Raw genomic sequence first — 143282 nt, forward strand, 5'->3', positions numbered from 1 at the left:
CTTGAGCTGAAGCGCTCAGGGACAGCGCCCAGGCCCAGAATCCAAGTCCCACCACCGACAACAAAAAAAAGTGCTTTTTGAGAGGTGATCAGGTCATAAAGATGGAACCTTTAGTAAATGGAACCTTCTCTCATGGTGGACTGTGTGAGGACCCATTTAAAAGCTAAGAAGAGAGCTCTTCCCTCATCAGGAACCATGTCTACCAGCACCTAAATCTTGGATTTCCCAGTTTGCAGAACTAGGAGGAATGGATTTCTGTTCTTTCTGTGTCATCTAGTCTATGGTATTCTGTTATTATAGCAGTGTAAACAGACTTAAGACATCAAGTTTTAAGTCTGGGTAGGTAGAAGACCCACTTTAATTTGTATTCCGCAACTACTTACCAGAAATTCTGTGCATAGCCCTCAGCTGGCTAGTGATCTTGTAGGGTCTTCTCTCAAGATTCTAAGTGAGCAGAATGAAAGCATACTGAACACAACCCCTCACTGAGATCTTCTGTAGCCTTGACTCCTTTGTGAAACATTGGCAAAATATGTCTTAATTACCAAAGCCCAGACCTAAAATAATTACTAAGACAATTACCACAGAACCTAAAGAAAAAGCATACTTTCTATAGAACTTTGCTCTTCCTTATTTGATATGTGTGTTCAGTGCCTAGTCTACCTTCCTGAATAAGCAGGAGATTCAAGTTAGAAGCTGAAACCTGAGAATACTTGTGTTTATAAAATTATTAATGTCATATATCAAGAGAAGAGATACAAAAGTAATTTTATCTGAAGGCAAAATTCATTCAGAGAGATGAGAATGTTTTCAACATTGTGTTTCTGGTATTGAGGATAGCCACTAACATCAGCATGAGTAGACTTAGGTTCAACACCAGAACTCAAACTCACTACCTGATGTTTTGTTTCTACCAATCCCAGCAGTAGACATTTTAATACAGAAATATTTAAGGTTTTTATTGAATCCAATCAAAAGTATACAGTTTGGGGATTTTCAATCTTAAAATTACTATAGAAATAAATGAAAAGTTAATTCTGTGATATTATACCAGGACTAACTTACTGAATGGCACAATAAATTACACAGTTCTCATTTTATCAAGTGACTCCGCCAACAGGTGGAAACACATCATTCCTACTGACCTCCACTGGGTCCCTGCATGTGCTTCAAATAGAAGGAAGAGAGACGGAAAAATAAAGGGGGAGGGGACAATCAAACTATGGGAAAATGAGCTCATTTACAGCAGAAGCACTGAGGAAAATGATGACTGTCCCAAATGGAAGGAGCATTTTGCCAGAGGATGCAGAAGGATGGGTTTTGGGACTTGGAACAGGAACTGGACCTGCAGCTGCTGTAATGAGAACACAGTCTTTGGTCATTTCTGGCATTAAGTACTCTACCTACACCATATATCCTGAAAAACATGCAAGTCAGAGACTTTTTGTCATACCTTCAGCCAGGAGCAAGTTTCAGATTCACATGGATTACTACAGATGGCAGAGTAGTTACCATGAGGACATACTGCCCTGGAGAGCTAGGTTCCCTAGGCTTTGAAACCTCTCATGTGGCCAAGGCAATTTTTTTTCCTAATTGGCAATAGTAGCATTTGAAAACTTGACCTTATACTTGCTATGCTCGGCCACTGACCTTTGCTACGTATTCTGGAGACAAGTCTAGCAAAATTCTGCCCAAGTTGGATTTGAACTTTTGATTCTCCAGATCTCTAATACCTAGTTCCTGGCATGAGGTACCAGCAGTTCAAGTTCTCTATAGAGTATCTTAAGGACTTTCAATTTTCCATATATAGACATGACTGACTTTGAACCTTAACCCTCAGATCTCAGCCTCCTGAGTACCTAGGATTACAGGCATGTGCCTAGCAACTAATATTTTTATAGGCACCTTTATATCAATTTATTTGACAGTTACAAAAATATGCAATTATACACAGAAATGAATGAGTAGATAACACTCATACATTGCTGTTATTATATTACTACAGACCAGTGGTTTTCAAGTTGACAATTTAGACAGCTATTTTGCAGTACTGGGGACAGCTTGCACATGCTACTGAGCTAACATCCTCAGCCTTTTGTCCCTTTAATTTTTTGTTTTTGTTACAAGGTCTTACTCTGTGGCACAGTCTGGCCTCAAGTTTGTAGTCCTGTCCCAGCCTCTTGAGTAGCTTAAATTACTATGCCACTATTCCTAGCACATTTTTTGTTTTGAATTTCAACAGGAGCAGAGATAAAGGGCTATATATCCCAAATGCTCCAGACGGTCCTACAGTTAAAAACCCAGCCTGTTCCCTGTGAAGCTTTCATATGACCCTACGGTAGTTCCACAAATTAAAAAAGTATTTTCTAAGCTTTGCACCAATGGCTCCCAGCTACTCAGAAGATTGAGACCTGAGAATCTGTCTGTAAACAGCAACCCTACCCCTACCCACCGCAAAAAAAAAAAAGAAAAAAGAAAAAAGAAAAAGCTAGAAGTGAAGCTTTGGCTCAAGTGGCAGAGCACTAGCTTTGAGAAAACAAGCTCAAAAACAGTACTCAGGCTTTGAGCCTCGGGAGTAGCACAAAAAATAAAAGTGGGCCAGACACCAGTGGCTCACACTTGGAATCCTAGCTACTCAGGAGGTAGAGATCGGAAGATTATGGTTGGAAGCCAGTCCAGGCAGGAAAGTCTGTAAGACTCATCTCCAATAAACCACCAGAAAACTGAAGTAGAGCTGCGGTTCAAAGTAGTAGAGTACTAGTATTGAGTGAAGAAAGCTTAGGGACAGTGCTTAGGCCCCTACTTCAAGCCTTATGACCAATAAAAATAAATAAAATGGTAACCCCCTCGGTGTACCACCTTAATAACAATAAATTTATATTTTTAAATATTCTTAGGTATGTTTTTCTTCCTTTAGGGTGGGAGAACTGAGGCTTAAACTGGGCTTCACTACCTGAACCACACACCCTCAGCCCTTTTAAGACAGACTGCAATCCTATCTATGCCTTCCCTCCCATTCTCTGCCTCCTGGGTATTTGGGATTGTAGGCATGCATCAACAATACTCAGCCTCTGACAGTTTTAATAAGCATTGACCATAAGTTACCTACTGCCCCGTTTTTCTTTGATTTCCTTACACTTCTTGTATAGAGTATCTCCCAATCTTAAATCCAAGTGTATTTACATACTTAAATGTAAGCATCTGTCTACTTCACTGAGTCAGTATAAGTCTTTCTATATTGAAATCATGACATTTTGTCATGAATTACAGTCAGAACATACTAGTTTTATAATGGTACAGATATGCCTCTACTATGGATCAGATCTCATAATGACATAAAAGCATCATAAAACATTTGCTATTTTGAAAAAAAAAAAACAGTTGGGCTGAAAGGATTGAGAACCACTGTACTAAATAGCATACTCTCTGAACCATAAACAAAATTTTTAATCATTATTTAAGAAACAAAGGCAGAGCCCAGAGTTTGGCCTAGTGGTAGAGTGCTTGCCTACCATGAACAAAGCCTTGGGTTCAATTCCTCCGTGCCACATACACAGAAGCAGTGCTGTGGCTCAAGTGGTAGAGCTCTAGCCTTGAGGAAAGCTCAAAGACAGTGGCTCAGGCCCTGAGTTCACGACCCAGGACTGGAGAAAAAAAAATAAAAGAGAGGGCTGGGAGTTTGACCTAGTGGTAGAGTGCTTACACGAAGACTTGGGTTTGATTCCTCGGTATCACATACATAGAAAAAAACCAGAAGTGGTGCTGTGGCTCAAGTGTTAGGGCTCTAGCCTTGAGAAAGCCTAGGGAGAGCGCTTAGACCCTAAGTTCAAGGCCCAGAACTGGCAAAAAAAAAAAGAGAGAAAAGAAAGTCAAGTTTCCTGTATCACAACATGCATAAATGTTTGACCATGTTATTATTCCTTAAATTTGCAACTTTCGCTTATTGAGAAAAACTTATGATTAGCATCTTTTCTATATTGCAAAAACATCATATGAAGAAATATTTCTTACTAGGATTGTCGATTATTTGACTTCTGTCTCCTAAAAATACAAAGAAATTCTGAGTTAACTGGATTGTTTCTGTTTATCCAGAAGAAAAAGACCTGATTAACTAGTCTGCATAAGGGTGCAGGAATTTGGTAGAGTGTCTGCTTAGCATGCATTAAGACCCATGTTTGGTTCCTCACTATCACATACATAGAAAAAGCTGGAAAGTGGTGCTGTGGCTCAAATGGTAGAGCTCCAGCCTTCAGAAAGCCCAAGGACAGTACTCAGGCCCCGATTTCAAGGCCTCACATTGGCAAAAAAAAAAAAAGTCTGTATAGACTAAGGGGAAGACCCAATCTTGGCTTTCAAGCCCAATGCCAATTCTACCAGCCTGAGATAGAGATATATATATAACAAAATCTAGATTAAAGGCAAGTTATGCGGCCAAAAGTGGCCTGGAATGTTTGAGTCCTGGTTGCCTCTTTCCAGCCTCTTACAGGTTTCTTAATCTTCCTGTGTTATATACATCCTCATTTCTGGAGTGGTAGGACAAGTGTTTCATTGGATAAAATGAGATCTTGCACACTATTCTGACCCATTAAAATAGCCTGCACTGCACAAAGCCTTCCAGAAGAGGGTGCCATGCAACTGAGCCAACCTAGCTGTGCACTGGCTGGGAGAAAGGGAAAGTGTCCTGGGTACTGCAGGCGGAGCATTTGGATGTCTGCTTTCTAGTGATGGCAGTCCTGTGTACAGATTCCCTCCCGGCTGTGGCTCACCCTGGGAAGCTAGCTTCCCGCCTCGTTCTGGAAGACTAGCTAGCATAGCTAGACAGCAACTGCTCCGGTTTCTAGTCAAGCACCTTTCTTTTTACTTGGCCTAGAGAGCCTTCATAGCAGCCCACTGCTAATGCTGACGTGAGCTCTCAATATTCTCCTCTCCAACATGCAACCTGGGATGTAAGAAATGGTACAGCCCAGACACCCTCCCCAGCCCCTTAAACCTGGGCTAACTCAATGGTCATGCCAAAGGACTTAGAACCCGATGTGCCTCCACCCCCAGAGAGCATGTATTACCAGGTTTTTCTTCTGGTTGTACCACTTTTATTCCTAAATGGGAAAAAAATATAATTAATAATGACAACTACCATTTATTATTCTACTACTGTTCTTTCTCTAGGGTGCTTTATGGGATTTGTTTCTCAACTAGTCTTAGAAGATAGAATCGGGGGAGGGGCCCGGGAATGGAGGGAAGGGCTGGCCAGTGTCACTAAATTCCCTGGACATTATGTAAAACGTTAACTATGTTAACTTGGGGTAGGGGCCAAAGGGGGGAAATAGGGAACAACAAAGGAAGTGGTGACACTGACCCAAACTGACAAGGCACTGTGACCCCTTTAATAACAATAACAGTAATAAAAAGGACCTTCATCTGACATACAGAGAAGCAGAGGCACAGAAAAGTGAAGTAACCAAGTCCCACAGGAAAGTGCAGAAGTGGCCTGTCCACCACACAGCTCATGTTCACCCCTCAGACAACCCCAGAGATTCACACTACACACACCTGCACACTTAGGACCAGAGAATGGAAGCTATGAAGGCTAACACGGGACATCACTCAGTATCACAGCTTTCAAGCCAGGACTCAAAGCTGGTTTGAATGGTAGAACACCTGCCCAACAAGGGCAAGATCCTGAGTTCAAACCCCAGTACCTCAAAAGAGTATGGATGCTGTGGCTAAATGCATCCATCAGTACTAATCTGGGTGAGTGTGCAAGAACTGGCTCATTACACTAGCTGTTATCACTGCTGATTGTACACACAGCACACAGTTTCCACAGACCAGATGTCAGGCCAGGCTCAGCACAGTGGGCATAGAAGTAATTTAGATTTTTAGGTGCTGAAATCTGACTTAATGGATGATCATTCCCATCATTAGCAGGAGCTGCAACAACTTATTTTCTAATTTTCACTCCATGAACTCAGGAGAAATAACTTTAAGCACTGAACTAGGGCTCACACCTTCAGAATTATTTTATATTCCTTACAAATAGTCCCATGAGATTAATATGACAAATGTGGGCCACTATTGAAAGATGATAGTTCCGATGCAAAAAAACCAACAAACAAAAACCTGTCACCACTGATCTCTGGTGAATATCCATGCTTTTGTCTTTCATACTTTTCTTGGGTCAGGAAGAAATAAATTTGAGGAGCTCTCCCCACCCCACCTGTAAGCTCAGTTCTACTGTTCTTCTGAGGAGTTGCCTGGAGCCCCTGCTCAGCTTCTCTGGCCACACAGACTCAAGGCCCTCCAATGACCCTGCTCCCAGCCACAGCCCTCACTTTTAAAAACAGCCACTTTCACAGTCATACATTAAAGATAGGTTAATTCTACTGTGGTTCTCAAAAACATACACTTGGTCCAAATTAAGAGAGGTGGAGGCAGGGAGTGCGGCCTAGTGGCAGAGTGCTTGTCTAGCATGCACAAAGCTCTGGTTTTGATTCCTTCTTATCACATAAACAAAACAGACCCAAAGTGGTGCTGTGGCTCAAGTGGCAGAGCACTAGCCTTGAGAAAACCCGAGCACAGTGCCCATGTCCTGAGTTCAAGCCCCAGGACTGGAGAGATGGGGGGAGGGAATCTATAGGGGGGGTTCTCACTCCCTGATATGGTCCTGAACAAGGTCTCTGAGGCTCCCTACTTATCTAATGGTGACACTTAGGTCTGCGTATCCCAAATTGGCATTTTCCCCTCTGGAACCCCGCGCATCACTGCTTACCAGGTAGTGAAAATGGTTCCGCAACTGTCAATCCTAAATAATAAAGAAATTTTCTGTGACTTCATTTTCTCTGATGAGTATCATTTTTACTTTTTTTTTTTTTTTTGTCAGTTGTGGGCTTGAACTCTGGGCCTGGGCACCATGCCTGAGCTCTTCAGCTCAAGGCTACCACCCTACCCCTTAAATCACAGCACCACTTCCAATTTTCTGGATAAGAAAAGAGATAAGAGTCTCATGGACTTTAGTGCCCAGGCTGGCTTTGAACCTCAGTCCTCTGATCTCAGCCTCGTAAGTGTCTAGGATTACAGGCGTGAGCCACCAGGCCTGGCATTTAAATTCTTATATAATGAGCTCAAAACACACATGTCCCAGAGGTTCTAGAAGTTCTGGTTGAAAAGTTCTGGCTCCATCAACCCTCACGATGCTCACAGGACTCTTTTGCCAAGCCCGGCCCTGTGCCCGTGCCAGGACAACGCTGCTGTGTGACTTGAAGACCCAGAAATGAGGGTCCGCTGCACAAAGCCCCGAGGTTCCCACCGACTAAGCAACTTTACACACCAAGCTGGCGCATGCTGGCTCCCCCTTCCTGGCCCTGCCATGCCTCTCTGCCCCTCAAGCTAATGTCCTGCCGTGGAGACTGCAGGAATGGGGGGCAGTAAAGGCACATCCTCCACACTCCTCCCGAGCCAAGTCTTTCTGGATGACTGGCACATGTTATAAGGGAGATAGATAGCAGTGAAGGTTGTTTCTTGGCAATATTCTCTTCTGTACCAAGGACACTGCTCATACACGGGCTCAGAGTAAAGTAAAAGCCTTCTTACCAGGCGCTTCCGTGGATTCAAGAGTTTTCGAATCTAAAGACAGGAAACGTACAATTAATCAGTGTTAATCTGTTACGTTATACTGCTTATGTCCCTCTTTATGTTTCCCAACCTCAGAATAAGACACAATCCACACTCATCATCTCCCCACCCCTTAAACCAGCACATTATCTGGCTGTTATCTCTCTAGCCATATCTTTATGAGTCAGCCCTTGAATCCATTCCAAAGGCAACAGTACTGGGGTGACATCTGGGTTTAGTGAAGCTCCACTGTCTTCTCCTTTTTATAAGTCCTTTTTTTTGTCAGTCCTAGGGTTTGAACTCTGGGTCTGAACACTGCCTCTGACCTTTTTTTTGCTCAAAAGTAGTGCTTTACCACTTAAGCCACAACTCTGCTTCAGTCTTTCTTGAGTAGTTTACTGGAGATAAGTCTCACAGATTTTCCTGCCTGGTATGGCTTCCAGACACGATGCTCAGATCTCAGCCTTCTGAGTAGCCAGGATTACAGACAAGAGTCACCAGCACCCAGCAATACTTAGTTCCTATATACTTATTTAAGCAAAAGAAACACCCTGTAGGCTTATGAGTGAAGATTAAAGAAACTACTACATAAAAATGCTTGGTGCATTACCTGGAAAACAGAAACAATAAATTCATTAATGTATTTTAGCTTAATTCATTCCACAAACACTGGTGGCTCAATAATGTTCTTAGTTCTAGGAGTCCTCGCGTCTCTCTCTTAATTCAGTTGCAGATGATAACAGTGGGCCCTGGCTCACTGTCAATCTAATTATTATTATTATTTTTGGTAACTAGTTAGCATGGTAGAGTCTTGTTCATTACTGGAATTAACCAGACAAATCATTCCGCCAAATAAGAACAGCCATGAAAAAAAAAAAAAAAAAGAACAGCCATATAACACCACTAATCAATCTGTCAATTCTGCTCATGTCCAGCCGGGTGAGGTTTCTCATGCTGAAGCTAATCTAACTTTATACTTACTTGGCTTTTAATAGTGAAAATCCCAGGTAGGGACAAAAATGACACTCTACCATACTGAGCTACACCACAGCTCCTATTACATTTTCCTTAAACATTTTCAAAACATACTTTTTTTCCATAATTTTATTGTGATTAATAGAAGAGTTACATTATATTCACCAGATAGAAGGTGCATTACTTCACATACATTGATACCCTTTCTCATGTCTTGGTCCCCATTTCCTCCCCCACCCCTGCCCTTCATCTTGTTTTCCCACCTTCCCTATCCGATTTCAAATAAACAAATATGCATATATCCAATATATCAGATAACAAGGTGAGATACTGTAACAATATGAGATAGCCAAGAGACAGCAAAAGAGATGAGAGATAATACAGTACATTAAGGACAACAATCACTCATCATATGGCTTTTGACAAAGCATAATTTTAAGTTACCTGTTACATCATAGATACAATTTAACAATATCCAGTGGCTGGACACTAAAGTTACTTCTAAAAGTTGCTATTGTAAAACAAAGACTGTAATAAAACTTTTCATGCTTAAACCTTTCTGTGTATGTCTTAATTTCCTTGATCAAATGCTAAAGTGTTAAAATGTATTAAGGTTGGTGACAGATGCCCTTGAGGAAAATGTGTACTAGGAGCTGGAGTGGCGCTCCCGCTGAGAGGCGCCGGCCTGGATTCCTCCCCAGCACCAAACCACAGTAAAAGAAAAAGGAGACATTTTCCCAATAATTTCACCAATCATTTGTGAAAATGTTTCTGTCTCTGCATACTTAAGGACATATGAATTATATTAAAAAATAGAAACTTGGAGCCAGCAAAGTGGCTCACATCTGTAATCCTAGCTACTCAGGAGGCTGAGATCTGAGGATCAAGGTTCAAAGCCAGCCCTGGCACAAAAGGACCTGAGACTCATCTCCAACTAACCTCTAGAAAATGGGAAGTGGGGCTGGCTCAAGGGTAGGGCGGCAGCCTTGAGCTGAAGAGTTCAGGGACAGCACACAGGCCGAGTTCAAGCCCCATGATCCACCAAAAAAAAAAAAAAAAACCTTGAAACTTGGAAATTAGTTATAATTTGGACTGTAGCAAATAATAGATGGTGCTAACAGCATGTGTTATTCAGATTGGTGTGAAGGTGGAAGTACACAGAACCTCTTTAAGAAAACACCATATTTGTTATACTCCAATTTGCACTCTAGGTAACACGAGTTTGTGAACTAGTCATTCTATTTTCTTAGATGACTTAAAGACTGTTAGATCAGGCACAGAGCTGCTGTGTCATATTTAGAAGGAATTTTGTGCAGGGAGTGAACTACCATGGCATGCCTACCTGTTCCCACCAGTAAAGGATCTTCTTATAAAATGCAAACCCCAGACTTTAAGAAAATGCCTTACCCTCATCTTCAAGCTTCTGGCTTTCCTCACCTAAGTTACAAACAAACAAGTTTTAGCAAGGGATCAAAGAACTGAGACTTAGTATATCTGCAGCAAAACTATTTCCAGATCAACGTTGCTGTAAGGGCCTCAGAGTACATGCTAACTGCTGCTAATACATGTAAATTGTCCGGCAGTCTAAACAGATTTTAGGCTAATAGCTGGAACTTTCCTCTGAACCTTTAAGACACACCATCATATACAGCTAGTTACTTGGGAATCTCAAAGATATAGGGGAAAAGTATTCATTCTGAGTACTTAACTGCAGTCCATATGAAATGAGATTTTTATTTGTCACTATAATGGGTTAATAAATTAGTGGGGCTTGGACTAGAGGTGTGGCTCAAGTGGTAAAGCACCATACACAATCCAGAAAGTGGATCAAGAGCATGAGGCCTTGATTTCAAGCCTCATTATCAATGAACAGACAAGCAAATCAATGAATCTCAGCTTGCTAAGCAAGTCTTCTGGGTGTATGAAAGGCTTTACTTCTATGAGGGCAGGAAGTACCTTTCTGAGAAGGAGTAAAGTGTGAATTTGTGGAAAGAGTGAAGTTGCTTCTTCATATTATGGGCCAGGAATTTGGCTTACTGGTAAAGTACTTGTCTAGCATGCACAAAGACCTGGGTTCAAGTCCTCAATAACACATAGATAGAAAAAGCCAGAAGTGGTGCTGTGGCTCAAGTGGTAGAGCTCTAGCCTTAAGAAAGCCCAAAGACAGTGCTCAGGCCCGGAGTTCAAGCCCCAGGACTGGCAAAAAAAAAAAAAAGAAAAACATAACAACATAGGCCAAATGCACAATAAAGAACTTAAATGCAAAAAAAGTTATTTGGTGTTATTTCCATAAGTAGAAAATTAGAAAATAAATCTAGTCACTCAGATATTTTAGTCAAATGATACCTGTCAAGGAAAATAAATGGGCTAGAATTTATTTGGGCATTTAGAATAAAGTCAGATAGTCAGTATTTTATTATTTCTTAGATTGTGCCTTTTGGTATGTATGCGGCTGAAGCAAGCATAAATATTGCTTTTTGAGTTTTATTATTTTATTATTGTTTTGGGGCATTCAGTTTGCTAGGCAGGGCTCTATCACTTGACCTACAGCAGGAAGCCATTTTGATCTGCAGGTGGACTGTGGACACCCCTCTTGTCAGATGTGGGCTGACCCCGGAAACATTGTCAACCTTTCAGACCTTCTGTGCCTTGGGTCCCTCTCCCTAAAGACCTGCAAGAGGGGCCACCCCATTCCTTCTTTCAAATAAAGCTCTACTTCTGCACACATGGATCATGTCTGACGAATAATTGATAAATCTTCAACTTTTTTGCAGTTTAAAACTATTAAGTGTAGCTGCCATTTTATAAAACCTCAGAGCACAGTTTCACAATCACTTGAATCCATTTTCTTGGAAGCAATCCTAGCCCAAACAAATCAAATTTTCTTTGTTCTGAACTAGGTTTATTTTATGCTGTGTTCAACTTGCTTTGTACTGCCAACATGCTGCTGTGTTTTCTGTGTATACTTGAGCACTGGTGTCTCTCGTGACTGCAGGCGACCTTCCTCACAGCTAGCAGTCATGTCTCACAACCTTCCACCCACAGATCTCCATCTAGTCAACTCTCAGTGGAAGGAGGTAAATTTCCCTTGAATAGCTCTGGTTCTCTACTGTACATTTGCCATATCATTGCTTTATTAAAACAATTAAGAAATGTATTTGCTAAACAACCTAGGAAGGACTTGATTTTAATTAACAACATACTCACCAGGGATGTAGACATAGATGGGTTGAATATCATCTGAAATACAAATATTTGTTTTTATTATATGCTACTATGTCATGTTGGTCTATTTGTGTGTGTGTGTGTGTGTGTGTGTGTGTGTGTGTGTGTGTGTGCGCGCGCATGTGCGTGCGTGTGTGCTGGTTCTGAAGCTTGAGCTCAAGTCCAGGTGCTGTCCTTGAGCATTTGTGCCTCAAGGCTAGCATTCTACCCAGTCAGCCACGGTTGGCCCATGGGCTTTCCTGCTTGGGCTGGCTTTGAATCTTGATCCTCAGATCTTAGCCTCCTGAGTAGCTAGGATTACAGCTAGGATTACCCTACTGTAGTGTTGGCAAGGGTGCGAGTGGCATGTTTTCTGCATACTTGAGAAACTGCAATGTTTGAGTGAATAACTAACTGCCAATAGCCACAGGCAAGGGGAGAAGTGGGACAATGCGGCAGAGGCAGAATTCTCTAAGGGAAACAGGAATACTAATGGAACCACCCTATTCTCTCTCCATCAGGATACTTTGCAAAGTGATCCTTACGAAGTCATTATTTCTCCCCCTGCCCCCACTTACCCAACATCATAAATTCTATTAAAAAAAACAAACAACTTTATGCGATTGAGACACTAACAACTAGAGTCAGCTATTGCAGAACTGGAAATTAGAGATACATGGCTCCCAGCACCTGCTAATTTGTAATATTTAGTTTTTCTTTCTTTCTTTTTTTTGGGGGGGGCGGGTGGGGAGAATCATGGAGTTTGAACTCTAGGCCTGGACGGCGTCCCTGAGCTCTTCAGCTCTAAGCTACCACCTTACCCCTGGGCCTGGGTGCTGTCCCTGAGCTCTTCAGCTTAATGCTACAGTCTTACCTTTGAGCCACAGCCCTACTTCCCTTTTTCTAAAGGTTAAGTAGAGATAAGAGTCTCATGGCTTTGTAGTGCCGAGCTGGCTCTGAACCTTGATCCTCAGATCTCAGCCTCCTGAGTAGCTAGGATTACAGGCGTGAGCCACCGTGCCCAGCAATATTGAGTTTTTCAAATCCAGAAAATCTGGTGGTAATACCAAGGTGTGGGCCAAGGATTTTCTGATTCTGTTTTTTCATTAAAAGTGGGATAATGTGTATGCTGCAGGAAGTAATGGGTTTCCCTACGTAATTACAGTGTTGGCCTCTAAGATTAACATAGGTTATGTTAAGCAAACCCAGCAAGCGAGCAAGAACTCCCACCATGGTGATGGTAACAAATGTGGATGTGCAACCACACACGAGACTTCCTCCTATTCCACTATCCTCTTTCTTCCCTATAAAAGCCCTGTGGGCAAATGCAGTCTAATATTCAATGTATATAACTTGAGGGGTAGGGTGGGCAGAGACAGGTAGGGGAAGATGATGGAAGGGTGAAATTGATCAAGATGAATTATACTTATAAACAGACATGTTGAATTGAAAACCTTAGAACAACTATTCAAAGATTATAGAGAATTAAAGTAAAAAGATAAAACTACCCTCACATACCTGAGGCCCTTATGATGAGGTTCTGAAGGTACAGGCCTTTGAATAAGCCTGATTTCCTCTCCACTAACTTTTACCTCCTGAGTGTCAGCTTTCCAGAGGAAGGCACAATAGCAATAGACTTGGGTACAATAGCAAAAACAAAATTTAGTCTTGAAAAAAATGGTGGCTGACAGTGTGAAAACACAATGGTGGCCTGGCCCCGAATCAATAACACTGATAAAATTCCCATTCTCATTACATCGATCATCATTTAAAGCAAATTTTACCTGGATTCTTGATACAATTTTCAGATTTTAGACCTGAAACAAAAAGATAAAATTTTAGATATAATATAGTCTAGTAAAAAGTTTTAATTAAAGTGTGACTATTGTTCATCTAATCTGTCAAAGTCTAGTCTATCACTCATAATTTTAATGGAATACAACTTTCAGAAAAAAAAAGTATTTTTGAAAGCCACTAAATAGTTGTATGACTTTTGATAAAAGTATCTACCTTTCCTTTGAAGTTACAAAGCCTATCTTTTTCAATTAAGTCATAAGATGACTGCAGTGTTATGAGAAACCGACTTACTCAAAGGACCAGATAAGATATGGTTTAATTTCTGACCCACAGAAACTGTGAGGTAATAAATGTTTAAAGTCCCTCAATTTCAGAGTAATCTGTTATGTAATAAAGCATGACTAATACAGTTTAAAGGTTAGTTATTTATCTATGATACAGTCTTCTCTTGTCAAACACTAATCTAGGCGTTTCTAAGAAGATATTTTATAGATATGTTTGAAATCTAAAGTCAATTAACTTTAAGTAATGGAGATTATCAAAGAGAATGTGTCCACATCTGATTCAATTAATTCTAAGACCTTAGAAGAAGAGCTGATGCTTCTCACAAGAAGAAATTCTAGGATGGAGGGTAACTAATTTTGAAATAAACCACAACTGTAAATGAAGGAGACATAAAGAGACCTCAGTGAGCTGTTTGTTGCTCAATATGGGGGAACAGGGAAAGACATTTCCTGTGACTATAAAGATCCAAAAGAGCCTTCCAAACTGTCTAGACACAACAGACTCCAGTGGTGCTGGGAAAGTCACTTCCTATCTGTCTTTGCTATGCCAATTGATGTCCAGACAGTTTCAGACAACAGCACAGAAACTGCTTCTCCTAGGAAATGCTAATGGGTGTAGTCAGAACCAATAAAGATACATATATTTGATACATTCTCAAGGTCTGGAAGTAGGCTTACAAAAAAGCAACAGCCAGGCACTGGAGGCTCACAATGATAATACTAGCCACTGAGAGGCTGAGACCCGAAGATCACAGTTCCCAGCGAGCCCAGGCAGTTACGTCTGTGAGACTCATCTCTATTACAACTGCCAAAAGATCCTGAAGCAAAACTTTGGCTCAAGTGGTACAGCTTTAGCCTTGAGCAAAAAGCAACAACAGAAAAACAACAACAACAACAACAAAATTCAGGGACAGCACCTAGGCCCCCAGTTCAAGCCCCAGGCACCACAAAAAAAATGGGGAGGAAAAAGCTTAGTACCCCACAGGTTTAGCATCTTTCCCCCATTCGATGGCTTAGCAGAAAGCTTGCTGAGGACACTTCAGTAAGCCCAACCGAGTGGCCGATACATACTGTGGAGTCCACAGGCTCCGCCTTTCTAACAAGACTGCTTTCCAACTAGAAAGCATTATTTCCTCCTCCTTTGGCTAAGATATGTAGAGTGTTACACAGCCGGTTCCTCCCTATAGACGCGTGGGGAAAATGCTAGCACATCTATATCCATCCTCTTCACTGAAATGATGAATTCAAGCTAGGCCCTAGTAAGTAGCTCATGCCTGTAATCCTAGATACTCAGGAGGCTGATATCTAAAGAATGCAGTTCAAAGCCAGCCCACACAGGAGAAGCCATGAGACTCTTATCTCCAATAAACTACCAGGAAACCGACAGAAGTGGTGCTGTGGCTCAAGTGGTAAAGTGCCAGTCTTGATCACAAAGAAGCTCAAGCACAGTCCCCACCCAGGCCTTAAGTTAAAGCTCCAGGACTGCCCTCCCCAACTCCCAAAATGAATTGAGGCAATAATGTGCTTTACTTTCTTTGCTTACAAGTCTTCTGATAAACCAGTCATATTTGCACTATAGGGTATAGTACAGGGACTCTAAAAACTATAGTCTTCCAATAGGAATGTATAATTTACCAGAGTTCTCCTAATCCAGTTAGTTTTTCAGTAAGGCCATTTTTTTTTGCCAGTCCTGGGGCTTGAACTAAGGGCCTGAGCACTGTCCTTGAGCTTTCTCAAGTCTAGTGGTCTGCCACTTGGACCACAGCACCACTTCTGGCTTTTTCTGTGTATGTGGTACTGAGGAATCAAACACAGACCTTTGTGCATGCTGGGCAAGCACTCTACCACTAGGCCAACCTCCCGGCCCTCAGTAAGGCCATTTTTAACAATGAGTTTAGCCTGATTATACAGCTGATATTCTCTTTACCTCGCAATGAACTCAGCTATTTTTTAGCTAGCTACTTAAGACCCACAAATATTTTTCACCTTGAAAATCATAGACCAATTTATAATACCAGCACAAGACTGTGTTTATTACCCTAAAAAAATGTTTTAATCCCTTTTATGAACCAGGTGCTGGTAGTTTATGCCTTAATCCTAGATCTAAGGATCATAATTCAAAGCCAGTTCTGACAGGAAAGTGTGAGAATCTTATCTCTAATCAACCACTCCCCAAAAAGCTACCAGTGACGCCTCGGTTCAATTCATAGAGCAGTAGAGCCAGAGACCGCATTCAGGCCTTGAGTTTGAGCCCCAGGACTGGCACATATTTGCGCGCGCGCGCACACACACACACACACACACACACACACACACACACACACTCCTTTTTCTTACCCATAATCATAGTTATATCCTACTCTAGGGAACAAGATTCTGCTTGAATCCAGAATCTTAATCACCTTAGAAAGTTTTGTTGTTACGCTTGGCATGGAACACAGGCAGGGGCTTCTCTAAGACTTGATTCACCTTATCACTCAGCCTCACAAAGACATAGGCAGTGTGGACACTGCATTCCCCTTAGTCACCTGTAGGTGCCAGCAGAGGCCTCCAGTCTACAGTTAAATTCCATAGCCATTCCAGGTCCTCAGCTTCAATCAACATGCTGCGTGCAGAGGCTGCTGTGGTCAGTGCTCTTCCACAGGGACCAAGGGAGCCTCCACAAAGTCGCCCTTTGTGGTTAGTTTGAGCATTTAGCCGCTGTATAGGCTCTAGCCATTTCCTCCTCCCCTCCACACACATTAAAACTCCAAGTGGGTCTGCGCTCTGGCTCAGAACCAGTCTAATAGCTGTATCCTTTTTATTCTACTCACAGATACAGTCTGTGGCCCCCCTTCACCATCAACGAGGCACCAGTACTATCGTTTGTAACCAGGGCTTTTATCTACCCAATGCCTCCATGAAGCATCAAAGAGATACAATTTCCGTCATCTCTGCAGCTTGGTTTCTGCTTATGATAAACTGGGAACATTTAACATTAGGTGGGGAGAGAGGGGAGTTTTTGCTGATTTCCACCACAAGCCCATGAGGCAGGCAGAATGCACTGGGTCATAGCAGGGCAATAAACAACTCATTCTCCAGGTTACTAGTAAACCTGATAAAACTGAGCAAGAGCAGATGCCCATTTGCTATGTAAACTCCACTGGGCAAATGACTTGTTCATCTGAGAAACAAATCACTATCCAAGCTCCAGCCAATGACTTGCCTTTCTGTTTTTTGTTTCTTATTTTGGTGTCAGGCCTGGGGCTTGAACTCTGGCCTGGGCAAGAGTTTTATTGTCCAAGGCTAACACTCTACCCATTGAGCCCATACACCTACGTCCAGCTTTTTGGTGGTTAAATGGAAATCAAAGTCTCTGGGACTTTTCTATCAGAGCTGTCTTGAGAGGTTCCTCAGCTCTTGGTCCCCTGAGAAGCTAGGTTACTCATGTGAGCTCACCCAGCTCTACCCCTCTGTTTTGATTCCTCCATAAAAGGAGGGGAACTAAAGCTCTGCTGCTTCCACTCTAAGCATCAGCATCTCTTGCGGGGTGCACTTTCCCTTTCTTACAAACTTACTGCTGTGTCCCGCTCCTTTCTTTAAGAACACAGGACTCTAGGTCCCAAATCTCAGGAATAGGAGACCCCATCCTTGAGATTCTCCAAGTAACTAATGTCCATGCACAGATTCAACTGAGGCGATGCTCTATTACTTTAGGGGAGCACATTCCTAGCTCAGCCTGCCCTCATTCTCTCCTGAGTATAAGATTTAAGAAAGGAGACCTCCATATGGCGTTGAGGTGAAAGAGAGCTTATTGTAAGAACACAACCTGCCAGACTGCACCAGATGGAGAGGCGCGGAGGGGCAACTTCAGCAGGGAAAAAGCTTATCTAGTGAGAGGAGGGGAGGAGGGGAGAGCATGGGTCACTTCAGTAGTGACCTCAGAGGAAGAGGAAGTGTCTTGGGCTGGGGGGTGTAGCTCAGTGGTGAATTGCTTTTCTAAAATGTGCAAGGCTTGAACACTAGCACCACAAAACAAAACAACAAAAATTCCCATAACAGGTCGCACTCAAAAGTTTAGTGACTAGGATAGCATTGTACTTTTGTGTGTGTGTGTGTGTGTGTGTGTGTGTGTGTGTGTGTGTGTGTGCCAGTCCTGGGGCTTGAACTCAGAGCCTGGGCACTGACCCTGAACTTCTTTTCCGTTTTTGCTCAAGGCTAGCACTCTACCACTTGAACTTCATGCGGAAGCACCACTTCTGGCTTTTTTCTATTTATGTAGTAATGAGAAGTCAAACCCAGGGCTTCATGCATGCATGGCAAGCACTCTACCACTAAGCCATTCCTAATCATGTTGCATTTTTTTTTTAAACAGTAGCTCCAGAATCTAGAAATCACTCAAAGGAAATCTTTAAAATTCCAAAGAAGAACAACTTCTAAAACAGAAATGCAAATCTACAAAAATTCTCATTCAAACTTAAAAGCAGATTTTTAGTCTTAGAAAAAATTCCCCATTTCTCAGAAAACTTCTTACTGTATTCTACCAAACAAAAATGAAACAATAGTGTAAGGAAGAGAGAGGTACAAATCTAAGAAATGGCATCTCTCACAGCGGAGGAGGCAAGGCAAGAATGGCAGTGTGGAGAAATTTCAGGATATTTTGCAGACATTTCACAGAGCTGGATGATGAGAACAATCCAGGAAGCTGGGTGTTAATATTCAGGAGATAAGGGGAAGAGGAAAAGAAGAGGAAGTAAATGAGGAACAAGAGACAACTTGATTTACTCAACTGTATTACTAGGTTTCTGTCAAAGGATTCTGAGGTAAATTGTGGGATATAAAAAGCCAAAGAAAAAACAACACTGTACCTTACCCTGGGCGAAAGAAGCACTTAAGCATAGCAAACAGCTGTTTGATTTAGCTGACTGGTCTTGACTCTGCTGGGAGAAGGTGGGGCGGGGCTGCACACGCGTTAGGAAGGAGGATGGTAGTTGTCAAATACATTGAGTAAACTCACCTTACAACCATTTCTTCCCCTTCCGCTCCTTTGCTCCCTCCCCCTCTCCTCCTTCCCCCTCTTCCTCTTCCTCCTCCTCCTCCTCATCTTCTTTTGAGACAGCTCAAGCTGGCCTTGTTACTCTCCTGACTTTACCTCCTGAGTTTTAGTATGATGGGCATTTGCCACTATGCCTGGTCACTATAACAGCCATTTCTAATTCTCTTCTGCTTCCTGTACACTTAAAGGTAGCAAGCTAATCATCCCTTTCTTTTCCAAGACTTTCTTGTATCTATGGGTGACCAAGAAACTGGTTTTAAAGCTTTTTCCCAAAAGCCTTTAGTAGACTTTACGTTTACTAAATGGGTAACTTTGTCTATCACCTACTTGTTTGCCCCTGGGCATGAACTGATCCTAGACAGGCAACAATTCATACTGTAAGCATAAACCCACAATCTAACACTGGAAGGACAGAAGGACAGGAAGAGCTTGAATTACAGATGATGGAGATGAGCCACGGAATTAGATAGTCTATCTCTACACTGATGAAAACTATCAGTCAGGTTTTCTGTTGTGGAGGAAAGCAATAAAAACTTCCTTAAAGATACACGGAACATGAGGGAAAAACATTTTCTTTAGTGGGAATTCAAGAGACCATGTCTACATTATTTTAAATACACAAATAACATGAAGCATGCTATTTACTCAGATATATGATAGTTAATACTTGAAAAAATAAAATAACTAAAAACATGTTGGGCCGGGAGTTTGGCCTAGTGGTAGAGTGCTTGCCTACCATGCACAAAGACCCGGATTCGATTCCTCAGTACCACATACATAGAAAAGAGCTGTGGCTCAAGTGGTAGAGCTCTAGCCTTGAGAAAGCTCAAGGACAGTGCTCAGGCCCTGAGTTCAAGCCCCAGGACTGGCAGAAAAAAAAAAAAAACAAATGCCATGGAGGAGACCAAGCCAGAGACAGACAAGGCAGGAATTGTTACTCTGCATCATACACCTTACAATAACTTGACATCATAAACCTACAATTTGTCAACACCAGCATGACTGACATTTGGAGCTAGATAATTATTTGCTTTCGTGGGTGGAGCTTAGATGACTCCACCCATTAGATGTTGACAGCAATCTCACCTAGTCCCAATGATAGCCATGTTTCCTCCTGTCTTCCAGACCACAGCCAAATGACCCCCATGGATAACCTGCCTGTTTGAAAACTACTGCCTTTCAACAAAACTGTACTTTTTAAACTTTTAGTCATACTTTTATTATGCTGTGATAGGTAAGCAACCATATGAAAGGGGCTAGAACAGAAACTGCCTGCCTCATTTCTCCTTTCAAACACTTCTTACACTTTTACCTGACTCTTTCCTGGTCCCCCCCAATCTCCAACTCCCCCCACCCTGCTCCTAGAAGAGCAAGAGAGAGACACTTACCACCTAGAAATGAGCACTCATAATGGCTGCAGGTTTTGTTTGTGCTTTGAAGGATAAGGTTCTTTCCAGTCCCTTCTTGTGACACTTGAAAAACCTCATTCAGTGGTATTAAGACAATTCTTTCATTTTTTTTATCAAGAAATTTCTCCACGGCAACTCCAAAGCATGTATAGATGGTTAGCACAGTGTACTGATCATTTTCTGCCTGAGGTTTGGCTGAATATGCCAGCGTGAAGTTGCCCAGCCTGGCTTGTTGTAGATCAGCAGAGCTAACGGCAGCATCCAGACTTGATGTGTACACTGCAGTTTTGTAACTCTCCTCGCAGCGTCTTCTCAGCAACTGCAGGGCTCTGGTCAGGTAAAAATGGAAAGCTTTGAAGTGGAAGTCATAGATATAATCTTTCCGAGATTTCCCAGCCATCTCTACGGCTTTGTTGAACAGATGATAAAAGGGAGTTTGTTCCTGAGCTTCAGAAATGTACACCATCAAGGCTATTCCATGGTTATCCTTGATACTCTTAGGGACCGAGACCTGAGTCTTCCGGGCTTCCCATTTGGTTTTGGCATTTTCCCACACAGCTCGGAAGAGCTGGTGGTTGGCTTTCTCCTCCTCAAGCAGCTGGGGAACATACTTCATTTCCATCTTGTTAGAACATTTCAGGTATTCATCATCAAATGCATTATCAGCCATGTCTAACATCTCAACGTTCACCTTCGAAGGAAAAGGAAAGTAATATTTTTGAAGTAACATATTTGGTGAATGTAAGTTTCTCTCACATTATTATCCCCAGCAGAGTCTCCTTACTTGCAACCAACTTTGGATATAATTTTGATGAAGTGTACTCCATCACTATTGATAACTCTTCCTGGGCAGTGACACATTTATAAAAAACGAGTAAGTGTCAGTGAACGGGAAGTGTGGCTGTGCTCTTTTGTCTGAACTCTATACAGTGCAGAGGAAATTGAAGAACTTAACAGCACGCTGAGCTTTGAACAATGTGCTCAACTCCATGACCACAAGCCCTCAAGATACAGCAGGGGCGGGGCTAGTTCTTGGTACCTCCAAGTATAAGCAGGTGACCAAGGCCCCGCAATCCAAACATTCTGAAACAAGTAACAGGACTTTCCTTCTCCAAAACCATAAGCTCTTTAGACAGCACTGGCTGGGAGATTTCAGTCATTAATCTTTGAGCCCTTAGAATTCTGTCCAAGAATTAAGACAACAGAGAAGGACTTGCAAAACTGAGGCAGAAAGATGAGGCCTAAAAAATACACATAAGGCCCTTATGCGAGCGCTTTTCCTCAGTCATAAAACCCAATAAATCCTCTTCTTGCTTGAGGTAGTTTGAACTATATTTCTGGTACATACAACAGGAAATGCCTAGTGCAGATTATCTGAATGATCATATACCATAAGGAGCAGAGTAGTGTAACATTAATTTGAAGCCAGATCTATGTGGGTTCAATTCTATTTCTATTACTAAGCACATACTAATGACACATGGAAAAGTTATTTGCCATTTTGAGTCTAAAATTTTCATTTGAAAATACAGATAGATAATACATTTTTTGAAGTACTAGGATTTGAATTCAGAGCTTTATGCTTGCTTGGAAAGTACTCTACCACTTGAAACATGACCCTAACTTCCCCCACCCCTACTTTTTCACATTAGTTTTACCAGGACCAGCCTCTGACAAGGATTCTCCTATTTACATGTCTTGCAGAGCTATGGTGATAGAAATATGCCCATCATGTCTCACTTATTGATTGAGATAGAGGTTTTACTTTTTGCCCAAATTTGCCTCAAATTGTAATCCTCTCCATCTCTGCCTCCTGAGTAGATAATTGTTTTATTTTGTTTTCTTTTTTTGGTCAGTCATGGGGCTTGAACTCTGGGCCTGGGCACTGTCCCTGAGCTCTTCAGCTCAAGACTACCACCCTATCCCTTGAGCCAAGGCCCATGTCCTGTTTTCTAGAGGTTAACTGGAGATAAGAGCGTCATATTTTTCAGTGCCCGGGCTGGCTTTGAACCTTGATCCTCAGATCTCAGTCTCCTGAATAGCTAGGATTATAGGCGTGAGCCACCGCCGCGTCTGAGTAGCTAATTTATTATAGACAAGAATCATTGGCCCTGCACGGTGGCTCATGCCTATAACTGTAGCTACTCAAGAGGCTGAGGTCTGAGGATCAAGGTTCAAAGCCAGCCTGTGCACAAAAGAACCTGAGACTCTTATCTCCAATTAACCTCTAGAAAATAGGAAATGGGGCTTGGCTGAAGGGTAGGGTAGTAGCCTTGAGCTAAAGAGCCCAGGGACAGCACCCAGGCTGAGATCAAGCCCCATTATACACACACACACACACACACACACACACACACACACACACACGAATCACTGCATCCAGCTGAGAAAGTAATTATAATTGTAGAACTTGTGAGGATTAAATTACATAAGTACTTGGGTCAAATTTGGTATACATCAGTCAACAAGCTTGTGTGGTTACTAATTATTATTTTATGGCAGGAATTATATGTTATCTATTTCTTTTTTTTTTTTGCCAGTCCTGGGCTTGAGCTCAGGGCACTGTCCTTGGACTTTCTCAAGGCTAGAGCTCTACCACTTGAGCCTCAGCACCACTTCTGGCTTTTTTCTATGTATGTGGTACCGAGGAATCGAACCCGGGTCTTCATGCATGCTAGGCAAACACTTTAACCACTAGGCCAAACTCCCGGCCCCTATGTTATCTATTTCTTCTGGGCAAAACTTATATCCTCTGAATGCTCAAATTCCAAGAACCTAGCAAAAAATCTGGAAAAATATTTGGATAAACTAAAATAAGAACCCTATATTCTAACTTAATAGATCAAAAACTAGGGTGAACAAATCTCAGCTATTAAGTTTTTTATGTGAATCATCTCATTTAATATTCATGACAAGGTTGTGAGGTACGTAGTGTCATTAGCCACTGCCACTGTTTATGTGTGTGTATCAGTCCTAAGGCTTGAACTCAGAGCCTAGGCACTGTCCCTCAGATTTTTTGCTTAACGCTGATGCTCTATCACTTGACCCTGAGCTCCACTTCTGGCCTTTTGGTGGTTAACTGGAGATAAGAGTCTTACAGAGGGCTGGAAATGGTGGCTTAGTGATAAGAATATTTGCCTAGCATTCATGAAGCCCTGAGTTGATTCCTCAGTACCACATACAGAGAAAAATACCTGGAAGTAGCACTGGGGCTCAAGTGGTAGAGTGCTAGCCTTGAGCACAAAGAAACTCAACGACATTGCCCAGGCCCTGAGTTCAAGTTCCAGGACAGGTTAAAAAAGAAAAGAAAAGAAAAAATGGACATTTTAAACTGCAACTACTTTGTACAACCATGTGAAAGTAAAAACTGTGGGGACATTACACACAGAGATTGAGTCTTACATGAAATTGGGACTTAACTCTGGACAGTCACAGGGCCAAATTCTTGTCCTCTGAACCAAAATGTTCTGTTGCTTTTCAGGGCATCTTCATGTTTCTAATGATGAAGACACTGCCATTTATATAGCACTTTTAACAGAGTGTAGTTTTGTCTATCTAGCAGTACCTTTTTTTTTTTTTTTTTTGGTCACGATAATGAATAGAGGAGTTACATTCGCCAGATAGTGGGTGCATTACTTCTCACACATTGACTCTTTCTCATGTTTTTGTACCCATTTCCCTCCTTCCACCCCTCCCAATCATCTTGTTTTCCCCCTTCCCTTTCCTATTTCAAATAAATAAATAAACATATATATATAAATATATATAATATGCCAGGTAACAGAGTCAGATACAGTAACAATATGAGATTAACCAAAGGACAAGAAAGGAGAAGAGAAATAACATAGTACATTAAGAACAACAATCACACAAGATAAAGTTCTTCTTTCCATATTCAGAGATCCTTTCATTTAGTCTCATCTTTATGTATCCAGGTTTTATGCTATTGTAATCTTCTGCTAGGAGAGTCCTAGATATGTTCTAAGAGTACCTTTTATGCATGTATAAAAATAATGAAACCCATCAAAAGTGTTAGAAAGTAATACAGGAGATGCGTTTGGTAAAAATAAGTATATAAATATCACAGTGAAACCCCTTATATAAATAATACATGCTAATACACATTAATAAACCTTCATGGAAACCAGGACAGAATCAGAAGTTGTTTTGATGAATAGCCACAGAATATTCTTTGACCCCTGTACTCCTGGGTTTGTAGGTCAAATTCTCCACATGGGAATTTGAGCTTCAGGAGATCAACTCACTGCTGTCTCAGAGTCTAGAAATTCACCTTCCCCTGCAGCACAGAATGTACCACAGTTCAGCTTGGCACCGATGCCTGATTTATCTTTAAGACATCAGATCCTGAAACCTCTTCCCACATTCCTCATATCATATTAAGAGTTAATCTGGTATGTTCCTATCTTTTCTTTACGCTTTAAACCAGTCCTCCCCATGTCTAATTTTAGACATCAAAGTTTTCTGGCCAGATACCAGATTATGTGTTCTGAACAGTGTGTTCTTTGAGCAGTGATAAAACTCACAAATGCTACCACTATTCAGAAACAATTGAATGGATACTAAAAAACAGGTACAAAAGTTTAAATGAAGAAGCTGATTATTGCTTTTCCCTTTTGATTTATCCACTGAGAATTGATGAAATCTAACTGCCAATAATTTATTATAAACCTGTAGAAATTACTTAAGTATTACAAAACATTAATAAATGAATACATTAAAATTGTTTTGCAAAAAGAATACTTCAAATGCAAATGAAAGTTATAATTTGGATACTTGAACAAAACCAAATACTGCAAATGCAAACTTCAGCCATAACTTGGATAAATGAATAAAACCAGGGTCTAGGCCACACAGTGGTATGTGCCTGTATTCTGTTACTTGAAAGGTGAGAGACAGGAGGAATGTGGTTTGAGGCCAGCCTAGGGAAAAAAGGTCAGTGAGATTCCATGTTACGAACAGTCCAGACATGTAATCCCAGATAATTGGGACACACAGGTAAGGAGAAGAATCACGGTCTGAGGCTAGCCTGGGGGAGGAAGGGAAACAACCACAAAAATAAAACAAAACAAAAAACAAGGCACAACCACCACCACCACAAAAACCCCACAATACTTGATCTAAAACGAAAGGACTAGGGTACAGGTCAAGTGGTAGAGCACTCGCCTAACAAGCAAGAGGTCTTGAATTCGAGCACCAGTACTGCAAAAGGACATGTGTGCACGCACGTGCGCGAACGCACACACACGCATGCACGCACGCACACAAAACCAGGAAAATATTGAGTAACACAAGCTACAGAAAAATTCTAATACACTGCTTATACAGCACCACAGAAAACACTTTGCTCAAAAAGGTTAATCATAAAGTTACTGTATGATCTAGCAATTTCACTGTAGGTATTTAACAAAGAGAACTTAAACTTATGCTCGCAATAATGAATACTTCCTGTTTTCATGGAATGGAAAGCATAACCTCAGCAAATCTATTTTCATTTGAATATATATTTTTTTCATATATAAATGTAAGTAAATTACTGTGTAATACTACCAAATAATGCTTACATTCTTCTCCCCATATGTCTGTAATTCTAAAAAACTTAAATGATAAAAGAAAATTTATGCTTGAAGGAGAAAGGGAAAAGGAAAGAGAATTTAAAATTTTGAGATCCAGCCGGGGCAGTAATCCTAGCTACTAAGGAAGCTGGGATTTGAGGATCAAGGTTCAAAGCCAGTCCAGCACAAAAGGACCTGAGACTTATCTCCAGTTAACCTCTACAGAATGGGAAGTGAAGCTTGGTTCAAAGGTAGGTCGGTAGCCTTGAGCTGAAGAGCTCAGGGACAATGCCCAGGCCCAGGTAGGGGGGTATCCTTGAGCTGAAGAGCTTAGGGACAGCACCCAGGCCTAGCTCAAGCCTTATGACTCACAGAAAAAAATTTTTTTTTGAGATCCACTGCAACTATTGATGAAACCAGCATAAAGAACCTGGAGGTAACAATTTGTAAGGAAATGGAATGACTTGGAAAAAATCATATTAAGTGAAGTAAGCCAGACTCAAAGGAACATAGACTTTATGGTTTCCCTCATTTGTCATAATTAGTAGAAACCTTGGGTGTTCCTAGCAGAGATTCACAATAGGGCAAAACCTAGATACATAAGGCAATATACCATGAGGCTAAATGAAAGGACCTCCAGGATATAGAAACAAAACCCATATAATGAGTGATTGTTGTCCTTAATGTACTATGTTATTTCTCATCTCTTTTGTTGTCCCTTGGTTATCACATATTGTTACAGTATCTTACCTTGTTATTTGGTATATTGTATATATGTTTATTTGTTTAAGAAATAGGAAAGGGAAAGGGGGAAAACAAGATGAGGGGAGGAGGGAGGGGGGAAGGAAATGGGGACAAAAACATGAGAAGGGGGTATCAATTTTTGTGAAGTAATGTACCTTCTCTCTGGCGAATATAATGTAGCCCTTCTATTAATTACAATAAAAAATGTGAAATACAAAAAAAAAAGAACCTGGAAGTAATGGGGCACTGAGGGAGGGGAAAGAAATGAAGACTGCTGGGGGAAGAAGGGTGGAGGGCTGGCTAACAAGAGGGAGTAGGGCTAATGAGGATGAAAGAGGATGGATATTATTCAAATAGATTGTCTGCAAGTAAGAAAACAGATGGATAAAACCTCTTGAAATTGTATTAGAAAGCCTGTTGGAAGGGACAGTGATAGAGGGAGGACTGATTGGAATACATTGGATATATGTGTGGAAATGTCACAATGAAATCTTCCCTTGTACAGATAATGTATGCTAATAAATAATAAACTATGAGAAAAGAAAACTCATGCTCACTCAAAAACCTGCACACAAAGTTCACAGCAACACTTTTTCTAATAGCCATAAAGTGGAAACAATCCAAATGTTCCCCAGTTGATGAATGGATAAACATAATGTGGTATAGCCAGACAGTACCATTACTACATAGTAGTAAAAGAATGAGATACTAATATATGCTATAACATGGATAGCCCTTGAAAGATCATGCTAAACACAAGAAACTAGATATCACAGACAGTCCACTGCAAGATTCCATTCAATTTAAATGTCCAGAGTAGGTAAATCCTACTTTGCATGTTACCAAGGAGTGGCAGGAGAAAGAAATTAGAGCAGACTACCAACAGGTGAAGAGATGCTATTTAGGATGATGAACATGTTACATAAATAGATAGTAGTGATGGCTTTACAACATAGTGAATACTTAAAATAGAGGGACTCAAGTTTAGAATGGTGAAATTGATGGCATGAGAATTACAGTACAACTTAAATAAAATAGAATGTGCATGCAACAGAATACACAATGATTCTCTAGACAAAGAATCAAAATGTCAAATTCAAACATTAGTAAAATTTTAAAAATTTAAGGTATTTTAAAGAAGGCTCTTGATCAGAGCACTAATAGTGATGCTATGACACCTTGAAATTAAATAAGATATGTTCCATATTATATGTAAAAATACATAACAGAATGTTTAAACTTTTAAACATTTAAACATTTTAAAACATTTAAAAAGAAAATCATAGTTTCCTTTTTCCTCCCCGCCCCCCCCCCCCGCAGTACAGGATTTGAGTTCAAGAACTTGTGTTTGCTAGATAAATGGGTTATTCTACCACTTGAATTATGCATCCAGTCCTGTCACCAACTGTGTGGTGGCACAGATGTATGATCCCAGCTACTCAAAAGAGGTAGAGATTGGGAGGATGGGGGTTCAAAGTTGCCCAGGACCAAAATAAAAGGGTAGGGGCAGAACTTTTTTCCTACTTCAAACAACAGGCCTGCATGGTGGTGTTCTACCTAGAGCCCTGCTTCCAGGGAGGAAGAGATGGGAAGGTCAGGAGCGGAAGGCTAAGACTGACCCTGGGTAAAAAACAAAAGACTTCACATGAAAAATAACCAAAGCAGAAAAAAGCTGGAGAGGTCGTTCAAGTGGCTAAGAGTGTCTGGCAAACTCAAGGCCTTGAGTTCAAACACCTATATATATATACATATATATACATCTATATATATATATAGATAGATAGATAGATAGAGAGAGAGAGAGAGAGAGAGAGAGAGAGAGAGAGAGAGAGAGAAGACATATTATATGAGGAAATAGTAACTGGCTCACCAAAAAGAAATGTAACTAGCCAATATAGCATTGTCTTATTTGTGAAAGAAATATATATATTCTTTTTTTTTTGCCAGTCCTGGGGCTTGAACTCAGGGCCTGAGTACTATCCTTGGGCTTTCTCAAGAGTAGAGCTCTACCACTTGAGCCACAGCACTATTTCTGACTTTTTTCTGTGTATGTGGTACACAGGAATGGAACCCAGGTCTTCATACATGCCAGGCAAGCACCCTACCACTAGCCAAATTCCCAGCCCAAGAAATGTATATATTAATTTTTGGGGGTGGGGGAGGGCGGGTCAGTCATGGGACTTGAACTCTGGGCCTGGGCACTGTCCCTGAATTCTTCAGCTCAAGGCTACCACCCTACCCCTTGAGACACAGTGACACTTCTGTTTTTCTTGTGATTGGAGATAAGTGTCTCACAGACTTTTTAGTGCCTGAGCTAGCTTTGAACCATATCCTCTGAACTTAGCCTCCTGCATAGCTAGGATTAGAGGCATGAGCCACCATGCCCGGCAAGAAATATATATATTCTTACTATATATTAACATGTAGAGATACGTAACAGTATTAACAGTAGTGTAAGAAATATACTGTGAATGGCATAAACCTATTTTTGTAAATTATATACACAAAGAGAAAATCCTAGAGGGCAATATATCAAAACATCTCAGTCTTACAGAGATATTATGGATGATTTTTGTTATTTTCTTTGCTTAATTTAAAATTTTTAACTTTCTATAGTGCACACACACACACACACACACACACACACATGTTCAACGAGGGAAAAAGGCTACTGGCAATACATCCATTTACCTTTCCATCCTACCTTCTCTTATTTCCACACCGATGCCCCAGCAATGTTCTATCCAGTTTTCATTCCAGAAGCCACATGCTTCCCATTCTCAACATTACCTGGAAGATGTCCATTAGAATCAAGGCTGCCAGCAGCTTGGTGACCATTTCGAAACGGCACATCTTTATTTTTCTCTTCTAAATGAAGAGGGGAAAAAGAAAACTCCACTTCAGTAGAATTACTAAAGAGGCTTAGTGGACAAGAATGCCGTAACTATTTTCATTATAGGCGGACATGCTGACAGTCAGGAAGTTACCATGTGTAAGTAGCTAATGATCACAAATGCCATTGAACCATTAGGTCTAATGGTCTAACACCTTTATCCAGAGATACGGGAATAAAAATCCAGACAACTTCAGTGATCTGTTCTGAGTGAAATCTGTCGATTTCTGTACTCCTCCAGACATATTTCTTCTACTAGAGTTGCTAGGAGTCCCAGTTTCCCTATCTATGAATGTCCCCTCAGGAAACGACACAATCAAGCTATAACCACACAGTCTCAACTTGGACCTTTAACTTCCTGTTTCTAAGAGTTCTCCATGCATATCTTCCATTCTTCTACCTTCTTTGCAAACTTGGTCAGGCCTATTTGACTAGGAGGGAGTAGATGGGAACAGTACAAGGCAGGTTATATAAGGTGACTTCCTTCCCCAAACATTCACAATCCAGAGGAGCCTAAAGGTGAAACAAGTGTCTTACATGACTTTCTGAAGGTGGCAAATGAGAATACAAAGAGAATGAGTAGGCAGCAATTCTAACAAGATTGTATAACTCTATTGGCAGAAGGCCCAGTATTCAGCCATTATTTATGATACTGTTAGGGATAAACACAAGAGCAGGCAGACCTTAAAGGCTAACACTTCCCCAGTCATTAAACAACTCAATTAAAGGATACAACAGGCTGGTTCATATCACCAATCAAGTCAACTTTATTATAAACAAATAGGAATGAGCAACATCGGAGAATGGAGGCAGTCTTTCTTCCGATTTATCTTTTTAGTCCCAGGTAACAATCTTTCTTTAGAAGTAATTTTTAAACTGAAGATTAAAATGTCACTTTGGCACTAAAACTTCCCTTTCCACCAGTTCTGAGAACACAGTATTTGGTAGATACCATTCACCAGGCAATACGTGACAAGTAGGCCATGGATCAGGGTTTCCTCAATGATGCTTCATTTCTTTATTAAGCGTAAAAAAGTTAAAATGTTTACCTTGTTTTTGTGACTCTGAAGGAAGTTTAAAATGATGCTAGGTCTCAAACTGCTTTTCCAGTTGCAGTTGCAGTGAGAGTGTCTTCAGGATGGGATGTTGTTGACGTGAATGTTGAGAAGTGAATGCCTGTCTTTTTATAAACACCCCAGCAGTAGCTTGGCAGTGGCACATTACCCCATTTGTGTTCTGCTATTTATATCTGGCCCCCACACTATGCCTTGGAATCACTTCTGTTAACACTTTAAATCTCTAAGAGGCTTGTAAAGCCACCAGCAATTCCTTGTGACCATGCGGCAAGTTCAGCCCACAGTTTTGAGCTTCTCTTAGAAAGAAATCACTTCCTATTTTAACCCTTTACATGGGATGTCACAGGGAAGCTCAGCTTCATGTTAGCTGGCGGGCTCATGTGATGGCGATGGCTGCTGCCATTCATTCAAGGAGTGTACAGTATGTCAGGTAATGGGCCAGGGACCCAGGCAAGTAAAAGAATCACCATCTAAGACACAAGCGTGCATACAGTGCATAGAGTGCAGGTCCTAAGAGCAGTGTCCAGTGAGAACACTAGGAGGAAGGAGGCTGGTAACTACTGTAGCAGTTCTTACTGACTAAGCTATGTGTGACACGAGAGTGCACGAGCTGCAATGCTAAACAACACTTAGGGTTTCACAGATTAAAGAAAAAAATCTCATAGGAAATGTATGCATGTTTACATCGAAGTATTCTAACAGTAGCATTATTCAAAACAGCTCAGACCATTCAAATTTCTAGAATGGATAAACGGAAATAATTTATACAATGGGATTTTACGTACTATTAAAATGAACAAACTCTTAACGATACATAACAATATAAATAAATCTCACAAGCAAAAATTTGAACCAAGGTTTAAATAGAGAACAAAAAACAAGCAAAACTAATTTATGTTACTAAAAGTAGTCATCCTTAATGGCAGGCAGGAGCCGGAAGGAGTCCAAGGGAAGCATCTTGAATGCTATGAATAGGTTTGGGTTCTAGGTACCCATTGTTCTACTATATTTACTCAATTGTAAAAATTGACAATTCACTACAGAGGCTTATGCTTATAATCCTAGCTACTCAGGAGGCTGATATGGGAAGATCAAGATCCAAAGCTAGACTATGGAGGAAAGTCTGTAAAACTCATCTCCAATAAACTACCAAAAAAAAAAAAAAAAAAAGCCAGAGGGCTGGGAGTTTGGCCTAGCGGTTAAAGTGCTTGCCTAGCATGCACGAAGACCCGGGTTCGATGCCTCAGTACCACATGCATAGAAAAAAGCTGGAAGTGGTGCTGAGGCTCAAGTGGTAGAGCTCTAGCCTTGAGAAAGTCCAAGGACAGTGCTCAGGCCCTGAGCTCAAGCCCAGGACTGGCAAAAAAAAAAGCCAGAACTGGAGCTGTGGCTCAAGTGGAAGAGCACTAGCCTTGAGCAAAAGAAGCTGAGAGACAAATCAAGCCCTGAGTTCAAGTCTTAGGATGAGCACAAAAAAAAAGGAAAGAGAAGAGAAAAGAAGGAAAGAGGAAGGGAGGGAGACAGGAAAAGGAGGGAAGGAAGTGAGAATGAGAGAGGTTCAGAGTTTAAAGTACAGTACTGGTAAGCCCACCTACACACATACACATACAATTCATCAGCATATACGTTCCTATACATATCCGTTACTTTAATGAAACATTACAAATTATTGGAAACTATACCCATGCTTATAAAATGTATCTGCCGAGTTCTTCTGTGCCAACATTCCTTGCATTCTTAGTGCTGATCCTAGTGAGCAGAAGGAAACATTCCTGTGCTGGCCACAAGTTCCAGGAACTGTTGTGGTGAAGGAGGAGGGAAGCACTAAGCATGCTGTCATTACGCCTGTGCCGCTGGAGCCAAGCCAGGGCAACCCAGCCATAAGTACTGCAGCAAATAACAAGCAGGGCAGGAGAGGGCATGGCCACAGGCTTAAGGTGTTCTAGAAATTATATATATATATATATATAGTGGGTGATGGGGCTGAACTTAGCCTGGCCACTGTCCCTGAGCTCTTCGGCTCAAGGCTACCACCCTACCCCTGGGCCTGGGCTCTGGCCCTGAGCTCTTTAGCTCAAGGCCACTGCTCTACCCTTGAGTCAAGCCCCACATCCTGTTGTCTAGAGGTTAATTGGAGATAAGAGTCTCAGGTCCTTTTGTGCCCAGGCTGGCTTTGAACCTTGATCCTCAGACCTCAGCCTCCCGAGTAGCTAGTATTACTGGCATGAGCCACTGCACCCAGGTTTTGTTATTCATTTTTTTAAGTTGGTTTATTACTATTTACAGTCATCTTATCAAACTCCACTCGGTGCCCACTACAAGCCAAGCTGTAGCCTATATAATGGGATAGTTTCATGCCCTATTTCTACCTTCACTTGGTAAATATTTTTTGTTTTTCTTTTGAGCCAAAATTTTGTTACAAAGCCCAAGCTGGCCTTAAATTCAAGATTTCAAGATCCTCTGACCTTAGCTTCCCTATTGTTAGAATTACAGGCAAAGACAACCCACCCAGCCAGATACATTTCTTTCTTTTTTTTTTTTTTGCGCAAAGCACTGTCCTTAGGTTTTCTCAAGACTAGCAATCTACCACTTGAGCCACAGTGCCACTTCACCTTTTTCTATTTATATGGTTTTGAGGAATGGAATCCAGGGCTGCAAGCATGCTAGGCAAGCACTCTACCACTAAGCCACACTCCCAGCCTTGGCAGTGATACTTTTTTTTTTTTGTCAGTCCTGGGCTTGGGCTCAAGGCCTGAGCACTATCCTTGGATTTTCTCAAGACTAGCACTCTACCACTTGAGCCACAGCACCACTTCTGGCTTTTTTCTACGTATGTGGTACAGAGGAATCAAACTCAGGTCTTTGTGCATGCAAGGCAAGCACTCTACCACTAGGCCAAACTCCCGGCCCCCCCCCCGGCAGGTGATACTTTTGTTGGCATTGTTACTCTGACTGGGACATGCACTTCCTTTCAGAAACTTAGAATGAGAGTTGCCCATGGAACAAGACTATATAATACTTATAAGGAGGCAGATAGAGCAAAACGTTAAAATAACTCAATGACCATCGACTGTTAGCCAGGGTCATTTAGAATAAGGACAACCCTCAATGAAGAAGGCTTTACTTGCTCTCTATTTTGACTAGCAATTCTATTTTGACTAGTAATAATTTCTTATAAGCTGAATCTTTATTTTGCCCTCATGTTTGATTTGTCTGTGTGTGTGCGCATTCATGCGTGAGCATGAACAATTACTGGGCTTTGAACTTACGGTCGGGCAGGTACTCTACCACTTGAACCACACCTCTGATTCAAGTTTTTTGCTCACTTCTTGGAGCTGGGAATCTTGGAGGTTTGTTTGTTTGTTTGTTTTTGCCAGTCCAGGGCGTGAGCTCAGGGCCTGGGCGCTGTCCTTGGGATTGCTCAAGGATCAAACTCTACCACTTGAGCCATAGTACCACTTCTGGCTTTTTCTGTGCATGTGGTATTGAGGAATCGAACCCTGATTTTCATGAATGCTAGACAAGCACTCTACTACTAGGCCAAACTCCTGGCTCAAGTCTTGGAGATTTTTCTACCTGGTCTGGCTTCAGATTTCAGCCTCCTGAGTAACTAGGCTTACTCAAGGATGAGCCACACTGCAGTGCCCGACTTAGCTTAGAATCTTGGATTTATCTTACTAAAATATTTTTTTTCTGCTATAAAACTATACGAATATCCCAGTCTTCTATTCAGACTAAGGTATCAGTTAAAAAGAAAAGTATAACAGCTCCTAAATGACAAATTCTCTACCAAAAGATCAGAGTTAGAGCGTAGAACGCTTCAACAGGTCTTTCTTTTCCAGGGGTGAGGGGCATTAAATTATGGACCTTGTGCATGCTAGCTAAGTGCTTTACTACTGAGCTTTATCTCTAATCAAAGATTACTTTTTTTAGCCAGTCCTGGGGCTTGAACTCAGGGCCTGGGCATGGTCTTTGGGCTTTCTCAAGGCTACAGCTCTACCACTTGAACCACAGAACCACTTCCATTACGATGTCCATAGCTTTGGGTATGCAGATATTGAGTCCTTGCTCTTGTAGTCTTTGGATTTAATAACCGCATATTAAGGATACCATGCGCCTTTTGTTCCTTAGGTCTTGACTTGTCTCACTCAACATGATTCGCTCTAGATTCATCCACTTCCCTGTGAATGCCATTATTTTATCTTGTCTGTTGGCTATGTAGAATTCCATTGTGTATATATACCACATTTTCTGTATCCATTCATCTGCAGTAGGGCATCTGGATTATTTCCATCGCCTGGCTATTGTGAATAGTGCACAGATGAACATAGCTGAGCAGGTGTCCTTATAATATCTTGGGTCATGATGTTCAGGATAGATGCCCAGAAGTGGTATGGCGGGATCGTAGGGAAGGTCTATTTTCAGTTCTTTAAGAAACCTCCACACTGCTTTCCAGAGTGGCTGAACTAGACTACATTCCCACCAGCAGTGTAGTAGGGTTCCTTTTTCTCCACAACCCCGCCAGCAACTGTCATTGTCTGAGTTCAAAATCTTGGCCATTCTTGTTGGGGTAAGGTGGTATCTTAGGGTTGTTTTTATTTGCATTTCCTTTATGACCAGAGATGATGAACATTTTCTCATATGCTTTTCTGCCATTTTAATCTCTTCTTCTGATAAGTCTCTCTTTAGTTCCCTTGCCCCAAAGCACCACTTTTGACTTTTTTCAGTGTATGCGGTGGTACCGAGGAATCTAGCCCAGAGCATTGTACTTGCTAGGCAAGCACTCTACCACTAAGCCAAACTCCAGGCCCCAAATGACTTTTTTTTTGTTTTGTTTTGTTTTTGCCAGTCCTCGGGCTTGAATTCAGGGCCTGAGCACTGTCCTTGGGCTTTCTCAAGGCTAGCATTGTACCACTTGAGCCGCAGCACCATTTCTGGCTGTTTTTTTCCTGTATATGTGGCACCGAGGAATTGAACCTGGATTTTCGTGCATGTTAGGCAAGCACTCTACCACTAAGCCAAACTCCCAGCCCATATCCTGAATTCTTTAATTAGATTTGTGGAAGAAAGATGAAATGCACAATGAAATGCATTGTGCAGTTGATTTTTTTGTCATGTGGTTATGTCTATGGTACAGTGGTAAAGTCTCTATGTTATTCATTAATGAACTTGACCATTCACTACTGGCATATGATTAACAAATGAGTTCTCAGTTACAATCTCCTAATACTTGCACCAAATCTTGTCTTAAAAAATAAACACAAAAACAAAAAAAAGTTCATTTTAGGAAACTGCTTAGAACATATTATAAAACATGCGTGGACATGTAATAATGAAATCCCCCTTGTATAACTAACAAAAACTATTTTCTTTTAAAAAGCTCAGCTTACTGGGGCCAGGGGCTTGGCCGAGTGGTAGAGTGCTTGCTTAGCATGCACAAAGACTGGGGTTCAATTTCTCAGTATCACATACATAGAAAAAGCTGAAAGTGCTGCTGTGGCTTAAGTGACAGAGCTCTAGCCTTGAGAAATTCCAAGGACAGTGCTCAGGCCTGAGTTCAAGGCCCAGGACTGGCAAAAAAAAGCTTTGCTTACAAACGCTAAGAATACAAAGACAGAGACAAGTTGTCACACATCAATAAACTCAGCATGGGTTCAAAGAAAGTTGTATAGGGCTACTGATAAAGAATTATCTGTACAAAGAAATAGTACAAATAGCTTCTATTTCTCTGGAATAATCTTATAAAGCATCAATAGAGTACCTGCTGATACTACTGTGGACTTAAAACAATTTTTTTTTTTTGGTGCTGAGGATTGAACCCAGGGCTTTGAATCTACAGCTTGGCTAGTATTGTGTCACTGAGTTACACCCTCAGCAACATGGACTACAGATTGTAATAAATAAACACAAACAAGGATTATGAGGCTACATAAATCTTTTACAAATATTTGTGTTTCTTTGGAGTTCATGAGACAATGTGATGCCACAGTAGAATAAACAGATTATGTTTTATGTGCTGCAATGTACTTGTAATGTCCTAAGTAACTACTGTTTGATTTTTTTCCTCCAGTTTTTAGTTATCATTTCTGACTCTGAAGGATTTGTTTTCAAAAAGGAAAAAATAAGAATTTGGATCATTTTTTACGGTCATCAACAACAAGATACTTTGCTTACATTTAAGGAAGATAAAAAAAATTCTTTGAGAGTACCCAAAGAGTATCTGCAGTGTTTCAGTGGCCAATGCACAATGCATGTATCTTACTGACCTAAATAAAGGGCAAGGCAGTTCACTACAGAAATGAATGTTTAGCATCACCATGGAAGAGCAAGATTGGACAACTTTGTGAAGGCTCATGACCACTAGAGGGCAGCAAAAGAACAAGATTACTCAACTTCCACAGCAGGACTTAGTAACTGTTAGGAAGAAAAATTCTGAATTGAAATACTCAGACTATTTCAACTTGCAAGCAACTGTTAACTGGGAAGATTAATGTATTTAACTTTAGTGAACATGGGAATTTCTGAAGGAAGGTGATATCTAGTTCAGAAAAAGCTTCCTTTTGGCACATGTGTTCCCATCAACACAGACCACTCTGATATTGGAGAAAATGACATTTATTCTTACACTTGAACCTTAGTGTGGTCTCCTGCAATGGTGACATTCCATGGATGTCTCAGTGTCTGAGTGCCGATTGGTAAATCGCCTCTGTATCTTCCTGTGTCTAATGTCCTCTAGAGTTCAGGATTTGTAATACTTTTTCCCCCTTTTATTGTATCTCTGTCAATTATCAAATGATATATAAACATGTAATTACTGTAAATATCCCTTAAGATGTTCTCAAAGGAATATATGCAGCACAATCAGAGTTGGGGTAAGACAACGTTCTCGTGTTTACAACAGATCACTTCCATATTTCCCTTCTCTTTTTATGAATATCTCCCCTAACATAAGCTTGTTTTTTTGTACTCTTCATTTGTTTCCCTACTGCTCTGAGCTTAAAAGAGAATGAACTGCAGAAGATGCATTCAAGATTCATTTAATAGAGATGGCTATCATGTTCTTAAATCTTTCTGAGTTATACCTTAATCTAACCTAGTATTGTTGTATGGTAGATCCAGTTGTCAGGACAGAGAAGCTACCACTTAAGAGGCCAAATCTGGAGTCTTCAGTGGCGAGCTGGTTGGCAGCAGGAGGACTCCTAGCACAAAGCCCTGTCTCCCTAAATATAACTGACCGTGGCTTCTATACCCCAAACCACTCGGGTGGGTACACGGAATTGAAAAGTAAATTGGAAAGCAAATCAGATGTGAGCACTAAAATCTAACAAAGAAGCTAACTATAAGCCAACAAATCAAATGTGGACACAATCAAGGGAAATAAAAAAATAATTATCTAAGGAGAGTTTAGACTTTTCTAGAACTTGCCAACCAAACACACTTGCAAACTAAAGAATATCCTCTATTTTTTCCAGTCCTGGGACTTGAACTCAGGGCCTGACTACTGCCTTTGAGCTTTCTCAAGATTAATGCTCTACCACTTGAGCCACAGCACTACTTCTGGTTTGTTCTGTGTATGTGGTACCAAGGAATCAAACCCCAGTGCATGTTAGGCAAGCACTCTACCACTAGGCCAAACTCCCAGCCAAAATACCCTCTATTATTAAGGCCTTTTGCTTAGACCCAGTCTCCTTACTTCAATATACACTTATTAAAATCTTCAACAAGTCTTTAACATCCAATAAATTTAATTCACAAATGCTTAGTGAGCAGGTACCAGAAGCTGAGCCCTAGACCAGGCTTGGGATAGATCAGCAATTAAGACATTGGCTTTCAGAAGACTTAGATCTAGCAAGTGGTAGAGGGAAGGAAGGGCTACAAAGATCAGTCATTATTCAATGTGAAAGAGGCAGGATGGAGGGGAAAGCAGAGGACTGGAGCATGTGGTCCAGGGACATCTGATACTAAACAGACTGGTCAAGTTACGCCTCACTAAAAGTTCTAAATCATTATTATTGCTGATGCTAGTCCTAGGGCTTAAACTCAGCTTTAACTTGAGCTTGGCTTTTATACTCACAGCTGGTGTTCTACAACTTGAACCACACTTTTGTTTTTTTGTTTTGCCAGTGCTACGGCTTGAAATCAAGGGCCTGGGTGCTGTCCCTTAGCTGTTTTGCTCAAGGCTAGCACTCTACCACTTGAGCACCTCTAGCTTATTAGTGATTAACTAAAGATCGAAGTCTCAAGAGTCTATCCTGGGCTGGGCTTGCTTGGAAATAAGATCCCTAAATCTCAGCCTCCTGCGTAGCTAAGATTACAAGCATGAGCCACTAGTGCCATCATTATGCTGCTATTTGGAGATGGGATTCTCGCAGACTTTTTCTGCCTGAGCTGATTTCAAAGTGAGAATCTCAGATCTTAGCCTCCTAAATAGCTAGAATTATAGGTATGAGCCACTGGCTTCCGTAACAGTGAGATTTGAGCAAGACCGAAGGAGCCGAGGTTGCTCATCCAGTGGCTATCTGTGGGCAAGAATCCTTACAGAGGACAGCTGGACCTGCACTGCCAGGAGCTACTAACACTCATCCCTACTGAATGCTTTACATGCAACTTAATTCATTTTACTTGAGTGTATATTTAAAACGAAGCCAGATTTATGCCTGTAGTCCCAGCTATTCAGGAGGCTGAGGTTTGAGATTGTAGCTCAAAGGCAGCTCATGCAGACAAATCTAAGAGACTCATATTTCTAATTAGCCAGAAAAAGCTGGAAATGGAGCTGTGATTCATGTAGTAAAACACTGGCCTTGAGTGAAAAAGTGAAGTACAATAAGATCAAGAAGTCCTGAGTTCAACCTCTAGTACCAGCATACACACACACACACACACACACACACACACACACACACACACACACACACAAATTAAAATTTGTTTGCTGGAATTTTTTTTTAACAATTTAGGCATGTGTGTTTACTTCTCAATTTAAAATTTACCAACTCTGATGAAAATTCATATCCCAAATGAGAAATGCTATTAATATGAAACGTGGAAGGATTTGAAACATATAGTAAGACAAGTAAAACATGTCCCTTAAATATACTGGATTGCATGAGCCACATTATTTATTAATTTCACTTGCTTACAATGAGTCTACAGAAAGTTTTAAATCGCTGTCATGGTGGCTCACACCTGTAATCCTCGCTACTCAGGAGGCTGAGATCTGAGGATCAAGATTCAAAGCCAGCCCAGGCACAAAAGGACCTGAGACTCTTCTCTTAAATTAACCCCTAGAGGGCTGGGAGTTTGGCCTAGTGGTTAAAATGCTTGCCTAGCATGCATGAAGACCCAGGTTAGATTCCTCAGTACTACATACATAGAAAAAAGCCAGAAGTGGTGCTGAGGCTCAAGTGGTAGAGCTCTAGCCTTGAGAAAGTCCAAGGACAGTGCTCAGGCCCTGAGCTCAAGCCCAAGACTGGCAAAGAAAAAATTTTAACCTCTAGAAAATGGGAAGTGGGGCTTGGCTCAAGGGTAGGGTGGTAGCCTTGAGCTGAAGAGCTCAGGGACAGTGCCCAGGCTGAGTTCAAGCCCCATAACCCCCCCCCAAAAAAAAAAGTTTTATGTGGTTTTCATTTTCTTCCTCCATCCTGCTTCCCTTCCTGTTTCAAAGGCAGGGTCTCCCTATGGAGCACAGGCCCAGCTTGTGCTAAAGTAACAATTCTCTTGCCCCAATCTCTTGAGTGCTGGGATTACACCCAAACACTACCATGCCCAGCTCACTATATTTCTTTTAAGCAATCCTGAGCTACAACAACTTGCTTGCTATGTCTGAGGATAACTAGGAAGGTTCAGAGGTGAATGTGGCCAGAGGCAAGAGATTAAATGGGTCAGAACTGGGCAGCCTTCTAAGAGCAGGCTAACCTGATTCCATGACGCCACGCCCATAGGCAGATCCTGCCCACTGTTTCTCCTCCCATGCAAGCTTCTCTTCCAGGATTTTCACCTAAAGTTTTTCTTCATTCAAAACTGATGAACACAGGTTTAAGAGGAAAACTGTCTTAAGTGGGAGGTAAAAACAAGCCATAGTTATTATCACCTGTAAGGTGTCTAAACCAAAATGAGGCCTCATGGATTGAAGACACAAGCAAGACTCAACAGAACCCAATTTACTCTAGGCAGCATGGAAGCTATGCCTTCCTACATAAGGAGGGCGGGGGGAGAGGGGAGAAAAAGAAAAACAACTCCCTCATTTTAGCTAGTGCATTTCCTTCTTAAATTCATGGAAGGGACACTATTTTTAAAAGTAAGCATTTTACCTAACATGAAAAAGAAAAAAGAGGGCCAGGAGTTTGGCCTAGTGATAAGAGTGCTTGCCTCGGATGCATGAAGCACTGGCTTCCATTCCTCAGTATCACAGACACAGAAAAAAATGGAAGTGGCGCTGTAGCTCAAGTGGCAGGGTGCTAACCTTGAGCAAAACGTGTTCAAGGACAGTGCTCAGTCAGGCCTTGAGTTCAAGCCCCAGGACTGGCAAAGAAAGGAAGGGAGGGAGGTAGGGAGGGAGGGAGGGAGGGAGGGAGGGAGACAGACAGACAGACAGACAGACAGACAAAGAAAAAGCTCTGTGGACATGGTAATCAGGAATTTAGCTATTAACTGCTCTCAAGCAGGAAACTGCCATGAGGTCATTGCTGTACCAATACCAGCTTAAAATAAAACTGAAGATAATGATTTTACTATAAATGAAGTTTAGGAACATAAAGTCTTGGCTTTTAAAAAAGAGGTAGCAACTAAAAGGAATAATCCCTTCTGTAGATATGTAGAGTGGATGATGACACAAACATGTCTGGTAGCATTCTCACGCATGTTCATTTGTAATGATTTCCTTTTCTCTTGGTTTTCTTTCCATTTATTTGTGTGTATGGGGATACTGGGATTCATATGCAGGGTCTTGTGCCTGCTCTAAGTGTGAGCAGCCATGAAGCCACGGATTTTGAATAATTCAAAATTGAGAGCCATTAGCTGCATTTGTTTTCTGTTACTACTGTGATAAATTATCACACCTAGCGAGTCTCACAAACTTTAGTGCCCAGGTTGGCTTTGAACTGCAATCCTCAGATCTCAGCTTCTTGAGTAACTAGGATTACAGGCATGAACCACCGAGCCCAGCTTGATTTACTAGCTTTTTATTTTGTATTTTAGTGGGTCCTTTTTATTATTATTATTATCAAGGTGATATGCAGAGTTATGTAAGCCAGGTAAAGAGTACATTTGGATAAATGGATTAAGAAATGTGCATAGCCAAGCACAGGGGCTCCCGCCTATAATCCTAGCTACTCAGAAGGCTAAGATATGAGGATTTCAGTTCAGTGCCGGCCGGGTACTAAAGACTGTGGGACTCTTATCTCCAAGTAACCACTAGAAAACAAGAAGTGGCGCTGTGGCTCAAGGGGTAGGTCAGTAGCCTTGAGCTGAAGAGCTCAGGGATAGCACCCAGGCCCAGAGTTCAAGCCTCACAACCGACCAAATAAAAAGAAAAGAAAATGTGGTATATATACACAATGACACAATGGAATTCTACTTACCCACCAGAAAGAATGATACTGTATTATTCATAAGGAAACAGAAAGACTTAGGAAAAATTATATTAAGCGAAGTAAGCCAGACCCAGAGAAACATAGCTGGCATTGTTTCCCTCATTTGAGGTAGCTAGAATGTGCCTATAAAATCTACAAGTAAACACACTGCATGGTTTAAAAAGTACACTGAGACATGAGAAATTATACAGGACTCTAGGTATTCACACACACAGTGAGATTAAAGGAGAATATTCTTAAAAGAGGAACAGAAAGGCACAATGCCTATGTGCCTCTGATCATATAAATAATACTTATTGAAATGAATTTCATGAAATGGAAACAAGGGTTATTTTTCTTTGTGGCTTTTGTTTTCTTTTTGTCTTGTTTATCTGACTTTGAGAGGGGAGGGAGGGAGGGAGGACGTAGAAATGGAGGAACAGAGAGTAGCAAATGCAGCAGTGGTGCTCACTAAACACTATGTTGAAAATGAACTCTACAGTTTGTAGGTGGGGACAAGAGGTAAAAATTGGGAGAGAGCAGGGGAAGGTATGATAGTGTCCAAAAAGAAATGTAAACATTATTCTGTATGATCAAATAAATGCACACAAGGCATTGCACCTTTGTGTTCCTTTCCTAGGAGTATCTTCCTTTGGTCTCACTTTGTGTGAATGTCTAGAGTCCCATATAACTCATCACATCCCAGTGGATATGTACTCTTTACCTGACCTATGAAACCGTAACCCCTCTGTCCATTACCTTTATAATAGCCTGTGAAGGTGCCGTCTTTCCTGCTTCCACAGAAGAAAGGAACCAGAGGGTTGCTGCACTGCTGTCTCTGACTCTGCTTCTTATTAAATGTTTTAAATGATGGAAAATAGTTATGCCATTTCATTTCTCTTTATAAAAGAGATAATGGTGTCTTCCTTACAGAACTTCCATGAAGACTGGTGTGATAGTATTTACATACACACATATGCAGATACTAAACCAACAATAGCAATTTGGTCTCCATTACCCATCCTATTCCAGCTATATACACAGCCACCAACTGAGACAGGTGAAAGGTGATAACTGGACAGTTTCTTCTCCAGCCATACATTTCACTATGTAGGTACTCGTGCACTAGAACTAAGAGGAGAGGTTAGGTGTTATGGTGGCTCCAGCTACTCAGGATGCTGAGATCTGAGGAGATCAATTTGAAGTCAACCCAAGCAGGAAAGCCTGTGAGATTTTTCTCCATTAACCGCTAAAAAGCCGGAAGTGAAGCTGTGACTCAAGTAGAGTAGCCTTGAATAAAGAAGCTCAGGGACAGTACTCAGTTCAAGCCCCAGGACTGGCACAAAAACAAAAAGCAAAAAACAAAAACAAAAATAAAAAACTCCATGAAAACCCAAACCAAAAAATAAATCTAAAAGAAAGCAGAAAGTAAAAAAATGTAAGAAATGCAGAAAGTAAACAAGAGTATGAGTTCTAAGGTGGACACAGGATGTCAACAAAGTTGGAAACAGAAAAACAGGAATGTGAATTGGCTTTATATTTAAAAATCAAATACTATCCAGCAGACTTCACTACATTTAAAAACACACAGCTTATCTAACTATTGAAAAGCATTATTGTCCTGAATCCAAGAGAAAATCACTTGTTTAGGTATTAAGGTAATAAAATATCTGCAACAGCAAAAAAATCCTTCCAATTCCTTCAGCTAAATTCCTAACTATACCTCTCATTTAAACAGTTTCATCAACCAACTGTTAGTTCAAACTGGCAAGTCATGCACACTGAAATGTTCCTTATAAATGGACAGTTTATTTGTATTCTATTAGAAATACTAATAAATCCAACACAACTTCATACCTTGCAAACATAGCTCTTCTAATATTCACATGCAGGGGCCATCTCTCTATGCAAGATCCTTTTGCAATTAGACTTGAGAAAATACTAGTCAGATGTCTTTTCTCTCTCCCATCTCACTGAACCAGCAAGCTCCTTCAGTTGTGCAGTTGCTTGTTGCTCTTTGCTAATCTCTCACAAAAGGCAAGTTGTTTCCCAGCTTGGAAAATTAACATGAACACGCACAATGCTCTGGCAGTTGTCAACTGAGGACATTTTCCAGGCGGCCAACTGAAGGCCATGCATAGAGCTGCCTTTGTTATGAGAAAAACAATTTCTCTGAAGTTATGGTAATACTGAAGTTGTGTCGTACTCTGTATGGTTGCTGGCTCAATACTCTCAGCTAGAGGACGAGTGTGCACTCAGTGAGGGGCACAACTGAAGCAGCACTTCTGCGTTGGGAATTTTGGAACGTGTGTTTTCTGAATATTTTCTAAAATTATAAAGGAAGGTAGTGATTTTTGATAGTTCTTTCTAAAAAGAGAAACAAAGTTTTCCTTTCAGAATAACAAGGCAAACAGTTTTTTATTTTCTAATTTTTTTCTTTTCTCTCTCTGATACAAGGTCTTACTATGCAGCTTAAAGTAGCCTCCAACTCAAAATCCTCCTGCCTCAGCCTATGTGAGAAATGCCAGTGAGGCATCGTGCCAGGCGATATTAAACTCTTAGTCATCTCATTTCAAAAATAAGATGAAAAATTGTGGTTTTATAAATACCTACAGCTTCAATAATTCAGGAAACCCTGTGCAATACATTTAAGGAAGTCAGTGAGAAAGCATCCAGCTCCAAGTACAAGGTGCTGAAAGCTTATATCCATTAGCATGAATGAGTCGAGGTAAAATGTGAAGTATATTGAAATGACAGCTACTACTTTTCACTCCAAATTTCAACCTTTTGAAATTAAAAGTAAGTTCTTCTTTTTTTCCTTTTTCTCTATCTTTCAGGTAGATAACTTTCCTCTCTTTCATTGTTTTTACTTTTGCCAGTCCTGGCCCTTGATAGGGCCTGAGCACTGTCCTTGGGTTTTCTCAAGGCTAGAGCTCTACCACTTGAGCCACAGCACCATTTCTGGCTTTTTTCTATGTATGTGGTACCAGGGAATCGAACACAGGGTTATGTGCATGCTAGGCAAGCACTCTACCACTAAGCCAAACTTCTGGCCCATTTTTAAATTTTAAAATGTTTTAATTTAGGGATGGCCTTGAGTTTGTTTACTCCATGCTAGTGCTGTGCCACTTGAGTCAGAACTTCGCCTCTAGCTTTTTGGTAGTTAATTTGAGGTAAGAGTCTCATACAGCTTCCTGTTCTGGCAGGCTTTGAAGCATGATCCTCAGATCCCAGCCTCCTGATTAGATGGGGTTACAACCATAAGCTACCGAGCTACTGGAACCTGGCTCTTTTAAGAAGTTTTTAAAGTAAGTTTTGTTATTAAATAGTTGTGCAGGTCAATTTATGAGTACAATGCTTCGTGTTAATTGTCACACTTCCCATCATTCTCTCCTGTCCCATTTTCACGTATGTACAATATTAGGATTGCATTTGTCCTCCATTCCTCTATTGTCTGCTCCCTCCTCTGCTAAGTCTCACCCTGACATGTTTCAGCTTCTTCGTATTCATTTGTTAAACTATTAATTGTTCAAAGGGTCAAACCATGGAAATTCACTCCATAATTCCAGTCAATCTGATTGTATATATATATATATGCATATTGTCCTATATGTATTTTCATGTATGATTACATTTTACATCCAACTTCCACATATGAGAGAAAACATCTGCCCTTTGTTTCTCTGAGCCTGATTTACTTAATTCAACATAATCTTTTCTGGACTCATCTATTTTCTGCAAATAACCTATTATTCTCCGTGTGTGTGTGTGTGTGTGTGTGGTGTATACACATATATACATATGTATACATGTATGTGTAATGCACATGTATATACATACATATACAGTACTCATATATAATACATTTTCTTGATTCATTCATTGATTTTTTTAAGGCATCTGAGCTCTTTCCATAACTTGGCTATGATGAACAGTGCTTCAATGAACATGAATGTGCCTTTACTTTATCTTTTTTTTTTTCTTGTCCTTGCCCTTATTTCAAACACACATTTAATATTGCACATAATAAGGATGGAGCAGTTCTTTTTTTTTTTTTTTTTGCCAGTCCTGGGCATGGGCTCAGGGTCTGAGCACTGTCCTTGGACTTTCTCAAGGCTAGAGCTCTACCACTTGAGTCTCAGCACCACTTCCGGCTTTTTCTGTGTATGTGGTACCGAGGAAGAGAACCCAGGTCTTCGTGCATGCTAGGCAAGCACTCTACCACTAGGCCAAACTCCCGGCCCCATGAAGCAGTTCTTTACAAAATAAGGATATCTTATTTTCAAATTCCAAGTTGCATTAGCAGAAAATGTTTTCTTCTATTGAAGTCCTAGAAAGAAATTATCTCAGAAAATAACCTTATGTAAAATTCATTGTCCCTTTGAAACTATTTCTAATAGCAATCAAATATGTACCAGTCATCTATGGCTTTGATGATTTTTTTGGTTCACATAATTTAGTTTGATAATTTTGTTTGTTTTGAGAAGCAATGGCCTTACCTAGTACCTAGGTACTAGGTACTAGGTACTAACCTGCAGGACGTTTCTGATTGCTGAGATCGGTGGTACAGTAACAAATTTTATAAGAAAAATTACAATAGTGTTATATTAGAAGTTCTCCCAGAAATTGCCATGAGGCTCCATCAAGGCCTTTATTGTCTTATAAAAAGAACTTCAGATCCTGCTGGGCACTGGTGGCTCAAGCCTATAATCCTAGCTACTCAGGAGGATGAAATTCAAAGATCACATTTTGAAGCTAGCCCAGGCAATAAATCCCATGCGACCCTTGGCTCCAATTAAACACCAAAAAACAAACAAGAAACCAGAACGTGAGCTGTGGTTCAAGTGGCAGAATACCAGCCTTGAGCAAAAAAAACTCAGGGACAGTGGCCCAGGCCCCAAGCTCAAGACCCAGGACTGGCACAAAAAAAAAAAAGGAACATCCAGTTTTGTATTGCACCAATCTGTTTAATGTAGTCATATTATTTTAAGTGCCTAACACATGTCTGCCAACTACTTCCAAAGCAATGAGTCATCTACCACTTATAAATGTAAAACAAGGCTTTGTTAAGTCATGCTGGCTTATAGTATATAGAAACATTACACAGTTTTCATTTATAACCTACTTTTCACCAATTTAACTGAATAAAATATCCTGGATGTTAGATTTTTGCAGGGAGGCACTAGATAGTAATCAGAGACCTAGTTGCAATTTTTTTTGTTTGTTTGTTTTGGGGTGTGGGTGTGCAGTTGTTGGTTATGGGGCTTGAACTCTGGGCTGGGAATTTTCCCTGAACTCTTCAGCTCAAGGCTACCGCCTGATCATCTGAGTCACAGCACCACATCTGGTTTTCTAGTGGTTAACTGGAGATAAGAGTCCCACAGTCGGGGGAGGGAAATGGGTACCAAGACATATGAAAGGGTATCAATGTACGTGAATTAATGCACCTTCTATCTGGCAAATATCATGTAATCCTTTTACTAATTACAATAAAAAAATAATAAAAAAAAGAGTCCCACAGTTTTTAGTGCCTGGGCTGGCTTTGAACCGCCATGCTCATATCTCAACCTCCTGTGTAGCTATGATTACAGGTGTGTTCAGGCAGGAGCAATTGCTGCAATTGTAAGTTCAGAGTTATCTTTAAATTGCTTGCACTGATCTCCTTAAGCTAAAGTGTGTGTTTATGTGTATATGGCAGGGACTCAAATCTAGGGCTTTGCACATTCTGGGAATGTGCTTTTCCATTCAATTCCATCCCTAGTCCACGAGTTTAAATTTTTCCCAATATTTAAAATTTTTATGTTAAGTGAATTAATTTGAGAGCTCTACTAAAAGTTGAGATGGATCATGGAATTTTTAGGCTGGAAAGGATTTTGATATTTACAGAAACTGGATAAATTTTCTGAGGTACTTCTTTATATTTAAAGACAGATTTAGTTAGAAACATTTAAACATATTTAGGGTAGATTTAAAATTATAAAACAGAAAAATAAGCCAATGAAGAGATCAAGGAGGAGGGCTGGGAGTTTGGCCTAATGGTAGAGTGTTTGCCTAGCATGCACAAAGACCCGGGTTCGATTCCCCGGCACCACATACATAAAAAAAGCTGGAAGTGGTGCTGAGGCTTGAGTGGTAGAGAGCTAAGCCTTGAGAAAGTCCAAGGACAGTGCTCAGGCCCTGAGCCCAAACCCAGGACTGGCCAAAAAAAAAAAAAAAAAAAAAAAGAGATCAAGAAGGCCAACACTACCTATAAGATAAAAATAGATTTAAAACCTTTTGTACTTAAACGAGCAATGAAATACACTGACTTGGTAAACAAAGAAAAAAAGAAAACAAATGAGGATACTGAAGCTTGAACTCAGTATTTCTTGAAATGAGTGGGTGAGCAAACTGACCTACTATAAAATGGGTAGGGCTTTCCTGGAAACTGTAAGGCAGGAACACTGGAGGAGGATTATGCTTTTGTATGGTTTCAAAAAATCAGGAAAAAATGGATATAACACAAAACTAACCCCTCTCCTAACTCTACATAGTTCTGGATCTATTATTTGAAGATTTGAAGAATTAAAAAAAAAAACTCTTCCTCACATTCAAGTTCTGATTCACCTCTGAAGAGATTAAAAAAAAAAATCACAATAAAAAAGAACATATAGCCAGGCCTGGTGGCTCACATCTGTAATCCTAGCTACTCAGGAGGCTGAGATCTGAGGACTGACGTTCACAGCCAATCGGGGCACTAAAGAAAGTGAGATGCTTATCTCCAATTAACCACCAAAAAACCAGAAGTGGCACTGTGGCTCAAAGAGTAGGGTGGTAGCCTTGAGCTAAAGAGCTCAGAGACTATGCCCAGGCCCAGAGTTCAAGCCATACTACTGACAAAACAAAACAATTAAAAGAATACATAGGGCCAGGAGTTTGGTCTAGTGGTAGAGTGCTTGCCTAAAGACCCGGCTTTGATTCCTTGATACTGCATGCATAAAAAAAAGCTAGAAGTGGTGCTGTGGCTCAAGTGGTAGAGTTCTAGCCTTAAGAAAGCCCAAGGATAGTGCCCAGGCCCTGAGTTCAAGCCTCAGGACTGACAAAAAAAGAATATATACATATATATATATGTATACATACACACACACACACACACACAAATACACACTTTACTATCCGTGGTAGAACTCATACAATTTATATGCTAAATAACAGAGCTAAAATATGAAGTAGATGCAGAAGAAATGAATATAAATATAAAAGGACAGGCAAACTTTTTCAGACATTAAATAACAAGCAAAAATAAGAACATTAAAGATTATCTAGGGGCCAGGAATTTGGTCTAGCGATAGAGTGCTTGCCTAGCATGCATGGAGACCCAGGTTTGATTCCTTGGTAGCACATACATAGAAAAAGCCAGAAATGGTGCTGTGGCGTAAGTGGTAGAGCTCTAGCCTTGAGAAAGCCCAAAGACAGTGCTCAGGCCCTTTGTTCACAACCCAGGGCTGGCAAAAAAAAAAAGGTTATCTATATACAGCCTATATATGACAAGTTTAGGATTTAAGAGCATAAGTCACGTGATACATAAATGTTATTTTGTGTGTTTATATGAAAGACAAAGGATAAGAGGACAATTCCTTCCCAAATCAATGGCAACCAAAGGTCTACAGAAGTCCACCAATTAAATCCTGTGTAGAAGGTAACTATCCCTAGAAGACTGTTTCCCACAGCCTGGATCTGGACATACCCTAAATTAGCACCAGATCTGGTCACTTTCTCAAAGCTAGAGCTCTACCACTTGAGCCTCGGCACCATTTCCGGCTTTTGTCTTTTCTTTTCTTTTTTTTTTTTGCCAGTCCTGGGCTTGGGCTCAGGGCCTGAGCACTGTCCTTGGACTTTCTCAAGGCTAGCACTCTACCACTTGAGCCTCAACACCACTTCCAGCTTTTTTCTATGTATGTGGTACCAAGGAATCGAACCTGGGTCTTCATGCATGCTAGGCAAGCACACTACCACTAGGCCAAACTCCCAGCCCCCATTTCCAGCTTTTTTCTATGTATGTGGTACTGAGAAAACGAACTCAGGTCTTTGTGCATGCGAGGCAAGCACTCTACCACTAGGCCAAACTCCCGGCCCTCTTTACATGTTTTCACATTATAATGTTCTTTGTTAATGGTTCTGAAGTTTGAACTTAGGATATTGTGCTTTCTAAGGAGGTGTGGTACCCCTTGAGCAATGTCTCCCATCTTTTTTGCTTCTGTCTTTATTTTGGAGAGGGTCTCCTCTTTTTGTCCAGATTCTCCACTCTATACCTCATGTATCGTATGGACTGCAGGTGTGAGTTACCTTCTTTGACTTGTTCTTTTAAAATAAGAGTCTTACTAATTTTTTGCTTGGACTTTTCTCCAATTTTGATCCTTCTATCTCTGCCTCCTGAGTATCTGGGATTAGAAGTGTGAGCCACTGTATCTGGCTATAATCATTTTCAATATCATAAGGAAACAATGAAAAGAAATTGAAACTTTTGGAAACAAGACAGGAACATGAGTCAAAGGTGGGGAATTCCTGCTGCCATTAGAGGGTTGGTGGTGTATAAAATGCTCTTTACCTTCCACTTAAGAACTTGCTTTCAGGTTCAGCATTTCTACTTTCTCCAAGAAGAGAAAGCTGAAAGCGGCAACAGCAGCAGCAGCAGCAGCAGCAGCAGTAATAAAAGGAATATGAATCTGAAAGGTCTGGTTATAGTCTTGGCTGTGATACTCTTTGCTACAATTGTTCAAGGTATGTGGTACTTTGTACTTCTCAGCCTATTAATTTCTTCTGTACTAATTTACACACCTTTTCTTCCACTTTTATACTTTTTATTATAGTTTTCATTTAACCTCACACTATGAAATACTGAAAGCACTGAAGGCACTAGAGATGATTAGAATACAGATGCTAAACTATACGGATGTTTACATTTGGTCACAGTATCTGGCAAGAGCCTTTAGCAGTATCTTTAAAAAGTCAAGAATTAAACAAGCCTCATGTCTAATAAATGTCCTTCATGCTTCCCTTCAATTAGTTATTTATTTTCAGTCTGGAGGCTTGAACTCAGGGTCCTGGACTCTGGGCCTGGGTACTGTCCCTAAGTGCTTTTGCTCAAGGCTATCATTCTACCACTTGAGCCACAGTGTCACTTCCAGTTTTCTGGTGGTTAACTAGAGAAAAGAGTCTCACAGACTTTACTGCCTGGGCTGGCTTTGAACCATGATCCTCAGATCTCAGCCTCCTGAGTAGCTAGGATTACAGACGTGAGCCACCAATGCCTAGCTTCTCTTTTGTTTATAATAGTTTGTCGACAAACTAAGGAGAAAAATCTCCAATATTTTATTTAAATCTTTTCCCATAAGCCATAGTATGGAGTACAAATTATTGAAGTAAGTAAAACTCATCTCACATTCATCCCCATCCCACTATGATAAACCACAACTGTCTGCTGCAATCAGATAAGTGCTCTGTTGTTACAGGCTTCCCTATGCTCAGAGGTGGGCGCTGTCTTTGCCTTCCCCCTATGGCAAAAGCAGTGAAAGTGGCACACATTGAGAAGGCCACTATAATCTACCCAAGTTACAGCTGTGACAAAATAGAAGTAATGTAAGTACCAAACATACAGTCTTCATTTAGTTAATGTTTTCCCACTTGAAGTTTAAGACACCTATGACTCTTCTCTTAACAGTATCACCCTGAAAGCATCTAAAGGACAACTCTGCCTTGACCCCAGATCAAAGCAAGCAAGCTTCATAATTAAGGTAGGTCACTGATGTCTTCCATGTCACAGCCCATTTTACCCAAGACAGATCTAAAAGCAGGGAGGGAGGTAGGGAGGGAGGGAGAGAAGGAGGAAGGAAGGAAGGAAGGAAGGAAGGAAGGAAGGAAGGAAGGAAGGAAGGAAGGAAGGAAGGAAGGAAGGAAGGAAGGAAGGAAGGAAGGAAGGAAAGGTAGAAAAGATATCCACTGCAGGTCCTATGCTATGCCCCTGTGTGAACACACTGTAGGCGGTGCTTGGTTATGACAGCATTCTTCTCCTGCCAGATGATTCTGCATGTCAACGCTTCATTACTGAGGAAAAACTGCCCAGTAAATTAAACTCTCATTTTCTCATTATAGCAAATTCAAAAAAAGAATGTTTTAAGGAGGAAAAGCATATGAAGTCCTGGAAAAGAGAATTTGAAGCCTAAAAGAAGCCTTGTAATCCCAGCTATTCTGGGGACTGAGGAAGTGTGAGATCATCACGGATGAGGAAACTGAAGTTTCACTTAAGTAGCAAGCAGAACTGCTTCTTAGAAATCCCTGTGCAGTAAAAGCAGATGCTTTTTACTTGGTGCTGCTCAATAAACCGCCTATGCCACTGCATAGGAATGTGCTGAAGTGAATTATACACTACTCTCTGTAGTTTTCCATACAGCGTGTTTTAAGATTATCCCAAGAAAGAAACAATTCCCAATACAAGCCTGAAGAAACTAAACAACTATACAAAACATCCGTGTCCAAATCCTCATCCTGCACCTTCATCCAGATGCTACCAGGACACCCTGGCCTCCCCGTAGCAAGTCTCAACTAGCTACTTAAGCAGAAATGACTCTACCACTTCAGTAAGTTTCTATCCACCAAATCTACCACCATCCTGTTCCTTGACTGTAACTGCCCACTTGTCCATTTTATATCTGAAATACAGCACATTTCTTTACTAAGTCCTCTCTTTCCATACTGAATAAAATTTGTTTTGAATGCTTTGATTAATGTCCAATTGTTTTCCTTGGTCCCTTCCAAAATGCATATATGGCACTATTTTACTTTGTAAAATTAAGATATAGTTCACATGGTTTAAAAGCAAGAAATCCTCTTCAAACATGGTTGCTAGTTATTACTCCCTAGCAGTCTCTATTCTAGACATATTCAATTATGTACAATTTCTATAATGTTTTCAATTGGAAAAGCTCTTCTTATTCATCCACTTCTTCAATACTTACTTATCTCTAAGACTTAGCACAAGAGTTACTCACTATCCAAAAAAAAAATTACTCACTATCATGCTTTCCTGAGGCAACCCAAATATATATACTCCGGTGGGTTCTCTGGGTTTTTTTTGTCAAATATATGCTTTTATTTGTGGGTAAAAGAATCTCACAGGTGACTTTTTCATTGTTATTAGCATATACTGAACATAATGAATTTCATGGTGACATTTTCATACATGCATATGTTTTTTTTATCACAATTACCCCATTACCCTCAGGTTCCTCTATCTTCCCCTACTCCATTTCCTCATCTCAAACAATCCCCCTGCCCTTTCATTACTTCTTAAAAGACATCTAGATTCACACAGAAGAGAAAATGTGGTATTTGTCTTTCTGAATCCGGCTTAATTTATGAATTTTGCTTAACATGATGATCTCCACTTCAATCCATTTTATTTGCCAATAACATGATTTTGTCCTTGTTTAAGCCTGAATAAAATTCCATTGTATATGTATACATTTTCTTCATCTATTCACCCATTCATGAGTACTATGCTGATTCCAGAACATTTGTGACTATAAACATGGATATGGTATGACCCTGAATAGATCCCTACTTAACATGGCAGCAAAAAGGGCATGCTTTAAGATGTATCCACACAGAAGCCAGTCTCAATTCACCCACATATGACTATAAGAATCACCATCTGGGGCCAGGAGTTTGGCCTAATGGTAGAGTGCTTGCTTAGCATGCACAAAGACCGGGGTTTGATTCCTTGGTACCACATACATAGAAAAAAATCAGAAGTAGTGCTGTGGTTCAAGTGATCGAGCTCTAGCCTTGAGAAAGTCCAAGAGCAGTGCTCAGGCCCTGACTGGCAAAAAAAAAAAAAAGGAAGAAATGAACAACAACAAAAAAGAACCATCCACCTTATCAGCACCCATTTTGCCCCCTGCTCAGGCTGGCAAATGAAATGAGACACGTGTAACTCAAAAATGCACAATCTGATATTACCACATGCTGTCAGCAGATGGAACCTTTTGAGAACTGCATCAAAACTACGGAGAAGAAGCTTTGCTTTCCTCTCTTCTACTATTTGCATTATTGTGACCCCACTGAGGGGATTCCCTGTATACACAAATCACTGAAGCCTTCCTGTTCACAATTTAGGCAAATTCTTCTAAGTGTATTTGTTTCCCAGAAAGCATTTTTTTTTCTGGGCCTGTATTTTCAAGCCTTTTAGGCTTGTTTGGTTTGGTCTAATGCCATACTTGTTGGCTTAATGATATATCAAAGGCCAGCAGAAACTGAAACTGAACTGAGAGTTCCTTAACTCCCATTTCTTTCTATCTTAAGCTAGACTTAGGATAAGGAGTACCAGGAAAGCGAATACATAAAAAGTCTTGCATATGGTATCCTTAATATGTGGCTATTAGATCCAAACAGTACAAGAGTGAGGACTCAAAAGTTTCATACCCAGTGCTATGGACATGGTACTGGAAATATAAACACAACTACATAGACATAAAAACTTATGACTCTATAGACATAATGTTTTATTACATAGATTAATATGTATCTATGACATACAAACCCTCAGCCTAATTTTGAATATGTTCTAAAATCTAAGTGCCAGTGATTGTATATAGAGATTCCCTTCTTGAATACTTGTTAAACTTGTCATTTGAAATATGATATATAAAAATCTATGTTAATAAATTCTTTAATAAAAAAGTCTTGCATAGGGGCCGGGAGTTTGGCCTAGTGGTTAAAGTGCTTGCCTAGCATGCATGAAGACCCGGGTTCGATTCCTCGGTACCACATACATAGAAAAAAGCCGGAAGTGGTGCTGAGGCTCAAGTGGTAGAGCTCTAGCCTTGAGAAAGTCCAAGGACAGTGCTCAAGCCCTGAGCCCAAGCCCAGGACTGGCAAAAAAAAAAAAAGTCTTGCATAAATGGAAAGAAATGTAAGTTTTAAAAGGGTTATCGTTTAGGATTTTTTAAGAATTGACTATGGATGAAACAAATAATTTTAGGTTTGCTATTGTCTATGAAAGTTTGATTTTCTTCTGAGTTATTTCCCATGTTGATCCTGTACCTAAGGTTGCTGACGCCTCAAAAATAGGTTTTGATTCAATTCTCCCCAGACAATGAATGGACTAATAATTCATCTTCCCTTTTTCGATCCTGGAAAAGGAATGAGTGGTATACCAGTGCAGTTAATATTTGTCACTTGCAAAGTTCTCATTATAAATGAATAAACTGTTTAATTTACATCTTAGGTTTTCACAGACTTAGTTAATATAATGAACAACTCAAAATATATGCTTACTATGGAAGACAGAGGAACATGGAGTTTCTGAACTTGTAAAGCTTGTCTAGACACTACAGAATCCTAACGAGGTGTTTCTGCCAAGCTAGTATGTTCTGTGCTATTTTTCCCTTCATACTGTTTTTCATGGCATTTCTGTTTGGCATGCACTTTCCACTCCTGGCTACTTTCTCAGTGCAGCTCACATTCAAGGCTCATCTGAAGCCTTTTTCCCTCTAGAGTCTCTTAGTTCTAGTGGTCTTCATAAGTATGTTCATGTCTAAGCCTCCATATTAGTAATTTCCTGAAATGTTTCATGTATTTTAGACTTTCAAATTAGAATGCAAGACCAAGGCCACTAGACCTTATCCTCCCTGATATTCCTGAGATTACCTCTGGTCCCTGTATGAAGTAGAGACAGTTCTCTTTCCTCTTCTAACCCCATCCATGGCAAATAGAATATGCACTGAGGAGGGTTGTGTTCCTTCAGCACACACATGATCACAGATACTGACAATAAGTAGGAATGATGAAGGAACTTTTTTTTGTGGGTTATGGGGCTTGATCTCGGCTGGGTGCAGTCCCTGAGCTATTCAGCTCAAGGCTACTGCCCTAACCCTGGGCCTGGGTGCTATCTCTGAGCTCTATAGCTCAAGGCTACCTACCACCCTACCCTTGAGCCAAGCCCCACTTCCAGTTTTTTTTCTTTTAAGGTTAATTGGAGACAAGAGTCTCAGGTCCTTTTGTGCCCAGGCTGGCTTTGAACCTTGATCCTTAGATCTCAGCCTCCTGAGTAGCTAGGATTACAGGTGTGAGCCACTGGGCCCCGGCCTGATGAAGGAACTTTAATGACACAATACCTTGTATATTTACACCAGAATCCTTTAAATGAAGATTCTCGCTTACAATGAGATGAGAATATCCATATTGTACATACCTAAATCTATGCTAACATCTGGGCAAATGAAAAGCTTTTTTAAATTTAAACCTGGTTTCTAAGTCTAGGGAATGTAACATCCTTGTCGAAATATGGAAATCTGATGGGCCAATACAAATGCTTTTTTAAGAAGTACAACTCTTATTTATGCTACTAAAATTTAAATTTGGATATTCACCCATCCATCTTTCCATTCATCTAATAGTTGAATGCCTCCCAAATGCCAGCGATCCAGCTAGGGATACAGCTTACATTCTAGTGAGATCAGAACAACCCCAGGCAGACAAAACCATGAGATTCTCTACAATTAAACAGCACAAGGATGAAAGTGAAGGTATGGTTCAAGTGGTGTGAGTACTAGCCATTAGCCAGAAAGCTGAGCAAGAGTGCCATGTCTTTAGTTTGAGTTCCAGTACCAGCACATACACATTAAAAAATAATTATTCCAGGATATGTATGCAATGGTTGATAATAATCCAAAACCAGAATCCAATTCAAAATGAGATGTTTTAAGTTAAGAAAAATACTGTCTCCAAAATACTATAAGTGGCTGGATGCAGGTGGCTTATATCTGTAATCCTAGCTACACAGAAGGCTGAGATCTGAGAATCATGGTTCAAGCCAACGCAGGCAGGAAAGTCTGTGAAATTCTTATCGCCAATTTACCACCAAAAATCCAGAAGTGGAGGTAGAGTGCTAATCTTGAGCAAAAAAGCCCAGGGATAGTGCCTAGACACTGAGTTCAAGCCCTAGGGCTAGTTTTTGTTTTTTTTTTTTTAAAGAGTTATTGTAAGGATTAACCAAGTCAGAGTTTATATCACAAGGCACCTAAATAATGTCTGACAGGTAGCTAATGCTATGTAATATTTGATAAAAAATCAATTCAATGAGGACATATTTTATATAATAAAAGGTTTTTAATTGATTGAACCAAGTATATGCCCCACATCTCCTATTTCCATTGCTATAAAGGTGGTATCTTCCAAGACATGAGAAAGGGTATCAATGTATGTGAATTAATGCACCTTCTATCTGGCAAATATAATGTAACCCTTCTATTAATTACAATAAAAATATATGAAAATAATTTAAAAAAGATGGTATCTTGACTGAGAACTTAGATACAAGTAAGACTATTAGTCTATCTCTTGGATTGTTTAACAGTGAACTCTTTTCCACTCATGATGATGAAGTTATTTCTAAAATATTTTGGCATCTTTTTCATAGTCTAGTTTTTATTCTGCATAAGTAAGTATGGGAAGATTCCTCCATTTCCTCATCGTCTCTTAGACTATTCCCTCAGCAGAAGCAAAATCTTTGTGGGTTCTGTCAGACTATTTCATTTCCCTTCTTTCCAGCTTCCCACTGCTAAACCCGCTGACTCACCCAAGTGAAAGCTCAGCTCTTCCAGTTCCTGGAATAGATTACCCTAAGATTTAGCACTCAAGAAACTTCCACTTTCCCCTGGAAGTCAGTCACTGATAACAAAGGTGCATCTGGGATTCCAGCCTTTGTATGCACAGCATTTGCAGGTGTGAGCCACGAGGCTGATCCTGGGATAGAATCACTGCCATTCCTTGCCCTCCCTCTATCTTGTTGTAGCCTATCTGACCATGAACGACTTGTCTTACAATTTTCTAGGTACCAAATATGAACAATTTGAGTCATTTTATCACAGGTAAGGCCTGCATGTTTTCATCATAGATGGCTATTGCCACTGGCTTGCAAAGATCATAACCAATGACCACTTCCAAGTTTAACAAATGTTCTATGATAACAGGTATTGCATATTTCTCCTTGTGCTATCTACTGTAATAATCAACCATGGACTACCTAATGCCAAATGAAACTGTGCTAGTTTAATACTGTTAGCTTTCAGTAGCTGATGAGCTTTTTTCTCCTATATTGGACAGTCTCCTAGAATTAAGCTTCGTATTAAATAAACCCATTTCTTTTATGTCTCAAGCCATTCTCCTCATGACACCTTTTTAACGTATGTGTTTAAAAATTATACATATTTTTATTTTTGCAATAACCTTCTTTTTTTCATATATTTTTTATTGTAATTAGTAAAGGGGTTACATGATATTTGCCAGATAGAAGGTGCATTAATTCACATACATTGATACCCTTTCATATGTCTTGGTACCCATTTTCTTCCCCCCTGCAATAACCTTCTTATAGCCATAAATACTTTTCTCATACCATTCTAGATGTCATCCCAGGAATGACTTTAAGACATGAAATTTAACACACCAGAAATCAGATACCTAAATGGGCAGTGTTTTCTGTCAAAATAGTTTTTTGTGGGCCATGGGGCTTGAACTCTGGGCTTGGCCCTTGTCCCTGAGCTCTTCAGCTCAAGGTTACTTCCCTACCCCTTGAGCCACAGCCCCACTTCCCACTTCTAGTGATTAATTGGAGATAAGAGACTCACAGTCTTTAGTGCCGTGCCAGATTTGAGCCTCAATCCTCAGATCTCAGCCTCCTGAGTAGCTGAGATGAAAGGTGTTAGCCACCACACCTGGCTTCAAAACAGTTTTAAAGATAAAGGCCATGTCCTTGTTCGAATAATGATCTATGCATGGCCAATGGATTTATGCAATCTTTGAAATTTTCTAGTTCTGTACCTTGACTTTTTCTAAGAAGACCAGCCCTACTGCTTTGCTGTACTTAATGAAGATCACTGCCCAGCTACCACCTCTCCTAATCATCACATACACCTTGCTGTTACCTACAAGAAGTGAGAAACTGTCAATTCTGAAGATATTTTAAAATAGCCTCTGGAAAAAAAATCACAAAGTATTGAGAAAGTCCATCATAGTACAAGTAAATACATGACAACTTCTGTATAATCCAATAAGATAAGTAAGTAGATAGCAACTTACTCATTTTATTCTCTTAACCATTTTATCCATTTAAAAAATAAAACAAACTTCTTCATACAGCAACTCCAGGTGCAAATAGCAATGAACAGTACTTCTGATCCTGAAGAGTAAACAATGTAAAATACACCTACGTTTAACTCACTGCTGCAAAGTAAGACAGATTCATGCTTAAACTGTATTTAGGATTATGACTTAAAAGTTAACTTGGCAGTTAATAGGAGATGAAGAGTAAAACTCAAAAGTTCATTTAAAAAGCCATTTCCATGATGCAATAATGTTCTGATTTTCAGGAAACGATTTATGGTTTAGAAAGTGAAACCTAACTCACTCATTGAAGGAAAAAAAAAGGAAGCAGAGGGAAATTCCATAACTCAAAGAACACAATAAATAAAAATAAAACGTGTTTGATTTTGCAATATGAGACTTCCCTGACAGTGGCAGATTTTGCTGAATGGAATGTTATCCAATCAGAGCTGGGGAGGGGGGAGTGCTTTTACAGATAAATACTGCACAGTGGCTCAATGTTTTGTGGGACAATTTTGAAGCCTAACAGCCAAGGACAGAGGAACCTCCCATTCTCAGCAGCATGAACCAAACCAGCATCTTCATTTGCTGCCTTATCATTCTGGGCCTGAGTGGGATTCAAGGTAGGAAATATTTAATTTATAAAATCAGAAGTATGACTGGGTATAAATTCTAAAAATATAGAAATAATGTATGTGTGGCCTTCACTATGCTCCTATAAATGACAGGGAAGTAAGCAGAAGTTCTCTTTTGTCATAGTTCATATGAATGGCTGAAGTGAGAGAAACAGGTACAAAGAGAGAGAGAAAGAAGGGGGAAAAGAACAAAAAAAGATAGACAGCAAAACTGCGAGTGAATAAGAAATGGATAAGAAACAGCTATTTCCTTAGCTAAGCTGAATAACAGAAACAGCACACAGGTGAGGGTATCACTATCAACTTGCAATTCCCTTCTTCCAGATATTCAGCTATCAAATTGTTCAGACCTAGGTTACAAGGGGCTTAAGAGACTAGGTGACAATATGGGATATAGACTCTAAGTTCTATTCAGGCTACTTTAAATGCCTAGAAAGGCGCACTGTGCTAACCTTCCCTCCTCGGCCTGTTTTCCTGCAGGAATTCCTCTCTCTAGAATGGCACGCTGTAGTTGCATCACAATTAGCACTGGACCCATTAAGGCAAAGTCCTTCAAAAAACTTGAAATTATTCCTGAAAGTCAATCTTGTCAACGTGTTGAAATCATGTAAGTAAACTCCTATCTGATGACCACTTCTCTAGCTGTCATGAAATATGTATGAATCACAAAAGATTAGCACAGGGCTTCCGATGACTCTAAAACAAATGTATAATTAAGACAAGTACCTAGGGTTTAAAGTGAACTGTGAACTGTGAAGTGCATGTTTTGTTGTCCCCACATTGTTCTAAATATTTTTACCATTTACTTCTACAGTGCTACTATGAAAAATGGAGAAAAAAGATGCTTGAATCCAGAATCCAAGGCCATCAAGAATTTATTAAAAACCATTAGCAAAGAAAGGTAAGTCTGTTGCTTGCTCTTTAGGAAATGGCAAACTTGGGAAGTTAGGAATATTAGCTCCTTAGATTAAAATCACGTCACATGATGTCCTTTTCTAATGTCATTTATATATACAATGGAGTGCTGTTATGTGATACTTGTTTAAAGGGGCAGCCAATAATTGCAGCCATGATCTAAAACTAGAACTATCCAAGCAGCACTGCCAAATTTCCCCCAGCCCTTTTCTGATACAAAAAAAAAAAAAAAAGTAAGGCCCTATATCTATGACAACTATGTAACTACAGGAAAACGCACTAAACCTTTTACCTTAAGATCTGTGGGTTGCCCCATGAACTCAGTGTGTTTTAAAACAAGACTGAAACAACAGTCTTTGATACCCAACATCCATTATTGTTTCTTCCTACAGGTCTAAAAGATCTTAAAACCAGAGGAGTGAATCACTGCAGTGCAGATACAAATGGACCCTAGAGACACTGTCTCTTCTCATCACTGCCCTTCACCATCAAGACCTCATCATCCCTGGTTTGCAGTTCTCCTAAAAGATGACCATCTACAGTCACCAAATTAGCTGCTACTACTCCTATAGAAAGTAGATGGTTCATCATCCTGAATAAATCCAGTAGTAACTGTATTACTCCATAAACTATGCTTCAGTGCTACATTCTGAGCAAATGTGTTAAGTCCTGATATTCTCCGCACTGGTCTAAGAGTTGCTAGAGGAATTTTTTTGTCCTCCTTAGGTTTAGAATCGACTCTCAAATGAAACTAAAAGGTTTACAACCAAAGCAATAATACAATCTGCTTTTTAAAAAGCATCTTTATTTCACTGGCTTCTCCTTCCAGGGGACCCAAGTTGGTTCAGTGCTTATATACAGATAATTCCAAATGCACCAGGTAGCTAGAAATGTGTGTAAATATTTAGTGAAAGATTGTACAAAGTAGAATTCTTAGGTCTACTTTTCTTACAGTATTTTCATTTTATACAGACTAACCTATGTATTTAGATTTTATTTGAATAACGAAGTTTTCAATTCTACATATAGTTTTAAATACTAAGACAAATGTGCTGACAGTTATTTAAGTGTGTAAATATTAAGAAGAAAATAAAAATATCGAAAAATGAAAAAATAAAGTAATTATTAACTAAAATGTGGAATCGTGCTATTTACTGGGGCATTTATTTCCTGATCTCCTGGCTGGAAGGCCTCTCATATAAAATTCCTACATGATTGATGTGGCTTAAGGGAACTTGTTCTGAACTTCAGTCTCCACAGCCAAGTTTCTAGAAGACATTTTCATGAGTATTCCAAAAAAATCGCCTTCAATTCCTTTCTCTTCCTTGATCTTCTCTTCAATTTTATTTCCTAGTGTAAATGCACCATCCTCCATTCAGATCCCAAACCAGAAACATGAAGCAATTCTATACTATTTCTCCCTTACGTCCACATTCAGTGATTCAGAAGATATCTTTAATACAACTAGTTGGCAAACTTTTAGTGCCTAGAATATACAATTCCAATGGGATATATGTGAATATATATATATATATTCAACAGCAGAAAAATAGGGAATAGAAATGAATGAAATTTTCACAGAAAGGCATAAACTTCTAATACGAAAAGACGCTCAGCTTCATTAGTTTTTTTGTTTGTTTGTCGGTCATAGGGCTTGAACTAGGCCTGGGCATTGTCCCTGAGGTCTTCAGCTCAAGACTATCACCCTACCATTGAGCCAAGCCCCACTTCCCATTTTCTAGAGATTAACTGGAGATAAAGTCTTAGGTCCTTTTGTGCCAGCGCTGATTTTGAACAGATCTCAGCCTCCTGAGTAGTTAGGATTACAGGCGTGAGCCGCCCTGCCTGGCTGCTCAGCTTCATCTATAATTAAGAAAATATACACTCAAATCTTTATACAAAGCTTAGCACCTGGGCTCACAGGTGGCTCACAACAGTAATCCTAGCCACTCAGAAGGCTCAGCTACTAATCTTGAGGGCCCTTTATATGTAAAGAATAGCTTGTTTTCTATTGTCAGGATTTTTTTTTGCCGGTCCTGGGGCTTGAACTCAGGGCCTGGGCACTGTCCTTGGGCTTTCTCAAGGCTAGTGCTCTACCACTTGAGCCACAGTACCACTTTTGGCTTTTTCTGTATATGTGGTACAAAGGAATAGAACCCAGGACTTTGTGTGTGCATGCTAGGCAAGCACTTTACCACTAGGCCACATTTCTGGGCCCAGGACTCTATCACTGGGTTGTGAAACTTTGACCATTACGTATCTCAGTGTGTCTGAGTTTCTCCTGCTTGAAGTTCACTGAAGTATTTTTTTACATATGTAGATCTGTATCTCTCATCAGATTTAGGAAGTTTAGGGTAATTATTTTTGTGAATGTGCTTTCTATTTTCCTCTTGTCCTTTCAGGAACTCACAAATATATACATACTGATCCACCTGATGATATCTCACAGAAGGTTTGGTTTATTTTCATTAGTTTTTCTGCTTCTCACACTCAGTAATTTCAATTATCCCATCTTTCAAATTTGCATAGTCTTCCTTCTGATTGTTCAAAACTCTTATTGATTTTTCTTCATCCAGTATTCAGTTTTTATCATTTTCAAATCTAGAAATTTCTTCTTAGCTCTTTGGTATCCTTTACCTCTTCACACATATTTAAGACAAATGGTCTGACATCTTTGTGTAGTAAAGTCAATGTCTAGGCTTCCTCAAAGTGATAGGGACTTCATTCTAACTTAATTATTTTCTTAAAGGCCCCAACTCCAAATACAGCCACATTCTGAAAGCACTAATGATTATAACTGCAAGTCAAGGATTTTGAGGGGACACAATTCACCCTACATTTTTTTTTCCAAAAAGTTTTTTTGACAGTCATAGGGCTTGAACTCTGGGCCTGCCCGCGCACTATCTCTAAACTCTTCAGCTTAAGGCTAGTGTTCTACTACTTGAGCCACAGCACCACCTCTGGTTTTCAGGTGGTTAACTGGAGATAAGAGTCTCACAGACTTTTGTGCCTGGACTGGCTTTGAGCCATATTCCTTATATCTCAGCCTCCTGAGTAGCTAGGATTACAGGCATAAGCCAACAGCTGAACTAAAATTCCATATTTTTTTTTGCCAGCCCTGGGCCTTGAACTCAGGACCTGAGCACTGTCCTTGTGCTTTCTCAGCCGCTAGCACTCTATCACTTGAGCCACAGCACCTCTTCTGGCTTTTTCTGTATATGTGGTGCCAAGGACTTGAACCCAGGTCTTCATGCATGCAAGGCAAGCACTTACTACTTGTCCAAACTCTGGCTCCTAAAATTCAGTGTTTCGTGGGTCATGGGACTTGAAGTCTGGAGAAGCACTGTCCCTGAGCTCTTCAGCTCAAGGCTACTGCCCTACCCCTGAGCCACAGCCCCACTTCCTGTTTTCTAGTGATTAATTGGAGAGAAGAGACTCACCATCTTTAGTGCCTGGGCTGGCTTTCAACAGAGATACGCAGCTCTCAGCCTCCGGAGTGGCTAGGATTACAAGCATGAGCCATTGCGGCCAGCTTAAAATTCCACTTTTTTAAGTAACAAGGTAACAAAATGAAAGCAGATGTTTGACTTAAGAATGGATTCACTTTCCTCCAGACCAGTGGCTCACACCTGTAATCCTCGCTACTCAAGAGGCTGAGACAGGAGGACAGCAGTTCAAAGCCAGCCTGGGCACTAAGGAACAAGAGATGGTTATCTCTAATTAACCACTAAAAAACCAGAAGTGGCACTGTGGCTCAAGGGGTGATAGCTTTGAGCTGAAGAGTTCAGGGGCAATGCCCAGGGCCCAGAGTTCAAGTCCCATTACTGATAAAAAAAATGGATTCACTTTCTATTCAAGATAGGCAAAGAATTAGCATTTATTTTAATGTTTCACTTTTTTTTTTTTTGCCAGTCCTGGGCTTGAGCTCAGGGCCGGAGAACTGTTCTTGGGCTTTCTCAAGGCTAGAGCTCTACCATTTCCGGCTTTTTTCTATGTATGTGGTAGGGAGGAATCGAACCTGGGTCTCCGTGCATGCTAGGCAAGCACTCTACCACTAGGCCAAACTCCCGGGCCCTAATGTTTCACTTTAAACACAGTTACCAGGATAAAATATTGTGAAAGGGACAGAGACATCGTATTCATGTACCTTTTATAGAATATTGTTATAATTCTTTCATTTTAGTATTGCTTTTATTATTTTATGGGGGCTAATTCTAAATAAAACCATGGATATATGCATGTATGTCTAGTTAAAAAAAACAAAACAGTGTTTGGTACTACCCATAATCTCAGGCATCCACTAGAAGTCTTAGAGTATCTTTCGCACTTGACAATTGATCTTGAGACAGTAGACTGACTATGTAAGTATTAAATCAGCATAAACTAAAACACCAATGTGCACTTAATCTTTCCGGCACATTATTTATCAAAATATTCCAGAAATGTCTTTATCTTTGTAGTTCCAATGAAGATTAAAATCTTAAGTAAAAATCTTGTTTCTTAAAAAGATCTCACTTGCCAGCACTGATTATTTACTGCTTTGACCAAATGAGCCTAGTACTGCCTGGAACAGGGCCATGCTAAGCCGCATGCTAAGCTAAGGGAGAAGAGTCCTTGGGACCTAAGGTATCATTCACTATCACAAACTTTGAGCAAAAGAAACCCATGGACAGCACCTAGGGCCTGAATTCATGCCCCCAGACCTGGGAGCAGTGGCTATAATCCTAGCTATTCAGAAGGATGAGATCTGTACCTGACAAATGTAACTGTAATCCCACTATACATTCAAATGACAATAAAATACAGTTTTAAAAACTGAGACAAAAATACTCAAGCAAATGCTAATTAAATTGCTGAGCCTGGAAAAATAAAAAAGAAGGTTGAGATCTGAGGACTGTGGTTTGAAGCCAGCCAAAGTAGAAAAGTCCATGAGACTTTATCTCTAATGAACTACACATATATATACACACACACACACACACACACAAGCTGTGGCTCAAGTGGTAGAGCACTAGTCTTCAGAAAAAAATCTCAGGAACAATAACCAGGTCAGGAGTTCAAGCCCCAAGACTGGTATACACACAAACATATACACAACACACACACCACACACACACACACATCTGAACTATGCACACACAATGAATGTTTATATAAAATTAGTTAATAGGTATTGTTCAGTGAAAATACATATACATATAACTGTGTGTATAAATATCTTGTCATTCTCTTGGCTAATATCCTTCAGTGTGTCCTCATTTTGAGATTAAAAGGCCAACTGTCCTCCAATTTAGCTCCATTTTTTAGCCTCATTTCTCACCATTCCCTTATTGTTAGTCACCTGTGCCAAAATGGTTACCGCTTCTGAAATCTGGCATACTTTTTCATGCCTTCTGCTCAAAATAATACATTCCCCTGACTTTCTTCTATCAACAAACTCCAAGTAATTCTCTTTCAGGCCCAATTCAACAGCTGTGATTTGAGCCCAGCAGGCCATGGTTGGGGGCTTTTCTGAACTCAATGGTGAATTACAATCCTTTAACATAGCATTCTTCTGCAGTAATTAATTTACATGCTGCCACTACACAAAACTCTTTGAGGGCAGAAATCATTGCTAGTATTTGTGTTCTCAGTCTAGAATCATAATAAAAGTTGAGGAATGAAACAAATGATATAACACTCAACAAGAGTTTAAATAATGTAGATTTTCTTTTTCTTGTAAAGTAACTTTCAAAAATTAATCTGGGTATTTCAAGCATAAAAATTGCTTTTCACTTTTCAGGACAATTTTTCTTTCAGTTAGGCAGCAGCTGCTTAACGGGTACAGTCACATGCCATCAGACTATAAACTGACTTGCCAAAGTTCACCGAACAAAAATGTTGTTACTGCCAACATTTAGCCACAGCCAAACTATTTGGCTGTATAGGGAGAAAAGATAGTAGGAGAAAAAAACAGAATGTGAAGTTGATGTTTTCTGAGATTTTCAAATGCACCTTTCAGTTCAGAATCTTTTAGTCGTAGTAAAAGGAGGGGAAGTCCACACATTGAGGAATTAAAACAAGGCCTGGGGGGGGGGGAGGTTTCCTTATGAGAAGCTTCCCCTCTCACAAATCAAAAGGAAACTTGTCATTCTTACTATGGCCGAGTCAGTAATGCTGTTGACATAATTAGGCAGATCTCACCGATTTGGTAAATAAAAATGTCGAAGGCTACACAGCACATGCGGTCTTGTGACACTTGAGGGGTTACATCACCAGTCTGTTCCTTGGAGTGTTTCAAGCCAACAGATGATTAAATTCTTATCCACTGGGTAATTAAGCACTGCTCGGTTGATGTCAGCTGTCCTGATGGTGCTTGGCTATCTTCCCAGGACCGCGAGGACCGCCTACAACATCCTCTTAATGGGTTTCTGTTTCTCCTAAAAGCCCTGCTCTTCTCCTCCCCGCTCCCCGCGGGATCCGTGGGATTTTCTCATCCCTTCTGCAGGGTTTGCTCTGCTGCTTCCCCCCCCTCCTCCCCGGTCCAACAGACTTGCCAACTTTCACACCCAGAGGCCTGGGAGGCAAGCAAGCATTCCAAGGCCCACAGGCCTTTATGCTGGGCAAGCCGGGTCCTGGGGTGGGGGGCCCGCAGGTTCCTGGGTTCGCAGCGGCCTCACCTGGAGGAGCCCTTCCCCAGCCATTCCACCAGGAGCCCAGATAACCAGCCCTGCTGGGAAATTGGGAAATAAAGGAGAAGAGCTATCAAGGGGTTCTTACCAAGGCCAACAGCGGCCTTCATCCAGGGTCCCCGGCCCTGCCCTTGCCTGCGGCCTACAGCCGACATGGCGCCCGGGGGGGGAAGCCACCGCCCCCCTGCCGGCCGGGGCCCCCCAGGCTCCAGCAGACACCAAGGAAGAACGAACAGGGCTGGGGCCTTCAACTCCCAGCCAAAGGAGGCAGGCTTGGCCTCCTCCTCCCTCCCCTCCCCATCTCCTCTCCCACTGCCCAGGATGGACGCCACCACGTCTACCTTTCCTCACCCAAGAGCTTCTCTCGTCGGGTCAGCGATGGCCGCAGGGACGCCTTGGCGACTACACCCGAGGAGCGAGCGTTGGGAACTGCGGCTGTAACCTCCAATCTGAAGAAGGTTCTGGAAGGACGGCTGGACGGGCATGCGCAATGCGCGGCCCTGGCGCGTGGAAGACCCGACGGATGGCCAGACCTGCCGAGCCCAGCCTAAAGCGCCCTGCTCCCGCTACTGAGCGTGGATGGAACCAGGCCTCCAGAATCGTCTGCCAAAGCCAGTATGGGGATCACCCCCCCCATACCACACACATCACTGCTAAACGGGATGCTGTGTGCATCCGCCCCACCAGGACCCCCTAGAGCCAGGGGGCCCAGGGGGTGTGGCCTTCCCGCCCCGGGGGCCCAGGGGGTGTGGCCTGCCCGCCCCGGGGGGCCCAGGGGGTGTGGCCTTCCCAACCCGGGGGGCCCGGGGGTGTGGCCTGCCCGCCGCCGTGGCTCGCTGTGGGGGGGGGGGAACGTGTGTGCAGCAGGGCAGGCTGGCACGCACGGTGGGCACACCATGACCGGGAAGGGTTGTGAGCACACACGGTGCGTCACCGAGGAGCCCAGAGACGGTTCGGGCAGTGAGGCCGGAAGCGTCTGGAGGGGTGAATTGGGCGGATCCTGATAGGCCTTAATCTTGACCCTCAAAAGTTTCCATCCTCCATTATTTCCCGGAAGGAAAAACCACTAACTGTAATACTTTGAAGTGGGCGGCAGAGTGCTCCACCCGTGCAGATGGCCATTGCGCAGAAGGATTGAGCAGCCTTACGTAGCAAAGGTCACACCTGCACCCAGCTCCACTGTAGGCACGCTCACCTCCATGACCATAACCAGATGAGTAAGCTTTATCAACGGTCCAAAAAGAATTCTATAATCGTTCCATTTAGATATGACTAGCCCATATAAAAACCAGTTGTTAGTATTTCCTACTAACATCTGTCTGTTCTCTCCTTATTCCATAGCATGCATTCTCAAAGGAAAGATGTGCAGCACTGTTACAAGAGAACATGGAGTCCTGGGAGGCTAAAGAAGTCTTAGCTACATGATTAGTGGTTTACCCAAGTTCAAACCTACACAGCAAACTATCTCTTCATATTTAATTTCTTGTCTCTAACTTTCATGAGTTTCTCGGGGAGAAGGAATACATAATTTTTTTCAAAGACTGAGAAACATTGTGGGAGTGATTTTTTTCATTGCAAAATTTTTGTTCTTTTTGTATGAAGTTCTGATATACTGGCCAGGCACCACTGACTCAGGAGGCTGGGACATGAGGATCATGTTTCTCAGCGGGGGAGAGAAATCTGAGACTCCTATCTCTAAACACACACACACACACACACACACACACACACACACACACACACACACACCCACAGCCGGAAGCCTCAACCCTGTGTTCAAGCCACAGGGTTCCTCCCACCCCCCAAAAAAGTGCTCACATACCTGTAGTTGGAATGCTTTTGTTTTCTGCATAAGTGAAGACTCTCCAGAGTTATATACAACTTACCGGTTTAACTAACCTAGGAAGAGAAAGAGGAAAGGTGATAGAAAAGAGCTACTGGTGAAGGAGATGGAAGAGAAAAATGATTTGTGTGCTAATTATTTTTCCAATTGTTTATATTCCTGTAGGACAAGTTTAAAAGGAAGATATAGAACTCTGGAGGTGTGGCTCAAATGGTAAAGTGCCAGCTAGGAACATACACAGACACACACACACACACACACACACACACACACACAAAAGACAGACAGAAAAACATATATAAAAAAATGATACATAGATACTTCATTGGAATCCCATTCTTTTTTTTTTTTTTTTGCCAGTCATGTAGCTTGAACTCAGGGCCTGAGCACTGTCTTTGGACTTTCTCAAGGCTAGAGCTCTACCACTTGAGTCACAGCACCACTTCCAGCTTTTTTCTATGTATGTGGTACCAAGGAATCAAACCTCGAACTTCATGCATGCTAGGCAAGCACTCTAACACTAAGCCAAACTCCTGCCCTGACACCCTGTTCTTGAAAGGCTACAAAGAGGGTGGAGAAGCAAGAGAAATGTCTGCATGTAGCATAGCATGCACTAGCCTGCATGTTTAATGAACATCTGTGAGCTGTAATGTTTTCTTTTTTTCTCTTTCTTCTATCAAGGATTCTCTTCAATGATGATTTAGAGTTGCTAGTCAACAGCAACCTTAGATCAAGTATTTCTAATATTTTTTGTAATAGTCGATTTCTGTTGGACCATTTCAATGTTTATGTTACCTTCTAATAATATTTTTTATCCAGCCTTAAAAAAATCAGTGAATTATAGTGTTAAAAAATATCATAGGCTGGGTGCCAGTGGCTCATGCCTATAATCCTAGCTACTCAGAGGCTGAGATCTGGGGATTGTGGTTCGAAGCCATCCTAGGCAGGAAAGTCCAAGAAACTCTTATCTCCAATGAACCTCTAGAAAACTGGAAATGGTGCTGTGACTCAAAGTAGCCTTGAATGAAAAGGTCAGGGACAAAGCCTAGGACCTGAATTCAAGACCCACAACAAACAAAACACTCTGAGCTATTTGTTTCTTTGTGTTCAAATTGTTTTTGCTCAAGTATGTCTTGAAACAAATGGTTTTTTTCTCTTTTTGATCTTCTACCCAAATCTTTTGCTTTCCCTCCCTTCTTTCCCCCAAGAATAATATCCATTTTCCAGAGGAAAATGATGCATTGTTTGTCATTATCTTTCTAATCTAGGATTCAACTTCCATTGCTAGAATTTTGAACAACCAGAGCAGATGTTATGACTATTTTATAGCTCTTTAAACTGTGCATTGCTGTTTACGTTATTTCTCATTTAGAGACAATGGCAGAAGGGTCATGGTCCTAGTCCAGCCAAGGCAGAAGTGCAAGACCCTATCAAAACCCAATGAAAGCAATATGGGCTGGGAGTCCGTTAAGCAAAAAAGCTCAGGGACAGTGCCAGGCTTAGTTCAAGCCCCATGATCAACATCAAATAAACAAACAATATAAGCTGGGAAAATGTCTCCTCAAATGATAGAACTCTTGTCTACCAAATGTGAGGCCCTAAGTAAATATGCAGTATTTACCAAGAAAGGTTTAGATGAAGTTGTGATAGCCACAGGATTTTTTTTTCTTATTTTTTTTTCCTTTTGCCAGTGCTGGGGATTGAACTCAGACCTGGGTACTGTCCCTGGACATGTTTTGCCACTTTATCCACAATGCCACTTCCAGCTTTTTATGTGTATATGGTATTAAGAACTGGAACCCAGAGAATAATGCATGCTAGGAATGCACTCTACCACTAGGCCACATTCCTGGCCCCTTTTCTTCATATTTTGTGCTTTAAAAGAACTAATATTTGAGGTATTGGGAAGGCAGAATTTTCTTCATCATACCAAGTTATCTTATTTCTACCAATTCAAATAAGGCAGTTAGAATAATTTCAGAGAAGTCAGATGCTTGTGGCTCATATATATTCCTAGTTACTTAAGTGTTATGGGTCCGGGGGAGGGGATTGCATACCCTCCCTGGTGGGGATTCCATGTCCCACCAGAGTCTACAACGCAGAGACAGTCTCATACAAAAAGGTGAATTTATTGGGGAAGAAGATAGTGAGCTGGCCGGCCAGGGACACAGTGCAGACTCCAGAGCTAACACTGTGGCCTGGAGCAGTTCTCATGCTGGATTTTTAAGGGCAAAACCATGTGGTCAAGCCTGGCTCTACACGCAGGTGACCAATGGCCTTGTGACATACATGGAGGGACTGCATAGTCCTGTCCGCAGGTAGCCAATAGGGCTACAGCCTGCCTCATAGTAACTGTTTGAGCTAACCTATCATCTTGGTTGGAATTGGCCCCACGAATTTGGTGGGTCTCCACACAAAGCGAGTCCTCTCACAAACCAAGTGGATACTCCCTTTTCATGGGGAGACACAGGGATAAGACTGCCCCTCCCTGGAAGGGCAAGGGTGGCTGGGCTGTTTTACTATTGTTGACCTTCCACATTCTCCATGGGGTGGGGAGCTCTTAGTGAGTGCGTTCAAGAGGGAGTCAGTCTTTGCTCCCCTTAACATTAAGAGGCTGGAATCTAAAGATTTGTGGTTCAAAGCCAGTCCAGATAGAAAAGTCCAAGAGACTTTTTTTGTCTCCAAGTAATGAGCAAAAAGCTAGAAATGGAATTGTGGTTTAAATGGTAGAGTGCTAGACTTGGGCAAAAATGCTCAGGGACAGCTCCCAGGCTCTGATTTCAAACCCCATGACCCCCCTCCCCCCCACTCCCTCACCCTCCACCCCACCCCCACACACACCCCCTACCCCGCCAAAAAAAAGAAAACCTTCCATCCCTTGAGAGGACCATGAGGAGGAGGAGGAAGAGGAGGAGGAGGAGGAAGAGGAGGAGGAGGAGGCTCTGTGCTGGGACAGGATCTTAAACTCAGAGCCTTGCACCCCTGCTTCACTTTTTCACCCCCGGGCTGGCCCTCTATCACTTGAGCCACAATTCTACGTCTTGCTTTTTTGGTGGTTAATTGAAGACTAGAGTTTCATGGCCTTTTGTGCTCAGACTAGTTTTGAACCCTGATTCTCAGATCTCAGCCTCCTAAGTAGCTAGGATTAAAGGCGTGAGCACCGCGCTCAGCATTGTTTTTAATGAGTGTTTCTTTCCTAAATAGAAGCTGCTACATGTTTTGGCATTATTTCTTAAGACTTTATTATTATTATTATTATTATTTGGTTGGTCGAGGGGCTTGAGCTCATCAGCTCAAGGCTAGCACTCTACCAATTGAGCCACAGCCCCACTTCTGATTTTCTGGTGGTTAATTGGAGATAAGAGTCTCATGGACTCTCATGCTCAGGCTGGCTTTGAACCTCAATCCTCAGATCTCAGCCTCCAGAGTAGCTAGACTTACGGTGTGAACCTCTGGTGTCGGCTCTAAGACTTATTTTTTAACCAGGAATTGTTTTCATTTCTTCCAATAAATTGCTTATTTGGAGATTTAGACCTTGTACTGCTCTCACTTGATGTGTTTCATACTTACTCAAAAAAAAATTAAAAAAACCTTTTACATTTCCCTTAAACATGTCCAAGTACTTTTGATTTTTTTGATTTTTCCATAATGAGGCCAGGAATCCCCTGATTTGAGTTCCTTGTTCTGCAAAGAGATAACAAAGCTAGTAGATAAGCTTGGACAAGCCCAAGGTCAGTCCTAGGGCATGAACTCAGGGACTGGGCACTGTCCTTGGGCTTTCTCAAGGCTAGCACTCTATCACTCAAGCCACAGCACCACTTGCAGCTTTTTCTGTGTGTGTTGTACTGAGGACTCGAATCCAGGGCTTCATGCATGCTAGGCAAGCACTCTACCACTAGGCCTAACTCGCAGCCCTGCCCATCTGTGTTAATTCAACAATTATGTCAACTGCATCAATTCTGGTCTCATGCCTCGTACATGTTTTGGAACAGAAGTGGTGATGAATGCTTTCGTACACATGTCCACTCTGCCACTGGGGAAAACATTAAATTAGAAGCCAGGAAAGGTGAGTACATGCAGAGTAAGAAATGCTCATGGGCACTGGTGGAACCTGTGATCAGGCTCTTGATAAGTTTTTTCCCAACAAGAAAACACTGTTTTGTAGAATGGAGCCTCAAATATTTAGCTGGTTGGCCAAACTTAATTTTTCCTGCAGGAAAAGGCCTGTGGCCGTGTGAGTGAGTCCTACACTTAGGGAAGGGCCAGGTCCTATTTCTAAGCTGGATGTCAAAGGAAGTGAGAAGCCCTTTTCTGCCTTTTTGTCATCCTTTGAAAGTGGCCATCTGGCCATGTGCATGAAGTCAGCAACCTAGATATGGAAGCAAATCAGCAAGACTTGCAAGCAAGAGCATCTTGGATGATCACATGGGGCAAAAAGCCACCAGTACTACTGCCTATGTCAGGGAAACATAAGTTAGCTCAGTCACTGTTAAGAAACCTGTTTGGTCTCTAACATGAACTACTATGCTAATTAATCTAATCTAAATCTTTTTGGGGTGCTACACTAAGGCTTGAACTCAGGGCCTTTTTTTTTTCCCCTCAAGATTGGAATTCTACCACGCACACCACACCTCCACTTCTGGCTTTTTGTTGGTTAATTGAGGATAATCGTCTCCTCCAATTTGTTTCCCTGAGCTGGATTCAAACCTTGATCCTCAGATCTCACCCTTCTGAGTAATCAGGATTACAGGGTACTAAGGGATCGAACCCAAGACTTCATGTATGCTACGTAAGCACTATACTAAGCCACACTCCCAGCTCCAAAAATCAAGTTTTATAAAGTTGAATGGACAGTTAAGACAAAATGGAGTCATAGGGTATGCAGAAGACTGCTCCAAACAGGAAGGTATTTACTTCTCTGGACTTTGATATTTGCCATCTGGAAACCACATGTCCAATACATGTTTGTATGACATCAGTATATTCATTGTTTATTCTTCACCCAGCTAGGCAGCTGTGGGTGCTAAAGATCACAGGTGCCGCTGTTTGACACCCTTTACTAAAAGTCACCCATTTATGTGAAATTGAAATTGAATTTGCAAAAATTCCCTTGGATCTGAAAGTAGGGTTTCCCCCAGCACAAGCAACATTATGGTTCAATCAATTTAGTTTAGTAACATTTGTTAAGGAGAGTAGCCAATCAGAGTTTAGTAGGAAAGTAATTCCCCAAATAAATACCATCTCCTAAAACACATTCTCTAAAGAATTTTTCAGACCTGAGCTCCTGTATAAGAGTGACTTGGCAGACACCCTTCTTTCACTATGGAGAAAGGAGGTACTTCTCTCCTCTTGGGCACCTTCTTCCTGCTTCTAATTGGAGCTCAAGGTAAGAGCTTTGAGGAATATTAGGTTAGTCGAGTGAGAGGTGTGATTCACTTTAACACTCTTGGGGTTCAACCAGGTAATGTTGAATATTCTGCATGTATTAGAAAGTAAATGGGATCAGAAAACCATTTTGATAATTCCATCAGTCATCCAAAGGTCATCACTTGCATCTGCCAAATTGAACACAAGTCTTCTCTCTCTAGGCAGGTGAATTCCCAGTGTTTAGTACATGTTTGAACATTAACAATGAGAAATCATCTCACGGATCCAAGGGAATTTCTGCATGTGTTACTTCTAGATCACATAAATTGGCAGTTTCAGAGAAGGATGTGAAACCAGCAGCACTGGCAGCTGATAATACGATAAAAACTTCCTAAATCATGTTTGTCACACTAATATTGTTTCTGGATAATTATGTCTGTGATTAAGCAATCTTGAATCCAGATCAGAAAAGTTGATCCTAATCTGTTTATTAATTGGTTTTACTACTATAGGCAAATAAAACTTATCTACAACTCCACATCTGTATAGTAGAAATTTTGTAGTTAATGTGCGGCATAATATATGCTAAGTAAATATGAATGAATATAAGAATTAAGGTAGGAAGATAACTATTTTAAAGACTTCGAAGTGAGTGCTACTTGAGAGGTGGAGATAGGAAGATCATGGTTTGAGGCTAGCTTGGATGAGTATTTATCCCCAGTCTCTCTCTCTCTCTCTCTCTCTCTCTCTCTCTCTCTCTCTCTCTCTCTCTCTCTCTCTCTCTCTCTCTCTGTCACACACACACACACACACACACACACATATACACATGTCAAAGTTTTAAAACTCTATTGAAAATCAAGGAAATGGGCAGGAAAAACATTAGAATGGGAGTGGTAATTATTGTAAGTAGGACTTTAGATCCAAACCTAAGCCAACTTAGGTGATAAATGGATTTGGAGTTTGCGCAAAGTACTGGTTCACATGACACACCAAATTATGTATCTAACTTGTAATAGGCACTTATTAATACTGTAGAAATTTATTAGTCAAGATTATAAAGTAAGGTAGTTAAGAGCAATACCTTTGGATCGGAGAGATCTGAACTAAGACCCTGTTTCTCCCTATAAAACCATGACTTTGCTCTCATACTTAACTTATCTAAACCTTAGTCTTCTTTTTCTTGATTCAATGTTTTATTGTTATTATTAAGGCGATGTATAGAGTGATTATAGTTATATAAGTCAGGTAATGAGTACATTTCTTTTTGGACAATGTCACCTCCCCCCCCCCCCCAGTCTTCTTACCTACCAAGTTTTGTGATGAGGATATACAGACAACACAGTAAAATGACTGTAGCAATCATGGTTATGTCAAAGGTATCATCCTGATGGGTCACAGCAACTAAGACATCAAACTAAATGTACACTGTAATTTTTCTCTTTTCCAAAGGAACCCCAATAATTAGGAACCAACGTTGTACCTGCATTGACACCAGCCAAGACAGAATCAACCCCAGATCCTTAAAAGACCTCCAACAGTTTGCCCCAAGTCCTTCCTGTGAGGAAACTGAAATCATGTAAGTAAAAACTCATCTGATACACACATGTCACATGAGTGGGGACATTGAGTTTACTGTGTGTCATACCCGTGCTACCTTCCCGTGGGACAATTCACATGGTTCATCCCTCTGAAAAATCCCAGCAGAAACATCCTTTCTTTACACAAAAGGTAAATTTCTCATAGAAATTAGGAACCAGGGGTGATACACTACTTAAGGAATATTTGTTCATTATAGAATACATTTTGTTTTTTCAAGAACAAAGAAAATTGCATTTATTTGAGGCTAATAAGAATTGCTATGTAGGAAAGCACAGGTTCAAGCTGTCTTGAAAATGAGCTCCTAGAAAATGTTGAATGCATGTAACTAAAAAGTTGAAAATGAAAACAATTTACAATCTTGCCATCCAGTGATACATACTATTAAGCCTTTGGTATTTGGTCTTCCAAAGTTCCCTTGTTTGCTTTGTGTGTACATATTTATATGTAATGCATGCAAATACGAATATATATAATTAATATACAAATAAAACCAATATTATCATGTTTTACATACAGTACTTTCCACCTAATCTGCTGATTAATGTTCCTGGGTTTGTTACCCTGGGTCAACTATGGTATTAAAAAACATAAGATGGAAAAATCTAGAATTCTTTTAAAACTTTCAAATAATTTTATTATAGTATATTATTATAGTTATTTTAACTTTAGTATTACTTGTTCTTAATCTCTTACTGTGTCTAGTTTAAAAATCAAACTTTATAATAAGAATATATACACGTAGATATAGGAGGAAAATAGTATACATAAAGTTCAGTCCTATCAAATATTTCAAATATCTAAAAAATGTCTTGAAACCTAAGCCCCTACAGATAAGCCCCTACAAGGACTTGTATAGTTTTATACAAGTGTGTGTGTGTGTGTGTGTGTGTGTGTGTGTGAGTCTGTGTGTGCGCACATGTGTGTATGTGTTCTGCAGCTTAAACTCAGGGCCTAGGTATTGTCTCTAAGTCTAGCACTCTATTGCTAGAGCCACAGTTCAGGTTTTCTCTCCAATTAAGCACTGACCTTTTGGTGCTTAATTGGATATAAGAATCGTATGGATTTCCCTGCCTAAGATGGCTTTGAACCATAATCCACAGATCTCAGCCTTCTGAGTAGCTAGGATTATAGGCATGAGCCACCATTGCTTGGCTTATACTGTGCAGGTTTATTTGTGTTTTTAATAGCACAATGATTATTAAGTTTCTCACATAAAAATGTCCAATGATGGGGCCGGGAGTTTGGCCTAGTGGTAGAGTGCTTGCCTAGCATACACGAAGACCCGGGTTCAATTCCTCAGTACCACATGCATAGAAAAAAGCCGGAAGTGGTGCTGAGGTTCAAGCAGTACAGCTCTAGCCTTAAGAAAGTCCAAGGACAGGGCTCAGGCCCTGAGCTCAAGCCCAGGACTGGCAAAAAAAAAAATGTCCAATGATGTCTTTTTTTCCCTTGGTGCTGAGGGTTGATCTCAGAGCTTGCACGTGTTCAATATGTCATACCACTGAACAACAAAATCCCCCTACTAAAAATTATTCCAATAGCCATTATTACATCCTATGGGTATCCCATAATTTATATATCTAATGCCTTACAAAAATGCAGGGTTTTTTTCCAGCTTTTTGTATGTGTGTGTGTGCCAGTCCTGGGGCTTGAACACAGAGCACTGTCCTTGGGCTTTTTCCTCAAAGCTAGCACTACAACATTTGAGCCACAGCAGCACTTCTGGCTTTTTTTTACATATGTGGTACCAAGGAATCAAACCCCGGTCTTTGTGCATGCTAGGCACTCTACTGCTAGGTCAAACTCCTGTCCTCCTTTTCCAGCTTTTTGCTGCTCTTCAAAGTCCTTGTTTTAGAGTTTTGTGTTTCTTGTTATTAGAATTGCTACAATTAAAGGTCACATGTGTTCTACTTGCTTCGATACTACATCAAGGATGATGCTTGGGATGGCTACTTCTATGCTCAGACTAAATAGAAAAATAGATGAATGCAATTTGAAGTTATTTCTGGAGTGACAGCTATGACTTTTAAAAGTTAGAACTTGTCTTTGGAAAACATTGTCTTACTTTTAGGTTGTTTCATTCAAAAATTCAGCAAACTCCATTCTTACTTCCATTGTTTTTGCTAGAACTTAGGAAATCATTAATAAGAAGAAAAACAATGTCATTGTTATTCCTTTGGCAGTGCTACGCTAAAGAATGGAGACCAAACATGTCTGGATCCAAAGTCTGCATATGTGAAGAGACTGCTGAAAACTTGGGAGAAACAGGTTTGTCAATAGGAGGAACAATAGTTTGCTATACAATTAATTTTGGAAGACAGGCTGTAGTTCTACACTTTTCATCATTTCACCCATTCAAATGTATCAAATTGAAGAAAAGGTGCTGAGGATAAGACACTGGCTCAGGCCTATAATTCTAGCTACTCAGGAAGCTGAGATCTAAGAATCACAGTTGGAATCCAGCCTAGGCAGAAAAGTCTGGGACTCTTTTTTTTTTCATATATTTTTTTATTGTAATTAAAGTCTGGGACTCTTATCTCCATTTAATTGCACACACACACATATAGCCTGAATTGGAGTTCAATGTGGTAAAGTGCTAGCTTTGATCAGAAAAGCTCAGAGCCCAAGCTCAGAATTCAAGTCCCATGACAGGCAAAAAATTTAAAAAGGCAACAAGATAGAGTCCTTTCCTACTGTAGCAGAAAATTTTCAATGATGCATTATATTAGTGTGAAACACTGGGAGAAATGTAAGCATATGATGTAAGAATATTGAAGTTGGGCCAGGAGTTTGGCCTGGTGGCAGAGTGCTTGCCTAGCATGTACGAAGACCTGGGTCGGATTCCTTGGTACCACATACACAGAAAAAAGCCGGAAGTGGTGCTCAGGCTCAAGTGGTAGAGCTCTAGCCTTGAGAAAGTCCAAGGACAGTGCTCAGGCCCTGAACTCAGGCCCAGGACTGGTAAAACAAAAACAAAGACAAAAACAAGAATATTGAGGTTGATAGCCAGGTACTAGTGACTCGCATCCTATCTACTCTGGATTCTGAGATCTAACGATTGCAGTTCAAAGGTAGCCCAGGCACACAAATGCAACAGTTAATCAGCAAAATAGCCAGTGCTGTTGTGGCTCAAGCAATAAAATGCCAGCTTTTGAGCAAAAAAAAAATCTGATCAAGAGCACTAAGCCCTCAGTTCAAGCCCTAGTACTGGCACATAAAAGGGGAGAAAGTTGAAGATTATAGAAAAAGTAACAGGGGGAAGAGAGCAATTTTTGTTTGTTCATTTGTTTGCCAGTGCTGGTGCTTGTTCTCAGAGCCTGGGCACTGTCCTTGGACTTCTTTTTGCTCAAGGTTAGTGCTTTGCCACTTGAGCCACAGCCTCACTTCTGGCTTTTTCTGTGTACATGGTACGGAGGAATCAAAGCCAGGGCTTCATGCATAGTAGGCCGGAACTCTCCCCTCAGGCTACACTCCTGGTCGAGAGCAGTTTTTGTTATTGTTTCATTTTCTTTGGTCATGGGGTTTGAATTCAGCCTGGGCACTGTCCCTAAGCTTTTTCACTCAAGGTTAATGCTCTACCACTTTGAGCCACTATGGTTTTCTGGTGGTTAATTGGAGGTAAGAGTCTCAGGAAGGGGCTGGGAATGTGACTTAATAGTAGAGTGCTTGTCTAGCATGTATGAAGCCCTGAGTTCAATTCCTCAGTACCACATAAATAGAAAAGGCCAGAGGTAGCACTGTGGCTCAAGTGCTAAAAGTGCTAACCTTGACCAAAAGCTCATGGACATTACCCAAGCCCTAAGTTCAAATCCCAGGATTGGCACGCGCGTGCGAACACACACACACACACACACACACACACACACACACACACGCATGTGCGTCTCATGGACTTTCCTGACTAGCCTGGCTTTGAACTCTAATCCTCAGATTTCAGCCTGCTTAGTAGCTAGGATTACAAGTGTGAGCCACCAGCACAAAGCTAAGACACATACTTAAAAATTTCTGTATCTTGGTTTAGATATTGAATAGTAAATAGTTTACCAGGAAGGTAAGTATAGCATAAAGAAAAGTAGAACCATGAGAGAACCCTGCTGTGTCAGACTACCTCAAGTAAACTAGCTGGAGATTTTGAGTAAAGAAACCAGTGGTGTGGTGGAGGGCATACCAGAAAAAAAGTGGAAATATTCGTGCATTACATGCTAAGAGTTAGGTTTAAGGAGTGCCATAGAATATATGATTGAGTTCTAGAGTCTGACAGACTATCTTCACCACATCATACATACATACATACATACATACATACATACATACATACATATGCTCAAGTTCTGAAGTTCTGGACCCTAACAGACAGTCTTGACCACATAATAGCAGTACTACTTTGGGCAAGCCCCCCCTTGTGTGTATAGTGAGTGATAGTAACACCAATCTGACAGGGCTAGCATTGAGGCAGGTGAGTGATAGACAAGATTGGGGTAAGGTCACTAGAAAGCGAAAAGAAAAACGGTGGCGCAAGTGGTAGAGCATCAGCCTTAAGCAACAAAGCCAAAAGAAAGAGCAATAGGTTCTGAGTTCAAGCCCACCCCTACTCCACCCCCACTCACACAGAGAGAAGCTGGAAAGCTGTTGTAAAGTCCCCTCAAAATTAGCAAAATAAAGAATCCACAGAAGCCCCTCTTAGCAAAGAGCAGCTTTAAGTCAATTTTGAGGGGAAAAAAGTACATAGGAAGAGTTTGAATATAAGGAAAGAAAAGCGATGAGACTTTAAAAATGCTCTTTCCCTCTACCTCTCATTGTAGATCAGCCAAAAGAAGAAGCAGAGGGAAGGGAAGAGACATCAAAAATTCAAGAAAGTTAAGAAAACTAAAAAATCCCAGCGGCCTCATCAAAAGAAGACTACATAAAAGATTCCAACAAGTACTTTACCAAGAAGTACTTCCTGTTTGCATGTTTTTAATTGTGCTGAAATAATTCCAAGAGGCTACTATGGCTAGGATACATTGGCTTGTTAGTGTCACTAGAAAATTTAAAACATTATTGTGAAATTATAATTAAAGCTAGAAAGGTACTATTAAAATCCAAATATTAAGAATTGTTGCTGGGCACTGGTGGCTTGCACCTGTAATCCTAGCTACTCAGGAGGCTGAGATCTGAGAATTCATGTTTGAAGTTAGCCTGGGCAGAAGAGTCCATGAGACGCTTATCTCCAATTAACAAAAGTGGGGTTCAAGGGGTAGAGCCAATTGGGTGCTGGAGGTCCTGAGTCCCAATATATCAATCAACACACACACACACACACACACACACACACACACACACACACACACACACACGTGTTGTCTTTGCCTATCTATACCTCTGGCCAGCTAAATTTCTCCACTTATAACCACAATCCTGGTCACATCCACATCTGGACAGATGTTTCCACAAACCACAAAAACATCCCCCAACGCACACCAGCTGCCTGAGCTTCTGGGACCACAAACTGCAGCCTCCAGGGAGTATTCTGAGGTCACTGTCAGGCCCCAGTCTGCAGCATGCAAGTGAGTCAGGCAGTTTGGAATGGAGCTGGACTTCACCAAACTGCTGTTGCTGTCAGCATCTGCATTTGAATCCACCTACCAGCCTCGCCCATAAAGTGTCTGAGGGGTCTGTGATGATGGTTCCTGGGGATCCCCACAGGATGTCACTAACACTTGGCTTTCAGAACTTTCTGGATGGCTTTTGAGGTCATGCAACTTTATCTTCCACTTGAGTCAGTCTTCAAGGTTCAATTCAAGTCCTGTCTCTTAACTAAAACCTTTCTAGGGAGCTATGGCTCAGTGGTAGAACGCTTGCCTATCACACATAAGGCCCTGGGTTTGCTCTTTACCACTGCAATCAGTAAATTTTTAAAGCTTTTTCTAGGTGTTCAAATTATCTTAAAACTCCTATTTCATAGTGAGACCCTACCACCAAAAAACTAAAATAAAGGAAAAAACTATTTCATTTGTACTCAATACCACATGAATGAGCACTTAGTTTTTATCCAGTTTGTTTTTGTTTTTTGTGGGGGTTTTTTGGCCAGTCCTGGGGCTTGAACTTCAAGCCTGAGCACTGTCCTTGGGTTTCTCAAGGCTAGAGCTCCACTTGAGCCACAGCACCATTTCTGGTACCAAGGAATCAAACCCAGGTCTTCGTGCATGTTAGGCAAGCACTCTACCACTAGGCCAAACTTCCGGCCCCTCTAATTAGTTTTTGTATCTATATTTTCTCTTCCCAACTAGATTGTCAAGTCGTTGAGGCATGAGCCACTATTTGTTTCCCTGAATTGGTCACATGCCAAAAAGACTGTGGAGCCCAGTTTTGAGTTCATGCCAGTGGGAAGATAGCTAGACCACCTTGTAGCAGGCTGAAGCTATTTTTTGGTTATTCCACATTGTCAAACACCTGATTACCTCTTTTTGCTCATTATCTTCTGGCATTGTCACGAGAGAGCCCAGCAGTGACAAGCTGTCCTTGTCTTACCAACAGTTAACTTGGCTTTCCCAACAATCTGCATGTTTCTAAAATTGGTTGATGTTATGTGCTGTTCATAAAATAGACAGGACCTTTAGAATTATTTAATCTTAAAATAAAAAGAAGTTTCACTGACTAGCCAGCATCCAAAATTTTAAATCCCTTCAGTCTCTTTCTTGACAAACTCCAGCTTTCTACAATCTAACTAGAAAGCCATTAAAAAAAACCCTTTGGAAAACTCCTTTTAGGCAAATATGAATTATATTGCAAGTATATGTCACTTGAGAACTCGTAAGTTACTACAATGCTCAATTACTACACAAAATCTAATAAAGAAAAGCAATGAGGGCTGGGAGGAGTGGCCGGGTTGGATAATTCCTATTTGGTAAGCATACGCTTGAATTCGAGACTCCAGTACCATCAAGGAATGAGGGGAGAGGGAGAAAGACAAGTAGAAGGGGGACGGGGAATGAGAGAAAGGGGGAGGGAAGGAAGGAGAAGGAATGGGGAGGGAGGGAAAGGGGAAGAGAGGGAAGAAGAGAGAAAGAGGAGGGGGGATAAGATACCAAGAGGTAGAGGGAACAGCAAACTCAACTGGCAGAAACACAGTTGGTGCCGAATTAACTTCTGTGGAGCTTGGAGACTCCGTGGGGAAGAAGTTTAGCCAACTGCATAGGAAAACATTTCTGTGGCTAGAATGAACTCTATGCTCACTCACTTCCCGAGCACTGTCACTCCTCACCCTGGAGACCATTTTGAGTACTTCACAATGGACATTCCACCAAGACACCTTTAGCTATGCATGAAACTCTTCAGCTCTATCACATAGCTCATTAAAAAAAAAAAAAAGTCAGACTGGGCCTGTGTGGCTCCTTCCTGTCACCTAGCTATTCAGGAAGCTGAAATCTGAGGGTCAAGGTGTGAAGCCAGCCCACACAAGGTATCTCCAACTAACCACAAAGAAGTAGGAGATTAAGCAGTAGGTGAAGTGGCAGCCTACCGGCCTCCAGCCCAAAGAAGCTAAGTGAGATGCAAGGACTTGTGTTCAAGCCTCACTACTTGTATACAAAAAGAAAAATCTAAAAATATTCCATAATTTGTCTGTGACCCAATTTCTTGCATCTCATAGGTAAATGGGTAGTGTAATAATAATTGAAGATGGCTTGTTTTCACTATCTATTATGTATATCTACACTGTAATCATTTTTGATTCATATATACTCACTGAGAAAGTATACTATAACTCAAAGAAGTATGGACATGTATACTTTGCACTTTGAAACTTGATGACATCAATAAATATGCTACTGATTGAAAACAAATTGATTTTTGTTTTGTTTTTGTTTGAGTTGTTGGTTTTTTTGTTTTTGTTTTTGTTTTTGCCAGTTCTGGGGCTTGAGTTCAGGGCCTGGGCACTATCCTTGGACACTTTTTTTTTTTTATTGTTGGGGTAAGGTATAGAGGGGTTATATCACCAGGGTTTCAATCACCAGGTAGTAAGTACAGTTTTTGTACCCATTTCCCTCCCTCCAACCCCTCCCAATCATCTTGTTTTCCCCTTTCCCTTCCCTATTTCAAATAAACATATGTATAATATGCCAGGTAACAGAGTGCGATACAGTAACAATATGAGATTAACCAAAGGGCAACAAAAGAAAAGAGAAATAGCATAGTACATTAAGAACAACAATCACGCAAGATAAAGCTCTTGTTTCCATATCCTAGAGATCCTTTCATTTAGTCTCATCCTATATAACCTTATGTATCTAGGTTTTTAGCTATTGTGATCCTCTGGTGGGAGAGTCCTAGATGTGTACTAATTATTACAAGTGAGGGAAACAATTGAGCCTATGTTCCTTTGGGTCTGGCTTACTTCACTTAATATAATTTTTCCAAGTCTTTCCATTTCCTTACAAATGGGGCCAAATCATTCTTTCTGACAGCAGCATAGAATTCCATTGTGTATAAGTACCACTTCTTCTTGATCCAATCATCTACTGAGGGGCATCTGGGTTGGTTCCATATCTTCACTATGGTAAATAATGCTACAATGAACATCATTGTGCTAAAGCACCATTGTGCTTTAGTATGTCCTTGTTTCTGGATGGTTGGGAAGATGCCAAGTAGTGGAATTTCTGGGTCATAGGAGAGCTCTATGTTTAGTCTTTTGAGGAATCACTATACTGCTTTCCATAGTGGTTGAACAAATTGACACTCCCACCAACAGTGTAGTAGCAATTTCTCCTGGCCACATCCCCACCAGCATCCGTTGTTATCCTTGGACAGTTTTTGCTCAATGCTAGTGCTCTGCCACTTGAGCCACAGAACCACTTCCATCTTTTTCTGCGTATGTAGTATCAAGGAATCGAACCAAGGGCTTTGTGCATGCTAGGGGAACACTATACAACTAGGCCACACTCCCAGCCTCAACAAATTATTTTTTTAAGGACTTCAAAGTTGTTATATACCCTTCAGTTATCGTGCACTTAATAGTAACACTCGTATTGCTCCTTTTCATTTACATTTTCACTCATCTCTAAGAAGTAACACGGAGATAAAGACAGGAATGTCCTTTAAGTGAGTAACTGGGGACAGAAAAAAACAAAACAAAACTTAAAAAATAAAATAAGGACATGGAGCCAGTAGTGCGACCTAGTAGTAGAATTTGATTCTACTAGTGGGTTTGATTCCCCAGTACCCCACACACAAAGAAAAAGCCAGACGTGGTACTGTGGCTCAAGTGGTAGAGTGCTAGCTTTGAGAAAGCCCAAGGACAGTGCCCAGTCTCTGAAATTCAAGCCCTGTAACTGGAAAAAAAATAATAAGGACATACTGCCTTCAACAAACATTGGTTTATAAGAATTTATATGGAAACTGGGTGTGGTAGCACATACCTGTAATCCAGCACGTAGGAGGTTTAGGCAAGAGGATCATGAGTTTCTGGCCATCATAGGCTATATAATGAGTCCCTGTCTCATAAAACCAAGAAAAAATTTATGATTCAATTCTTTTTATGCTCAAGGGTAAAGCTCAGATTTCTCCTGCTCCAGCCTTCTGAGTACTGGAATTACAAGCATGCACCACCATACATGATTTTGTTATACATGTTAACTCAGTAATCAACTGTCAGCTTCGTTCAGCACAGTTTTCAGATAGTCATGTGTCATGCACATTCCTCCTCCTCCTCCTCCTCCTCTTCCTCCTCTTCTTTCTCCTCTCCTTTTCCTCCTCCTCCTTCTTTGCCAGTCTGGGGCTTGAACTCAGGGCCTGGATATTGTCCCTGAGCTTCTTTTGCTCAGCTAGCACTCTACTAGTTGAGCCCCAGCGCCCCTTCCATCTTTTTCTGTGTATGTGGTACTGAGGAATGGAACCCAGGCTTTCATTCATGCTAGACAAGCACTCTACCACTAGACCACGCTCCCAGCCCAGCATGCTTTTCTCATGCTTATCTTCTGATGAGAAAGTGAGCATTCCATCATTGGGCAGATAACACACGCCATCACTCTGCATATTGTCCACCTAATATGCTCACTTAACCTAACTTTATATTGTAAGGAAAAATGCTTTTCCTTCATCAAAGAAGCAGGCACACAGCTTTATTTTTTTTTAAGTCCTACAGGCCAGGAGTTTGGCCTAGTGATAGAGTGCTTGCCTAGCATGCACGAAGACCTGGGTTCAATTCCTAGGCACCACATACATAGAAAAAGCAGGAAGTGGTACTGTGGCTCAAGTGGTAGAGTGCTAGCTTGAGAAAGCCCAAGGACAGTGCTCAGGCCCTGAGTTCAAGCCCCAGGACTTGCACACACAAAAAAAGTCCTACCAAGGCAAGGTGCTGGTCACTCATGCTTATAATCCCAAGTACTTAGGAGGCCAAGGTCTAAGGATCTCGGTTCAAAGCCAGCCAGGCAGAAAAATCCCTGAGACTCTTGTCTCACCACTAGGAACTGTAAGTGGAGCTGTGGCTCAAGTAATAGAACAAACCTTGATCCCCAGTACCTGCACACAAACACAAAAATCCTGCAAAGTAATTATATGGAGAATAATAGTAAGAATGTCAATGTGTACAAACAAGAATAAAATAGGTATTGGTGGGTTGTACTTAGATGGGTACACAATTTTAAATCTGGTAGCCTTACACCATCTCATTGTATTTTCTCATAATCAGATAATTTCCTTTATCTCATAGGCAGTTATAATAAACTTCATTGTGATATGAAATTATTATTTTAATTTTATGAGAATATTTATTATTCCTTATTCAATTATATCTACACATAGAGAGTTAAGTTCTGGGTCTTCTTTAGTGTATCCTTCATACCTAAAACAGTCCCTGGAACTTAGCACTTCATAAGTATCATTTAGTTAACTGCCATTGCTTAACCCTAAGTACTTTCAAGCTTTTTCTACACCACAGTTTCAAACACTCTTACTGATGTCATATAGGCACATTCATTTTGTTTATCCTCTATGGCTCACTCACCCTAGGCCCCCATCTATCTAGGAGACTCCTGTTCACCCATGACTCAAGTGCCACTTCTGGACTGCCACTAACTACACTGAAACCGGTCACTGTCTTGTCCTACAGTGACAAGAATCACTTGCTATATCAGGTACTTTGCACCTTAACAAATTTGATACACTAGAAAGTAACTTACCAATTCCCCCAAACAAAGATGTTTCTCAATTGACCAAGAGCTTACCAGCACTATCACAGGAAATTACAGTTTACAGTGCCTTATCAACTGTTGTAGTAAATGAACTTTCTTCCCCTATGAATTTCTAAATTTCCTTGAATAAGGAAACAAAATTGTTGCTGGTAGCTGATATTAGAGATCAAGAATAGTTCAAAAAAATTGAGAGGAAGAGATAGGATTGTGGTTCAAGGTCAGCCTAGGCAAAAGCTAGCCAGAGTTTATGTGAAAACGAAATAAAACCAAAGAGTAATGTGGAAACTCATCCTCACTTAAGTCTGGGATTGGTGGACTTGAAGAAAGACATATGTGGGTTTGTGAGGAAAAAAAAATACAATAAGTGGGCCGGGAGTTTGGCCTAGTGGTAGAATGCTTGCCTAGCATGCAGGAAGACCCAGGTTCGATTCCTCGGTACCACATACATACAAAAAAAGCCGGAAGTTGGTGCTGAGGCTCAAGTGGTAGAGTGCTAGCTTTAAGAAAGTCCAAAGACAGTGCTTAGGCCCTGAGCCCAAGCCCAAGACTGGCAAAAAAAATACAATAAGTATGAGGGGAAGACAATAAAATGGAGTGCACTTTGGAAAGGACTAAAGTTTCGGTCAGTCTTATTTGTAAGTGACATTTTTTAAGCGATCTGTTTTCTTATTTAAAAGAAAGGCAGGAGCGCCACCCAGCGGAAAATTTAGCAATTAAAAATATATTCTAAATAAGAAAGCGATTTTCTGAATGCCCTATATCACCGGTTTCTAATGAGAAACACTAGAATACATTTTGGTCATTTTATTATTTTGAGGTAACTTTAGTGTATGCCAGAAGTATTTTAATATTTGGCTTTACTTATATAACCGAATAAATGAAAGAGACTTCAGATTACCCTTTTATCTATCCATTCTACAAATATTCACAAGATTAACCATGTACTCTACATTTCTCCAGGTGTTGAAGATAGAGCAATGAACAAAATTGAAAGTTTTTATTTGTTTTCAGAGTTGGGCTTTGAACCCAAGTCTTCACAAAGGCTAGGCAAGTGTTTTCTCATTGAGCTATGTCCTCAACCCAGGAAGTCTTCATTCCTGTCCACAAATCACCTCCTTGCGAGAAAGAAATGACTTGTGTGCCAGTGTTAGAGGTAAAATAATGAGAAATGATGCAGCAATGTGCAAGTAAGGTACATCCCCAGCTCCTAAAGCTGTAGAGCATTTGCCTAGCACATACAAAGTTCTAAATTTGATACCCAGCATCTAAAAAAAAGGAAGAAAGAAAAGAAAAAAGAAAAAAGCAAGGGAAGGGAAGGAAGGAGGGAGGGAGGAAGGGAAGAGGAGAGGAGAAGAGGTGGGATGGTAGAGGCAAAAGATAAGCAGAAAATAGGAACCAAATATCCAGTGGATAGACAGAGGAAGGGATGAACTAATTTCTGTATACATACACAATAGAATATTACTTGGCAATAAGATAAATATTTGTGAGTGCTAAGTGAAAAAGGCCTGACACCAAAAAAAAATATGTTATGTCCGAACAAGCTTACTGTATGATTCCATTTGTTTGAAATTCTAGCAAGTGCTCGCCTGCATGTGATAGCAGAAAGCAGATGTCTGTTTGGATTGTAGGACACATGGAAACCTTTGGGGATGACAGATACGCTCACTGCGCTGCTGTGATCCTGGTTCCATGAGTAAATACAGAGGTTTATACATCAGTTATTCCTTAATGAGGCTGTAAAATACATAGAAAAATAGATCATCGTTAAAGTCCAAAGACTGGAGGCTGGGAATGTGGCATAGCGGTAAACTGCTTGCCTAGCATGTATGAAGCCCTGGATTCAATTCCTTGGTACCACATAAACAAAAAAAATACTGGAAGTGGCTCTGTGGCTGAAGCCTTGAACAAAAGAAGCTCAGAGACAATGCCCAGGTCCTGAGTTCAAGTCCAAGACTGGCATAAATGTATAAAGAAATACAAAGACTTGGAGAGGAGGGTAAATGTATATCAGGATGGAATTGGATAGGAGATATATCTCTCAATGTTCTATAACACAGGAAGATGACTATGGTTGGCAATAATTAATTGCATATTCTAAAACAGTTAATAGAAAGGAGAGGTTTTTTTTTACCCCTTGCTGTTTGGGGGCTCAATTCTATCTCACAAATAAGTCTGTGCATCGTGGCTCACCCACATAATCCTAGCTATGTAGGGGTTGTAAGTATGTATGTAGGGGTTGCTGTTTAAGGACAGTTTGGATTCTACCTGAGAAGTATCTAAAGCAAAAATTGCTGAGGCATGGCTCAAATGGGAGAGCACTTGTCTAGTAAGTGCAAGGTCTTGAGTTTAAACTCTAGTACTGCCAATAAACAATCAAACAAATAAAATGCAGGCTAGTGTGGGAACCCAGTTTCCCCTCTCTTCCTTCATTTTCCTTCCTTCTTTCCTTCCTAGTCCTGGGGCTAGAACTCAGAGCCTGGGCACTGTCCTTGAGCTTTCTCAAGGCTAGTGCTCTACCACTTTAGCCACAGCACCACTTCCAGCCTTTTCTGTGTGTGTAGTCCAAGGAATTGAACCCAGAACTACTGGCTCTGTGTCCTTATTTTATTTTTTAAGCACTCCAACACTAGGCCACACTCCAACCCCACCTGTCTGTTTTCCATTTCTTGTTCACCTCCACCTGAATCTCTATCCTTCAGCTGCATCTGCAGAATGCTGTTCACCTGGTCCTGACCATCTTTAATGTCCAGCAGTTGAAGAATGTGGCTGCCTCTAATGAAATCAGCTTGCTTGCTTATGGAACCATCACCTGCATATCATGCTAGGCAAGCACTCTACCATTAGGCTACCTTCTCAGCCTACTCAAGTCTTCTTTGTGTCCAGTTAAAAGACATTATCTTTTAAGCTGCCTTGTAGGCTTGGTCATATAGACGAGTCTTGACCAAGTAGATAAGTGCAGAAGTATTTTGTGTGGAACTTTTGTATTCCTGCCTGTAGGGCAGGAGCTCAGCAGTAGGGTAGCTGCCTAACAAGGTCCTGAGTTCCAACCCTAGTACTACAGAAAAAAGTAGAGTATTCCTACCCTTAGCCTAGCGCCTTGCATATAGGTGATGCTGAATTAAAGCTTATTGCAAGGCCTGAGTGTGACTCACCAACCACATTGTAGTGTCTGAAGACATTCATAATCATTCATAATGTATAAACTTACAGTTTTGATAGCAATTATATTAAATAATTTCAATGTTTTATTTTCAGAACAAAATTTCATATGCAATTTAACAAAAATATTTTAACCAGGAGGATCAGGAGTTTGGCCTAGTGGTAGAGTGCTTGCCTAGCATGCACGAAGACCCGAGTTCAATTCCTCGGTACCATGTACATAGAAAAAAGCCGGGAGTGGTGCTGTGGCTCAAGTGATAGAGCTCTAGCCTTGGAAAGCCCAAGGACAGTGCTCATACCCTGAGTTCAAGTTTCAGAACTGGCAATATATATATATATATATATATATATATATATATATATATTTTAACCATGAGAATGTTGGTTTAAAAAAAAAACCAAAATACATGATGGTACTAGGGCTTAAACTCAGAGCCTCCATTCTTTTGCTTGCTCATCTGATATTCTGCCACTTCAACCATGCCTCCAGTCCATGATTATTTTTAAGACTCATTGCTTATGCTTACTTCTTCATAACTTTACAAGTACTTCATTCAATCATAAAATAGTTGTTTCCCAAAGGCTGCTAACTAATGAATCATAGTTTGTATAGTCTTCTTTATTGTTTGTGCCCAGGTATGATCTCTCAATTGTGATTTCAACAGAAGTTCTTGTTCTGTGACACTGCTTAAACAGAACCCCACAGTCCAGTTGTGGATGGAAGAACTATTATTGCCCCCACAGTTGGTTTTCTTGTCTTTTCCTGAGGTTATAATCAAGATGACCTGAATTTCATCCATCTTGGACAGTGAACTTGGGCAGTAAGCTTCCCTGAGACTGCTTCCTCACCTGCACAAGGAAAGTAAAACAGTGCTACTTTGGAGGACTGTTGTGAGAATTAAGGGGGTTAATATAAGATAGGAACTTTGAGCATTGCTGGCACCAGGGGGTGATAATTTTTGCATCAATAATACCCTATTTCATTTATTTAATCAACACATATTTACTTTCCTACATCCTAGGGTTATAGGAAACTTATTTGCCTCTTTGAATTGTCTGGATCTGAGTTAAAAACTCTGACTGGGGAGGGGTTTACAAAGGTTATTTTAAACAATTATTAGTCAGATTAATTTGCTTTCTTAAACCAGCAGTCATAGTTTATATCCAATAAATGTTCTTTTCCATTGTCTGGGTCAGGAGTTGAAACAACAACAATGAACCAAGCAAATGGTTCAACCTGTAAGTCTAGCTACTTAGGAGTTCTACTAAGGAGACCTAAGATGGACATTTGAAGCCAGCCAGGACAGAAAAGTCCAAGAGACTTTTATCTCCCATTAAATGTGTGAGTGGGCAAGTGTGCACACACACACAAACACGCGATACATACCTGATACATGCACTCATACATACATACGCACAAGTGCTGCTCACCAAAAGGGGAGCTGTGGCTCAAAGTGTTTACCAACCTCGAGGCTTGAGCTCAGAGCTCAGGCAGTGCCCAGGTTTTGAGTTCAAGTCCCACGACTGACAAAACAAAAAAAAACATATACGACTAATTTATGTCCACTTTTCCTCCCTTAAACTGGAGCTAGTGCTATTACACATACATACAACACACACATATACAAACACATGTGACTTTTCTCAGTATATAACCTAGGCAGTCTAATTAAAAATAAACCACAAATCTTCATTTATCTGTCCAGATAGTTATATATGTGAAGAAGAAAAAAACAAACAAACAGAAAAAGACCCTTGCAGCTTGGATCTTTCCGGAAGGCCTGGAGGTAGTGCCTACTGAGAAAAGGTGGACATGGAACACTTCCGCAAAGCCTTCCTCGGGGCGACTAACTTTGGGCCTACGGGGTTTCCGTAGCGCCAACATGGCGCCTCCAGTCGCGCGTCCCCGTGCTACTTCCGGTGACGCCAGTGAAGACCGAGCGGAGCTCCGCGGCGGCCGCGCTCACGCTCGCTTTCTGAGAGATCCTCGCCCGGGCGCCGCCAAGATGGGCAGCAGGAACAACAACAAGCTTCCCAGCAACCTGCCGCAGTTACAGAACCTGATCAAGCGCGACCCGCCGGCTTACGTCGAGGAGGTGGGGTGGGGAGCGGGGCCGGGGCCGGGGCCGGGGCCGGGTGGGCCCACCCTGCCGCGGTAGGGCCCCGGGTCCCTCGGACGCGCGAGGACCTTGGAGAAGGATCCCGCCTAGGGAAACGTCCTTGGCCGTCACCGAGGCGGGAAGAACCGCCCCGTTCCCTGGTTCCCGGCCCCGACCGACTTCCCTTCCTCCAGAACCGCCTGACGGGACCGAGCCCGGGACGCTGCGGGCTCGGAGAGCCAAGCGTGGGCCGGCGCCGCGTCCGGAGCTGTCAGGAGAGCAGTCCCCAGTCCTCAGCCTGGGACAGGATGGGGAGTCCGTCAGTATAACCGTGCGAAGCCGGGTTTTAACTCCTGGGAAAGCTAGCCCAGGTGTCAGAATGGGCTCTAGGAAATCCCGAGGTGTGGAGAGTTTCTGTCAGGCCATGGCGTTGGTATGCTCATCCTCTACGTTGCTTCAAGTCATTTGGACGGAGAAGTGACAGGGCCAAAGCAGTGATTTTGTATTCATTTGACGGATGCTGCAGACACCCAGTTGTGTTTCTCTGTGCCACTTGCTGCATTGTGTTTTCTTTCTGTGGCTAACACAGTTGTCTTTTAACATCTCTTCCCTGTATTTGGAGATCCCGTATACGGGAAACATTTTTTATATGCAAGTAATGTAGGAAGGAGGATACTCTTAGGGGATGCACACAGACACGTGCCTCTGATCATATAAAATATTTACAGAAGGATTTTAGGAAGTGGAAACGAGGGTTTTTTTTTAAGTAATGTAAAATATTTTTTTGTAATGTAAAAATTTTTAAGTAATGTATACATGCGTGTGTATACACTTAGAGCACACAAAGTATGTTTATATGTGTGTATATATAATATATATGCATGAAAGATGCTCAGGGATAATGATAATCTGAGTAAAAGTGGGTAAGGAAGACCTGTGCTTATAATTAGAAGCCGGTGTAGGCAGAAAGAACAGAAAGTATTAAAGTCTCAGGACAGGATCATGTGTGGTAGATTTGAAGAAGGTTTGAGTGATACCGGGTAGCCTAGAGTTGTAGCTCATGGACATTGGTAGTTTCTAAGATGAAAGTTTGGGACAGAATACTACATGAACACCCCTCTATTAAACAGGACCACTGTGCCTTGTTTTGTTTGCACACACACTTAGGCATAAATTTAGATGTACACTATTGTTGGGGTTGTTCAGATAGTAAAAGGCAGAACCAAACCAGATCTGAGTTTCTGACTCTTGCTTACTTTTCCTTACCTAACACTTGCCTAATCTAATCCTAAGGAAAGGGTCTTCTGATTGTCTATGATGTGCTTAGATTTTTTTAAGCCTCATTTGGAAGAATACAGATGAGGAAAACGAATCATGTTTATATACTCATTCAAAGCATTTTCTCTAGGCTATTAGCATGCTTGATTTACTGAGGAGACTTTTATTCTATACTGAGATAGTCATATAAATAGATGCAACAGACTTAAATTTCATTTCTCTACAGTTTCACCAGCAATATAACCACTACAAATCCAATGTGGAGATTTTCAAGTTACAACCAAACAAACCCAGCAAAGAACTGGCAGAGCTGGTAATGTTTCTAGCACAGGTAAGATGATGATTTCTGAATGAAACAAAGCTTAGTGTTACAAAGTCTGCAAACTTTTTTCAATAATATTTAACCTTATTCTATTCTGGAGTAGCAACTTCAAGTCTTTCTATAGCTTTTCTCTACTACATAAATCTCATTTTCTTACTATGGTATCTCAGGCAGTTTTGCTATATCTTTTCACAGAGCCAACCAGGACAACACTGTCAGACTTTTTGTTTTTTCCCCGGGTTGTGGGGCTTGAACTCTGGGCCTTGGTGCTCTCCCTGAGCTCTTTAGCTCAAGGCTACTACACTACCCCTTGAGCCACAGCACTACTTCCAGTTTTCTGGTGGTTAATTGGAGATTAGAGTCTCATGGACTTTAGTACCTGGGCTGGCTTTGAACTGTGATCCTCATATCTCAGTGTCCTGAGTAGCTAGGATTACAGGTGTGAGCCACTGCAGCAGCTCAGACTTTGTTTTTCTTTTTTAAATGCATTATATAAGTAAGTTGGAGCCATGTCACAAATATTCTAGAAGAACTAGAGGTTTGTAAAAAAAACACCATTCTCATGGTAGGACACATTAATTAGCCTATAGGAAAAAATGGTTATTCAAACTCATCTGCTTTCTATGAAACATCGGCTTCTACTCTCCTTTTGCAGAACATCTAAATCTGTGCATCTGAATTACTGAGAGTAAAAGCGAAACTTCAGAAAAGTCTTTGCTTTGTTACAGATTGGCCACTGCTACCCAGAACATCTAAGTAACTTCCCTCAAGAGCTGAAAGAACTGCTCTCCTACAATCATACCGTCTTGGATCCAGATCTTCGAATGGTAAGAGCAATACTTGGCTCAGCAAAATTGTATTGTATTCATGTGTGCAGCAATCACATAGAAATGTCAAGGACACATTGTTGATGAGTTTATCTTTCTCTGTCCTGTCTTGCTTTTATTCCTTTTTTTTTTTTTCTGAGTGCACGCTGCCACAAATACTTGTAATGAATCAGACCCTTCCAAGCAACCCAGATAAGACATTTGCAAATATATATCTAACAACTTTACAGCAGCCTCTTACACAAATAAATTATTTTTTTATTTTTTTGCCAGTCCTGGGGTTGAGCTCAGGGCCTGAGCACTGTCCTTGGATTTTTCTCAAGACTAAAACTCTACCACATGAGCCACAACACCACTTCCGGGCAGCTTTTTTCTATGTATGTGGTACCAAGGAATTGAACCCGGGTCTGTGTGTTTGCTCGGCAAGCACTCTACCACTAGGCCAAACTCCCAGCTTTGTCTACTCTTTACTGCTGACAGGAATAGAAACAAAATACATGTGAATGTTAGCTTACCTATTTAATGGTAAGAATTGACCTTACATTTCTGTTTCTTTGATGATATATTTCCCTGTTGAAGTACTTGTTATTAACTTCTTTTTGAGCGTTAGTATTTTCTGGTCAAATTGTGACCACTTGCCAGGGGAGTTTTCCTGGTCCTTACACCAATGCCACTGATGTTTTGGCAAGCCCCTCTACATCCTGACAGAAGTGTACTTCCTGTTTTCACCCATTCTTTCTGTCCCAAGATAATGAGTCTGCTGTTCTCCAAGGATTTCTTTTTTTCTTGTCATTTGTGGGGCTTTAACTTTGGGCCTGGGTGCTATCCCTGAGCTCTTCAACTCTAGGCTAGTGCTGTATAACTGGAAGCGCCACTTCCTGTTTTCTGGTGGTTAATTGGAGATAAGAGTCTCACAGACTTTAGTACGCCAGCTGGCTTTGAACTGTGGTCCTTAGATCTCAGCCTCCTGAACAGCTAGGATTACAGGTGTGAGCCATCAGTGCCCGGCCTTTCTTCAAGGATTTCTTATTCCAGGGAATGGAGAGTGGTATTAGAGTGGTGATTTGGATGGTAGGCTACATCATTAAGCTAGAGTACTGTACATGATGGTGAGTTTTGTATGAAGACATTCTCCTCAGAGGCCTTGCTTGGACTGTAGTTCCGTGGTAGAGCACTTCCCTAGCATATGCAGAGCCCCGAGTTCTGTCACACTGCCCTCCTCGCTAGGAACTTACCAGTCCTGGTCCTGTCTTACCTCTTATCTCACAGATATCTGAGATACTCTTATTTGGATCCCAGGATGAGGAGAGACTGTTCCCACTCCCCTTTTAATAATTTGATACTTGGTTTGAACTCAGGCCTTATGCTTGCAAAATAGGCATTCCTACCAATGAACCACACCTCCAGCCCTGGTTTTGCTGTTATTTTTTAGGTTTCATTTCTTGTCTGGGTATGTGCCTTGGTAAGATCTACTTAAGTTCAGCTTCCTGGCTTAACAGTTACTATAACTGTGTTAAACTTACTATTGTAACTATGCTACCCAACTGGGTTCAGCAGTCACTGAGGAGTCTCTTGAGCTTTTTTCTGCTCAGACTAAACCAACCTTGACCTGTGATTCTCCTGATCTTAGCCTCCTAATTAGCTAGGATTATACATGTTAACCATTAAAATCCAGCTTCTCCTCCTCATTTTTGTTTTTTGTTTTTGTTTTTGAGATGGGTCTCTCTGTGTAGCCCAGATTGGCCTTGAACTCATCTTGCTACTTCAGCCTCCTAAATGCCAGAATTACAGGAGTACACCCAACCCCTTGCTCAGAGTCTAGAAGCTATCTAAAATGGTGCCTCATTAGTAAAAGGCAGAAAGACTGTTTGGAATATATGTACTGAGTTTTCTCATTGTATTAACTTTGCCATTGTTTTAATGACATTTTTTTTTCCTTCCTAAGACATTTTGCAAAGCTCTGATCTTGCTGAGAAATAAGAACCTCATCAATCCATCAAGTTTGCTAGAGCTTTTCTTTGAACTTCTCCGTTGCCATGATAAGCTTCTACGAAAGGTAAAGAGCAAACATTAAACTGTCATGTAGAGTTCGGAGTCCCTTGAATTCTCTGTGCTTTCCATTGGCTATAATTAAGAATAATTTTTAATAGGAAAAAACTCCACTATTGTATACATACAATATGGTATTAATTGCTTACAGTTGCTGAGTATCTACTGTATGCCAGATCTCATTCTTAGTTTCTGTGTATTGTTTGCATGATGTTGATAGCTGTTAGTTCTTTGCAGATGAAAAGGCTGAGGATCAGAGAGTAACTTATTCTGGGTCACACACAGCCTCTGATTGGCTATCAGGCTCCACAACCCAAGCTTTCTACAATTGTGTACTGAGGGACTCAGTCAGGGCATGAATACTCATGTTATATCCATCTGCACGGTAAAATTAGCTTTTGTTATTAAAATTTATCCATGACTTTATGTTTACCTGTATAAAACCAGAAGCTGAAGGGTATGAAACAGAATTTCTTGTGGTACTGGGACTCAAACCCAAGCTCTTGTACTTGATAGGCAAGTACTCAGCCACTGACCTACATTGCAGCCCTGTGAAACAAATTCAGGAAGAAAAAGTTTAGTTCACATTCATTAACTTACATTTTTTTTGCAAGAAGAAACTAGTTTTAAATTTAAGGCTCTATACTTCTGGTCTGAGCTATAGGCAAAACATGGGACATGTTTTGGCACCCGAGATACTTGGATTCTTAATAACTTCATTGAGATATAATTAGGGTATAATGTGTCTGATATAGTATATAATACAGTATATAATATTGGAAATCAGGGGCCGGGAGTTTGGCCTAGTGGTTAAAGTGCTTGCCTAGCATGCATGAAGACCCGGGTTCGATTCCTCGGTACCACATACATAGAAAAAAGCCAGAAGTGGTGCTGAGGCTCAAGTGGTAGACCTCTAGCCTTGAGAAAGTCCAAGGACAGTGCTCAGGCCCTGAGCTCAAGCCCACGACTGGCAAAAAAAAAAAAAAAATAATAATAATATTGGAAATCAGTGGTGTTTAATATACTTGCACAGAGTTATGTTCAATTAAATACAATAAAATTTTAGGACACTGCTGCTACCCATAAAAGAAAGTCTATTTCATTTCACTATCACCTCCCTCATCCTGCCTCTTTGATCACTCTACTTTTAGACTTTATTGATTTACCTATCTCCAAAATTTGTACCAAGTGGAGTCACACAATATGTTATCTTTGTGACTACTTCTTATCATGTTTTTAAGGTTCATCCATGTCTGGGCAAGTATGCACATTTTGTTCCTTTGGGTTGCCAAATAATATTTCACTGTTGGGATAGAACACATTTTGTCTGGAGTTACCATTTTTTATTCATATATCAATTAATAGACATTTAGATTATTTCTACATTTTGGCTATTGAGAATGATGCTGCTATTAATATTTGTATGAACACTGATGTGGAAATGGGGTGTTTTTGTTTTTTTTTCATATATAGGGGTTTCAGAAGTGGCATTGTGACTCAGCTCAGGGATAGAGCCCAGGCCCAGTTCAAGCCCCACCAACCGAAAAAAAAGGAAAAGAAAAATTTGGGGCCAGGGAGTATAGCCTAGTGGTAGCGAGCTCACATAGCATGCATGAAGCTCTGAGCTTGATTCTTCAGTACCACTTACACAGAAAAGGCCAGAAGTGGAATTGTGGCTCAACCGGCAGAGCGCTAACCCTGAGTAATAAAGTATCCAAGGATAGTGCCCAAGGCCCTTAGTTCAAGCCCTGGGATTGGACAAAAAAATAAAAAAATAAATTATATATGTGTATATATATATATATACATACGTACATACATATAATATACATACACACACATACACACACCATATATATGGGTTTCATTCTCTTTGGTATATTGTAACTCATGGAATTATTGGATCATAAGGTAATACTGTGTTAACCTTTTTTTTTTTTTGGTGTGGGTCTTGAATTTTGGGCCTGGGCACTGTCCCTGAACTCTTCAACTCAAGGCTAGTGTTCTACCACTTTTTTATTTTTTATGGATTATGTTTACATCATATTTTAAATGACAATTTTAACAAACAATTGTTCAAGGGGGGAATCTCTAATTACAATCTCTGGGACTTAATATTTAGAACTTAATCAAAATTAGGCTAAGGGTTTGTATGTCATAGAAACATATCAATTTATGAAATAAAACATTATGTCTATAGAGTCATAGGTTTTTATGTCTATATAGTTATGTTTGTATTTCCATTACCATGTCCATAGCTTTGGGTATGCAGTTATTGAGTCCTCGCTCTTGTACTCTTTGGATTTAATAACCGCATATTAAGGATACCATGCGCCTTTTGTTCCTTAGGTCTTGACTTGTCTCACTCAACATGATTTGCTCAAGATTCATCCACTTCCCTGCGAATGCCATTATTTTATCTTGTCTGTTGGCTATGTAGAATTCCATTGTGTATATATACCACATTTTCTGTATCCATTCATCTGCAGTAGGGCATCTGGATTGTTTGTTCTACCACTTTTAGCCACAGCACCACTTCGAGTTTTCTGGTGGTTAGTTGAAGATAAGAGCCTATCAGACTTTTGTGCCTGGGCTGACTTCGAATCACTATCCTTAATCTCAATCTCAGCCTCCTGAGTAGCTAGGATTACAGATGTAGGATTATACCGGCACCCAGTTTCCATGTTGTTTATGAGTAACTTTTCTTTTTTTTTTTTTTTCTTTTTTACTAGACCTGGGGCTTGAACTCAGGGCCTGGACACTGTCCTTGGAAACTTTTTGCTCAAGGCTAGCATTCTGCCAGTTGAGCCACAGCATAGCTTCCAGCTTCTTCCTGTGTATGTGGTACCAAGGAATCATACCCAAGTCTTTGTGCATGCTAGGCAAGCATTCTACCACTAGGCTATGCTCCTGGTAATTGTGAGCAATTTTTCTTATCAAGTTGCTTTTTGTTTCCTTGTTTGCTTGTTTTTGGTCTCTTGTGAAATAAAAAGTGGATGAAATTAAGCCTTCTTGTATATATGTTTTTATATAATTGTTCCAAATTAGCAAGGTCAGAAATGTTGGCTAGGTTTGATGTGTATGTTCTGTTTCTTTTCCTTAGACTTTATACACACATATTGTGACTGACATCAAGAATATAAATGCGAAACACAAGAACAATAAAGTGAATATAGTAAGTACCTTCTGTTTTCCCTGTTTACAGCATTGTACATAAAGGTATTCTAATAAGTCTTCTGTTCTTCAGGTATTACAGAATTTCATGTACACCATGCTAAGAGATAGCAATGCCACTGCAGCCAAGATGTCTTTGGATGTGATGATTGAACTCTACAGAAGAAACATCTGGTAATAGATACATGCATTTTCCTCTTGAGAAATGGATTTTTTTTTAATCAGTTGTGGGGCTTGAACTCAGGACCTAGACGCTGTCTCTGAGCCTCTCTGTGCTCAAGGCTAGTACTCTTAATACTTGAGCCACAGTGCCACTTCCAGTTTTTGAGTTGTTAATTTGAGATGAGAGTCTTACGGGGACTTTCCTGCCCCAGCTGGCTTTGAACTGCAATCCTCAGATTTCAGCCTCCTGAGTTGCTAGGATTATAGGCGTGAGCCACAGTGCCTACCTTCTTCCTGATCTTTTACTTAACATACATTAATGATGGTTTGAATCATTAACTGAGATTGAATTTTGCAAGATTATAGGTTGCATTTCTTTTTTTTTTTTTTTTTTAAACCAGTCTTGGGGCACAAAGTCAGGGCCTGACCACTGTCCTTAGGCTTTTTTCCTCAAGGCCAGTGGTCTGCCACTTGAGCCACAGCACCACTTCCAACTTTTTTCTTTCTTTTTTGAACTTGGACTTGGACTTTGGGCCTAGGTGGGCTTTGTCCCAGAGCTCTTCTGCTCAAGGCTACTGCCCTGCCCCTTGAGCCCCAGCACCACTTCCAGTTTTCTAGTGGTTAATTAGAGATGAGTCTCACAGACTTTAAGGATTTTAGTGCCAATGCTGGACTGGCTTTGACCCTCAGTTCTCAGATCTCAGCCTCCTGAGTAGCTAGGATTACAGGCATGAGCCACTGGATCCAGCTCTAGCTTTTTTCTGTGTATTTGGTACCAAGCAATTGAACCTGGGTCTTTATGTATGCTAGGCAAGCACTCTACCACTAAGCCAAATGCCTAGCCCCAAGGTTGTGTTTTTTCTAATATGTTGAATTTTTTTCCCATGTACCTTGTGTGGGTGAAGTTATCTTTTAAATTGTTAAATACTTCATCTTAATGGCTATAAGTTTGATGTGAGTGGGCTAAAATCTATTTAAATATTCTATTTGTTCATTGATTTAGCAATTTATGATGTTAAAGTCAGTATTTATTGTTACTTAGCGTCATTGTCTGTGCCTAGCAGTAGAGAAAAATGAAAACTGACTTAAGAACACTCATTGTTTCATTCCAGGAATGATGCCAAAACTGTGAATGTTATCACAACTGCATGTTTCTCTAAGATCACCAAGGTGAGCAACTCACAAGGTGCATGAAAGCACTGGTGAGGTGGTCAGTTGTTATGGATGGATGGAAGATGAGGGAGAAGATATGGAGGAAGAAGTAGCCTGTGGACATGAAGAATGTTGATTGATGCTTGCCTGGGTCACTATATTCTTGAGATGTCAGAATTATGAGCTTTTAAACACTGTATAGGTGATAGCTGCTGATGTTTTGCCTGTGATTCCTCCCGCTTCTGTTGGGCATAGGCACAGGTAAAAAGCTATATGGACTCTGCTTGACCCTTGTGTTTGAAAGGCTCTAGTGTCTGGCTTTGTGGAATGTAGAAATTGACAGTCATCCTTGAGGATGAAAAGAGAACAAGACTAAGTTTTAATGAAGTTAAATATCTTTTTGGTGGTGTTGGAACTTGGGCCTTGGACTTGTGCATGTTAAGCATGCACTTGACTGAGCTATACCACCCAGCCCTAAGGATTTAAAGGACAAATAAAACCATAAAAATAGTTACCTAATTCAGAAAAAGGAACCAAAATCATAGCACCCTTTGAATTTCTCAGATCCTAGCTAATATACATGCATATAATATCTAGTATGTATACTATATATACTATATACTACATATACTATATAATATAAGCTACCAAAATAAGAAAAAAAGTATTTGTGAGCCAGGAGGATGGCCTAATGGTAGAGTGCTTGCCTAGTATACGTGAAGCCCTGGGTTCAATTCCTCGGTACCACATACATAGAAAAAGTGGGAAGCGGTGCTGTGGCTCAAGTGGTAAAGTGCTAGCTTTAAAGAAAGCCTAAGGATAGTGCTTAGGCTCTGAGTTCCCCAGGACTGGCAAAATAATTTGTTCTGCTGGGCACCAATGGCTCAAGCCTGTAATCTTTTTTACTCAGGAGGCTGAGATCTGAGGATGGTGGTTTGAAGCCATCCCAGGCAGAAAAGTCCTTGTGAGACTTATCTCCAGTTAACCATGCAAACTAAGATTGGCACTGCAACTTAAAGCAGTAGACTTGAATGTGGTAGAGCATGGTAGAGTGTTAGTCTTGAGCAAAAGTGTTCAGGAACAGCACCTAGGCCCTGAGTTCAAACCACAGAACTGACAAAAAAAATATTGGGGTAAAAAATAGTATTTGTTTTGTGCTGTAAGCTGAGTTAAGTATACTTTCTGGTTACCTTTAGATATTAGTAGCTGCTTTGACATTCTTCCTTGGGAAAGATGAAGATGAGAAACAGGACAGCGACTCAGAATCTGAGGTTTGTTTCATCACAGATCCTTTGAAAATTTATAATTCTTCAGGTTTTCTTACTGCTCTGAGCTTAAATTATAAAATATTTGGCTGCCTGAGTGTAAAAAAAAATACCTGTCACATTTTTCATTGAGCCCCATATTAAGATTTTATTCCATGTAGACTTGGACTCATAATTCCTTCAGCTTTGTTTTTAGTTCTAAATCTGTAACTGGCTTTATGTAAATGTAGAATTATCACTATATTATTGAGTTAGTATTGTATCACAGAAATAAGTTCAAAGTGCAGGAAGAAAAGAAAATAATGGTAACTTTAAATGGAGAAAGCCAAAATTTAAGATATGATCAGGTTTTTTAAGAAATTTCAGAAGAAAGTTTAAAAAAAGGTACAACCTTACCATTTTATCATTTCATAACTAGATCGAGACACATGATAACATCTTTACAGTGCTGTGTGAGCAATGTATTTTCATCATGAAAAATTCCAGATACTAGCCGGGTGCCAGTGACTCACACCTGTAATCCTACCTACTCAAAAGGTTGAGCATCATGACTTGAAGCCATCCTGGGCAGAAAAGTCCTTGTGAGACTCATCTCCAGTTAACCACTCAAAAACCAAAAGTGGTGTTGCTCTAGTAGTAGAGTGCCAACCTTAAGTAAAAGAGGCTTAAGACAGTGCTCAGACAGTGAGTTCAAGTCCCACAACTCACAAAAAAAATGTCAAGATACTATGACAATGTCCTTCACCTTGTATTACTTAAGCTTACTTAAGCCTAAACATTTTTGTATGGATATATGTCCATAAATTCTTTTTTTAATACTTGTTTTTATTTTGTTGTTGGGGTAATGAATAGAGGGGTTACAGTTATGTTTGTCAGGTAGTGGGTGCATTACTTCTTGAACATTAATACCCCTTCTCATGTTTTTGACCCCCTTTCCCTCCATAAATTCTTACACATGTAGTTCATTTAAAAACTGTATGAAGCCAGGTGAGGTGGCTCACACCTATAATCCCAGCTACTCAGGAGGCTGAGATCTGAGTGAGGATGGTGGTTCAAAGCAGCCTGGGCACTAAAGTTCATGAGACTCTTATCTCCAATTAACCACTAGAAAACGGGAAGTGGACCTGGGGCTCAAGGGGTAGATAGTAACCCTGAGCTGAAGAGCTAAGGGACAGCCAGACATCAGTGGCTCATGCCTGTAATCCTGGATAATCAGGAGGCTGAGATCTGCAGCTCTTGGTTCAAATCCAGTCTGTGAGACTCTTATCTCCAGTTAATCACTGACAAAACTGAAAGTGATGCTGTGGCTCAAGTGGTAAGAGTGCTTGCCTAGCATGCATGAAGACCTGGGTTCGATTCCTCGGTACCACATATATAGAAAAAAACTGGGAATGGTGCTGTGCTCCAGTGATAAAGCTCTAGCCTTGAGAAAAACCCAAAGGCTCAGGCCTTGAGTTCAAGGCTCAGGACTGGCCAAAAAAAAAAAAATCTCTACCTGCTTTAGAACAAATGTGGTTTCTGTGCCTGTTTTCCTTGTTTCCAGTTTTACACAGTACTTTCTTCTTTAGGATGAAGGACCCACAGCAAGAGACCTGCTAGTACAATATGCCACAGGGAAGAAGAGTGCCAAAAACAAGAAGAAGTTGGAAAAGGCGATGAAAGTACTTAAGGTGAGACCAGAGAAGTAACATAGGACTCATTACAGTATAGGCAAAGCTCTGACTTTTGAGGGGGAGCAGAGCAGTATTAGAGTTTGAATTCAGGGCTTCTTGCTTTCTAGGTAGCAGGAAGGCACCTTACTTGTTGAGCTATACTTCCAGCCCTCCTCCTCAGGGTCTTGAGTTCTCCCTTGGTCTTTTCATTCACATCAGGTGCTCTGCCACTTGAATCACATCTCCACTTCCAAGCTTTGGCTTTTAATTTTAAGACTTTAAACAATGTTGAAAAGGTTATCAAGCCATGATAAGAAAAAGGAAAAAAATTTTTTTTTGTTTGTCTGGTTTGCTTTGTGGTACTGGAATTGGATTCAAGACCTTGTTCTTCCTAGATAAGCCTTATCACTTGGCCTGTGCCCTCAACCCCATTTCAAACCCCCCCCCTCCTTGGCCCCAAGCTCCCAGTTGTGGGGTTTCAGTGCCACATCCTGGGCGCTGGCCCTGAGCTCTTCAGCTTAAGGCTACTTCCCTACCCCTTGAGCCACTTCTGGTTTTTTGGTGGTTAATTGGGGATAAGAGTCTCAAGGACTTTAGTGACCAGACTGACTTTGAACTGCAATCCTCAGATCTCAACCTTCAGTAGCTAAGATTATAGGTGCGAGCCTTCGTTAAATCATTGAATTCTAGAGCATCACTGTCACTCAGATTGGAAAGTTTTTTGTTATTCTCTTTTTCAGAAACAAAAGAAAAAGAAGAAGCCAGAGGTGTTTAACTTTTCGGCTATTCACTTGATTCATGATCCTCAAGGTATAGAATTGTGACTTTCCAAGTTCCTTGTGGTGTTACCTCTGCCTATTCAGTTTCTGCTGCCAGAGTCATCAGGTTAACAAGATCCTCAGCACTTAATAGAAAACAACAAATGCTTTGTTGTTATCACAGGATTATGACAGAATATTGTCATGAAATGGTTTTTAGTCTATAGAAACATAAAGATGAGAAAGTCTCTCTGAGATTTGTGTTACTTACAGCACAAAAGTAGTAAGACATTATAACTTCAGTGCAGATTGGTAGTCTCTTGTTGGTCTTTTTAGTCTGCAGAATCCAGAAGATTGTGAAATCCTAGTTTTCAAACAAGGCTGCCCATTTGAATTAGCTAGATAATGTATAAAATCTGAGCTGAAGTTGTGAACCCCAGAATTGTGATTTAGTTGGTAGGGGTGTGAGTGAATATTGAGGTTTAGATGTTGTCTATACTCTAATGTCTATAGAGACATTTGCTAATCCCTGCTCTTGATATTTCTCAAATGTATATGTGCCTATATGTCACCTGGGGACCTGAGTAAAATTCACATTCTGCGAGTCTATGAAGGTCTGGGTGAACTGGCTGCTACTGGTCTTTAGAGCACATTCCAGAAGCAGGACCATGGAACATCTGTCAGTCAGTCTAGGTGGTCATGCTAAAAACTTTTGAGACTCCTTGAGGTGTGTGTAACTTGGGCACCACTGGTAATACATTTCCTTGGATTTGATCTACTCACCCATCCCTCTGCCTACTAGATCGTGCTGTACAGACATGGACCCACAGTGACTTTCTTAATCTTGTCCTTTCCAGATTTTGCGGAAAAACTACTGAAGCAGCTAGAGAGCTGTAAGGAGAGGTTTGAAGTGAAGATGATGCTCATGAACCTCATCTCTAGATTGGTGGGAATTCATGAGGTTAGAATGCTTTTGTTTCCTTTGCTGGGTATAGAAGTAGTCTTGGTGAAAGGAGGGCTATTAATGTTAGGTTGCACAGTGTCTTCATTTCAGTCTCTAAACTGTCCATACTTCCCATCTGATAACAGGTCGGAGTTTCATTTGTATATATAGTCAATTAGTGAATAACTATATTGTTTTTGTTCTTTGTATTTATTTCCCACATCCATTTATATTCTGAGCCAGTATTTCTGTATGTCTTTACTGACTCTTACTACATTCCCATTGTTTAGCCCTTCACAAGCTGAATTCCTTATTTCTTTCATGTTAAATTAATTGGTAAAGTTCCTTGGTGGTATATATGTATGTATGAGGTGGGCCTGTGGGAACCCTACACTGCTCTTACACTAACTGCTATTATAGAAAAAAAGAAAAAAGAGAGAGGGCCAAGAGGTTGGCCTAGTGGTAGAGTGCTTGCCTAGCATGCATAAAGAACCAGGCTGAATTCCTCAGTACCACATATATTAAAAAAAAAGCTGGAACTGGTGCTGTGGCTCAAGTAGTAGAGCTCTAGCTTTGAAAAAGCCCAAATATAGAGCTCAGGCCCTGAGATCAAGCGCCAGAACTGGCAAAAAGAGGTGGGAGGAGAGAGGGATGTCAAAAAGAAATAGCTATACAGGCAGTTTCATATCAATTTGATTTCGTGACTAGTGCTTTTCTGAGCACCATTAAACATCTCGCTTCTCTTAAGCTTTTTTTTAGGGGGCGGAGGTTGTGGGGAAGTCCTGAAACTAGAACTCTGGGCTTGAGCATGGTCCTTGGATATTCTCAAGACTAGAGCTTTACCACATGAGCCAGAGCACCAGTTCTGGCGTTTTCTCTGTATGCTTTGTATGTGGTACCAAGGAATGGACCCAGGGCTTCATGTATATGCTAGGCAAGCACTCTACTACTAGGCCACCCTCTTCCCCCAACCTCCCCCCGCCCCACTTAAGCTTTTAAAATAAAATGAAATGGAGTTAGGATTCAGACCCAGTGGGTTGTCTGCTTAGCATGCCCAAGGCTGTGGCATTCCCTGTCCATCATGCATCTCACCATCCTGCAAAAAGTGAAGTAGGAAAAGTAAGAGACTTTTGAAAAGTTGATAATGTTGAAAATCACATAATGAAGACACATATCAAATCTGAAGTGAAAGCACACAAGTGAAAATATTTTATTTCCTAAGAAAAACTTATCAGTCCTCTGCATAGCTGTAATTCCATAAGGGTCACCAGGTCAGTTCATGCAGTTATTTTAGTTCAGAATTGAATTTGAACTTGATGGGAAAGGAAAAGTGATTTGTAGTTTAAGCATAGTTTGAAGGAATTAATATTGGAATTTTATAGTTGGATATCCATCTTTATATTGAACTGCTCTGTTACTTCTAATGACCCAGACTAATTTTGTCATGTGGCTAAAGTAGAAAAAATTTATTTTCATATGAAGAATATTGAAAGGGCATAACCCATCTCCAGGGATTCATTTCTTAAAGCTAGTCATTGCCATTCCTTCATAACTGGACTCTTGTTACCTTTACCTAAGTAGGCTCCAAAGTGAGTATTTTCTCTTTAAAATATAGAGAGCAGTTTTTGCAAGGTAGCTGGGCTACTAGATAATAAATCAAGACTTCACAGGTTTTTGGGTGATCAGATTTATGCTAGTGCTGTTCAGAATTTATTTTTTGTTTCTTGTTCTTTTTCCAGAAGTGATAGGGATTGAACTCAGGGCCTGCTAGAGGCTATCTACAGCCCTTCTGTTTTTTAAATGAGTAATAGGCTGACACTTAACTCTTTCAACTCCAAGCTACTGAAATTACAGGTGTTTTCTAGTCTTGTTTTGGTTAACTCTGAATTTATTCATCCTTTATTTGCTTTTTTCTTTATATTCATAGAGAGCAGTATAGCGTCAGTTGAGAGTGTTCCTGCTGTTGGTTAAGACAAACAAAACCTACTCTAACATGACTACTTATTGAGACTGATGAAAAGTTGATGATATAATCACATTATGGAAACATGAAACCTATGTCTCAGTTTTATACATATTGAAGTTGGTATATTCTTTTCTCTACAGCTTTTCCTCTTCAATTTCTATCCCTTTGTACAAAGGTTTCTACAGCCCCACCAGAGAGGTAACGTACTCACTTACCTGTTCTGTCAGTGGCCTTAACATTAGAATACTTTTTAGTACAATCATAACAAATCTAGACTCATTAGAATTAGGAGTTAAGCATTCCTGTAGCAAAGAAAGGAAGAAATCCCTATTTACTTTCTAGAATTGCGAATAGACAACTGCATGCACTGTGGATGATTTAAAAGGTTAAAAAAAAAACCAAATGAAACAAATGATCTTTATATCTAGAACTTGTATTTTTGTCATGATGAAGACCCTGTAACTATTTTGAAAACTGTTCTTGTAAAAATATTTAGGGAACTGAGAGTGTGGCTTAGTGGTAGAATGTTTGCCTAGTATGCATGAAGCCCTGGGTTCTATTACTCAGTAATATATAAACAGAAAAGGCCAGAAGTGGCACTGTTGCTCAAGTGGTAGAATGCTAGCCTTGAACAAAGAGACAGTGCCCAAGCCCTGAGTTCAAGCCCCAGGACTAGCAAAAAGAAAAAAAAATATATAGATAGATGTATGGATGTATGGATTTGATGTGAAGATGTATGGAAAATACTTAACCCAGTGCTTGGTTCACATTAGATCCTGAATAAATGTTAATTTCTTTCCTAACCTGGATAGAATCTAAAGGCAAACATCATCTTTTTTTTCTCCTGATGCTTTTAGTATCAGCAATATATATGAATTCCACACTGACCATACAGCAAAAACCTTACCCTCATAGAGCTTATGGTCTAAACAGACAATGCTCTGTGTAAGAGTGTATGGTCAGGAAAGGCATGTACTAGGCAGAGTAAGCAGCAGTAGAAATAAGTCTGAATTCATTGGATGGGTTAAGTCTTGAGAGACTCATTAATGGCACCCTTTCTTACCTCTTACATTTTCAGAAGTAACAAAGATCCTTCTGTTTGCGGCACAAGCCACTCACCAGCTTGTTCCCCCAGAGGTGAGAACTCCTGTCTGACTTCTGGACCTAGTCCATATAGAACTAGAGGCATGCTACTTCCTGGTGTCACTGTCCCCCCTCGATTGAAGTGAGCAGAGAAGAAACCTCTGGTGGTACTGAGGTTTGAACCAAAGACCTTGAACTTGTCAGATGGGTGAAATGCCTCTGTGCCATGCCTCCGTCTATGTTTTTCACTGGTTAGTCTGGGTATGTGCCTGAACCAAGATCTGTCTACTTCAGATTTCTGTTGTTAAGAAGTTCAGTTGTGGCCGGGAGTCTGGCCTAGTGGTAGAGTGCTTGCCTAGCATGCACGAAGACCCGGGTTCGATTCCTCAGTACCACATACATAGAAAAAAGCCAGACATGGTGCTGAAACTCAAGTGGTTGAGCTCTAGCCTTGAGAAAGCCCAAGGACAGTGCTCAGGCCCTGAGCTCAATCCCAGGACTGGCAAAAAAAAAACCCAACAAAAAAAAAGTTCAGTTGTAGTGGGTGCCAATGTCTTACACCTATAATCCTAGCGACTCAGGAGGCTGAGATCTGAGTCTCAGTTTAAAGCCAGCCTGGGCAGGAAAGTCCATGAAACTCTTATTGCCAATTAATCATTAGAAACCAGAAGTGGCTCTGTGTCTCAAAGTGTTAGAGCACTAGCTTAGAGAAAAAAGCTCAGAGCCAGGAGTGTGGCATAGTAGTAAAGTGCGCCTAGTGCGTTCGATTTCTTGGTACCACATACAAAGAAAAGGCCAGAAGTGGTGCTGTGGCTCAAGTGGTAGAGTGCTAGCACAAGGACAGTGCAAAAAAAGCTCGCCGTACAGGGTTGGCTCATATCTGTAATCCTAGCTACTCAGGAGGCTGAGATCTGAAGATCGTGGTTCAAAGCCAGCCCAGGAACTAAAGACCATGAGACTCTTATCCCCAATTAATTATTCTGACTTTGGGCTGTAACAATTTTATGACCAGAAAAGGTCAAGAATATTAAGGTTGGTTGGAGTGGCCTCTGCCTATAATCACAGTTACCACAATTACTTGAGACCCAGAGATTAAGGAGATCAAGGTTCAAGGCTGGTCTGGGCAAAAAAACAAGTGATCCTATCCAAAATGTGTATGGTCCTATCAAGCAAGTGTGAGGTGTCCTGAGTTCAAACACAGTAACATCATTGCATGTATGTGTTTACAGTAATTATGTTTCAAAGCTACCGTTCCTTCTGTTGATTAAGAGTAAAATTTAACCTGAGTATGACCCCAAAGGGACTGTTCTATCTGTGATATCCGTAGATTTGATTCCTTCCAGATTCAAAAATGAAGGCAGAGAGCTCTTTTTCCAGACTCGTGTTTGGGCACAAACACTTCACTTACATTCATTTCTTCTGTTGTTCTCCCGCAGATCATTCAGTCGTTGCTCATGACTGTAGCCAACAATTTTGTTACTGACAAGAACTCTGGGGAAGTCATGACTGTGGGGTATGTAGAACATGGTGGCCATCATAAACAAGTAAACCTGTTCTTCTCCCCCTTCCTCCCCCCGCCGCCCCAGTAACCTGGTTTGAACTCGGGACCTTGCTCTTGCTCCACTGGTGCTCTACCATGTGAGCCACATCTCCAACCTAGCCTTTTCTGAATTTATGTGTTGATTTTTGTCATTTTTATTATCTTTAAGTAATTGCATAAAAGGGTTTTAAATTATATACCTGATTATGTTTCTTATTTTGGAGATGACCTCTAGTTTGTGTTTTCTGTTCGTGTTGTCCTCAGTCTTTAGTCCCCCAGATCTGAATATCTAGGATTCAGGCACAAGCCACTGCCACCTGTTTTTATTTTACTGGTCAGAATTTTGAGGAATGAACCAGAGAAGGGTACTTTTCCTTCTAATCGGCAATTTCTCTTTTTACAGTTTTACTCTGTTGTTGGACAACCTAAGTATTTCCTCTTCTCTCACTATGAATGTGTCTTATGTGTAACAACTGATTTCATATTCTGTCACTCTGATTTGAGGGCAGTTGGATTAATTCACAAGCAATTAGAGTAAGCTCTGCTGGGTGCCATTACCTCATACCAGCAATCCTAGCTATTCACGAGGCAGAGGATTCCATTCAAAGCTAGCCAGAGCAAAAAAGCCATGAGAGTCTTATCTCCACTTAGCTACCCAAAAAGCCAGAAGTGGAACTGTGGCTCTCTAGTGACAAAGTACTAGCCTTGAGCAAAAAGTGTCAGGACCACTTCTCAAGCCCTGAGTGCAAGCCTCGGGACTGGCAGACAAAAGAGAGGAAGGGAGAGGAGGAGAGTCAGCACTGACTCGGGGGTTATGAAAATGTCCTCAAGAGTAACATGCTGACCAGTTATATTTTATGTTCTTAGGAAAGCTTACTGAACCAAATGATCTTGAAGACCTGTAATCTTTCTTACCTGTACTTACGTCTGACAAGTAAATGCTGCCCTGCCTTGCCATTTCATACTGTTCCTTCCTCTGTGAGAAAAGCTAATGGCAGCTGATGTCTGACTAAAAGATACAAGGCTACCACTCTCACATTCTTGACTGGGCTGTAATTTTAGTACTGTACTGTATAAAACCCAATTGTATTCCTTTTGCTTTCATTCTCTTAGGTTAAACAACACGTAGAATTGCTATCTTGTTAATTATTTGTTTTCCTTTCCTAGAATCAATGCTATAAAAGAGATAACAGCTCGATGTCCTTTAGCCATGACTGAAGACCTTCTCCAAGACCTAGTTCAATATAAGACACACAAAGATAAGAGTAAGTTGCATGTTACTTTCAATAGGCCAAAGAGTTTTGTGTGTGACTAATTTTATGTTACTATGGTTTTTTTGGCTCCAAAATTTCTTTTTTTTTCCCCCCCTCTTCTTTTATTTTTATTTTTATTTATTTATTTATTTTGCCAGTCCTGGGGCCTAAACTCAGGGCCTGAGCACTGTCCTTGGGCCTTCTCAAGGCTAGCAATCTACCACTTGAGCCACAGTACCATTTTTGTTTTTTTCTGTGTACCAAAGAATTGAACCTAGAGCTTTGTGTATATTAGGCAAGCACTCTTACCAGTAGGCCATGCTCCTGGCCCCAAAATTTCTAATCACAGATGTTATTTTGTAGATGTAATGATGTCCGCTAGAACTTTGATTCAGCTTTTCCGGACACTGAATCCTCAGATGTTGCAGAAGAAATTTCGGGTAAGTGAGACCTGCTTATGTTGGCCTAAAGGTATAATCCCAACTATGTTCTGTGGCTCAAGCATATAATCCCAACTCCCCAAGAAACAGAGATCTGGAGAATTGCAATTTGAGGCCAGCCAATGCAAAAAAAAAAAAAGCATGACCCCTTTTCAATATGTTCACCTGTTATCCCAGCTGTATAGGAATAATCATGGTCAAGGCCTGAGTAGCCAAAGACAAAAGATTCTACCTAAAAAATAACTAAGGCAGGAGGTGGCACTGTGGCTCAAGGGGTAGGACGGTAGCCTTGGGTTGAAGAACTCAGGGATAGAACCCAGGCTCAGAGCTCAAGCCTCATGGCCAACACAACAACAAAAACACTAACCTAAAACAAAAGGGGCTGGAAGCAAGCCAGGTGAGGTGGCCCATGCCTGTAATCCTAGCTACTCAGGAGCCTGAGATCTGAGGATTGCTGTTCAGAAAAGCCAGCTTGGGTACTAAAGAAAGTGAGACTCTTTTATCTCCAATTAACCACTAGAAAAATGGGAAGTGGGGCTGAGGTTCAAGGGCGTAGGGCGATAGCTTTGAGCTGAAGAGCTCAGGGACAGCGCCCAGGCCCAGAGTTTAAGCCCTACACACAACCCACAATAAAGAGGCAGGAGGCATGGCTCAGCGGTAAGTACTTGCATAGTAAGAATGAAACTATGACCATCTGTTTCCTTGGAAGTTTTTGATGCTGCTAACAGATTGGAAGCTCCAAGTTCAATCAGTTTCTGATGCCTGTGTAACAGTCCACTCCCCAGTCAACTTCCATCTCTTTCAAATGAGGAGCATATGTAACAGAGGGACCATACTTTTACATCCATAACTACAAATGTCTGCATTAGGTTCAGAAAAGAATTACTAAGGTAGTGGACAGCATTCTGAATTTACTTTGACTAGAGACATAAGCAGACTATTATTTGATTGCCTCCATTTTTTAATAGCTTTCTCAGAATTCGGTCTGGACAGTATTCCTAATGATCACATCTTTTGCCATCCCTCTTCTCTTAGGGTAAACCTACAGAAGCCTCTGCAGAAGCGAGAATACAGGAATATGGAGAATTAGATGCTAAAGATTACATTCCAGGAGCTGAGGTTCTAGAAGTTGACAAAGAAGAGAATGCAGACAGTGATGAAGGTTCATTTTCCTTTGCTTTCCTTCCCTGTCTCCTTTTCCTTTTCTCTTTTCATGTTGATTCCTTTCCTTCTAGGCTACCCTGTCAAACCCTGAAGATTCGCTTTTATTGCACTATTTTTCAGAACATGTCTGGATGAGTTAATCAGATACTTGCGGTAGTACAAATTCAGTATACAATTAGGATTTTTTAATCAATTTTTATTGTTTGGTGAAGTTTGACAAGACAATCATTTTAGAAACATTATACATAAAATTTTGTATACTACTTTTTTTTAAAGATATTTTAATCTACCTGGAGTTCTTGGGTTCAAGTTAACATTTTATTGTTAACTGTTTCTTAAAAGTTTTTTCAGATTACGCTAATCAACATTGCATAAGCATTATTTTCTGAAATATTTGTCATCTCATCTGTTTTTTAAATGCTTTATCTCCTTTGTAGGTGACAAATGGTAGCTTCTTTAATTTGGATTTTCTTTTTGTTTTGGTCGGTTGTGGGGCTTGAGCTCTGGGCCTTGGCACTGTCCCTGAGCTCTTCAGCTCAAGGCTAGCACTTTTGTCAGTTGAGCCACAGTGCCATTTCTTTTTTTTTTTTTTTTTTTTTGCCAGTCCTGGGCTTGAGCTCAGAGCCTGAGCACTGTCCTTGGACTTTCTCAAGGCTAGAGCTCTACCACTTGAGCCTCAGCACCACTTCCGGCTTTTTTCTATGTATGTGGTACCGAGGAATCGAACCCGGGTCTTCATGCATGCTAGGCAAGCACTTTAACCACTAGGCCAAACTCCCGGCCCCAACACAGTGCCATTTCTTGTCTTCTGGTGATTAATTGGAGATAAGAGTCTTACTTTCTGTAGTGCTTGGGGCTGGCTTTGAACCATGATCCCAGCCTCCTGAGGAGCTAGGATTACAGGTGTGAGCCACTGTGCCCTGCTTTCAATTTGGATTTTTATTGTGAATAAGCTTGAAATAATTTTATATCTCTTGGCCATAAATATTGGCTTTTTAAAAAATACATAGAAATCTGGGGCCGGGAGTTTAGCCTAGTGGTAGAGTGCTTGCCTAGCATGCACGAAGACCCGGGATCGATTCCTCAGTACCACATACATAGAAAAAAAAAGCCAAAAGTGGTGCTGTGGCTCAAGTGGTAGAGCTCTAGCCTTGAGAAAGTCCAAGGACAGTGCTTAGGCCCTGAGCTCAAGCCCAGGACTGACCAAAAAAAACCAAAAAACATATATATATAATTGAATTATTTTTTCAGTGTTTCAATTTTTTATTTAAAGAATTTGTTAACATTGATTTTTACATCATATTTCAAATGACATGTTTAACAAATATTCAAAAAGGGAATCTATATGCAATCACTAGCACTTATATTTTAGAACATAATTAAACTTAAGCTGAGGGTTTGTATGTCATAGATACATATCAACTTATATAACATTATGACAGAGTATATATCCCATCATAGACTTATGTCTATGTAGTTATGTTTATATCTCCAAGACCTTGTCCATAACATTGGGTACCCAAATATTGAGTCATTGCTCTTAAACTGTTTGGATCTAATATCCACATATCAAGGAGACCATGCGCCTTTTGTTCCTTTGGTCTTATCTCACTCAACATGATTCTCCTTAGTTTTATCCACTTCCCAGTGAATGCCATTATATCTTGTCTGTTGACTATGTAGAATTCCATTGTATATATTTATGCCAAATTTTTTGTATCCATTCATTTGTAAGGGGGCATCTGGGTTGTTTCCATCGCTTGGCTATTGTGAATAGTGCACAGATGGACATGTCTGAGCAGGTGTCCTTGTCATATCCTGGGTTATGATGCTCAGGATAGATAACCAGGAGTAGTATGGCTGGATCATAGGGAAGGTCTATTTTTAGTTTTTTAAGAAACCCAAACTGCCTTCCAGAGTGGCTGTACTAGTTTACATTCCCAGCAGCAGTGCAGTAGTGTTCCTTTTTCTCCACAACTCTGCCAGCATTTGAATATTGGCCATTCTGATTGGTGTAAGGTGGTATTTTAGGGTTACTTTTATTTGCATTTCCTTTATGACCATGGATAATGAGCATTTTCTCATGTTTTTTTGCTATTTTAACCTCTTCTTTTGATAAGTCTCTCTTTAGTTCCCTTGCCCACTTAGTGATTCATTTGTTGGGTTTGGGGGAAGATTAGTTTCTTGAGTTCCCTGTAAATATTAGATATTAAGCACTTGTCTGGTGTGTGATTGGTAAATATCTTTTCCCAGTTGGTTAGCTGTCATTCTACTTTAGTAGCTATGCTTTTATCTGTGCAGAAACTTATTTTTAGGTAGTCCTATTTGTCGAGTCTCTCCAATCTGTTGTGACCCTGGGATTCTGTTGAGGAAGCTTTTGCCTGTGCCTACGAGTTTCAGTTCTCCTACTCTATCATGTACCAGTTTCCGGGTTTCAGGTCTGATATTGAAGCCTTTGATCCATTTTGAGTTAATGCTTGTGCATGGTGATAGGCTGGGATCAATTTTTAGTTTACTGCATGTTGCTACCCAGTATTCCCAGTGCCAGTAATTGAATGGGCTGTGTTTGTTCCACTGTATATATCTGGCTCCTTTGTTGAATATGTTTTATTTCTGGATCTTCTATTCTGTTTTATTGATCTTCTGATCTGTTTATGTTATTATGGCTGTATAGTAGAGTTTGAAGTCTGGTATTGTAATACCACCTGCATTTTGCTTAGAATTGCTGTGGCTATTCGAGGTCTTTTGTTGTGCATATGAACCTTTAGATTACACCTTGTATTTCAGTAGAGAATGTCTTTGTGATTTTGATGGGGATTGCATTGAAATTGTCTATCAATTTTGGCAGTATGGCTATTTTCACTATGTTGGTTCTCCCTATCCATGAGTATGGGATGTCTTTCCATTTCCTAGTATCTTCTAATTTCTTTCATTAGGCTTTTATAGTTTTCATTAAATAATTCGTTTACATCTTTGGTTAATTCCTAAATATTTTATTCATTTGGGGGCTATTGCAAATGGGATCATATTCTTGATTTTTCCTCTTTGTGTATTGTTGGCATACTGACTTTTGAAGGTTGATTTTGTGTCCTGCCACTTTGCCAAAATGTGGTTTATTAGTTCTGGGAGTTTAGGAGTGGAGTTTATTGGTGGTTCAGGTATAGGATCATGTCATCTGAAAACAGGGATGGTTTAATTTCTTCTTTTCCTATGTGGATCCCTTTGACATACTTCTTTTGCATTATTGCTTTGGCTAAGGGTTCCAGTACTATATTGAAGAGAAGTTGAGAGAGTGGGCATCCCTATCTTGTTCCTTATTTTAATGTAAAATTGTTCTAGTCTTTCTCCATTTACTGGCTGTGGGTTTGTCATATATGGCTTTAATTATTTTAAGGAATGTACCTCCTATTCTTGTTTTTTTCTAGTGCTTTCAACATGAATAGATGCTGTATTTTGTCAAATGTTTTTTTTTCCATATATTTTTATTGTAATTAATAGAAGGGTTACATTACATTCGCCAGGTGGAAGGTGCATTACTTCACATACATTGATACCCTTTCTCATGTCTTGGTCCCCATCAAATGTTTTTTAATATGGGCTCCTAGTGTGATAAATTTGCCCCTTAAGACTGCTTTTGCTGTGTGCCATAAGTTCCTTTGTGATATGTCTTGGTTGTCATTACATGCAAGAAAGTTTAGAATTTCTTCTTTGATTTGTACTGTAGCCCAGGAGTTATTCAGAAGTATATTATTCAACTTCCAAGTGTTTGAGTATTTTTTACCCTTTACTATGTTGTTTAGAACTAATCTGATTGCACTGTGATCAGTTACAATGCTGATGATTATATCAGTCCTCTTGTGTCTGCTTAGGTTCTTTGTGTGAACTATTATATGATCTATTTTGGAGTATGTTCTATTGGCCGCTGAGAAAAATGTATAGTGTTTTGCCATTGGGTGGAAGACTCTGTGTATGTCTGTTAAGCCCAGCTGGGCTATGGTGTCATTTACTTATCTTTATGGTGTGTTTGCTTATCTTTGTAGTGATTAATTGGAGATAATAGTCTCAGGGTCTTTTTTGCCCAGGCTGGCTTTGAACTGTGATCCTTAGGTCTCAGCCTCCTGAGTTGCTAAGATGGTTGGCATGAGCCATGACGCTTGGATTGATGTAGCTTAACAGTATTGCTCAGTTCTTGGTCAGTGGACTATGAGTTGTCACACTTACGGGACTATTCAACAGCAAGGCAGGTGCATGACTGGGCCCTTTTTCACACAGATGGGTGGGAGAGCGCCAGCCTCAGTGAGGAGGAGGAGGACGCCGATGGTGAATGGGTTGATGTCCACCACTCTTCTGATGAAGAGCAGCAAGAAATCGTAAGTCATAAGATCTCCTTTTACAAGTGCATCCCTCAGATGTTGACTGAGATGTGACTTTTTGTTTTTAAACTGTGGCCTGTGAGGAGTTTTGGATTTGGATGGAGCTCAGGATTCTCATGTGGGTCAATAGCCATTTAATTTGTGTTTTTTGAAGACCAAGAAGCTGAACAGCATGCCCATGGAGGAGCGCAAAGCCAAAGCCGCAGCCATCAGCACAAGTCGCGTTTTAACTCAGGAAGACTTCCAGAAAATCCGCATGGCCCAGATGAGGAAAGAACTGGATGCTGCCCCTGGAAAAGCCCAAAAGAGGAAATACATTGACATTGACAGTGATGAGGATTCCAGGTAAAATGTGTACCCAGAGGATCTCTAATGAGCTCACCCTGTAACGAGGCATCAGGGACAGGAGTTCCACTTTATGGCATAATTCATTTTCCCCTCTCCACAGAGGTGAATTGCTATCTCTTCGGGACATTGAGCGCCTTCATAAAAAGCCAAAGTCTGATAAGGAGACAAGACTAGCCACTGCAATGGTAAGTAGAGCATTGTTTTCCTTATTCCTTAAATAGAAAACAAAATGAAACATAATTTATAAGGGACTGCTCATAGGCTGATTTTTTTTAATGCTGTAAAGGCGTAAGTTAATGTATGTACATTTGATGTTGTGTTGGAGGAGTTGTGACAATTTCAAGCAGCCATGTACCCACAAAGCAAGATACAGAGCCCAGAAAAGCAGTATGCCAGATTCATGGTGACAGGAGGACTAGTACATTTATTAAAGTAATAGGAATGTTTACAGAGTTGGCCTCAGACTTACTCTGTGGCCATTCATGTTTGTGTGCTGACCGACTACATTACCTCCTGTACCTTAACTTGTGCTGTGCACTATCCTCTACCAGCTTCTCTCATGCTGCATTCCCTTTATACTGCAACCTGTTAAGACGATTTTAGAAAGCCCACTTCTTTCTCCTTCCTCCTTTTCCCCCACTGTGCCTCCTTCCTGAAAACACTTTACCCTTCTCTCCTCTCCTCTAAACAAAATGGTTTAGTTGGCTCCAGGGAGAGCCCCTCTGATCTCAGTGGTCTAGATTATGAACTCTCCTTACTCAGGCCATTTCTCCAGTCCTCTGTTGAGTCTGGGGAGTAAGGACTGTACCTGGTACCCGCTGGGTGGCCTAACACAGAGGGTACATTTGCACTGATTAGTGAACTTATGAAGTGTGTTAAGAAGAAACATCAAATCTTTTTGTGCTGACAGGCTGGAAAGACAGACCGGAAGGAATTTGTGAGGAAGAAAACCAAAATAAATCCATTCTCCAGTTCCACAAATAAAGAAAAGAAAAAACAGAAGAACTTCATGATGATGCGATACAGCCAGAATGTTCGATCAAAAACCAAACGTTCCTTCCGAGAAAAACAGGTGAGTTCAGCTTGAAGTCTAGGTGGCAAGCACTGAACAGTAGCTCTAATAGCACTTGTCGTTTGAAACATGTCTTGTCCTCTGAGCACTTCGTGCTGAGAGCGCTGTGGGGCATTGAACTCCTACTAACTTACAGAGAGCTCGGAGGTGGAAAGCAGACAGACAGAGCATGTAACCCCACCAGAGTCTGTCAAGATGGCGCATCTGCTCAGTGATCAGATAACTCCTCTCTGAATAAAGGCAGACAAGTTAGATCCCCTCTGAGGTTCCTTTTATGCTAAAATTCTGCCATTTTATCTGTGAACATATAGGGAATGACTGATATTAACAAATTATACCTAGTACTTTCTGAATAGCAGTTCTCCTGTTGGTGTGGTCCTTATGTGTCCTTTTGCAGAAAACCTGTATGTATCTATGTCTTAAGGATTTCATTTTATTCATTTTGTGGGCTTTGATGGGGGTGGGGGTTGGTGGTGATGTTTCGACACAGGGTCCCCCTCTTATAATTCAGGTAGACTTCAAACTTGTGATCCTCCTGCTTTAGCCTCCTAAGTGCTAGCATTACACTAGATCACTATTATATCCAGCTCACGCCTGTAATCTTCGCTACTCAGGAGACAGATCTGAGGATCATGGTTCAAAGCCAGCCTGGGCACTAAAGAATGTGAGACTTATCCCCAATTAATCACTAGAAAATGGGAGGTGGGGCTGTGGCTCCAGGGATAGAGCGGTAGCCTTGAGCTGAAGAGCTCAGGGACAGCACCCAAGCCCAGTGTTCAAGCCCTATGATCAACTAAAAAAAATTTAATTACTTTTATTTTTTTACATTATTTTTGGTGATGCTTGGGTTTGAACTCAGGGCTTCTGGCTTATTAGGCAGATACTCTGTTTTATTTCTGACATAGTGTCTTACTTTTTGCCCAGGCTGGCCTGGCTTATACTATAGCTAGAATGACAGGTACACAACACTATGCCTAGATTCTTATGTTGAAATGGAGTCTTTTTATTTTTTTCTAAGCCAATCTTGAACTGCCTAGTGTAGAGTGCTTTCCCTAGCATGCATGAAGACCCAGGTTCAGTTCCTCAGTACCACAGACATAGAGAAAAAGCTAGAAGTGGTACTGTGGCTCAAGTGTAGAGCACTAGCCTTGAGGAAAGCCTAAAGACAGTGCTCAGGCCCTGAATCTAAGCCCCAACTGGCAAAAAAAAAAAAAAAAAAAAGGTACTTACAAAAAAGATCTGCTTTCCATATTCATTTCTCCCAAATTTTTTTATTGACCTTGGTGCTTGAAGATAAAAAAAGAGAAGCAGCTTCTGTGTTGAAATATTTACAGGAAAATTTAGAAAGTATAAAGTTTATTGAATGCTATTATCAAGAAAAACATTTAATCTGATTATGTGAGTATGTGTATGTATGTGCATTATCACAACGAAGACTGACTTGGGTCTGAAAATATTTCAGGTGTTTTTCATGGAGAAATGTAATTGAATTCTAAAATATAAAAAACTTGCTTTCCTGTTTTAATTTAGATAGCCTATTGATCCATAGTACTAAGAGATAGACCAGAGAAATGTTTGTTTTCTTCTTCCAGCTGGCGCTTCGAGATGCACTCTTGAAAAAGAGGAAAAGAATGAAGTAACTTCAAGACTATTTTTCATCCCAGAGAGACTAAATATTTGCAAATCAAGAATATGTGTTTACATTAAAAAGTTAAGTGGTATATTGTGAAAACCACAATAACTCTGATAACAGTTGATGCTTTTAATTTAGAATACATGAATGTTTAAAATGTAAATAGTACTGGTGTTATACAATGGTTTTCATTTAACATTTATATGGAGAAATTATGAAGTGCCTTCAGTTGTCACTGTGAGTCTCATGAGTCCCAGCCCCCTCACGCAGCCATTCACAGGTATTGGAGGGCAGGTGTGTATTCGTGAGACTACAGTGCGGTGTAAATAATTCTTTGTGCCATGGGTTCGTGTCTAGGATGATAGACACGGATTGATCTGCAGGGAGAGGAGTTATATAGTCTCTTAAAACAAAATAGGACAATGTTACAAGAGTAAGAGGGTCTTACTTGTATATAGGCTTACCTGCTGAAAACAGGTCTCTGCTGTACAGACTTTTTTTTTAGGTGGGGGGAAACGTTAGCTCTTTTAGTTGATCCAAAAGATTATTATACTGTTTTTGAAAATGCTGTGTAAAGATTTTTGTGTAATACTTCACATTTAAATTGTCTTAACTATAATCATTTTGAAACGTCTATTTTGTCATTTGCACTTCCAGCTCTTTTGATTGTAGTTTGATTTGAGGGGTTTATGCTGTGTTATTTTAGCAGTGCTAAAGATAAGAACCTAGGACCTTCTGTGTTAGGCAGATGATCTACCACAGGGTCCACCCCAGCTCTGGACCTCCTCCTCTAACACACTTTGCTATGTTCTCAAGAACAAGTTTATAGTGTCAAGTTAGTACACTAGTGCCCCGCTGTTTTCTAACAAGCCTGCTTGAGTCTGTCTCATGCAAGTTGTTGCAGTTAAAAACATTTTGGTGCCTAGTAATAAATGAGGACATAGTTCTGTGTTGCTTCAAATTAGAATAAAGGGCAATTTTCCTCTCAGAATTAGGAAGTAGCTTATAAAGTTTCTCTTCTTACTCTCTACTTGCTTCTGTTCAGATTTAGTTTTAGTTGACATTTTGTGACATTCCCTAAGAGGCCCCAGATCATAGAATTAGTTGAGCTGCCCATTTTATTATTTCAGACATGAAATTGTCTCCTCCTTTTTTGAATTCTTAAAAGGAGGTATTTCTTTTTCATGAGTCCAGAAAGTAAATAAAATTCATTTGAGAGGAGCTTGGATCCACAGCTTGGCTGGCTGTGTATGTTAGAAGTTTCCTCTTTCCTCTACATTTTCCACTCAGATAGCAAAGCCAAAGTCCATTCCTTATTTTGACTCTTGTTTTTCTACTGTGGCTCCAATGTTCTTAGCCTGAGGCTTACTGTGCAAAAATAGAAAGATGCCTGGCTTAAAAACTTTGTCTTTAAATGTTTTAGTCTCTTGTTTTTTGTTGTTTTGTGTTTTTTCTGATTCCTTTTATTACTGTACAGATACTCTCTTGGGAATTTTCCTGTTTGTTATAAAATGTCAAATTCTCCAGCCACAGGCGCCGGTGGCTCATGCCTCTAATTCTAGTTGTGAAAAAGACAGATCTGAGGACAAAGGGTCAAAGAGAGCTGAACAGAAAAATCCTTGGGACTCTTTCCAAAATGAAAATTTTAGTCCTGCAAAAATGTAGCACTGAAGATGTGGCCTAAGTGGTAGATTGCTAGTGGTGATCAAACAAGCTGAGCCAAGGGACTTTACCTCACAGGAGTCTGCTAATTCTTCCTACTTACTTTCACAGCTCTCCTTTCACCTTCAAATAAGCTTACTCTGTTTACTATATATAGATATATATGTATTTAATATATATTTATATATTTATATATATTACCATATATATATATATATATTTTTTTTTTTTTAAGGCCAAGGAAGATCAAGAGGCCCCGAGTTGTTTTTTGTTGATTGTGGAGCTTGAACTCTGGGACTAGGCACTGTCCCTGAGCTCTGCAGCTCAAGGTTAGCACTCTACTAGCTGAGTCACAGTGCCACTTAGTAGCTAGAATTTACAGGTATGAGCCACTGGGTGGGCTCCTTGAGCTTAAGCTTGAGTACTAGTAGAAAAGTAAAGATAGCAGGGTTTTTTGTTGTTGTTGTTTGTTTGTTTTGCCAGTCCTGGGCTTGAGCTCAGGGCCTGAGCCCTGTCCTTGGACTTTCTCAAGGCTAGAGCTCTACCACTTGAGCCTCAGCACTGCTTCTGGCTTTTTTCTATGCATGTGGTACCAAGGAATCAAACCCAGGTTTTCGTGCATGCTAGGCAAGCACTCTGCCACTAGGCCAAACTTCCAGCCCCAAAGATAGCAGTTTTCACAGATTGAATACAGCCAGCAAAGACCAAGTGACTCTAACCTTGAACAAGTCATCAGTTTCTGAACTTTTTAACTTATTCTCAGCTGTATCCCTGAGTGTGCTAGCTCAATGTCTTGTATAGTACATAGGGCCCTGATTTTGAAGCTTCTGTCTGTAAACAGCATTACAGTCTACCTCACTAATTGTTTGACTATTTTAAGAACATTTATAAGCATATTATCTGCCACAAGTAAACTCAGTAAGTTTCTCATCAAATTGCAGATCCAGGCTGGGAATGTGGCTCAGTGGTGGAGTCCTTCCTAGCATGCGTGAAGCCCTGGTTTCAGTTCTTTAGTACCACATAAACAGAAAATGCCAGAGGTAGCACTGTGGCTCAAGTGATGGAGTGTTAGCTTTGAGCAAAAGCAATAGAAGACAGTTTTTGGGGCCATCAAAAAGGTACAGTTACCAAAAACAAAAAACAAACGTGAAATGATAGCTGTGTTAGCTATCTTAATTCAGCCATTTCACTAGAGATACAAGTATCCTGGTGTGTGTGTCTCATACTTATAACCCCATCTTGAACGCCCCCCAGGTTCAAGATCATCCCGGGCAGAAAAATCCTTGAGACTCATCTCCAAAATAACCAGCCATAATCCAGCTGGAGATGTGGCTTAAGTGGTTGGTAGAATGCTAGCTCACCAAGTAAGCTAGGCTGACAAGTGCAAGACTCTAAATTCAAAGCCTGATATTGAGAAGCCCATTGCATATCATAATCATAAATTTTGCTATCAAGAAGGCACAACATAGGCCAAGAACACAGTAAGGAAGTATTGTGCTGTTCAGTGGAGGGGGAGAAGGTATCTATTGACAAGCATGCTTACAGTGGGCAGATACACAGTAGGATATGTGTTTCTTTTCTCTTTTTCCCCCTTTCTTCCCCCTCTCCTCTCTTCTCCTCCCCTTCCCCCTCTACCCCCTCCCTCCCCCTCTCTCCCCCCTCCCTCCCCCTCTCCCTCCCTCTCCTTCTGGCTCTGGCTCTCGCTCTCGCTCTCTCTCACAGACACACACACACACACAGGCACACACCATCATCATCATAGTTCCAGGCTCCTCTCCACCTGTAATTGTCATTACCCTCTATCTCCTACAACCAAGCTGACCTTGTTTTGTTTCTGGAATCCACTTATATTCTGACCTGTTCCTGAGCCTTTCAGTACTCAAGGCTAGCACTCTACCACTTGAGCCATAGCACCACTTCCTAGAGGATATAGTTTTGAATCATTGAAGAGTTATATATAAAAGATTGGTGTGCTTTTGGCATAGTTCTGAATGTTTATAGTTGATACAGATTTTTTTCATATTCTAATTTGAAATTTTGTGATATATATAGGATATTGCCTTGCAATTTTGTTTTAACTAGGATGTTTAATTAGAATATGGCTTTAAAGCTATTTAAAATGACACTGACAAAACTGAAGACATCCTTTCATGTATTACATATTTCAATATAATTTTATTAAGGTGTTAGATAGCGGGGTTTACTTACATATTTTTGGAATGTACTTGCTGATATTTAAGATACAGATTCTGAGTAAAAGATAAGGGAAAAGACCTACAGCTTTTTCTCTTCCAATTGGAAGGCTCTGGAATAACCAGCCCTCGCCTCCTGTGTTCTCAGGTCTACATAAAATTACAAGCAAAGCAGAGAACACAGCTCATTCTATATTGAGTAGCATAACTGGTTTCTCTAGGGGACTTTTATATGTCATGGTGTCAACTTCCTTCTACAGATTCTGCTTTCATATTTTGTCAGTCTCATCTCAACATGTAAATGACTGAATTATGACTTGTCTACAGGATGGAATATTGTACAGCCATTAAAATGTTTACAGTGGAAAATATTGGGGTCATGTGTAGAGTGTTTTCTTCTTTTTGAGTCTTTCTGTGTAACAAAAGAACTTTTTGAGCATGTTGTAAAGCACACTGGGAAGTGAACCTTGGAAATTTGTCCCCACTTACAAAGGGGATGTCCTGTGTGTGTGGTGCTGGCTCAGTAAGCGCTGGCCTCTCTTAGAGCTTGCAGGCATTCTGTGCTGAGCGTGGCCCACCCCTGGATATGCTGTGCCCCAAGTGCTGTCTCCTCTTGTTTTTGTGTGTTGGTTTTTGATTTGGTGCCAGTATTGGGGCTTAAACTCAGCCCTAAAACACTTTCCCTTAACTTTTTTCACTCAGAGCTAAGCACTCTACCACCTGGGCCACAGCTCCACTTCTGACTTTTCGGTGGTTGATTGTAGGCTTTTCTGCCCAAACTGGCTTCAGACAGCTATTCTCAGATCTCAGTCTCAAGTAACTAGGATTACTGACATGGTTTCCTCCTTTTTTTTTTTTTTGTTCCTTGTGGGAGTTGAACTCTGGGCCTGGACTTTGTCCCTGAGCTCTTCAGCTCAAGGCTACCACCTTAGCCCTTGGGCCACAGCACCATTTCCGGTTTTCTGATGGCTAATTGGAGGTAAAAGTCTCATGGACTTTAGTACCTGTGATGGCTTTGAACCTAGGTCCTCAGATCTCAGCCTCCTGAGTTACTAGGATTACAGGTGTGAGCCACCAGCAGCCAGCTACACCCAGCTTGCTTGCTTGCTTGCTTATTTATTTTCTTTCCAGTCCTGGGCATGAGCTCAAGGCCTGAGCACTGTCCCTGGATTTTCTCAAGGCTAGGGCTCTACCACTTGAGCCACAGCACTACTTCCAGCTTTTTATTTTCTGTGTATATGGTACTGAGGAATCAAACCTGGGTCTTGTGCATGCTAGGCAAGCACTCTACCAGTAGGCCAAACTCCCAGCCCTGGATATATATATATATATTTTTTTTTTTTTTTTAATGCAAGCACACCTTTTAGAATTCAAGTTATTTGTTCCAATGACCCAGCTGTCACTGCACTTCTCTTAAACAAGTAACTGCTGTTACTAGAGTTACACAATTGAGCAAGCTAAGACTGGAAAGGGAGGGTGGGGGAGAGGGAGAGTGAGATGGGGTTTGGTGGCTCAGTTGGTAGAGCACTAACCTTAAGCAAAAAAAAAAAAAAAAAAAGTGAGAGTTTGGCCTAGTGGTAGAGTGCTACCCTAGCATGCACAAAAACCCGGGTTTGATTCCTCGGTTCCACATACATAGAAGAAAGTTGAAAGTGGTGCTGAGGCTCAAGTGGTAGAGCTCTAGCCTTGAGAAAGTCCAAGAACAGTGCTCAGGCCCTGAGCTCAAGCTCAGGACTGGCAAAAAAGAAAAAGAAAAGGTCAGGAAGTGGAAGTGCACCCAGGTCCTGATTCAAACCCTAGTTCACACATGCACACAGCGAAAAACTAAAAATTAATCATGTACTTAATGATTTTGCATGTACTATCTCATTTAACCATCAAAACAAGCCAAGACTGACTAATTTAGGCCAGTTTCAATTGAAGTCCTTTCTCCAGTTCTTTCTCCAGTTTCCAGGTGAGCCTCTATTCTTGCTCCAAGGCTAGCTGCCTAGCTTTTTAGGATTTTGTGAACTAAAAAATTGGAAAAGGCTGACCTGTCCCTGGTAGAAACCCACATAAACCTCTGAAGAATTTTTTAGTGAGGTCGGAAAAGTGGGACACTTTACTACCAAAGTCTTAACCGCTCCCCCCCACCCCCCCGCCCACACACACACCAGTGTGGACACACAGGTGAGATGAGGCATGGGGAATACGAAAAGGCCCGGCCACCCTTAGCGCCCCAGCGGCCTGGCCGGGCGGGCGGGGCTGCCTCCGTAGGGGCGGGGCCGGCGGAGCTCAGGCCCCGCCTTCTGCCCTCCGGCACCGCTCCGGCTCCTCCTCCCCGGCTTCCCCGGACGCCGGCGGCGGCCGCGGCGCTGGGGTGGAGGTGCTGTCTGCCAATGGCAGCCATGCCGGACGTAGGGCTGAGATCGCGTCCTGCGCGGGCGCTGCAGCTGCTGCTGCTGCTGGCCGGGCCCGGGCTGTCAACCTCCGCCGCCTCCCCGGCGCCGCCGCTGGTCAACGTGAGCCTGGACGAGGCCCCCGAGGTGCGCTGGCTGCCGGTGCTGCGGAACTACGACCCGGACTTGTTGCGCGCGGCGGTGGTACAGGTCGTCCGGTGAGCGGCTCCCCCCGAGAACCCGCGCTGGGCGGCTGGGCCGCCGATCTGGCGAGGCTGGCTGGGCTTGCCAGTTGGGTCGTGGGCAGTGGCTCTCGGGATCCGAGCCGTTCCAGGCAGGGTGGCTCGCGGGGCTCCCCTGTGGGGGATCCCCACCCCTTCTCTCTGGTTTTCCTTTTTCCGTGTTGGGTGCTGCGGGTAGAGCGCCACGGCTCCTGGGCATCTGTCACTTACGGACGTCACACCGCCCTGTTTTCTGTTCGCTCGTGTTTAGGGATAGGGTTCCCGACTGGGTCCTCGAGTTGATGGACAGAACCATCGCCGCGCTCGAGCGTTTCCTGCCCCGGCCCTACGTCGACGAGATCCGCGGCGTGTGCAACTTCCTCAACCTCAGCCTGGCCGACGGGCTCCTGGTCAACCTGGCCTACGAGTCCTCCGCGTAAGGGACCGCGCTAGCCGCGGGCAGGCCGGGGGGGGGGGGGGTGGCCCTGGAGAGGGAAGAACCTCCAGTCTGGGGGCCAGTGTCACTCACTAGGTGGTAACCTGCCTCTGGGCTGAGAATCTGAGCAAGGTGTTAGGAGCTTTGAGAGAGACAGAGACAGAGACAGAGACAGAGGAAAGAAAGAAAGAAAGAAAGAGAGAGAGAGAGAGAGAGAGAGAGAGAGAGAGAGAGAGAGAGAGAGAAAGAAAGAAAGAAAGAAAGAAAGAAAGAAAGAAAGAAAAAGGAGTTTCTCTGTTAAACATTGATGGAGATTTTCCTCCACATAAACCCCACACATCCTGATAGCAGCTCACTTTCAGAACTCCTACCCCAATGGACTTTTTCTGATCTTCTGACTGCTCTTGCGTGCCAGGGCCTGTGGTGTCAGGGATTGCCATGTCTAAGGGGACCCAGCGCTGCCTGGAACTTGGGGTGTGGCACAGGCGTAGTACAGAATACCTGTGTGGACCCAGTCCTGGGATTGAGAGAGGTTTGATTTGGTTTCTGCCTTGAGGACAGTAATGTAAACAAGCACACCCAATATTGTGAGAACTTGGAAATACAGCTCCAGCTTCGGTTTGCCCAAAAATAGAGGAACACCTAGAAAGAATAAGAAAGGACGTGCTTCAAGAAATCTGACACAGGCCTGCTACATGAAAGTACTTGTCAGCTGAACTAAATGTCACCGTTTTCCTCTCCTGTCTCTAACTTTGTTCTATTCTTTCCTGAGGTTTTCCCAATGAAAATATAAATCATAGGGCCAGGAGTTTGGCTTAGTGCTAGAGTGCTTGCCTACCATGCACATAAGACCAGGGTTCAATTCCTTGGTACCGCATACATAGACAAAGCCAGAAGTGATGCTGTGGCTCAAGTGGTAGAAGTCTTAGCCTTAAGAAAGCCCAAGGACAGTGCTTAGGCCCTGAGGTAAGCCCCAGGACTGGCAAAAAAAAAAAAAAGGCAGAAAAAAAATAGAAAAAAGGGGAAGCCATGCTCTAAGCACTTTCTTCTTTTTTGTCTTAACATCTGGGGAACAACTGACAGCATAAAGGCTTGCCTTTCTGAGGGATGGCTATCCCTTCCTCTTTGTCTCTAAGCATCTTCTTAGAGAGAAAATTATGACCTAAGTGAATGTTTATCAAATTCTCATTAGCAAAGGACTCAGTTTTATGATTTTCTAATTCATCCCAGAAAATGAAGTTCAAACAAAAGACAGACGCCAACCAATCTATGTTTGTCATGGCAATATTACCTGGCTGTAAGAATGTTTAAATTTGTTTCTTGCCAGGTACTGGTGGCTTATAATTACACTTGTAATCCTACCTACTACTCAGGAGGCTGAGATCTGAGGATTGCAGTTCAGAGCCAGCCTGGGCACTAAAGTCCATGAGACTCTTATCTCCAATTAACCACCATTGTTTTCATTTTTTCCTGTAACAAAGTACTGTATCTGGAAATATCTAAATTAAAAAAAAAAACAACAGTGGGAATGGGAGTGTGGCCTAGTGGTAGAGTGCTTGCCTAGCATTCATGAAACCGTGGATTTGATTGCTCAATTGCTCCATACTTGTGACTCGAGTGATAGCACTCTAGCCTTGAGAAGGCCAACCAAGGATGGTGCTCGGGCCCTAATACAAGCCTGGGACCGAAAAAAAAAGGAAAGAAAGAAATCTCTAATTGTTTACTTTGTTTTTTGAATCACCCTATATGAACAATTTAATACAAAAGTTCTAGTAATCTAGCTTTTTTTCTTCTTTCTTTTCTTTCTTTCTTCCTCCCTCCCTCCTTCCTTTCCTTCCTTCTTTCCTTCCTTCCTCCTTTCCCCCCTTCCCTTCCTCCTTTTTTTTTTTGGACAGACTTGGGGCTTGAACTCAGGGCCTAGGAATTGTCCTTAGACTTTCTCAAGGCCAATGTTCTGCCACTTGAGCCACAGCACCACTTCTGGCTTTTCCTGTGTATGTGGTACCAAGGAATCAAACCCAGGGCTTTGTGTATGGTAGATAAGCACTCTACCTCTAGGCCACACTCCCAGCCTTATATTCGAACTCTAGAACTTCAGATTAAGGTATTTATTCAATTGCCTACTAACAAAAAGGAATGCGATTCAGTTAGCATTACAAAAGAAATGTTCTGCTGGACAGGGTGGCACATACATGAATAGCAAGCACGTAGGAGGCTGAGGTAGGACGACCTTGCGTTTGAGGCCAGCCTGCCTGGGCTTCACAGCAAGACTCTGTCTTAAAACAAAAAAATGTCTTACTGGCAGAGTGCTTACATAGTGCTGGGGGCCAAGTAACGCCATGTCTAACTTTGAGCTTTATCATTGGTATTGTGAATAACTTTCTGCTGAGAGGCAAGGCAACACGCAAGAGGCAAGGGGCAGGAGACAAGGCAAGGTGCAAGACTTGATTACCATTGGTTATAAATGTGTTGTGGCTTTATCACTCTCTGCTGAAACCTCGAGTGAGGGTATATTAGCTAGAGAGACTTCCTCAAAGGGGGGCAGGGGTAGAATTCCTGCCTTGATGAACCTGCATGATGCGTCTGTTTGTCCTCCGGGGAAGGAGGCCTGGGTGTGGGTGTTCAGTGGGCTCTCTCCTCTCTTGGCTTGTCCTGGTCGGGCGTGTTCTCCCTATCCCTCCTGCTGATCGAGAGGGACCGGGGAAGAGGGACCCCAACAACATAGCATGCATGAAGCCCTGGGTTCAATTCCTCAGAACCACATAAACAGAAAAGGCCAGAATTGGTACTGTGGCTCAAATGGTAGAGTACTAGCCTTAAGCAAAAGAAGTTCAGGGACAGTACCCAGGCCCTGAGTTCAAGCCCCAGGACTGGTAGGAAAATAAAAGGATATCATAAAACTCTAGCTAAAATTTTAATCCTTACTGTTTAATATCAAGAGATGGGACCAGGTAGAACCTTAGAACCTTTTAAGTTGTATTTGGGTTGTGAGAGAAAGCCCACATAAACAGATTAATATCACTGTGGTTTAGTAGAGCACTATGAGAAGGGCTTTGCTGCAGAAGTGGAATGCTTGTTGTGTTTTACCTAGTAATAGCTTCTACCATACAGTGATCTAGTAGAAAGGCTCTCTTATGTGCCAAGCGGTGTATCCACACTGTGCTTTCAAACTTCTACAACTGTGAGTTAAGAAATCACAGTTGGGAAAGATGGGGGAGAATGATGGAAGTGGTGATATTAATTAAGAGGCATTTTACTTGGCCTAAGAACGTGTCTTAGTAGTAGAATGCTTGCCTTAGCATGCGTGAACCGTGGGTTTTTGATTCCTCAGTACCACATAAACAGAGAAAGCCGGAAATGGCACTGTGGCTCTAGTGGTAGGGTGCTAGCCTCCAGCAACAGAAGCTCAGAGACAATGTCCAGGCCACAAGTTCAAGCCCCAGGACTGAATTAAAATAAAAAGATGCATTTTACTTATAAACTGATTTATTGAATCGAAACCCCTTTGTAAAACTACTTAAAATACTACTACTACTACTACTAGAAATGCTTTCTCATTTCTAGAAACAAAGCATTACAAATGTGAATCAGGCTGTTATTCTAGCCATGTGTCGTTGAGATTCCCTGATGCCAGGCCCTTCAGAAACACAGCCTCATACAGTAGGGACTATTTTCTGTGTTGTGACATGGAAACCAAGCCTCAGAGGGAACAACCTGAATCTGTGGTAGCTGGCAAGTTCCAAGGCTGTTACCCAAAGGTGGTCTCCAGGGCCTGCAGAGCCTCTCCCTAGGCAGACGGGACTCCTTACCTGTCCCCTAGGCTTGGAAACCATGTCATCTGGAATACTGGTGTGTGATAAGCAGTGATAGTAGTCTTTCCAGTTTTACAGACGCAGAGATCATGCAACTTTTGCAGAGTTACTTCCTGTATTTTGCCAGCCTCCTCCCTAACATGAACATTTTGAGTATCTGAAACTTGAGAAAGAATTAAAACCTGATCAAGCTTCCGTTTTTAGACAAACTCAAAATGAAGTCACACCTGTGGCTTTGTCCTTACTATAAAAGTAATACTTAGTTAGGGAACTGTGTGTGGTAATACACAGCTGTAATTCCAGCTACTACTGAAAAGGCAGAAGTGTGAAGACCATTGCCCAGCCCAGCTGGGGCAAGAAACACAAGACAACTCCAAAAAATAAATAAACAACAACCAAAAGAGCATGGTTCAAATGGTGGAATGCTTGGAAAGCCTTAAATTTAAACCTCAGTATTACCAGCAAGAATTTTTTTTAAGTAGAATTCTAGTATCTATCAGTTATAAGGAAGAAGAACCATTACTCTGAACACTTGTTTAAAAAGTGAGAAGTGGGGCCGGGAGTTTGGCCTAGTGGTTAAAGTGCTTGCCTAGCATGCATGAAGACCCGGGTTCGATTTCTCGGCACCACATGCATAGAAAAAAGCCAGAAATGGTGCTGAGGCTCAAGTGGTAGAGCTCTAGCCTTGAGAAAGTCCAAGGACAGTGCTCAGGCCCTGAGCTCAAGCCCAGGATTGGAAAAAAAAAAAAAAGTGAGAAGTTTATTTCCTGGTTCTTATGTGTCTCATTCATTTGTGTTGGGCTTTTCCCCTTTCTCAGATTCTGCACCAGTATTGTGGCTCAGGACTCCGCAGGCCGCATTTACCACGGGCGGAATCTGGACTATCCTTTTGGAAATATCTTACGCAAGTTGACAGTTGATGTGCACTTTTTAAAAAATGGCCAGGTATAAACCATAGAATATAAAATATGGAAATCCAAGACTTCCTGACAAAGTGTCTCAGATAGTCTGCTAACTTATATGTGTCATTGTAAGATTTTCTTTAAAAAAAAAAAATTGGTGGGAGGGACATACAATCAGTCTTCCATCTGCAATGCCGAGTCACCTCTTTGCTCCACTTCTGAAGTAGGAAAGGGCCCAATTTGCAAGGTGAGCGATACCTAGCTTGGTGTCCTGGGTTTGAATCTTTCTGCTTCCTCTGTGAACCTGGAGAATCATGCAGGCTTGTTGTATGCACTGCACCTCAGAGAAGTTAATAACTACTTCCTTAAAAAGACTACTTAGCGGGGCTGGGAGTTTGGCCTAGTAGTAGAGCACTTGCCTAGCATGCACAAAGATCCAGGTTCAATTCTGCAGTACAAAATACATAAAAAAAAAAAAAAGACTACTCAGGTTAAATGAGTAATCTATATGAAGCCTGGGGTAAGTGTGTGATAGTAGCCAAGTAAAATATGAGCCTTCACTGTATGAAGATGGTTTACCCGTATCATTCTTAAGTCCTTATCTTTTCAGCAGGATGTCTTTAAACGTACAATAAAGGCTGTGAATAGGAGTGTCTGCCTGTAATCCCAGCTACTTAGGAATCAACGATTAGGAGAATAGCAGTTGGAGACCAACAGGAGCAAAAAAGTTAAGCAAGACCTCATCTCAGTCAATAAGCTGGGTGTGGTGGTTCACATAATTGAGATCTGTGATTTCAGTTATGTAGGAGGTGTCGGGAGGAGGATCATGGTCTGAAGTTGGGTTTGACAAAAAGCAAAATAACTTATCTGGAAAATAAATCAGAAAGGGTTGGGAGTGTGCCTTAAGTGGTAGAATGCCTACTAGGCAAGGATAAGGCTCTGAACTCCAACTCCAGTACTACTAAAAGAAGAGAAAAAACTAGCTTGATCTTTGCTATTGTCAAAGGCTGTGGAAACCTCTGGAGAGACAGTGCAAGGCCTGGTATTGCCACAGAGCAGATAGCATCTACATGCCAGATTTTAGCTTGAAGAACAAGGATTATATTACTGGATAACTGCATTAATAGATTGTAAAACTTTGTTATTAAACACACAGACATGTGCTTTTTCTCTTTTGTAAAGAAAAACCTTTTCTCACTAAAGATTCAGACCATACAGACATACCTTTACTCAATGACATACTTTTACTTTGTGACTATTAGCAATTTTTTTAAACTTTTTATTTTTTTTATTTTTTTTCATATATATATTTTTTTATTGTAATTAGTAAAAGGGTTACATGATATTTGCCAGATAGAAGGTGCATTAATTCACGTACATTGATACCCTTTCACATGTCTTGGTACCCATTTCCCTCCCCCCCCCGCACACCCCCCAACTATTAGCAATTTTTAATAAGACTTGCTTCAAAAATAATTGTAGCCAGGTACCAGTGGCACCTGCCTGTAATCTTAACTAAGCAGGAAGCTGAGATCAGAAGATTACCACTTGAAGCCAGCACAGGCAGAACAGTCCATGAGCTTTTTTTCCAGTTAACTCCTAAAAAGCCCCACATCAATCTGTGGTTCAAGTATTGAGCAGAAAAAGAATTAAGCAATTAATTATATTTAAAAATTAATTCAGTGCAAGGCCCTGAATTCAAGCCCTAGTATCAGCTCAAAAAGAAAAACAAATTAACAATAGATACATAACAAGAACAAGTGAAGATGTTCCTACTGGGGTAGGTGTGAGAGTTAGAGCTGTAAAATGACTTAATAAATATTTAAAATGTGGATGTGACACATTCACTGTGGTGACAGTGAACAAGTCTTGCTTGTTCTCCTTTCATATTGCAGAGCTTATGCAACGTGTGATGTTTATCTTAGAAGTAAAGCAAAAGTTTTAAAAATCAGACCCTACTTTCAACTTCCATAATGGAACTCCTTTTTATTTTTTAAGGAGAATGGTGTTTTATAAATATAGAAAATACAAGGGATGGCAAGGAAAATCAGTGAAGCTGAAATACAGGACATTGCAGTGCTATATCTCTTTAACCTCAGACAGGTGACAAAGCAGAGAGCCTGATAATTACCAAAATTTCAGAGTAGTGACTGTCAAGTGTGGTATTTCAAGTTATCAGCAGCCACCATTGTTGCACATGAAAATTCCTGTGATTTTTTTTTATCACCCACAAACTTTTGGTGCCACTGTTACCATGTGCATTTGTTAAAGAAGTGGTTCAATTGTTAAATTTCAGGGAGAAGTTAGTGAAAACAAAGCTATACCTTCCCCCCCCCAACTCTGTTTCACTCCACTAAGTTAAATCCATGCATCCCCAAGATTAAGAGCCATGTTCAAGAATACTCTTTCGGGATACATTCTATTATGTTGAAAACTATATATTGGAGTGGGGTGTGGTGGCTCACCCCTGTAATCCTAGCTACTGAGGAGACTGAGATCTGAGGGTCAAGGTTCAAAGCCCGCTGGGGCACTAAAGTCCTTGAGACTTTATCTCCAATTAACCACCAGAAAATAGGAAGTGGCACTAGTGTCTCAAAGGGTAAGGTGGCAGCCTTGAGCTAAAGAGCTCAGGGACAGCGCCCAGGCCCAGAGTTCTAAGTCCCATGATGGACCAAACAAAAAGAAAATAAAAATATATATTAGAAAATATACTCAAGGGCCGGGTTTGGCCTAGTGGTTATAGTGCTTGCCTAGCATGCATGAAGACCCGGGTTCGATTCCTTGGTACCACATATATAGAAAAAGCCAGAAGTGGTGCCGAGGCTCAAGTGGTAGAGTTCTAGCCTTGAGAAAGTCCAAGGACAGTGATCAGGCCCTGAGCTCAAGCCCAGGACTGGCAAAAAAAAAAGAAAAAAAAAGAAAATATACTCAGGAAATGGTGATTTCAAGATATATAGATAGATACATATGTAGATCTATGCAGGAAAAAAAAACTCCAGGAAATGGTGATTTCAGGATACATGTATGTATGTATGTATGTATGTATGTATGTATGTCTGCAGGACAGTACAATAGTTTTCCTCTTGATTTCAGGTTGCGTTCTCAGGGACCACTTTTGTTGGGTATGTGGGACTGTGGACCGGGCAAAGTCCGTACAAGTTTACCATTTCTGGTGATGAACGAGGTAATCACAACAAATTCCTCAGCATTTGTCCTGTAACCCTGTTTAGTTCTGTCCTCAGACTCCCCGCACTGTAGAAAATCACCTAGCACGTGACAGTGGATTCTGTCCAGTGCAAGGAGACTGGCAGAAGGGGTTCAGCCACACGGGCCTGAGGTGGTAAGAGGGGTCACACAGGAAGATGGAGGTAGGGTGAGCTGGAGGTGAGCCAACCCTGGGGATCCCCGAGCCAGGTCTTCAGAGGCTGGGAAAACCCATTCCTGTGATAGGTTAGAGTGTGATAGGTGGATTCCAGAAACAAAACAAGGTCAGCTTGGTTGTAGGAGTTGGAGGATAATGACAATTACAGGTGGAGAGGAGCCTGGGACATGATGATGATGATGATGATGTGTGTGTGTGTGTGTGTGTGTGTGTGTGAGAGAGAGAGAGAGAGAGAGAGAGAGAGAGAGAGAGACAGAGAGAGAGACAGAGACAGAGACAGAGACAGAGAGACAGAGACAAAGACAGAGAGAGAAAGTGTATGTGTGAGAGAGAGACAAGAAAGAAAGTGTGTGTGTGTGTGTGTGTGTGTGTGTGTGTGTGTGTGCGCGCGCACGCACACACACAGGCATGTGCACTTGCGCTTGAGTGCTGGTCCTAAGGCTTGAGTACAGGGCCTAGGCACTGTCCCTGAGCTCTTTTTGTCAAGGCTAGCCCTCTACCACTTTCACAGTTCCTCTTCTGGCTTTTTAGTTAACTGGAGCTAACACTCCAGTGAACTTACCTACTTGGGCCTAGCTTTGAGCCTTGATCTTCAGATCTTAGCCTCCTGAGCAGCTGGGATTACAAGTGTGAGCCACTGGTACCCAGCCTGGCGAGGGTTTTTTATTGCAGTAGTGGAGACTGAACATAGGGCCTTGAGCTTGCTGGGCAGATGCTCTCCTCCTCTGAGCTCTCCAGCCTGTTTTGCATTAGATTCACCTTTCAGATAAGGAGGTTGTACCTGAGCTGGCCTTGGATCAGTATCCTCCTAAATTCTGCCTCTCGATTAGGTTAGATTATTGGCATGAACTGCCCTACCCTGCCTCAGGTATTTGTATTTTATGGTTTATGGAAGACACGTAAGAGTTTTATAATAAAGAATCAACAGATCAAATTTCTATACCTATATAGATTGTTTTTGAGAGAAAGAGCCTCTCATTATGCAGAGAGCAACAGCAACAAAATCTCACCAGACTGGAGTGCAGTCTGCATCTTTTTGCATGCTGGAAGAACATCTATTCATTTATGTGTTCACACCTATATACATGTTGTTTTTCTGGTTGTCATGAAATTCAGGCTTAATCTTTGAAAACTAGATAATTGTAAAGTCACTCTTCATCAGCCAGCCTTCCTTCTCTACCAGCTTCTAATATGAGAAAGAATTGTTTTTGTTTCTCTTTCCTGGAGTTCATTTCAGTAAGTATTGTATGATCAGATTCACATAGGCATTGTGTTTTTGTGTTCTCCTAAGAGAACTTAACGGTGGCCAGGTGTTGGTGGCTCGTACCTATAACCTTAGCAACTCAGGACACTGAGATCTGAGGATTAAGGTTCAAAGTCAACCCAGACAGAAAAGTCCTGTGGGACACTTATCTCTAACTAGAAAAAAATCTGGAAATGGAAGAGTGGCTCAAGTGGTAGAGTGCCAGTGTTGAACAAAAGGATGGTGTAAGAGAACAAAGCCCCAGATTCAAGCTCCAGTACCTGTGTGCACACGAGCATGCGTGCATGCGCACATGTGTGTGCACACACACACATGAAATGTTAATAGTGCTTTGACAACAAGTCTATGGTTCCTTCTATAACCCAACAGATAAAGGATGGTGGTGGGAGAATGTGATCGCAGCCCTTTTTCAGGGCCACTCTCCAATCAGCTGGCTTCTCCGCATGGTGAGTATATCTGTGGTCGGCTCACCTCACTGAACTTCATCTAAACCACCCTAGTCATGACTCTGGACTCTCATTTCACAGTATTGCTTTTTTTTTCTTTTTTTGCCAATCCTGGGGCTTGAACTTGGAGTGTAGGCACTGTCCTTGGGCTTTCTCAAGGTAGCACTCTACTGCTTTGAGCCACAGTGCCACTTAATGGCTTTTTCTGTTTATATGGTACTGAGGAATCAAACCCAGGGTTTTGTGCATGCTAGGCAAGCACTCTACCACTAGGCCATGCTCCCAGCCCACAGTATTGCTTCTTAATGGAAGAAGGCCCTGAAAAGAACAAGCCACATACATGTAAATCTTTCATTCCATAATAAATGCTAAAGAGAGCCATAGCAGGACACTAGTTCAAGTGCAAGGCAGATTTTCATCAGTACCATTGAATCACAATATGGAAGAGGGCCTAATGTAAGCTGCACTTGGCTTTGATTTGAGCAGTGGTGACTCGGGGATTTAAAGGAAGAAAGAGTATAGGGAAAGGGGGTGACTAGTGCCTTGAGCGGGTGGGGGACAAATTATAAGTGGAAGGGTTGTTCCACATGAAACCCACCATTCTTTTTTAGTTTTAAAGTTTGAACTCTGCTTCATGTTCTTGGTTGGCTTGCTTGCTCTGATGGCACACGCTACCATCATGAGCCATGCCTCAAGCCTGCTTTTTGCTAGCTCATTAGAGATGGAATCCAGTGGGTTTTTTGCATGGTTTGACTCACCGTCAAGGGTTCAAAACCAAAACCCTTAGAGTTCAGCTAGGATTACAAGTGTAAACTACCAGCACCTGGCTCAGAGCCTGCCTGAAGCTGAGCTGCTATGGTTGCAGAGACTGGATGACATGAGCCCCTTTACATGTGTTAGCTGACATGAACAAATTCTTCTAATGACCTTGAATTTTTCTTTTTTTTTTTTTTTTTGCCAGTCCTGGGGTTGAGCTCTGGGCCTGAGCACTGTCCTTGGACTTTTTCAAGGCTAGAGCTCTGCCACTTGAGCCTCAGCACCACTTCTGGCTTTTTTCTATGTATGTGGTGCCGAGGAATCGAACCCGGGTCTTCATGCATGCTAGGCAAGCACTTTAACCACTAGGCCAAACTCCTGGCCCCTGACCTTGAATTTTTCTACAGTAACTGCTTGCGATGATGATGAGGATGATGAGGTGGTGGTGGTGGTGGTGGTGTGGGTATACTAGGACTAGAGCTTGAATTCAAGGGCCTCAGTACTGTCCCTGACCAGTTTTTGAAGGCTGGCATCCGACTTTTGGACCTACAGCTCCACTTCCAGCTCTTTTTTGGGGAAAAAAAAAGTCTCACAGGCTTTCCTGCCTAGACTGGCTTTGAACTTCAACTTCCAGTCTCAGATTGTAGCCTCCTAAGTAGCTAGGATTATAGGCATGAGCCAGTGTCGATAGATCTGGGTGCTTGGTAACCTCCTTAACTGTTTGTGCCATGCAGCTTTGGAGGTCTTCACTGGCACGCAGGTGTCAGGGCAGCAGCCGGGCTCCCCCCACCCCCAAGCCATTAGCAAGCCAGAATCCTGCCCTGCTCCACTCACCACTCACCCTGCTCCTGTCACTTTGACACTGTGACTTCTCTGTCCCGCTGACTGTGGCCCTTGTTAAGCCTCCCTGGGATGGTGTCCTTCCTCTCTCAGGAGAACATGGCCGCCAGGGCCTCTCCTCCAGGATTGACATCGTCTACCCTGGGTCACCATTGGCTGTTGACTTTTCTGTCTTCACTGGGAATTTGAAGGGAGCAAGAGCCATGTCAGGCGTATTCTGTGCTGTAGCCCCAGTCCTGAACAGTGCCCACCACAGAGCAGTGTTCGGTGGAGGGGCAGGGATGGTGAGTGTGAGAGAGGTGGATGGCTCTGTCCCCTCTGGGCAAGTGTTTCAGACTGAACTGGTTTTGCCAGCTATGGCTTCTTAGGCAGGTGTCAAATACCATGTTGGCCTTCAGCCAGGGACAGAGACGGGGTTTTACATGATCACATGCAATTAGCTCCTATACAGTGGCCCACGCTTGTAATCCCAGCTACATGTGACATGAAGGTAGGAAAATCATGGTCCCAGGCTAGCCTAGGTAGCAGGTAGACCCTATCTGGCAGAAGGGACTGGGGCATGGCTTGACTGGGGCAGTGCTTGCTTAGCAAGCCCTGTATCACCTAAATAGTGAAGAAGAGGGAGGGGGGGGCAGTGGAAAGAACAAGGCCATCATCTGCTTCAGGAGCACACAGCGTGGTGAGCCCTGATGACAAGAGGCTAAGCTCAGAGCTGTTGAAGATGATAGCTGTGGGTTAACAGACCAGGAGACCATCCTTGGACCATCTGTCCATCCGTCAGGGTGGACCTTTCCATAGATCTGTTCTCAAAAATGATTTGTCTCTTTGCTCAGACCCTGAATGAGTCAGAAAACTTTGAAGCAGCTGTGTTCAAGCTGGCCAAGACACCCCTCATTGCCGATGTTTATTTCATCGTGGGTGGTGTATCTCCCCAGGAGGGGGTGGTAGTCACCAGGAACAGAAGGGGTCCAGCAGACATTTGGCCTCTAGATCCTTTGAATGGAGCGTGAGTACATGGGAAGGCCCTGATCTTTTTCTATGAGATATTTTTTTGCCTGTCCTGGGACTTGAACTCAGGGCCTGAGCAGTATCCTTGGGTTTTCTCAAGGCTAAAGCTCTACCACTTGAGCCACAGCACCACTTCCAGCTTTTTCTATGTATGTGGTACTGAGGAATCGAACACGGGACTTCGTGCATGCTAGACAAACACTCTACCAGTAGGCCAAACTCCCAGCCTATGAAATATTTTTTTAAACTAGAAGTATTTCTTACCTGACCAAGATGCATTATATATATGATGGGCATGTTCAAATACCCTACCCTCCCTACCCCGCACCCGCCTGGGACAACTAATAGATGCTGATTTTAAAAAAGAAGTATTTCTTCTTTTGGAATGTCCTAAATGGCCTTGGATGAGACAGGAGAATGTGCTCTGTTGTAGGTGGTTCCGAGTTGAGACAAATTATGATCACTGGAAGCCAGCACCTAAGAGAGACGACCGCAGGTACATGTCTGTCTGATTTCTGTTGTGCACTGTTCTCATGTCAGGAGCTAGTCCCCTTCTCCCAGGTCTCTTCCGTGGAGAGACCTGGAGTGCTGGCCCCTTCTTGAAAAATACACATGGCTTCCTCACCAGTGCCTTGACAAGCATGGGAAGTGCAGTGTGTTGAGGAGACTATGGAGAGGGTCTCTTGGATCTATTGGGGCCAGGTTGGCTCCATCCTTGGGGTTCAGGAGCCCTGGATCCCACAATCAGCCCCTCAGGGACCTACTGTGTAACTTTTGTGTCTCTTTCATCCACTTGTAAATGAAAGGAGAGGACTAGAATTATTGCTTTTTATATATGACTTAAAAAATACAATAACCAACAAAAGGGCTGTCAATATCCACCACCCATTGGTTTTTTTTTGGGGGGGGGTCATGGGGCTTGAACTCGGCCTGAGTGCTGTCCCTGAGCTCTTCAGCTCAAGGCTACCACCCTACCCTGGAGCCAAGCCCTACTTCCCATTTTCTACAGGTTAATTGGAGATAAGAGTCTCAGGTCTTTTTGTGCCTGGGCTGGCTTTGAACTTGATCCTCAGATCTCGGCTTCCTGAGTAGCTAGGATTACAAGTGTGAGCCACTGTGCGTGGCATCCACCACCCATTTTTATGTGACAGTACCAAGGTATAAACTCAGGGCCTTGCTCAGCTATTTTGTTGTTGTTGCCAGTCCTATGACTTGAACTCAGGGCATTGTCCTTGGGTTGTCCTTGGGCTTTCTCAAGGCTAGAGCTCTACCACTTGAGCCACAGCATCACTTTCAGCTTTTTCTATGTATGTGGTACCAAAGAATCAAAACTGGTCTTTGAGCATGGTAGGCAAGCCTATCACTAGGCCAAACTCCCTGCCCTTGCTCAGCTTTTTTACTCATAACTGGTGCACTACTACTTGAGCCATGCCTCTAGCCCTGCTTTTGGCTAATTAATTGGAGATAGAATCTCTCCCACTTCTGCCTGGTCTGGCTTCAAACTTCATCTCATCCTCCTGCCAAGCTTCATTATTTCTTCTACCTGTGAAGTGGTAGAAGTCAATGTGTACCCAAAGAGCAGGTAGCTCTCTATTCCTGGCCCCACCTCTTTGGTGAGAACTGTTCAGTCCTGCAGCAGCTGTTCCAGCTAGCTTGAGCCCAGGAGGCCAAGGCCCAGCTGTGAGATGACGCCTGCCTGCTGCATCTTAGCTGAAGCAGCGGCCATGTGCAAACCAGGGTCTGTTTTGGAGCAGAGGGAGATAATGAGACTGGGACTAAATGCCCCTTAAATGTTAGCATTTGCTGAAGTGCCTGATGACCTCGTAACCTTTGTCCTTACAGAACTCCTGCCATCAAAGCCCTAAATGCCACCGGGCAGGCAAATCTCAGCCTGGAGGCGCTTTTCCAGGTAACTGGCCCAGTGTTGTTTACCCTGGATGTTTGATGTCTTTAATACTGGAGAAATGTGAATTAATGCACCTTCTATCTGGCAAATATCATGTAACCCTTTTACTAATTACAATAAAAAAAATAGAAAAAAAATACTGGAGAAGAAAAAACCTGTGAAATCAAGCCACAGGTTTCAGTCAATGGTCTAGCCAGTTAAAAGTACCTTATTAACCTGAAAGCCATGCAACATTTTCTTAATTCCTCTTTTGTTGTGGATTAAAGGGTTCAGCTTTACCCATATTTTCCTTCATGTTAAAAAGAAATACATAGTTCTAATATGTATGTGTGTTTGTTGGTTGTTTTATTCTGTAGCAGGGCAATATACTCAGGCCTCTTGTCCTTGCCTAGCAGTTTTGCTCCTGGCTAGCACTCTGCCATTCAAGCCTCCAGCTTTAGTAGTTTGTTGCTTAATTGAAAGTAAGCACTTCATGGATTTTTCTACCTGGGCTGACTTCAAACCTTTATCCTCAGATCTCAGCCTCGTGGGTGAATGGGATGTAATCCCTGTAGATGTGAGCCACCAGTGCCTGGCTTGTGTCTGTAGAAAAGAAAAAAAAGAGCAAGGATTTAAAAAGTAATAACTATCACGTGTGTGTGTGTGTGTGTGTGTGTGTGTGTGTGTGTGTGTGTGTGTGTATATATATATAGTGGTTATACTTTGGGGTTTTTTTGCCAGTCCTGGGGCTTGACTCAGGGCCTAAGCACTGTCCTTGGACTTCTCAAGACTAGAGCTCTACCACTTGAGCCACAGCACCACTTCCAGCTTTTGTCTGTGTATGTGGTACTGAGGAACTAAACCCAGGT

The 143282-nt window shown here is 41.3% G+C and overlaps 6 protein-coding genes across 10 annotated transcripts in view; 5 read left to right on the plus strand and 1 right to left on the minus strand.

Annotated features, from left to right (window-relative positions):
- Positions 1-944: 944 nt before the first annotated feature.
- On the minus strand, positions 945-68005 carry Art3 (ADP-ribosyltransferase 3 (inactive)). 4 transcript variants are annotated; one of them, XM_090343407.1, is made up of 11 exons: positions 67886-68004; positions 29423-29500; positions 20295-21006; positions 13575-13607; positions 11794-11826; positions 9994-10023; positions 7591-7623; positions 6770-6802; positions 5064-5096; positions 4012-4041; positions 945-1354 (listed from the first exon to the last, which is right to left on the minus strand). In XM_090343407.1, exons 2-11 carry the CDS (start codon positions 29483-29485, stop codon positions 1221-1223), a joined length of 1134 nt encoding a protein of 377 aa, XP_090199533.1. In that variant the 5' UTR covers positions 29486-29500; positions 67886-68004; the 3' UTR covers positions 945-1220. The 4 variants fall into 4 exon arrangements, with proteins under 4 accessions (XP_090199533.1, XP_090199532.1, XP_090199534.1 ...); XM_090343406.1 differs by having other exon boundaries at positions 67876-68004; XM_090343408.1 differs by lacking the exon at positions 67886-68004 and adding an exon at positions 44029-44127.
- Cxcl11 (C-X-C motif chemokine ligand 11) lies at positions 50871-52370 on the plus strand. Its single transcript, XM_090344018.1, has 4 exons — positions 50871-50931; positions 51663-51789; positions 51872-51944; positions 52303-52370. Exons 1-4 carry the CDS (start codon positions 50871-50873, stop codon positions 52342-52344), a joined length of 303 nt encoding a protein of 100 aa, XP_090200144.1. The 3' UTR covers positions 52345-52370.
- On the plus strand, positions 59832-61492 carry Cxcl10 (C-X-C motif chemokine ligand 10). Its single transcript, XM_090344020.1, has 4 exons — positions 59832-59936; positions 60429-60555; positions 60763-60849; positions 61256-61492. Exons 1-4 carry the CDS (start codon positions 59876-59878, stop codon positions 61269-61271), a joined length of 291 nt encoding a protein of 96 aa, XP_090200146.1. The 5' UTR covers positions 59832-59875; the 3' UTR covers positions 61272-61492.
- A 6651-nt stretch (positions 68006-74656) lies between the features above and the next one.
- Positions 74657-83310, plus strand: Cxcl9 (C-X-C motif chemokine ligand 9). The gene is made up of 4 exons (XM_090343410.1): positions 74657-74763; positions 76197-76323; positions 78530-78614; positions 81149-83310. Exons 1-4 carry the CDS (start codon positions 74700-74702, stop codon positions 81251-81253), a joined length of 381 nt encoding a protein of 126 aa, XP_090199536.1. The 5' UTR covers positions 74657-74699; the 3' UTR covers positions 81254-83310.
- A 9278-nt stretch (positions 83311-92588) lies between these two features.
- Positions 92589-123362, plus strand: Sdad1 (SDA1 domain containing 1). Its single transcript, XM_090343412.1, has 22 exons — positions 92589-92772; positions 94280-94384; positions 95104-95202; positions 97148-97258; positions 100355-100426; positions 100499-100599; positions 101700-101757; positions 102936-103010; positions 104573-104674; positions 105397-105466; positions 106272-106375; positions 108464-108521; positions 109402-109460; positions 110843-110919; positions 112114-112211; positions 112563-112639; positions 113675-113801; positions 118076-118173; positions 118331-118521; positions 118625-118709; positions 119435-119596; positions 121189-123362. The coding sequence occupies exons 1-22, from the start codon at positions 92683-92685 to the stop codon at positions 121234-121236; spliced, it is 2067 nt and encodes a 688-aa protein (XP_090199538.1). The 5' UTR covers positions 92589-92682; the 3' UTR covers positions 121237-123362.
- A 4063-nt stretch (positions 123363-127425) lies between these two features.
- The window catches only part of Naaa (N-acylethanolamine acid amidase), a 19863-nt gene continuing 4006 nt past the window's right edge, over positions 127426-143282 (plus strand). For both annotated transcript variants that reach the window (XM_090343413.1, XM_090343414.1), the window contains exons 1-8: positions 127426-127679; positions 127954-128118; positions 132749-132875; positions 135926-136016; positions 137848-137924; positions 140354-140526; positions 140962-141024; positions 142371-142437. In XM_090343413.1, coding sequence (XP_090199539.1) covers positions 127462-127679; positions 127954-128118; positions 132749-132875; positions 135926-136016; positions 137848-137924; positions 140354-140526; positions 140962-141024; positions 142371-142437 — 981 coding nt within the window. In that variant the 5' untranslated portion in view covers positions 127426-127461. The remainder of the gene's footprint in view (positions 127680-127953; positions 128119-132748; positions 132876-135925; positions 136017-137847; positions 137925-140353; positions 140527-140961; positions 141025-142370; positions 142438-143282) is intronic.

Source organism: Megascapheus bottae, chromosome 13, assembly GCF_031878675.1.
Source record: "Megascapheus bottae isolate mThoBot1 chromosome 13, mThoBot2.hap1, whole genome shotgun sequence".
NCBI lineage: Eukaryota > Metazoa > Chordata > Mammalia > Rodentia > Geomyidae > Megascapheus > Megascapheus bottae.

Excerpts from the sequence above, each read along its gene's own strand:
- Art3 (XM_090343407.1), bottom strand. The coding sequence starts at position 29,485 with ATGTGCCGTTTCGAAATGGTCACCAAGCTGCTGGCAGCCTTGATTCTA. Across the intron at positions 11,827-13,574 it reads AAATTGTATCAAGAATCCAG|ATGATATTCAACCCATCTAT; the intron begins GTAAAATTTGCT and ends TTTGTATTTCAG. Across the intron at positions 10,024-11,793 it reads CATCTATGTCTACATCCCTG|GTGAGGAAAGCCAGAAGCTT; the intron begins GTGAGTATGTTG and ends TTTGTAACTTAG.
- Cxcl11 (XM_090344018.1), top strand. The coding sequence starts at position 50,871 with ATGAATCTGAAAGGTCTGGTTATAGTCTTGGCTGTGATACTCTTTGCT. Across the intron at positions 51,790-51,871 it reads TGTGACAAAATAGAAGTAAT|TATCACCCTGAAAGCATCTA; the intron begins GTAAGTACCAAA and ends TTCTCTTAACAG. Across the intron at positions 51,945-52,302 it reads AAGCAAGCTTCATAATTAAG|CAAATTCAAAAAAAGAATGT; the intron begins GTAGGTCACTGA and ends TTCTCATTATAG.
- Cxcl9 (XM_090343410.1), top strand. The coding sequence starts at position 74,700 with ATGGAGAAAGGAGGTACTTCTCTCCTCTTGGGCACCTTCTTCCTGCTT. Across the intron at positions 74,764-76,196 it reads GCTTCTAATTGGAGCTCAAG|GAACCCCAATAATTAGGAAC; the intron begins GTAAGAGCTTTG and ends TCTTTTCCAAAG. Across the intron at positions 78,615-81,148 it reads TGAAAACTTGGGAGAAACAG|ATCAGCCAAAAGAAGAAGCA; the intron begins GTTTGTCAATAG and ends CTCTCATTGTAG.
- Sdad1 (XM_090343412.1), top strand. The coding sequence starts at position 92,683 with ATGGGCAGCAGGAACAACAACAAGCTTCCCAGCAACCTGCCGCAGTTA. Across the intron at positions 105,467-106,271 it reads CTTGATTCATGATCCTCAAG|ATTTTGCGGAAAAACTACTG; the intron begins GTATAGAATTGT and ends TGTCCTTTCCAG. Across the intron at positions 118,710-119,434 it reads CAAGACTAGCCACTGCAATG|GCTGGAAAGACAGACCGGAA; the intron begins GTAAGTAGAGCA and ends TTGTGCTGACAG.
- Cxcl10 (XM_090344020.1), top strand. The coding sequence starts at position 59,876 with ATGAACCAAACCAGCATCTTCATTTGCTGCCTTATCATTCTGGGCCTG. Across the intron at positions 59,937-60,428 it reads GGGCCTGAGTGGGATTCAAG|GAATTCCTCTCTCTAGAATG; the intron begins GTAGGAAATATT and ends GTTTTCCTGCAG. Across the intron at positions 60,556-60,762 it reads TGTCAACGTGTTGAAATCAT|TGCTACTATGAAAAATGGAG; the intron begins GTAAGTAAACTC and ends TTACTTCTACAG.